The 144,179-nt window shown below is 41.2% G+C and overlaps 8 protein-coding genes and 2 non-coding genes across 10 annotated transcripts; 9 read left to right on the plus strand and 1 right to left on the minus strand.

Moving 5' to 3' along the window:
• Positions 1 to 459: 459 nt before the first annotated feature.
• Positions 460 to 4,845, plus strand: LOC110600301 (trafficking protein particle complex subunit 5). Its single transcript, XM_021737116.2, has 8 exons — positions 460 to 757; positions 1,355 to 1,443; positions 1,899 to 1,962; positions 2,537 to 2,614; positions 3,105 to 3,181; positions 3,262 to 3,328; positions 3,416 to 3,523; positions 4,441 to 4,845. Exons 1-8 carry the CDS (start codon positions 686 to 688, stop codon positions 4,468 to 4,470), a joined length of 585 nt encoding a protein of 194 aa, XP_021592808.1. The 5' UTR covers positions 460 to 685; the 3' UTR covers positions 4,471 to 4,845.
• Positions 4,846 to 6,348: 1,503 nt separating this feature from the next.
• On the plus strand, positions 6,349 to 6,422 carry TRNAT-AGU. The gene has a single exon. It is a non-coding gene; the product is annotated as a tRNA-Thr (tRNA).
• Positions 6,423 to 6,439: 17 nt separating this feature from the next.
• TRNAT-AGU lies at positions 6,440 to 6,513 on the plus strand. Its single transcript has one exon. It is a non-coding gene; the product is annotated as a tRNA-Thr (tRNA).
• Positions 6,514 to 8,771: 2,258 nt separating this feature from the next.
• On the minus strand, positions 8,772 to 10,302 carry LOC110600321 (replication termination factor 2). The gene has a single exon (XM_021737152.2). It carries the CDS (start codon positions 10,114 to 10,116, stop codon positions 8,998 to 9,000), a length of 1,119 nt encoding a protein of 372 aa, XP_021592844.1. The 5' UTR covers positions 10,117 to 10,302; the 3' UTR covers positions 8,772 to 8,997.
• Positions 10,303 to 48,593: 38,291 nt separating this feature from the next.
• On the plus strand, positions 48,594 to 50,132 carry LOC110631228 (class V chitinase). The gene is made up of 2 exons (XM_021778980.2): positions 48,594 to 49,694; positions 49,939 to 50,132. Exons 1-2 carry the CDS (start codon positions 48,605 to 48,607, stop codon positions 49,959 to 49,961), a joined length of 1,113 nt encoding a protein of 370 aa, XP_021634672.1. The 5' UTR covers positions 48,594 to 48,604; the 3' UTR covers positions 49,962 to 50,132.
• Positions 50,133 to 67,458: 17,326 nt separating this feature from the next.
• Positions 67,459 to 69,744, plus strand: LOC110600482. The gene has a single exon (XM_043950708.1). It carries the CDS (start codon positions 67,459 to 67,461, stop codon positions 69,742 to 69,744), a length of 2,286 nt encoding a protein of 761 aa, XP_043806643.1.
• A 1,107-nt stretch (positions 69,745 to 70,851) lies between these two features.
• On the plus strand, positions 70,852 to 71,607 carry LOC122721792 (formin-like protein 18). Its single transcript, XM_043950709.1, has 2 exons — positions 70,852 to 71,091; positions 71,182 to 71,607. The coding sequence occupies exons 1-2, from the start codon at positions 70,939 to 70,941 to the stop codon at positions 71,605 to 71,607; spliced, it is 579 nt and encodes a 192-aa protein (XP_043806644.1). The 5' UTR covers positions 70,852 to 70,938.
• A 152-nt stretch (positions 71,608 to 71,759) lies between these two features.
• LOC110600481 lies at positions 71,760 to 73,018 on the plus strand. The gene is made up of 4 exons (XM_021737348.2): positions 71,760 to 71,880; positions 71,966 to 72,259; positions 72,349 to 72,453; positions 72,539 to 73,018. Exons 1-4 carry the CDS (start codon positions 71,770 to 71,772, stop codon positions 73,016 to 73,018), a joined length of 990 nt encoding a protein of 329 aa, XP_021593040.1. The 5' UTR covers positions 71,760 to 71,769.
• Positions 73,019 to 86,740: 13,722 nt separating this feature from the next.
• LOC110631326 (class V chitinase) lies at positions 86,741 to 88,174 on the plus strand. The gene is made up of 2 exons (XM_021779100.2): positions 86,741 to 87,777; positions 88,039 to 88,174. Exons 1-2 carry the CDS (start codon positions 86,751 to 86,753, stop codon positions 88,059 to 88,061), a joined length of 1,050 nt encoding a protein of 349 aa, XP_021634792.1. The 5' UTR covers positions 86,741 to 86,750; the 3' UTR covers positions 88,062 to 88,174.
• Positions 88,175 to 134,740: 46,566 nt separating this feature from the next.
• LOC122721793 lies at positions 134,741 to 142,108 on the plus strand. The gene is made up of 2 exons (XM_043950710.1): positions 134,741 to 135,495; positions 141,871 to 142,108. Exons 1-2 carry the CDS (start codon positions 134,741 to 134,743, stop codon positions 142,106 to 142,108), a joined length of 993 nt encoding a protein of 330 aa, XP_043806645.1.
• Positions 142,109 to 144,179: the final 2,071 nt, after the last annotated feature.

Below are 144,179 nucleotides of genomic sequence, written 5' to 3' on the forward strand. Positions count from 1 at the left end.
TTTTTTCGATGGGTAGATTTCTTTGGTATCTTCAATATTGTCCGGATATTTCACTTTTAATATTAAAGAATAAATTTAATTTATTAAATTTTAATATAATCAAAATCAAATTTTTTTAAAACTTATAGTCAACAGGATATTTGACCTAACTTATAAACTGGTAAAAAATTTATAGCAGCATATAAGTACAAAATAAATAATTGATATTCATATTTTTATTTTAATATTTATAAATTATTTTAATTAATTAAATTATTGTAGTATCTTTATTAAAAATTTAAAATTATAATATATATTCTGATTTAATGAAAAATTAAATTATATATTTTTAATTATTTTTATAATAATATATCAATTTTTATGTTCTATTTATAAACACATATACTAAACATGTATTAATTTAAAATTTAAAAATTAAAAGTGCTTATAAACTCCCCAAAGATCCCAAATATCTAAAACGAAATCGAAATACCGAGGATAATTGAACCAGAATCAGAACCAGACCGTACACCGCTTCTCAAAAGTCATAAACTCTTTGCTGCGGCTCTCATTTCCCATCCCAGAATTTCTGAGCTGCCAAACAGATTTCGCACAACCTACTTACCGGGGATATTTTCCTCCAGCTTGATCCGAACCTCCTTCAATAGACAGAGAAGTCTAAACGCGAGAATACCAGAAGCTAAATATGATTGGAGTAGGCAAAGTCAAGCAATACTCTAATGTTCTCGACAAGCCACTCAGTAAGGGTAAACAAGAGGTACCTCCTCTCTCTCTCTCCCTCTCTCTCTCTCACCTAATCACTGCTGTTTGGTGGAGAAACTTCCAAAGAAATAAAAAGAATCTGAGATTAGGTCTCTTCTTCTGGTTATTCTTGCGATCCAATTTCTCTTTCTGTTCTGCTGCATTTTCTGACCATCCAAACGAAATTTCAGATCTATACTTCATTTAGGTCTTTAATCTTATCCTGTCATTGCTTCTAGTCTGTTTTAGTATAATTTGGATCAGTACGTGTGCATCGTGCTGTTCAACTTGGTATCTAAGGAAATTGGCAAAAGAAATCATGGAAATATGAGTTTCTTTTTTTTTTTCCCCTTAATTTTTGACAATTTGATCCAAGAGCATATAAACCTCCAATGTACGTTGCCTAGCTCTATCATTTGCTAACTTGGCAAGAATTCAACTTTGTGCAAATGAACATCATATAAAATGTTAGATTTCAAACATCGTGTAGAACGTCAGATATCAAGTTAACTTTCTTGTAAACCTCTTTCTATGTTAACCGTGACAGGGATTTGTACTTTAATTTTTAGTTGGAAGTTTTCTAAATTGATACTTAAGAATAATTATTTTTCAGGTCAGTTTGAGTGCATTTGCTTTTTTGTTTTCGGAGCTTGTTCAGTACAATCAGACTCAGGTTGACAACATTGCTGAATTAGAACGAAGGTATTGTGCCGTTTTCATTACTTCAACCCAGTTAGTTCTATGTGTTGAATCATTTTTTTGAACCATGCCTCTTTATTTACCTTGTGGTTAGAAAAATGAGGGACAATAAAATTAAATGGTTTCCGCATTCCTCCTTGCGTAAATAGTTTCTCAAGTTCATTATTTCTATGAAACAAGGAAGTTATGCAGAATAATCATATTGATACCTTCGAGTTGAGGCATAATTTCTTGCAACCTTTCTGAGCATGCATTTGTGGAAGCTGGAGATAGAGAAATTGAAAGTAGGATAGGAAAAAAAGAAAAAGAAGAATGTCAAATAAAATGTTCTTTGACGTTTATATGCTTCGAAATTTTGCTTCCATGAATATGCAAATGTACATTTTTTCTCTATTTAACTCTTGATGTCTTGCTTAGTGGTTACATTCTTTGCGATAATATTTGTGGGAGTTGAGCAGGCTGGAGGATGCAGGCTATGCAGTTGGGGCACGTGTTCTTGAACTTCTTTGTCATAGAGAGAAGGTATGACTTGTTCCTGGACTTCTCCTCAGCAAATTACACCAGCCTAAATCAGCCAATTGAAAATTAGCTAGTGGTGCAATACCTTATGGCTGATATTATAACTGTTGGCATAATTATTGTTAAATCAGTTTGTTATGCCAGTGCAAGTAGGCAATGTATTATCCTGATTTCTTGATGGCTCTATAATCAGATAGAGGTAGATTGGTTTTTCTAGAAATCTCTTCTTTTTTTTTTCTTTTCCAATTTTCTTTCTTCATTTTGCAATAATTGGGAAGCTAATTTTATGAATTATTATTTTATATGAAAGTACAATTCTTTTACTTACTGAACTTTCAGTTTCAAGCATTCCTTTATATCTTCTTAATTGTGGTAAAGGCTCTCTGTGACTTCTTCAATATCTTTTTCCCTTAAAAATATAGTAGCAGATTGGGTGGCTTTCTTAGTTAATAAGTTAATATTCTAAAAAATAGCAAATAAGCTAATTGGTTTTGCTTCATGGATTTTTTTTTTTAATTAATTCTTCAAATGTGGTTCAGTGGAAGTGCTATATTTGTCCTTTCTTTTGGTGACACAGGGGAACAGAAGGGAAACTCGATTATTGGGTATTTTATCTTTTGTACACAGCACAGTGTGGAAGGTGTTGTTTGGAAAGGTAAGTTTATTTTCACCAGTTTAAATGAGTTCTTAAGCTGCTTTTTTTCTGAATATGGAAATTCGTATCATGTTTGCAATTTCTTTTTGTTGACTTCTCTGATATCCACTTCCATATGCAAACGTTTCTTTTTTCTTGATGAGAACTTTTTCCTGTTCTATTAGAAGAACTGCTAGACTTTGCTACTATGTGTGAGGAAAAGTTACAAAGATGGATTTGCCTTGCATGCATTTGCAAAGCACTTTTTCCCTTGACATTTGCTCATGATAGGATGTTGCCAAAAACAGAAACAATAGTCAATAAGGTAGATCATACGAGCATAAAATGTTTGGTAGAAGATGGGGAAAGCATTAGATGTTAGATGATAATGATGCTTCACAAATTTGTTGAGGGATAATTGACAATGCAAAGCTGAGGCCATTTTAATAGATATAAGCTAGTTTAATATTCTATTCCAGTGCATATAAGCTTCTGCCCATGATTAATTTAGGTAGCTGACTCCCTCGAGAAAGGCACTGAACATGAAGATGAATATATGATCAGTGAGAAGGAGCTTCTTGTGAACAGGTGATAATTATCTCACTCATTATTAATTTGACAATTGCTCTTACCTGGTTTTAGTGCTTTTCTTTTTGCTCCTTTTGCAGATTTATTTCCATTCCAAAAGACATGGGGACATTTAATTGTGGAGCATTTGTTGCTGGAATAGTGAGGGTAGGCATGACTTTGAAATTTTACCTGTTGAGGTATCCTAATGGATGAAAGCTCTGATGGGTGTTTTTTCCCCTTTTCCTTTTGAAGGGTGTTTTGGATGGTGCAGGTTTTCCAGCCGTAGTAACAGCTCATTTTGTACCTATCGAGGGTCAGCAACGACCACGGACAACCATTTTGATAAAATTTGCTGAAGAGGTAAATGTTAAGATATGTATTATGAAATTCTATTGAAGACTACACATTGCTCCTGCTAGAGTATCTATTAGGAATTTGGATGACGCTTATCAAGAATGGTTCTTTTTTGCATTCATCAGACATGCAGCTTGCTATTCAAGGTTGCTATAAAGTTTTGCCTGGTCTGCTAAGGGTCTATAGGCCATGTGTCCTTCCAATCTAAACCTTAAATGAGTGGTTCTTGGTGATTCATCAAAGTTTCAGAGTTATTTATATATCAACTTGAGAATAGACCTGGTCATGGTCCGGCTAGAATGCTGACCGGTCCAACCCAGAATTGAAACCAGTCTGTCTGGTTCAGGGCCAAAATTGCACCTTCTTTTTAAAAAACAAAAGAATGAAATTCTACTATTATGTTTAACCAATATCGGGCTGAACCAGAAACAGAACTGAGGGGAAATTTGTGGTTTGGATCTGGTCCCCATGAACATGATCCTTTAACCGGCACCCCTGGTTCTGGACTGGCCCAGACCAGTGGTCACCCCAACTTTTGAATACAATTTCACTTGTGCTTCCATGGATCTTAGTTCAACTGAATATTTGAGCAAATTTCATCTAATTAATTCCAATAACTTGTAGCTGGTAAATTATCCATGCATTTTAGTCCATCTTCTTTGCCTTATGGACTATGTTTTATCTATCTACATCAGCCATGCATCCACTACAAATTTCATGTACGAGGAGTCATGTTCTATATTCCTGTCCAGACAAATTCATTGCCTTCTGGAAAGGGCTTCTGTTCTGTGACTTAAATAGGCATCTTCCATCTATGTTCCAGTGCATCTCTGTTTGGTCTTGCCAATATTATGTTTGACATGGACAGAATATTGCTGCCAGTTTTATGTTAAGTTTCTTTGCAATTTCACTCTTCGAAACAGGTATTAAGAAGAGAAGCAAGGTTAGGTTGATCCTGTAATTTTTGTCGGGCATCTTCCAGCAAAAAGGTGAACGATGGTAATTTTCAGCTTTCTTATCAAATTAATCAGGATTATCGCCTTCCCGTCCCATCGCATATACGCGTGGCATTGTCAGATTTTTGTTGTTATGTGTGGCCTTCTTCAGATTGGGGTTACTTTAATCGTCTAGTAAGAGCAATTATTGCCACTGCAGTTGATGCAAAGCATACGTTAAGTCTAATTTTTTTGTGTGGAAAAAGTACATAGTTTGTATGGAGTTGGTTATCCTTTTTGTTTTTGGGTGAAATTGATATTAATGGAAACAACATGTAATCCTTCTCAGTTCTCATGCCTTCTCAATGCAGTTGGTCCTATTTATTTACATTATTTTAATTTTTTTTAATTCATTTTTTCATCCTAACAACAATTGAGGATTTTCTGTTGTTTTTTTGTCGTGTTAAATGGCAAATCAAGTGAATTACACTGCTCGTCTTTTGGAAGTGGGGACAACAGGGAACAAGTGTAGTTTAAGGACCTGTTTGGCATTATTATTAGAATTGTTGTTAAGAAAAATATTTTTTAAAAAAATATTAAAAAATAATTTAAAATTATTTTTGATGTAATTTAGTTATAAAAGAATTGTCAAAATAATAAAATAATTTTTCTTAAATTGTTTTTTTTTTACATTTAAAATGGCGTTTTATTTTAAAAAGTACTTTCGTGATTTTTAAATTTAATGCCAAACTGACTAAAATTTTTTTAGAGGATGGGGTTTTGTATTACACAAAAAAGTTTGGGGAGAAAGGAGACTGAATTGTGTTTTTGATGATGGGGACATTATTATTATTATTATTTTTCTTTTGAAATAGGGATGGGGAGTCGAATCTTTGACTTCACAAGGCTACAAGGATGCACTTTCCACCAGACTAAGCCTCGGAGTGCATTATTATTATTTTTTTAATTTTATAAATTTTTATTTTTTAAAATATATTTTGTCAATATATTATATTTGAAAATACAAATTCAACTATCATAATGATCGGCCTTTATGATTTATTTTCGTAGATCCATAAAAAAATTGATCTTAATGGAATTTATATTCACATTTAACGTATAATTTTTGAATATAAATAAGCAATAAATATGAAATTATTGTGTGCTCTAGAAATACTATCTTATTTTATTAATCATATTCGGTGGTATAGAGCCAATTACATTACAATTACAATTAATAGAAAAAAAAATCACTAAATTCATATTATTATTAATAAAAAATAAATTTTATTAAAATCTTACTTTTCATCAATGTATTGTAATTTTATTGGAATGAAATACCATTCTTAACATGAAAAAATGATAATAGATCTAACAATATACTGTAATAAATTATATATAAGATGGCATATATGAAACTAAGAAATAAATTAACTTTTAAACTTAATTTATGTCATCTTAATCCTATAAAATTAATTTTTATAGAAAAATTAAAGAGTTTAATATAAGATATAATAATATTTTAATTATATGATTTTAAAATATGAATAAATTAGTAGACTTAAAATATAAGAATCGGTTAATAATTTTCCCTATAAAAAAGAAATTAAAAATTAAATAAATATAACATGTTAAAAAATTTTTAAATAAATGATCGATAAAATAGTCATAATTAAATATACGTCTTGCATTCTAAGAATTGAGAGTTTAAATCTCTTATACGAATTTTAAAAAATATTAAAGTGTAATACAAATAAAACTAATTGCCATTAGATTAATAATTTAATAATAAAATTTATTTTATTACACAGAAAATTAACTATTGAAAATGGAATGGCGAAAATCATTAGAAGGATCAATCATCATAGATGAGAAATGTGCCGATCCTAGGCATCTGCTTTCATAGCTCAGTTGGTTAGAGCACCCGTTTAGTAAGCGTGAGGTCTTGAGTTCGACTCTCAATGAAAGCAAATTCTCCTTGGCATCCGCTTTCATAGCTCAGTTGGTTAGAGCACCCGTTTAGTAAGCGGGAGGTCTTGAGTTCGACTCTCAATGAAAGCAAATTCTTTATGTTTTTTTCCTTCCATGCCCTACTTTTCCATATGGGGTTGGTTCATTGGACTATAGAGATGGTAATCTTTCGAAGGAAATAAAAAATAAAGAATATGGTGCACTGGAGGAGCTATGGCACTCTATTAACCATGGGGATATATGTTTAAAAGAGAATGTTAGTTGGTGTAAAAACATTTCACAAGCCCATGCATTGCTGGAAGTGCCTCATCCTGAGAAACTAGTAGACGATTGGAAGCTTAATGGAGACGATGCAATTCCCGACAAAAACAAGGAATTTTAGATGGAGAGCTTTGAATACTTTGCTGCCCTCAAAGGTAAACTTGTCGAAAAAGAACAAGCCTGTCGAGACTACTGAATGACAGTTAAGGTTAGGAAACTGAGAAGTTGAGCGAGTCCTCTTCTATAAGAACCACGTGAAAACCTCTTCTTCTTGCCAAAACTGAGCGCCTCTCGACATGCTATACTTTCAACAATTGGGAGGTCAGAGATTTGAGTGTAGCTGCTATTGCTGCCAACCCATTTCAAGATGATATCCCTGTATCAAATTAAACTTTAATAGTATCCCCACAAGTTATCCATGGCTAATCTGGAGCATCTGTTATTTCAGTAACAGTTTGGCGCATCCTCTGAACATTCGTTTGCAGGACGTCCTCATAATGGTTTACAGCTGAGGTGATGACATCTTTGTAGTTCAGCCATTTGTGCTTGAAAGTGAGAGCATTTCCACTTTTTTATAAGTGCCATAATGTGAAGATAAGAAGAGGGATAATTTCCTTATCGCTGCCCTGATCATACAGTGGTGTTACTGGCTTTACCCAGCATTCTATCATTGGGGCTCCCCAAATTATGGTTGAACATATGTGAAAAGGAAGATTTTCTTGCACCACAAACATTGCATTGTGGAAGGACGTATGACAGCTTTCAAAGAACTTAACTTTGGGTTGATCTGGGAAGATATATAAAAAGGTCGAATGACTCGGTATGGATGATAAATTGGATCATTAGATTTTGGAATGAGCATAGGAAAGAGAATAGTATTAACAAGAATGTGAGACATGGAAGAATTTGAGCCTACTAGGCTCACCTGAGCATTGATGAAATAAGGCAAATGTGGATGCAGCACAGCAGCTATAGACAAAGGATAAGAAAAGGGCTGGCTATTTGGGAATAGTGATCAGGGGCCAACAAAGCTCGATAATTTAGTCCAGACAATGTTCCCTAAGCAGGCTCTGCAAACAGACCCTCAAAGTTGCCACAGCTGTTACAACCGGACCAAGAATCTCCGGAAGGGAGAGGGAATCCTTAGAGAGCTTTCAATAAAACATGCATTGAATGGTGTGGCACATTTGAATGGCAGCCGATTATCCAGTCTTTTATCCATTTATTTAGGTACCAAGAAGAAAAAGCTGCAGCAGCTGACATTACTGTCTTCAAACTACAAAGGCAATTGGATTCCAGATGGGAGATTATCATATTCAGTTATCAGTGTTCTTGTTATGGCATATCAAGAAAGCTAGGAATGCTCTCATCTTTCAGAAGACGCGCATAGAATGGTAGGAATTTGCAACTCTTTGGCTTTACAAACAGTTCCAAGTTAGCGATGGCTAATAGTTTAATTTTCAATGGAACTTTCAACATAGGCATCTATATATATATACACATTATTTTTACAAGAGGCTTTTTTCAGGAAACAAAAAAGCTAGAGATGTTGGGAATACCACATCATTTGCCAAGATTTGAAGGAACTTAAAAACCCAAGCGGGCAACTATCTGAGAAGTTGAGAAGTTTGGGTGAAAGCTCGCACACAACAGATGACAGCTAAAGAAGGATAACATAGGAAAACCAACCCACTTCATTTACATTAATCTAATAATGAAGCTCAGCTTAATCATTCAATTTCAAGAAACAGCTATTATAAATGGTCATCTAAGTATAAAGAATTATCTCAAAACTTATTGACAGTACCATCATATTCTCAAATTTAGAGCATCTTTTTTCTTTCTCCTCTCTTGCTCACTTCTATTTACAAATACGATTCTCACAATATACAAGGCAGATTCAGATGTAGACTGCATAACGCTCGTTCAACTATCAAAACTCTCCAGTAAAAGTTCTCTTCATTCATTTTCTTATAGTTTGCTTCTATTAAAATGTAAGTAATTGATGATGGTGGATTGATTTCAGCAATACACCAGAAACCATGTCAACAAATTATAAAGTCTAAATAAGTAGAAATGAGCCAATAAGAGAGAAAATCACCATGTAATGACTCATGATACAAAGTTAAAAATCACAATAATACACAGAATTTGATTTTCCAGCAAGCCATCAAAGATGACACAAAGGCTTACCAGCCTCAGGACATCAGACCTTTCTATTTCAAACAATTAACTGTGAATTACAGGGCACAAAGAAAAATAAAAGCAGCATCTCACAAATGCATAGACTATACCCTTAATCAGCTTCAGCAATCAGTTCCTACCAAGTGGGAGCGACCTACAACTAAATGTCTCCTTAAAATTTGACTTCTTAGAAGAAGTAAATATAGATGCATACACCTCTTTGGTCGCATTGGCTGGTGCCATATCAGCCGCCTTAAACCTCTTCACTGAGCTCCCATTAGTCGCTCCTTTTAAATTTTCAATCTTCCCATTTGCTTCCACTCTTCCATCAACTTTCTCTACACCCTTAGCATCAAATATCCCATGCTTTTTCCCACTTAAACGCTGTGGATCCAAAACCACACTATCTTCTCCATTAACAGCCACAGCCATCTCCCCATTTTTCACTTTTTTTGGCTTCTTATCCTTCACTTTGGATCTCTCCTCCTCCATCTTTACCCTCAAAAATGCCACCTCCTCCTCGTTCCCATTTATCACAACCTTATCAGATTCCTCAAACTCCTTGTAACAAACCAAGCACGATGACGATTTTACCTCTTTCAATGCCTTAGCACTCAAAACATGGCCACAATTCTTCAAAGCAAAAAACTTATACTTCCCATTGAACTCCAGCCCTGTTACTGGGCAATGGAATCTTGCATTGTTTGATTCCCCACCAGGAATTGGTTCTAGCTTGATGTTTAACATATCCTTTAAACCCTTTATGTATCCGAACTCCTTGGGTAATCTTTTGCCTATCAGAGCCTGTACTAACGCCTCCTTGTTGAATATATTACCAAGGCGATCGATAACGCAGGGCTGCGTCAAGGGCTCGTTGGAAAGAGCGCAATTGACCCATTTCGATAGCCTCTGCTCGTTTGGATCAACCTTATCAGGCTTTTTGTCCGCGTACATGTTCAGATAGCAGTCCCGGGACTCGGCACCCGTAGCGCCGCCATCGCCACCGCCTCCGGGGAGACGAGAGCGCAAAATGAGAGTAGAAAGACAAGAAATTTGCGGATTTGGAATAACTGTAGAATCATGAAGGAGTTTTCCATTGAGTGTGAAATAGAAAGAGGAGAGATTCCCATTCGGAAAAAGAGAGCGCTTCAGGCTGTGGAGAGTTATGGCTTGGGTGTGGTCTAGGGTTAGGGTTTGTACGCCAGAATCTGGAAATTGAAGGAAAATTTGATGTGTTTTTGGTTGCATTATGAAGAGGTTTCTGGGGATCGAAGTTCAATTGGAGAAATTGATGAATAGGGGATTTCGATTCCGAGTCTGGAACCCTGGATTGCCGAGAGATCGATACAGGAATTTTCTTTTTGTCGGAAGATACAGGAATTTAAGGCACGCGACCTTGGACGTCACCGACTTTGTTAACGAAATCGAATCGGACCGGACTAATGTTTTTCATTTCTTTTTGGCAACATCTAAATATAATATAATTTTTTAGTTAATAAATTTAAAGTTATATTTTACTTATTATCTTTAATATAATTAATAGATTAATTTTTATAAATATTAATTTAAAATTAATAAATTATCAAATTTTTTTATAAAAGTGTAATTTTTTCTAAAATATTTTTTTATAAAAGTTTATAATATACGTAAAACTTACTTGATACTATTTATAAATAGTTGAAGTTGCGAATATTTTTTAAAAATTTTAAAATTATGAGTATTGAAATATTTTAATAAATAAAAATTAAAAAATAAAAAATATTAAAATTTAATTCAGTGAAAATGGACGAATTATAAAGAAATTTAAGTTTATGATTTTAAAAATATAAAAATCAATTTATTAATTATATTAAAATTTAGAATTTAAATATAATTTATTTATCTAAAACGAGTAATAAAAATATTTTTACATTTTCAATGATAAAAATAGATGGAGTGATTTCTAATTTAAATAAATCGATAATGATAAAAATTTAAGTGTTTAATTTTAAAAGTACTGGAATCCATCCATTAATTATATTAAAATTTAAAAATTAAAACATAATTTATTTTAAATTTAATAATTAATTGTTTAAAAAAACAATTATTTAAATTGTAAAAATTGTGATATTAATGGAAATAGACCACCCACTCAATGGATGGATAAGGTAAATACGAAACTCCTAACCTTTCTCCCCTCCTCCAAAAATATCTATTGACAAAAAAAAAAAAAAAATAGCAGTAGAAATGAACTTAAATCAATTTTAACATAATATGAAATTTTTCACTTAGTATTTTTATTATTTTTAATTGGTTTATTAAAATAACTCAAAAATTTACCACTTTTTATATTTACATTTTAATTTTAAAATTTTAAATAATAAAATCAATTCTTTTATATTTATCTCAATATTAGTCATTTATCTTAATTAATTTTAATCAAAACATTTGTCTCAATCCACTTATTTTAATAATTAAATTTGATTAAAAAAATTTTAGTTCACTTATCATATCACATAAAATTATTCCTTTAAAAAATTTATTAAATAAAAAATTAAAATATTTACAAAACTTTAAATTTTAAATAATAAAACTGAACCTTTTCCATTTTATTTCAACTATAATCAAAAGAATTAAATTAAACATGAAAAGTTATTAAAAAATTACAATATAATCTCTAAAATTTTATTTAACTAATAAAATAATTTTTAAAATATATATTTTTATTTTAATAATATTCTTTTTTGTCAGTCACAGTATTTAATTCTTATTCTCATTTTTATATACATATTATATTTTAATAAAAATTTAAAATATAAAAAATTATAATATAAAATATATAATATTTTATTTTATTTAATATTATAAAATAAAATACAATTTTTTATTAGATAAGTCAATAATTTAATATATACCATAAATTTATTTATTATATAGATGAAAAAAATAAAAATATTGAATATTTTAAATAATTCACTAAGAGATATGATTAATATATCTAAATTTTTATAAAAATTATAAAAATATAACTTTACATACTAAAATATCTAATATTTTATTTAATTTAATATTATTAATATAAAATATATTTTTTATATGTTAAAAATACGTACGTAATTTATAATGGTAAGTATAAATTTTTAATAAAATATTTTAATATATAATATTTATATGTGATATTTTATATAGTAAAAAATTTTTTTTATAATAAATATTTATTTAATATTATATATGATAAATATAAAATAAATATAATTTTAATATAAAATTTAAATTAAAGAACTATATGTTTATTAATATAAAATTTTAAGAATTATATTATAATTTATTATTAATTTTTTTAATATTCAATTTAATTCTATTAGTTATAAGTATGATAAATAAAATAAAATTTAGTTTTATTATTTAAAATTTAAAGTTTTTGATATAATTATAAATTAAAATAAATATTTTATTTTTTTATCCAATAGATTTTGTAAGAAATAATTGTACGTGGCACAATGCCACGTGAATTATAAATTTCTTTTGTTAAAATTGATTAAAACAAATGTGAAAAAAATTGAATTTATTATATATTCTAAAAAGTGATAAATATTTAGATTTTTTATTTAATAATTTTTTAATTTATTTTTTTTTATTTTATTAAACGAAATAATTTAACTTTTTTGTGTATTTATATTTATATTTTAATTTTTTAATTTATTGGACAAATAATTTAAACTTTATCATAAATTTTCATTTATATTACAATTTTTCAATCTTGGATGATGAGAATTGATGACCGTCGGGTTTTCTTTACACTGGGCGAGATCAGGCCCAAGAGGAGAACAATGACCCAAAACCCATCAAGCCCTCCTTAAGCAAGACTGATCTAGCCTCTCAAGCCCTGATTTGGATGCGCGGGGTAGGCTGGGTCCACTGTGAGCCCGAGTTCAATGAGAAGAAATCCAGCCCAGTGAGATGATGTGAGAAAGAATAGCTAGCCTAGTCACTTTGCAACCGGGTCCGTGTGCGTGCCAGGGGTAGGTAAACGGGACAGGGGATTTTCTTCCATAGGGGGCTCCTTTTTTTCCTCTCTCTCTATTTTTTCTGATTTTCTCTGCAACTCTTGCCTATTGATACTACGGTAGTTCTCGAGCCTAATTTGAACGTCGGAGGGTCTCCACCGGGAGCCATCCCGGAAGACCCCTGACCGTCTTTCTTCATCTTGCAGATTCCTTCTTCAAATCGAGTGTGGAGAGACCCATATGATAGGGTAAGAGGAAACCAGATCTATCAAATATGGGCCAAGAAGAAACCAGATCCATATAATATGGGGCGAGAGGAAACCAGATCTATCAAATATGGAGCATGGGGAGATTCAGATTTATCAAGTGGTGCCGTCTGTGGGGACGAAAGAGATATTTTCATCACCGGAGTTCCTAAATTCACCCATTGAGATCCACATGAAAGTATGAAAGTTTATGCGAAAAGAAAGCTGGAGATTTACAATAACCCAGCTGAATAACCTAGCTGAAAAGAAAGATCCAGCTGGTTCAAGAATATTTTGATAGTCTTTCAGATAGTTTATTTTAATATTTATTGAATTTTATTACTACTAACTTTTTCTTTGAAATCTGACGAAGTGAAACTTCAGATCGAAATACTTATATATGAGTATAGAATTTTAATCTTTTCTATAAAAAGAAAAAGAATCAATGATGTATATATTTGTTGAAATTGTGAGGTCGACAATACATATGTTGTAAAGGTTAGATGGGCAGGTCGGCTATAAAGTCCCAAGTAACAAGTTAGAGAGGAGGAGTATGGAAGGCTTTGAGCAAGAAACTCAAACTCTGCCGAGCACAAATTTTGATTGAGGACTTTGGCAGAGTTCGTAGATTGGAGCACCGAGAGGTCGGTGGGTTGGAATAGTAAGGTTGGAAAGAGCCCGAGCTGCCAAAGATGTGTCGACCTAGTGAAGAAGTTACTAATAAAGAAGATTGCTAGCCTGGTCGAACTCCAACAAGCGAGGTCGGCACGATGCCACCTGTCAATACAGATGGGTGGACATGATGGAGCCAACACCACACGTTTGCAAATGGAGAAACCACAACTTTCAAGAATTAAAACAGACACTACCAGACGATCAGCTTTTGAGTGGGAAGGCTCCAGCAGACCACGCTCAATAGGTCGGAGGAAAAGCTCAGACAAGTCGGTAAAGCAAATTTGGAAAAGAACAACTTCAGCAAACCAACAAGAGATTCCCAGTAAACATCACGAGCCCGATTGGACATTGAACCACATGAATAAATCAGCTCATGCTTAATAGTCGACGGACTTAAGCTCGAGATTGAAATCGTGAAGTTGGATAGATGTATGCTTGAGGTCGAAGTCATGTTTGAGGTTGATCTCGCATTCCTGGTCGGATGGCCAGACTGCCCTCAAGATTTGAATTAGCAAGTTGGTTGGTTGGAATAGCAAGACAGAAAGGAGCTCGGCAAATCCAACGACCACAACATTAGATTACTCGTTGAGGTCGGATCCGTGCTCGAGCTTAGATCTGTGATCGAGGTCGGAGCCGTGTTTGAGGTCGGGCTCGCATTTCAGGTCGGATAGAATGATGTTGCCGAGCAGCTAGGGCGTGACTCATAACTATCCGACTTGGTTGGACAACAGTACCCCTCAAGTATTGGTGCAACAAGGACTTCACAAGAGATGATCAGAGACCCAAGCCGATCGAGGAGGGATTCGGGTTGTACATGCTGGCCAGCTTGAAGACGAGTGAAATCGGGGTGCAGCTGCCATCTGGGCTCACTGGAATCGAGCGAGTTGTGCAGCACAATAGCCAACTTAGAAACTGCATATCCAAACCGACAAACAAACGAGCTTGTTACGGCTGAGAGGGCTAACTCCTGTGGAAGAAGACCCAAGGGCCATGCAAATCTGTATTTGCTCAGTCAGAAGGAAAGAGGTAAGGAAATCTTTATTTATAAAATAAACTGTTAGTTGGGCTACCCGCGCATCCTTCGAAGTACAGGCGTCGATTATCTCCTGTAAAATAAAAATAAAAATAAAAATAATAATATATATAATTTTATTTTAAAATATAAAATATTCCTTAGCTGCTACGGAAATGAGAAGATTAAAAACGACAATTAATTATCCTGCTTACTTTGTCGGGAGACCATCATAACTTGCCACGTAAAGTAATCCTAATTTATTTACGTCCAATGCCATTGACCCATTATTATTATCATTCAAAGGGCAATCTAGGCATTTTGTCATGATCACAGTATTGCCACCAAGTTATAAATAGGCAAAATAGAATTTAAATTTCAAAGAGTGTCTTTCAGTTAGTGGCAAATATTTTTGATTAATTATTGTTGAATACAGAGGATTTCATAAATTTAATTAAAGTATACTCACTTGAGCTTAGATATCTTGATAATTGCTTATTGTCATGAAATTTTATTATTAATGCTAATACAGACATTCCTGAGAAAAAGATCACGTATTTTATAAATTGAAAAATTTTTGAGAAGTTTACACATGCAAAATATTGTTTATTGCATCTCTAAATTGCATGAGTTAATGTTGTTAGAGCTAATACTTATATTCATCTGAAAAATAAAACTAAGTGTCATGTGTGACATATTATTTATTGATGAATATTATTTAATTAACAATGAGCCTTCTCGTTATATATGCTTTGTGCAAGCTCTTATTTTGCAGAAAAATTCAGAAGAAAGAGTAAGGCCTAAGAGTCTAAATCTTGTTCAAGACCTCAGTGAGGTAGGTGACCGGGCTCCCAAAGCGCCCCCAGCACCACAAAACCGGCTGAGATGATGAAGCGACAGTAAGGCCTAAGAGCCTGAATCTTGTTCAAGACCTCAGTGAGGTAGGTGACTGGGCTCCCCAAGCGCCCCCAGCACCACAAAACCGGTTGAGATAATGAAGCGACAGTAAGGCCTAAGAGCCTGAATCTTATTTAAGACCTCAGTGAGGTAGGTGACCGGGCTCCCCAAGTGCCTCTGGCACCACAAAACCGACTGAGATGATGAAGCGACAGTAGGGCCTAAGAACCTGAATCTTGTTCAAGACTTCAGTGAAGTAGGTGACCGGGCTCCTCAAGTGCCCCCGGCACCATAAAACCGGCTGAGATGATGAAGCGACAGTAAGGCCAAAGAGCCTGAATCTTGTTCAAGACCTCAGTGAGGTAGGTGACCGGGCTCCCCAAGTGCCTCCGGCACCACAAAACCGACTGAGAGGATGAAGCGACAGTAAGGCCTAAGAGCCTGAATCTTGTTCAAGACCTCAGTGAGGTAGGTGACGGGGCTCCTCAAGTGCCCCCGGCACCACAAAACCGGCTGAGACAATGAAGCGATAGTAAGGCCTAAGAGCCTGAATCTTGTTCAAGAACTCAGTGAGGTAGGTGACCAGGCTCCCCAAGCGCCCCCGGCACCACAAAACCGGCTGAGATGATGAAGCGACAGTAAGGCCTAAGAGCCTGAATCTTGTTCAAGACCTCAGTGAGGTAGGTGACCGGGCTCCCCAAGTGCCCCCGGCACCACAAAACCAGCTGAGATGATGAAGCGACAGTAAGGCCTAAGAGCCTGAATCTTGTTCAAGACCTCAGTGAGGTAGGTGACCGGGCTCCCCAAACGCCCCCGGCACCACAAAACCGGCTGAAATGATGAAGCGACAGTAAGGTCAAAGAGCCTGAATCTTGAGCGAGTCTTCAATGAGGTAGGTGGCTGGTCTCGGAAAATGACCGCCAGCACCACAAAACCGAGATGAGAGGATGAAGGGAACTATTCTTTCGTCTTTTATTAAAAAATACTGTATACTCACAGCAAACAGCGGCACACAATGACAACACGCAAAAACAACTCATAAGGACACAACTCTGACCTCACATAAAAAGATTGGGGCACTGGACCATAAATGAAAAGTTAAACTCCGACCTCCCAAAAGAGCTGGGGTCGTAATGTAAAGAGACTTTGATCTCACACAACAGCCAAAAGCACCAAAGTGCCATGCTGACCTCAAGAGGGTGCTGGAATAGAAATAAAAGAATTTGAATTCGAGCTCTTTCCAACGCCTGTATCGTGTAGCAATGCGACCTTCTAAAGGCCAATGCAACGCTCATGGTGCCAAAGCGCCAAAACACCATGTCGATCTCAAGAAAATGAGCTCGGTACTGGTAAATCCGATAGGCAGACCAAATTAAGGCGAAGCGAATCCTAAGCAAAATGCATACCAAGATAGAGAACCAAACAAAGAACCAGGGACAATCATAAGAGGCACCGACCTCGAGAATTGACCGCTGGCACTAAACCAGCTCAGCTAGCCTAGAGAGAGGTCTAGGCAGCAAAGAGCACGCAAAATGCTCGAGGGTAAACAACCCATAAAACACTCGGGGCAAAAAACCCAACTAATCGAGACATACCCAAGAACCAAATGCTTAGATAAAGAATCAAGGAGATAGGAGCAACGTAAAAGGCCGAATAAACCATTCTGAATGACCGGATGGGGCAGTAGAAAGCCCTGACTCATTAGGATACAAAAGAATCGAGCCGCAGTATGGTCAAATCCAAAACAGATAGTCCGACCTCTTCAATCCAGGGTCGATCTCCCCAGAAGCTTGGAGGGGCTCTATGTCTGTACCGACAAGGCTATAAGCCTATAAAAGAAAAAGTTAAAGCCGAACAAACAAGAAGTCAGACTGAGACACAGCACGTATAAGGCTCGACAAGAAAGCAAGAAATTAAGTCTGACTTCACAAAAGAGCTCGGGGCACCAAAGTGAAGAAAGCGAAATTCCGAACTCCTGAGCCTGTAGCACAGGTAGCATCACAAGATATAGGCGTAAAAGACTAAGCAAAGAACAAAAATCCGAGCTTCTTAATCCACAGTACGGATGGACTCACGACAAGTAAACAACCAAGCTGAATAAAGCCGAGTATAGAAGATATACCAGAGAGCGAGCTCCCTATATGAAAAGGCCTGCAAATGCAGAAAAACACAAAAACATAAACGAAAGTGAGGGGCCATGCTCACAACTCGGATTAACTCACAGTAAACAAACACTTAGCAAAGATGACCCAGGGAGAGGAAAACGACAAAAGGCTGAGCTCCCTATCCCAGTGGAGCACACAGCTCAGACCTCACGGACTGCCAGAAGGTCACATCAAGAGGGACCAGATATCCGAGCTTGTAATAAGAACGAGAGTTAAAATCGTCTAATACAGGGCACTCTTGCAAATAAGATATTTCTATAGGTAATATACATCCGAGCTCGTAGTACTGATAAGGTCATGAGCCAAAGACAGAAATGTCCTCATAAAAATAAGAAAAACTCTTAAGTCAGAAGCTTAGCTAGACGTCGAGCTCTTAGCTCGGGTCAGTTCGATTGGCAAATCTCAGTAGAGACAGCCTGGTCCATCAATTAAGTAAAATCGACAAAGTAAGAAGGCAGTCCGAGTAAAAAATAATAATGAGGTACATGCCGAGGTGAAATATCGTTCATCATCGAATACACCTCTCCAGATCACCATATATTCAAACATCAAAGCAAGGAGACAAAGAAATAAAAAGGCAAGGAAAGAACGTTTTTGACAAGAGCAATTCTCGGGCCGCGCGGTCACAAATGAAGTATAGGAATTTACCCCCTCACCACTCATGTAATAACTGCTGAGGAGGTAAAGGGGCAATTGATGACAGCCGGGCTTTCTCTACTCTGGGCGAGGCCAGGCCCAAGAGGAGAACAATGACCCAAAACCCAACAAGCCCTCCTTAAGTAAGACTAATCCAGCCTCTCAAGCCCCAATCCGGATGCGCGGGGTAGGCTGGGTCCACTATGAGCCCGGGTTCAATGAGAAGAAATCCAGCCCAGTGAGATGATGTGAGAAAGAATAGCTGGCCCAGTTGTAACGACCCGAAATCGGACCACTACCGGCGCTAGGATCTAGATCGACTTAAGGTCGCCGGGACCCGTAGCAAGCCTAGCATACAACCTGTCATACCTGATGAATCCCATACATGATCATACATTTACATAAAAATTTTAAACTTTTCATCTACCAAGCTCGACCTGTGCATGCACTGATACTGAATACATAAAAACCCCACACTAGAGCCTCATCAAATGCTCTAGTTGGGTCAACATTACATACATCAAGCTTGGTTTACATATCTCAACATATAAGACATTTCATAATGATCATGAACAAAAGAGATTAACCAAACATTCTAGGGTCAAGCACAATACTAATCCTCAATACAAAACTGTACAATATCTTACATTACATTACATTTCATTCTCTTTCATGTCTATAACTAACTATTACATACATAATGTAACAGCCCGGACGTGATCCCCGGCACTCTTACCGTTCACGGCCCAGGGCTATCCCTCGCCTGGCCTCTTGCCACCTCGGGCTTTCCACTGGCGTCGTGAACAACTCTTAACATCCATTCACCCTCACGGGTTCCTGGCAGGATTTGTCCCCTTGGGTTCTTGCATCGAATGCATCCTTCCCCAAGTGGATTTGGCCCAAATTTCCCTTTGGAAATTAGGTCGCCTCCCCCACTACTCGAACCCTTGACCTCCCACTTTAAGGGAATAGTCTGGTGAGAGTGAGTACCAATTGTTCTAATGTAATACCCGGCTAGACTCCGGTATCGGAATTCCTACCGTCCGGTGGAATCTCGGATGTTGGAGACCTCTAGAAGGGTAAAACCATGTTTTCATGAGATGTTTTAATGTTTTGATGATTTTAAGTGAAAAGGAAATGAGTTTTTAAATAAAAACAACCTTGGAGGAAAGCTCAGGTTCGGCCGCCGAACATGCAGGCATTTCGGGTGTGCCTTAGGCCCCCGAAGGCATAAGTGAGGGAAGTCCAGGTTCGGCCGCCGAACATGGCATGCATGCGGAGGCACATTCGGCCCCCGAACGTGGCCTGGCCAGCCACTATAAAAGGGTCCCTTAGCCGAAAACGGGCGAGTTTTTCCCCATTTTCGGCCAAGGTGAGTCCTTCCGCCATTCCTCACCATCCTTGAGTTCTTTCCTTCAAATCTTTCAAGTTTTTCACTAGTTTTCATCTTGTCTTGAAGATTTTCGAGTTTTTAGCAAGTTTTGGAGCTTTGAGGTTCAAGAACTCAAAATCTCCCACCTTCGAGTTTAGGACGTCTCTCTCTCGATCTTCAAGAGGTAAGAGCCAATCTTAAGCTCATTTTATGTTTAAAGTAAGTTTTATGCAAGATCTATGGGGTAGAATGCATGTTTAGCTCATAGTTAGGTTTTTGAGTTAATGTTATGTTTTGAGCAATGTGGGTTGGATTGTGTTGTTGTTGTGTGTTGTAGTTGGGGTTTAAGCTAGTTTGAAGCCCCTAGGAGCCAATGTATGTATATTTGCATGATTTGAATGAGTTATATGCATGTTGGAAGTTTTGGAGGCAAATGTGCTTAAAGGAGCCAAGTTTCTGCCCTTTGGCAGAAACCAGGTTCGGCAGCCGAAGGAACTTTCGGCCGCCGAACATGGCTGGGGAGGCAGGCCTTTCGGCTGCCAAAGTTGCCCCCGAAAAGAGACTTTCGTCTCTGTCTGGGACTTTCGGCCGCCGAAGGTGCCGCTGAACTTGCTTGACTTTCGGCTCTGGAGGGACTTTCGGCCGCCGAAGGTGCCGCTGAACCTACCCTGTCCAGCCTTTCTTTGCATGTTTTGCATGGATGTTTTGTGATGTTTTAGGGGGTTTTTGGGGGATGTTTTTAGAGTTATGTTCTAGTATGTTTGGTCCCTCATTTGAGTCCACCTGTGTAGGTTCGGACCCGAGGAACCGAGGACCCCAGCAGTGAGTCTGTTGCCCCAGTGTCTGGTCAGAGCTATCCAGAGGTGAGTGGAATAACTATTATGCTTTTAAATAAATAAATCAGTTTAGCATGATTCACGCATCATGAATGCCATGAGATAATAGGGTGTTGCATTAGACTCACGAATATGTTGCATTGCATATTATGTTTGATGATGTGGATGGATGTTGAATGATCCATTAGTCCCCCTATGCTATGATGATGATGATACGATACGGAAGACCAGTGAGGCCCATTCTACGCCCCTGGCACAGTTGGACCATGTTATGTTGTGTTATGTAAGAGAAAGACCAGTGAGGCCCATTCTACGCCCCTGGCACAGTTGGTCCATGTAGGGGACTATTGGTGACAAATCCATCCTTGATGTGATTAGCTGTGATGTGATGCATTTCATGTTATCATATGTTTTAAATGTTTTACTATTATGCTCACTGGGCTTTGTAGCTCACCCCTCTCCCCTAACCCCAGATGTGCAGGTACAGGGTAGACCAGGAGGTTAGCCAGAGTTTTGAAGCATGTTTATGTAATAGTTAGATTGTGGACATGACAATTGTACTATGATGTAATGTAAGAGATTTCAGTATGTTATGTAATGAGGTATATTGAGGTTATAGTTGTGCTTGACCCTATGAGTATTGTAATCCCTGGTTGATACATGATCTTGATGTCTATTGATGTTTATGTTTAACCAACTCAACTCATGATGTATCGCCCATTGGGGCATTGATGAGATCCCACTGAGGGGTCAAGTTTATGATTATGTTAGTGCATGCACAGGTTGAGTTTGGTGTATGAGGAATGATGAAAGAAAAGTTTTAATTTTTATGTATGATTGTTGATCATGTATGGGATTGAACAGGTTTACAGGTTCTATGTCAGGCTTGCTACGGGTCCCGGCGGCCTTAAGCCGATCTGGATCCTAGCGCCGGTAGCGGTCCGATTTTCGGGTCGTTACACATAAGACTTTTACTCTTGCTGACTTCCTGGTCTATCCCGAACCTGCAAACCTGGGGGTTAAGGGAGAGGGGTGAGCTACTAGAGCCTAGTGAGCAGAATAGTAAAACAATATATTAAAATCCATGCTTTCATGAAATGCATCACATCACAAACAAATCACATCAAGGTAGACTTGTCATCAATAGCCCTCTACACATTCCAATGGTGCCAGGGGTGTAGAATGGGCCTCACTGGTCTTTCTCTTAACATAACATAATATAACATTCCAATGTGCCAGGGACGTAGAATGGACCTCACTGGTCTTTCTCTTACTCTATGCCAGGGGCGTAGAATGGGCCTCACTGGACTTCTGTACCGTATCATCGTCATCATATCATATCGAGGGCCAATGGGTCATCCAACATCCATCCACATCAACATCATAGTATGCAATGCAACATATTCATGAATTCTAATGCAAACAACCTAGTATATATCATGGCATTCGTGATGCATGAACATGCTCAAAATTTATTTACTTTGAAACATAAAGATCCATTCTACTCACCTCAGGCTGACTCTGCAAAGACTCTAAAGCAGCTATCTCACTGCTGGGGTCCTCGGTTCCTCGGATCCGAACCTACACAGGTGGACTCGAATGAGGGACCAAATAAACACTAACATAACTCTAAACATCTCCCCAAAAACCCTTAAAACATCACAAAACATCCATAGAAAACATGCAAAGGAAGGCTGGACAGGGCACTTTCGGCGGCAGGTTCGACGGCCGAAAGTCCCTCCAGAGCCGAAACTCAGGCACCTTCGGCGGCACCTTCGGTGGTCGAAAGTCCCTTCCAGATCCGAAACTCATGCACTTTCGACGGCAGGTTCGGCAGTCGAAACTCCCCTCCAGAGCCGAAAGTCCAACTTTCGAGGGTGAGTTTAGGTGGCCAAAACATGCCACCACAGGCAGGTTCGGCGGCCGAACATGGCTTCCGGTGCCGGGTAGGAATTCCGGTGCCGGGGTCTAGCCGGGTATTATATTCTTCCCCCCTTAAGAACATTCGTCCCCGAATGTTCACCAAACAAGCATAACATGGCATAACACACACATAAACACATAACAACACATAGATACTAACCTTAAAAGAGATGAGGATATTGCTGGAGTATAGACTCCCGTGTCTCCCAGGTACATTCTTCTATGTTGTGGTGATTCCAAAGGACTTTCACCATCAGGATTTCCTTGTTCCTCAACTTTCTGATCTGCGTGTCTAGGATCCACACTGACTGCTCAATATAAGTGAGATCTCCTAGGACCTCCATATCAGGCTCACTAAGAACCTTGCCTGGATTTGACACGAACTTCCGTAACATAGAAACATGAAAAACCGGATGGATTCTCTCCATTGATGCAGGTAAGTCCAACTTGTACGATACATTCCCGATCTTTTGCAAGATTTCAAAGGGTCTGATGTACCGTGGAGCTAGCTTACCTTTTTTCCCAAAACGAATCACCCCTTTCATCGGAGACAACTTGAGCAACACCAAATCTCCCTCCTGAAACTCTATATGCTTCCTGCGGACATCTGCATAGCTCTTTTGTCTGCTCGCAGCAGTCTTGATCCTTTCTCTGATAATTGGTACTACTCTGCTGGTGATCTCTACTAGCTCAGGCCCTACCAAGGCCCTTTCTCCCACTTCTTCCCAGCAGATAGGTGACCTGCACTTCCTTCCATACAAAGCTTCATATGGAGCTATCCCGATGCTAGCATGATAGCTGTTATTGCAGGCAAACTCCACCAAGGGTAGATGCTGTAACGACCCGAAAATCCGGACCGCTACCGGCGCTAGGATCCAGATCGGCATAAGGCCGCCGGGACCCGTAGCAAGCCTACTATGCATCCTGTACAGCTGGTATAATCCCAAACATGATCAAACATATCCATATAACATTTAAAACTTTACCTTTAACCAGTTTGACCTGTGTATGCACTATGACTAAACTCATAGAACCCCTAGGGTCAGCATACCCTATGTCAAACTCGGTCCATCACATGTAACAACATAAAATAAAACTCATGTACAAAGGGATTATCCAACTCGGGCCAAGCACAATACTATAACTCTGAACATATAACATAATATCATTATGCAAAACAACTCTTTTTACAACAATACATAATCTTACATTACATCATGTCCACTACTAATCTATTACATAAACATGACCATGGACGTAACCTGCTGATCTCCTGACTATCTCTGACCCTGCAAACCTGGGGTTAGGGGAGAGGGGTGAGCTAAAAAGCCCAGTGAGCAGAAACCATAAAAGAAAACAGTTCATTTTAACATATGCTATCATGGAATGCGTCACATCACAAATATCACTTCAAGGATGAATCTGTCACCAATAGCCCTCTACATATCAATCTCGTACCATAACAAGTCAAACAATGCTCTATGCCAGGGGCGATAAGGCCACACCTGGACTTCACATAACTCTATGCCAGGGGCGATACGGCCACGCCTGGTCTTTCATGCTCTATGCCAGGGGCGATACGGCCACACCTGGTCTTTCATACTCTATGCCAGGGGCGATACGGCCACGCCTGGTCTTTCATCTCATTTCATGCCATACATGTCATATCATATCATTCCATATCATGTCATAACATACTAAGGGCTAGAGGATCATCCAGTATCCATCCACATCATCATCATCGTATTATGCAATGCATCATATTCGTGAATTCTAATGCAAACAACCTATTGCATAACATGGTATTCATGATGCATGAACATGCTTGAACATGCTGAAAACATTTGATTTAAAACATAAGGGTTAGTTCCACTCACCTCTGGCTAGCTCTGGACTAACTCTGAAGCAGCTAACACTGCTAAACACCTCGGTTCCTCGGGTCCGATCCTACATAGATGGACTCCAGTGAGGTGCCAAACATACTCTAAACAATACATAAACAACTCCCCGAAAAACCCCCTAAACATCCTCAAAACAAACACAGAAAACACCCATGAAAGGGCTGGACAGGACACTCTCGGCGGCACCTTCGGCGGCCGAAAGTCCCAGACAGAGACGAAAGTCAGGCAGGTTCGGCGGCACCTTCGGCGGCCGAACCCTCTCTCCAGAGACGAAATTCAGGCACTTTCGGCGGCCGAACATTACCTTCGGCGGCCGAAAGTCTGCTTTCAAGCCAAAACTCAACTTTCGGGGGCAAGGTTAGGCGGCCAATCCCTGCATCCTCAGGCAGGTTCGGCGGCCGAAACCACCTTCGGCGGCCGAACCTGAGTTCATCCAGAACTCAGCCTTTGTGCATTTCAAGCCTTCCAAACCTTCCATACACCCCAAAACAAGCACCCAACTTCTCAAACACATGCATACATCCTTAATCATGCACAAAGGAGCTCAAACAAGCTTAAACTCCCTAAAACAACATCTAAAGCATACATAGATAGTTTATGACCCACATAGGCCAAAACCATCAAAACAAACCAAACCTCACATACTCTTTCCCAATCATGCATACTCTCTCCCATATGCTCAAGGGGCTTGAAAACTAACTTAAACCCCAACACAAACATCACATTATCATACATTGGGCATAAAACCCACATAAACCCTAACATGCATATCTACCCATACTCAACCATCAAAACCATCTTAAAACTCACTTAAAACTTCATGAAATGTAAAAGAAAGCATAGATCCACACTTACCTCTTGAAGATCGAGGGTTTGTGCGAGCTCTAACTTGGAGATGGGAGGAAACTACTCCTTGGGTCTCCAAGCTCCCAAAACTTTGATCTAAGCTTGAAAACTCTTCAAAACAACCATGGAACTCATAAAAATATGAAGGAGATGAAGAGAAAACATGAAAATGACCAAAGGAGGACATGAACACACCTGAGCTCGAGAATGGGGAGAAATCTCGCCCATTTTCGGTCTGAGGGGCTTTTATAGGTGGCCAGCCAAACCTCCTTCGGCGGCCTAACATGCATGCAAAACACCCCCATGTTCGGCGGCCGAACCTGGTTTGTTCAAACAAGGTTTCGGAGGCCAAAAGCACTCCCGAAACCTTCCCATGTTCGGCGGCCGAACTTCACTTTCGGCAGCCGAACCTGGCAAAAACCTCCTTGGTCTTTTCTTTTCAAAACTCACTTCTTTTTCATTTAAAACCATGAAATCAGTAAAAATCATTTTAGAAATCACATTTTACCCCTCTAGAAGACTCTGGCATCATCAAAATTCCATATCCCAACGGAGATTCCGCCGGAAGGTAGGGATTCCGATGCCGGAATCTAGCCGGGTATTACATTCTTCCCCCCTTTAAGAACATTCGTCCTCGAATGTTCAAACAAACAAACAGGCAACTCAAAGCATAGCATCTAACATACATAAGCAAGCAAGCAACAAGCAAGCAAAACCTAAAAACCTCTCTTCTAAAAGAGAGACACGGTCATTGTTGGAGTATAAACTCTCGGTCTCCCTGGCGCACTTTTCATCTTAAGGTGATTCTAAGGGGCTTTCACCATCGGGATTTCCTTGTTTCCACACTTTCTGACTTGTGTGTCTACAGTCCGTACTAGCTGCTCAACATAGGTGAGATCCTCTACGGTCTCCACCTCTGGTTCCTTTAAGAACCTCACTCGGACCCGACACGAACTCATATATTGTGGAAACATGGAAAAACGAGTGGATCTCTTCCATTGAAGTGGGTAAACCTAACTCGTGGGATGCATTCCCAAATCCTTTATAGGATTTCAAAGGGTCTAATGTATTTGAGAGCTAATTTACCTTTCTGCCCATAACGAATCACCCTCTCTTTAGGAGACACCTCCAACAAACCTCGACTTCCTCGAGAACCTCAACACGCTTCCGCTGCGCACTCTGACAAAACTCTTCTCGCTTCTGAAACTCTACATGCCTCTTGCGGTCGACTTCATACTCTCCCGCTGACTCACAGCAGTTCTGATTCTTCTCATCTTTGACTACTGGCCTTCTTCTTACTATACTAAGGGACGGGATAAGCTGTCAAGTGGTTTTCGGTTGAGGGCATCTATCAAAAACATTTGCCTCAGCCGAATGATGCTAAACCTTGAAGTCATAACCACTACGCAGTTTTTACCCATCTCTTATACCTTATGTCCTTCTCCCTTGACTCAAGATGTATTGCGAGCTCTTTTGATCTGTAAGGATCTGTCATCATACCTTATACAGGTATTGCCTCCACATCTTGAGTGCAAGTATTACCATTGCCATCTCTGGATCGTGTGTAAGATGATTCAACTCATGCTTCTTCAGCTACCTAGAAGCATAAGCAATCATCCTGCCACTTTACATTAACACACCACCTAGTCCCACACGGGACGCATCACAGGACACTGTGAAATCTCCATCACTGGCGGAAAGAGCTACCACTGGTGCTGACATCAACATTTCCTTTGGCTTTTCAAAGCCCTCTTCAATCTGAGTAGACCACACAACCCTCTGGTTCTTCTTGATCCATCTGGCCATAGGAGCGGCAACTATAGAGAAGTTCTAAATGAACCTCCATTAGGTAACCTGCCCAACCCAAAAAGCTCTTGATCTTAGTCACTACAAGGGGCTTGGGCTAGTTAGCTACAACTTCAACTTTCTCAAGTCTACTTCACTTTTCTTTCTCCGACACACATGACCCAAGAAGGATATGCTCCTTGACCAGAACTCACATTGGAGAACTAGGCATCCAAGCCATGTTCTCTCGGGATCTGCAATTCTGATTTCAGATAATGGGCATACTCTTCTGCATTTCTGGAACTCGCCGAGATACCGTCAATGAAGACAATAACGGAGTGATCCAGAAACCGACTAAAACTCTGCTTATGAGGTCCATGAATGATGTAGGGGCGTTCATTAACCCGAACGACATTCCTAGGAACTCATAGTGCCCATATCTGGTTCTAAACACTGTTCTCTGCACATCTTCTTCCTTGATCTTAACTGATGGTACCTAGACTTCAGATCTATCTTGGAAAGGCAACTAGCTCCTGCTAGCTGGCTTAAAATAGACCGTCGATCCAGGGTAACAAATACTTGTTCTGGTAGTGACTTGCTCAACGACTTGTAGTCGATACAAAGTCCTAGGGATCCATCCTTTATCCTCATAACAACACTGAAACACCCCAAGGTGAAGTGCTCAGTCAGATGGGAACCCTTAACTACCAACTCTTACAACTGATCCTACAACTCTTTAAACTCTGTTGATACCATCCTGTGGGGAGGAATAGAGATTGGTCTAATTCCATGCATTACTTCTATTTTCAAACTCTATCTCCCTGACAGGTGGTAGTCCTGGGAACTCATCTGGGGAAACATCTAAACTCTTTAACAATGGGCACTGAGGCGGGCTCCCTGACCTGACTGCTATACTCTCTCTGAAGAGCTAGAACCCCTGACAAATTTTCCTGAACAGCCTACGAGCCTATAGGGTTGATACTAAACCTCTAGGTATCCCTATTCTGTCCCCTCTAAGGACTACCTCTGATCCATCTTGACCTCTGAACCTGACTACCTTGTCTCTGCAGACTAGGTAGTACCACTAGTAGAAGGACCAATCCAACTCTAGAATGACGTCAAACAGTCAAATCTAGAACCGCTAGGTCAGCTGGAAGGCATCTACTCACAACACATACTCTGACTATACCGGCAGACTGACTCTGCCACAGATGGATCACACTTGGGTGCACTGACCCCAAGGGGATACTCTAACCCATAAGCTATTAACCCAACCTCACAAGGGCTCACAAGCAAACAAAGAAAAGAGAAACATCAGGGTTCATAAAAGCATACACATCAAACATAAAAGAGTGAGATTACCTGTCACCATCATGTCCGATGTGTTAGCTTCTTGCTGCGTCATGGAGAAGATCCGAGCTGGAACTGATGGACCTTCACCTAGGGAACCTACTGAAGAAGGGGCTGTCCCCCTGTCTCCGCCTCTACTACTGCCCTGAAACATGACTAGAGCTGATGGCTGTGCCATACTGCCTGGAGTTGTCTGATGGGACGGTGTCATAAAAGCTGCCTTAGGGCACTCCCGAGCTATGTGCCCCTCCTGGCCGCATCTGTAACATGCTGTAGTCCCAAACCGACAGACTCCTTTGTGCAGCCTACCGCACCTTGCACACTCTGCAACCTCTGTGCCTGAGCTCGAGCCACCTCCTAATCCCAGACCAGACTTTATCCGATTCCAGAACTTGTTCTTCTTTGATCTTCTGAGACCTCTGTCTCCCTTCTTACTTTTTGTGACAGCCTCGCTTAGAGGGGAGAGATTAACATCACTTGTCCCCGGGAGTTTGGAACCCGAAGACTGTGCCACATACTGTTTAACTGTTCCTTGGATAATGGCACTAGCCTCCATTCTCCGTGCCATATCCACTATAGCATGGAAGCTCTCCCTTTCTGCTGATTGAACCAACGAGGAATACCTGGAGTGAAGCTTCATAACATATCTCCTAGACTTCTTTAGGTCTGTGTCAAGACCTTGTCCTGCAACCAGCAACAGCTCCAGGAACCTGTCCGTAAACTCCTCTACGCTCATCTCTTCCGTCTGCCTTAGCTGCTCAAACTCAATCATCTTCAGTTCTCTGGAACTATCTGGAAAAGCCCATCCTGCAAACTCATCGGCAAACTGCTCCCAGGATAAGCTCTCCAACCTTGGGTCCACATAGTTTTTGAACCATTCCCTTGCTTTCTTGCATTTCAATGTGAACCCTGCCATCTGAATGGCTCTACTGTCACTTGCTCCTAGCTCATCTGTTATCATCTTTACCGTTCTGAGGTACTCAAAAGGGTCATCGCCTGCTTCGAACTTGGGGGCATCCAACTTGAGGTAATCCGTCATCTTTACTTTACCCCCAACTGATGAACCAGGTTTGGGTATCCGGACATCAGGGACTATTGGTTCTGCTGGTGGAGGAGGAGGTGCAACATCCCCTGGGTTAGGGTTTGTTGGACCTGGGAAAAAGGGTGAGGATGGAAACATGGGGTACTGTGGGTAAAAGGGAGGATAGGGCATAAAGGTGGGATATGGGTTATGGCTAAAGAAATCCGATGTACCTCCCATCGGATACCCTGACCCTTGCGGGTAGGGTGGATACTGTGGTGGAACAAAGCCCGAGGCTTGAGTGCCTCCTTGGGACTCTCCCATATCCTCTACTGACATACTCATGCCCAAACTACTATCTCTTCTCTGGTTATCCTCCTCTGTTTCCATCACATCCGCTGACATACCTTCATGAACTGATCTCCTCCGACCTGCATCAAAAGACCTTCTAGGGTCCCTTGATGTACCTTCTCTGCTTGTCCTACAAGATCTTGCCCTCTGCAGAGCAGGGGAATGGGCATCCATGCCCTCATTCTCTGGCGGAGCTCCAGTCAATCTCGCAGATCGACGAGTTCCTCTCATCTCGACTTCTGAAAGCATAACATAGCACATAAACATTAGCATCTTACGGTTCATGTGGAAACACATGAACCTGCATCACATACATATCATAGCATTAATGCACATGCTCATCATCATGGCATTTCACATCATCATGCAAGACAGGACTCCACATCCTATCCTAGTGGACATGATCTTCCTATTGTGCTTGACCTGCTATAACATCTATGAGCCCGACACTCTAGGTCCGACCATATGAACCTAGGGCTCTGATACCATTCTGTAACGACCCGAAAATCCGGACCGCTACCGGCGCTAGGATCCAGATCGGCATAAGGCCGCCGGGACCCGTAGCAAGCCTACTATGCATCCTGTACAGCTGGTATAATCCCAAACATGATCAAACATATCCATATAACATTTAAAACTTTACCTTTAACCAGTTTGACCTGTGTATGCACTATGACTGAACTCATAGAACCCCTAGGGTCAGCATACCCTATGTCAAACTCGGTCCATCACATGTAACAACATAAAATAAAACTCATGTACAAAGGGATTATCCAACTCGGGCCAAGCACAATACTATAACTCTGAACATATAACATAATATCATTATGCAAAACAACTCTTTTTACAACAATACATAATCTTACATTACATCATGTCCACTACTATTCTATTACATAAACATGACCATGGACGTAACCTGCTGATCTCCTGACTATCTCTGACCCTGCAAAACTGGGGTTAGGGGAGAGGGGTGAGCTAAAAAGCCCAGTGAGCAGAAACCATAAAAGAAAACAGTTCATTTTAACATATGCTATCATGGAATGCGTCACATCACAAATATCACTTCAAGGATGAATCTGTCACCAATAGCCCTCTACATATCAATCTCGTACTATAACAAGTCAAACAATGCTCTATGCCAGGGGCGATAAGGCCACACCTGGACTTCACATAACTCTATGCCAGGGGCGATACGGCCACGCCTGGTCTTTCATGCTCTATGCCAGGGGCGATACGGCCACACCTGGTCTTTCATACTCTATGCCAGGGGCGATACGGCCACGCCTGGTCTTTCATCTCATTTCATGCCATACATGTCATATCATATCATTCCATATCATGTCATAACATACTGAGGGCTAGAGGATCATCCAGTATCCATCCACATCATCATCATCGTATTATGCAATGCATCATATTCGTGAATTCTAATGCAAACAACCTATTGCATAACATGGTATTCATGATGCATGAACATGCTTGAACATGCTGAAAACATTTGATTTAAAACATAAGGGTTAGTTCCACTCACCTCTGGCTAGCTCTGGACTAACTCTGAAGCAGCTAACACTGCTAAACACCTCGGTTCCTCGGGTCCGATCCTACATAGATGGACTCCAGTGAGGTGCCAAACATACTCTAAACAATACATAAACAACTCCCCGAAAAACCCCCTAAACATCCTCAAAACAAACACAGAAAACACCCATGAAAGGGCTGGACAGGACACTCTCGGCGGCACCTTCGGCGGCCGAAAGTCCCAGACAGAGACAAAAGTCAGGCAGGTTCGGCGGCACCTTCGGCGGCCGAACCCTCTCTCCAGAGACGAAATTCAGGCACTTTCGGCGGCCGAACATTACCTTCGGCGGCCGAAAGTCTGCTTTCAAGCCAAAACTCAACTTTCGGGGGCAAGGTTAGGCAGCCAATCCTTGCATCCTCAGGCAGGTTCGGCGGCCGAAACCACCTTCGGCGGCCGAACCTGAGTTCATCCAGAACTCAGCCTTTGTGCTTTTCAAGCCTTCCAAACCATCCATACACCCCAAAACAAGCACCCAACTTCTCAAACACATGCATACATCCTTAATCATGCACAAAGGAGCTCAAACAAGCTTAAACTCCCTAAAACAACATCTAAAGCATACATAGATAGTTTATGACCCACATAGGCCAAAACCATCAAAACAAACCAAACCTCACATACTCTTTCCCAATCATGCATACTCTCTCCCATATGCTCAAGGGGCTTGAAAACTAACTTAAACCCCAACACAAACATCACATTATCATACATTGGGCATAAAACCTACATAAACCCTAACATGCATATCTACCCATACTCAACCATCAAAACCATCTTAAAACTCACTTAAAACTTCATGAAATGTAAAAGAAAGCATAGATCCACACTTACCTCTTGAAAATCGAGGGTTTGTGCGAGCTCTAACTTGGAGATGGGAGGAAACTACTCCTTGGGTCTCCAAGCTCCCAAAACTTTGATCTAAGCTTGAAAACTCTTCAAAACAACCATGGAACTCATAAAAATATGAAGGAGATGAAGAGAAAACATGAAAATGACCAAAGGAGGACATGAACACACCTGAGCTTGAGAATGGAGAGAAATCTTACCCATTTTCGGTCTGAGGGGCTTTTATAGGTGGCCAGCCAAACCTCCTTCGGCGGCCTAACATGCATGCAAAACACCCCCATGTTCGGCGGCCGAACTTGAGGTTCGGCGGCCGAACCTAGTTTGTTCAAACAAGGCTTTCGGAGGCCAAAAGCACTCCCGAAACCTTCCCATGTTCGGCGGCCGAACTTCACTTTCGGCAGCGAACCTGGCAAAAACCTCTTTGGTCTTTTCTTTTCAAAACTCACTTCTTTTTCATTTAAAACCATGAAATCAGTAAAAATCATTTTAGAAATCACATTTTACCCCTCTAGAAGACTCTGGCATCATCAAAATTCCATATCCCAACGGAGATTCCGCCGGAAGGTAGGGATTCCGATGCCGGAATCTAGCCGGGTATTACAGATGCTGCCTCCAAAAACCGCCAAAATCTAGCACACACATTCTAAGCATATCTTCAATTGTCTGGATGGTCCTCTCAGACTGTCCATCAGTCTGAGGATGGAAAGCAGTGCTAAACTCCAACCTGGTACCCATAGCATTCTGCAGACTCCGCCAAAACATGGAGGTGAACTGGGGTCCCCTATCTGACACAATTGAAATGGGAGCCCCAAGCAGCCTGACCACTTCATCAATAAACACCTGCGCCAATTTATCCACAGAGTAGCCACTTCTAATAGGGATGAAGTGAGCAGATTTGGTCAATCTGTCCACAATCACCCATATGGAGTCCAATCTGTTGGACGTTGCCAGTAACCCCACCACAAAATCCATAGCTATATTCTCCCATTTCCACTCTGGAATCGGCAGTGGGTTAAGCATTCCAGCCGGCTTCTAATGTTCCAGCTTCACCCTCTGACATACCTCGCAGGTGGACACAAATTGTGCCACTTCTCTTTTCATAGCTGGCCACCAATAAACTCTCTTCAGATCCTGATACATTTTGGTGGCTCCAGGGTGAACACTGTATCTAGCATTATGAGCCTCCCTCATAATGTCACCTTTCAGACTTACGTCATCTGGTACACATAATCTGTTCCCATAGCGGAGGATCCCCTTGTTGTCAAATCTGAACTCTTCATTCTTACTTGACTGAACAGTCCTGGTAATTTTCACTAACTCTGGGTCCTCATGCTGTTTCTGAGCCACCTGCTCCAGAAACATGGGTGTCACTCTCATCTGAGCTATCAAAGCACCTGTACCAGACAACTCCAACTGTAGCCCTTCGTCGATGAGCTTATAGAATTCCCTCACCACCGGTCTCCTCTCCGCTGTAATTTGGGATAGACTGCCAAGTGATTTCCTGCTTAGGGCATCTGCCACAACATTTGCCTCACCCGGATGATACTGAAACTTGTAACCATAATCACTAAGCAGTTCTACCCATTTTCTCTGCCTCAGGTTCAACTCTTCCTGACTCAAGATGTACTGTGGACTTTTATGATCTGAAAAGATCTCACATCTACCCCATACAGGTAATGCCTCTACATCTCGAGTGTAAAGATCACAGCTGCCATTTCTGGATCATGTGTAGGGTAATTCAGCTCATGCTCCCTCAACTACCTAGAAACATAAGCAATTACCCTCTCATACTGCATCAACACACAATCTAGTCCCACCCGGGACGCATCACATAGCATTGTGAAGTCTTCATTACTGGTGGGCAGAGTTAACACCGGTGCTGACGTCGACCTTCTCTTTGACTTTTTAAAGCTTTCTTCACACAATCTTGACCAAACCAACTTCCGATTCCTTTTGGTCAACCCGGTCATAGGAGCAGTAACTCTGGGGAAGTTCTGAATGAACCTCCTGTAGTAACCTGCCAAACCCAAAAGCTCCTAATCCACATTACTGTAGTGGGTCTGGGCTAGTTAGCTACAGCTTCAACTTTCTTGGGGTCTACCTCAAACCCCTTTTTCTTACATATCATGACCCAAGAAAGATATGCTCCTTAACTGGAACTCACATTTGGAGAACTGGGCATCCAAGCCATGTTCTCTCAAGGTCTGCAACACTGTCCTCAGATAATGGGCACGCTCCTCTGCATTCTGAAATACACCAAGATATCGTCAATGAAGACAATAACAAAGTGATCCAGAAACTGGCTAAAAACTCTGCTTATGAGGTCCGTGAATGCTGCAGGGGCATTGGCTAGCCCGAACGACATCACTAGAAACTCATAGTGCCCATATCTAGCCCTGAACGCCGTCTTGGCACATCTTCTTCCTTGATTCTTAACTGGTGATACCCGGATTTCAGATCTATCTTGGAGAAACAACCGGCTCCTGCTAGCTGGTCTAAAATAGATCATCGATCCTAGGTAACAGATACTTGCTCTTGGTAGTGACTTTGTTCAATGACTTGTAGTCGATACAAAGTCTTAAGGATCCATCCTTCATTCTCATAAACAACTCTAGAGCACCCCAAGGTGAGGTACTAGATCGGATGAAACCCTTGTCTACCAACCTTTACAACTGTTCTTCAACTTCTTTAACTCTGCAGGTGCCATCCTGTAGGGAGGGGTAGAGATGGGTCTGGTTCCCACCATCACTTTAATTTCAAACCCTATCTCCCTAGCAGGTGGTAAACCTGGCCACTTGTCTGGGAAAATATCTAAGAACTCTTTGACTGCGGGCACTGAAGCTGGTTCCCCCGACCTGACCGCTATGCTCTCTAACATGAGCAAGAAACCCCTGACAACCTCTCCTGAACAACCTACGAGACTGCAGGGCTGATATCAAACCTCTAGGTACCTCTACTTTGTCCCCTCCAAAGACTACCTCTGATCCATCCTGAACTCTGAACCTGACTACCTTGTCTCTGCTATCTAAGGTAGCACCATGAGTAGAAAGCCAATCCATCCCTAGAATGACGTCAGAAATCAGTCAAATCTAGAACCACTAGGTCGGCTGGAAGGCATCTACCCTCAACATACTCTGAACTATACCGGCAGACTGACTCTGCCACCGATGGATCACACTTGGGTCCACTGACCCAAAGGAGACACTCTAACCCAGAAGCTATCAAACCCACTCTATCTACGGCTCTCGAAGCAACAAGGAAAGAGAAACACATCAGGGTTCATTAAAGCATACACATCAGAACATACGAGAGTGAGATTACCTGACATCACCGTGTTCGATGTGTTAGCCTCCTGCTGAGCCAGGGTGAAGATCCGAGCTGGAGCTGACAGATCCTCTCTGCGGGAACCTGCGGAAGAAGAGGCTGACCCTCTCCCTCTGCCTTGACCACTGGTCTGCGCCAGGGCTGGAGCTACGGGTTGAGCCACACTACCTGAAGCCGTCCGCTGGGACTGTGCCAACCAGGGCGCGGTGGGACACTCACGTGCCCTGTACCCCTCCTGTCCGCACCTGAAACATGCCGTTGTACCCACCCGACAGACTCCCTTGTGCGGCCTTCCACATCTCAAGCATCTTAAACTGCCTGAGCCAGTGCTTGAGCCGCCACCAAAACCTAGACAGACTTCAACCTATTCCAGAACTTGCTCTTCTTCGATCTTCTGAGGCCTCTATTCCCCTTTTTACTTCTTGTGGGGGCTGCACTCAGAGGTGAAAGATCAATTCTCCCTGCACCCGAGGTCATGGAACCCGAGGCCTGAGTGCCTCCTAGCGACTCCCCTATACTCTCTTCTGGCACATCCATTCTTAAGCTTTCATCTCTTCTCTGAACATCCATCTCTACTTCCCTCATATCGACTGACATCCTTCTTGGATTCATTCCTCCTCTGCCTACATCAAAAGACCACCTAGGGTCCCTTGATGTTTCCCATCCGCTGACCCTACACGACTGTGCTATCGGCAGAGCAGGGGGAAAGGCATCGATACCTTCCCTCGAAGGTGGAACTCCAGTTGATCCCGCAGATCGATGAGTGCCTCGCATCTTACTTCTAAAAAACAACATACATTAAACATCAACATCAAATCTTTCATGTGGAAACACATGAACCTGCATCACATACATCACATATCATTAATGCACATGCATAAAATCATGGCATTTCACATCATCATTCAAGACAGGACTCCACATCCTATCCTAGTGGACATGATTTTTCCTATTATGCTTGCCCTTCTATGACATCTATGAGCCCGACACACTCTAGGTCCGAGCATATGAACCTAGGGCTTTGATACTAATATGTAACGACCCGAAATCGGACCGCTACCGGCGCTAGGATCCAGATCAACTTAAGGTCGTCGGGACCCGTAGCAAGCCTAGCATATAACCTGTCATACCTGATGAATCCCATACATGATCATACATTTATATAAAAATTTTAAACTTTTCATCTACCAAGCTCGACCTGTGCATGCACTGATACTGAATACATAAAAACCCCACACTAGAGCCCTCATCAAATGCTCTAGTTGGGTCAACATTACATACATCAAGCTTGGTTTACATATCTCAACATATAAGACATTTCATAATGATCATGAACAAAAGGGATAAACCAAACATTCTAGGGTCAAGCACAATACTAATCCTCAATACAAAACTGTACAATATCTTACATTACATTACATTTCATTATCTTTCATGTCCACAACTAACTATTACATACATAAGACTTTTACTCTTGCTGACTTCTTGGTCTATCCCGAACCTGCAAACCTGGGGGTTAAGGGAGAGGGGTGAGCTACTAGAGCCTAGTGAGCAGAATAGTAAAATAATATATTAAAATCCATGCTTTCATGAAATGTATCACATCACAAACAAATCACATCAAGGATGGACTTTTCACCAATAGCCCTCTACACATTCCAATGGTGCTAGGGGTATAGAATGTGCCTCGCTGGTCTTTCTCTTAACATAACATAACATAACATTCCAATGTGCCAGGGGCGTAAAATGGACCTCACTGGTCTTTCTCTTACTCTATGCCAAGGGCGTAGAATGGGCCTCACTGGACTTCCGTACCGTATCATCGTCATCATATCATATCGAGGGCCAATGGGTCATCCAACATCCATCCACATCAACATCATAGTATGCAATGCAACATGTTCATGAATTCTAATGCAAACAACCTAGTATATATCATGGCATTCGTGATGCATGAACATGTTCAAAATTTATTTACTTTGAAATATAAAGATCCATTCTACTCACCTCAGGCTGACTCTGCAAAGACTCTGAAGCAGCTATCTCACTGCTGGGGTCCTCTGTTCCTCGGGTCCGAATCTACACAGGTGGACTCAAATGAAGGACCAAACAAATACTAACATAACTCTAAACATCTCCCCCAAAACCCCCTTAAAACATCACAAAAAATCCATAGAAAACATGCAAAGAAAGGCTGGATAGGACACTTTCGGCGGCAGGTTCGGCGGCCGAAAGTCCCTTCCAGATTCGAAACTCAGGCACTTTTGGCGGCAGGTTCGGCGGCCGAAACTCTCCTCCAGAGCCGAAAGTCCAACTTTCGGAGGCGAGTTTAGGTGGCCAAAACATGACACCACAGGCAAGTTTGGCAGCCGAACATGGCTTCGGCAACTGAACCTGAGTTCTTCCAAAATGGGAGAACTCAAGCCTCTCATGCACATATGCCTCCCAAACCTTCCAAACTCAAACACAACACTCCCAAGCATGCATAAACATGTAAAAACACATTTTCAAGCATTTAGGGGCTTAAAACTAGCCTAAACCCCAACAAACATCACATTAAACATGCATTTACCATAAAGGGTACATAAACCCTAATACTTTAAATCTACTCTAAACATGCATCATATACCCTTAAAACCCCACAAAACTTACTTAAAATATAAGAGAGGGTGATGATCTACTCTTACCTCTTGAAGATCGAGAGGAGAGGCGATCCAAACTTGGAAATGTAGAGAAACAAGCTCCTGAGGTCTCTAAACTTCTAAAATCTTGATCTTAGCTTTAAAATCTTCAAAACATGGTAAAAACTCATAAAAACTCTAGGAGATTTGAAGGAAAACATAAAATCAACCATGGAGGGTCAAGAACTCACCTTTGCCCGAAAATGGAGAGAAAAACTCGCCCATTTTTGGACATGTGGCCTTTTATAGGTGGCTGGCTAGACCACCTTCGGAGGCCAAAGGTGCTTCCAAAACTCCACCACGTTTGGTGGCCGAACTTGGGGTTCGGCGACAGCAAAAAGGAGCCACCTTCGGAGCCAAACATGAGGTTCGGCGGCCGAACCTGGCATTTCCCTTCAAAACTTTCTTTTCTTTCAAAACTCAATTTTCTTTCTTAATCAAACCATAAAACATGTAAAAACATTTTTGGAAAACCTTTATTTTACCCTTCTAGAAGATTCCGACATCCGAGAAATTCCGGATTCCAACGGAAATTCCGCCGGAGGTAGAAATTCCGGTGCCGGAGTCTAGCCGGGTATTACACCAGTCACTTTACAACCGGGTCCGCGTGCGTGCTAGGGGTAGGTAAAAGGGACAGGGGATCTTCTTCCACATGGGGGCTCCTTTTTTCCCTCTCTCTCCATTTTTTCTGATTTTCTTTGCAACTCTTGCCTATTGATACTACGGTAGTTCTCGAGCCTGATTTGAACGTCGGAGGGTCTCCACCGGGGGCCATCCCGGTAGACCCCTGACCGTCTTTCTTCATCTTGCAGATTCCTTCTTCAAACCGAATGTGGAGAGACCCATATGATAGGGTAAGAGGAAACCAGATCTATCAAATATGGGCCAAGAAGAAATCAGATCCATATAATATGGGGCGAGAGGAAACCAGATCTATCAAATATGGAGCATAGAGAGATTCAGATTTATCAGGAATTTAGTTATCAAGATACATAGAAATAAGCTACATCTTTAACTAAGACACCCATAAAAAAAAAACTTAAATTCATCAGTACATTTTCTTCACTTAAGTGCAAAGAAGATAATAAAATATAAAAGAACAAAGTCACACTTAATGAATAAGTAATGGTTAAGAGATATAGTTTAAAGAAATATATGGTTATAATAATATTACTAGTTTCTCTCGCACATTAATTTTTTTATTCACGTTGGTTTAAATTATATCATTTCTCTTATGACTAGAGTTATAAAAAAAATTGTTAATTAATTTTTTTATATGGTATTTTAATTAAAAATACAACTACTAATTTTCTCGCTATCTTAATAAATATATTCTCATTATCTAAAATTAAATTTTCTCGGTATTTTAATAAATATATTCTCAATATCCAAAATTAAAAGATTAGAAATAAATATGAATTTGTGAAAATATTTAAATTCCAATATATTAAAAAAATTGAGACATAAATATGAATTTATTAAAAGATTTAGTTATTTTATATAGTAGATAAAAATATAATTAATTAAAAATAATAAAAAATACCATTAATTTTAATTCATAGTTAAAATTATGATAAATTTTAAAAGTTGAATTTAATCGTTAAAAATTAAAAATTTAGAAAATTAATATAATTTAATGAAAATATTTAAATTATTTGAATTAATAGATCTTTCAAATATATTAATTTAAACTTGGATGTTGTATTTTGAATGACATTATTAAACTTGATAGTTTTTTTTACAGGGATGACAATAGACCCGGTATTTTTTAGTATTTGTTCTAACCGAACTCCCTCAAGACAAATTAAGTAATATATAATTGAATTTAAAATAAATTCAAATCAGGTTTAAAGTGCCTGTTTTTCAATTTAGTTTATCCAAATAATTAATCAAATATAAAATATAACACTTATAAAATTCTCAATATATTTTTTAAAATGAAAATTATTAATGAGAAATATATTTTCTATATAAAACTAAATTTGTTCAACATTCACAGATTTAAATTGATAATAAAATCTAAATAAATTTGAGAGTTCTCAAGTTTTATTCTCTTAATTCCAAATCCTCATTTAAAAAAAAAAAAAATTCTATCTCTTTATTATTCTATTTTTCCTTAATACTTTAATGTGAATAAGTGTTTGTAGATATAACCTTTCATAATTAAGAGGTTTTTTTTATGAAATTTAAATAACTCTGAAACTTAAATGATTAATTTGTTTAGAGTAATATAATAAATAAGTTTATAAATATATTGATCCACTAAAAGATAAAGTATTCTTTAATAGCTTAAGGAGTTATAAGGATGTGTTCATCCCTCTGGAGTAATAAGGTGATTGCCGTGTGCTAGAGCATTGGAGTGATAAGGTGTATTTTTGTAAATATGTTTTACTTTGAATGTGTCTAAGTGGTTATGATTCTGCGAGTGATGAGTTTGATTGCCTAAGTTAGTTCAGTTATTTTCTCCTGTTTATTTGCTACTATGGTTGTTTTTCTACTTATTTAAAGCTGTGTAATTTAGCTCATTGATATACTGAGCTACATTCAATTATAATAAAATACATTTCTTAATAATTTCCTTTTGGTATCAGAGCCAGAAAGAGCAAAAGTATCGCTCTTTTTTTCTTTTCTTTCTGTCCACTCACCATGACTTCTTCTACCTTGAATGTAGCGAATTTCGTTACACTAAAGCTGAAACAAACCAATTACCAACTTTGGAGAGAACATGTGTTGAGTTTAGCTGAGAGTCAAGAATTATCCGATCATTTAGTGGCGGAATTTCCAGCAGATCAGAAATTCACTCCTCCTCCAACACCAATTCTAGAAAATTATCAACCACAGCAGTCAAATGAATTTCAAACATGGCAAAAGTCCGACCGATTGCTTCGAGGGTGGATCTACGGAACCCTTAGCGAAGAATCTCTGGGACTTGTCATTGGGCTAGAAACTGTGTGTGCTGTTTGGAGTGCATTAAAAGAGGCCTATGCACAAGATTCACAAGAAAGGGTATTTACCCTACGCCAACAGCTAACTTATTTTCGAAAAGATGAAAATAAGACAATCACAGAGCACTTACGCTTGTTTAAGGAGATTTGTGATAATCTGGCTGCAATCGGGAAGAAAGTTCCAGACGATGAAAAGATCTTCTGTCTTCTCACAAGTTTAGGTCCGCAATATGAGACCTTCACCACCACCATGCTCAAACCACCACGGCCAAGTTACAACGAGCTGGTTTCCCAATTAAAAAATCTGGATCAGAGGCGAAGTTGGTTCTCCAATCAGTCGGATTCTGCGCTTGACCAGATCGCGCATGTTGCCTTTTATGGTAATCAACAGAAACAAGCCAATTCCAGTTCGAATCGACGCAACAATTTCGATTCTCATGGACGGGGGTTTCAGGCCCAACAAACTCGAGGACAGGGTCAGAACAGAGGATCATACTCCTCTCAACGTCGCCCTCCACCACCTGGTCAGCGAAGAATGACTCCCACTGAACGGAAACTTTATAAGGATGAAATTTGCCAATACTGTGGCAAAAAGGGGCATATAGCCAAAATCTGCTGGTGGATATCTAAAGCACAACGTGAAGATCCTCCACAAGCCCTTGCAGCTCTCAAGCTTAACAATGGAGTCGTGGAAACGGACTGGGTAGCTGATTCGTGCGCGTCTGATCACATGACAGGTAACAAACTTCTTCTAAAAAATATTGATAAGTATAATGGACCTGATTCGATTACGATAGGGGATGGTACCTTCCTGCCAATTGATGGTGTAGGTACAGCCTGTTTAAACCAAAAATATAATTTGCCTATCTCTAATGTGTTATCTGTTCCTGATTTAAAACAGAACTTGTTATCCATTAGCCAACTGACTGATGAATATCCTGTAAACTGTGAATTCTCTAACGTGTCTGTTAATGTAAAGGATCAGGAAATGGGACAGGTGCTCTTAACAGGACCAAGGAGGCATAATTTGTATACGTTGTCTGGAGTACCTACAGCTTATTTCTCGAATCGGTTTAGGACTGGTACCGCTGAGATTTGGCATCAACGATTAGGACACCCACAAGCTTCTGCAGTTTCAGTTTTATTTAATAAAAATCTAGTTGATGTAAAAGGTTCATTGCAATCTAAGTTTTTGTGTGATAGTTGTCAGTTAGGCAAATTGAGTAAGTTTCCTTTTAATTCTTCAGAACATACTAGTTCATCTAGTTTTGATAAGATTCATTGTGATCTATGGGGATCAGCCCCTGTAATTTCTTTTTCTAAGTTTAAGTTTTATGCATGTTTTGTTGATGACTTTTCAAAATATTCTTGGATAGTTCCTTTAAAGAAGAAATCTGATTTCTTTGTTACTTATTTAGCATTTGAACAATTTATATTTCGACAATTTGGGAAGCGAATTAAAGTTTTTCATTCCGATGGAGGAGGTGAGTTTGTTAATAATGCTTTGTCTTCTCATTTTCTTGCACATGGCATAAAACATCACATTTCATGTCCATATACTCCTGAACAAACAGGTGCCGTTGAACGGCGACATCGAGTAATACGTGAACTAGGTTTAACTATGATGTACCATAGCCATATGCCGTTATGTATGTGGGTAGAGGCTTTTCAGGCTGCTGTCTTTCTTTTGAATAGGTTACCTACTACTGTGTTGGGCAATGAGACACCATTTTATATGCTACATGAATTCCATTTTGATTATAGTTCATTACGGGTCTTTGGTTCGAAGTGCTTTCCATACATTTGGGATTCTAGAAGTCATAAGTTTGATCCAAAATCTTGCTCATGTGTTTTTGTTGGTTACAGTGAAAAACACAAAGGTTATAAATGCTTTAACCCTAGAACTAAAAAATTTATCATAAGCCGTCATGTAAGTTTTGATGAGGCAGTTTTTCCTTTCAAGTCGTCATCTTTTGATAAATCCTTTGCTCTTAAAATTATGAATTCTTGGCTACCTGATTGTTCTGGTTTAAATACCCAAACTAATGTAACTGATTCTTCTCTTCGTTTACAGGAATGTGCACCATTTATTTCAGCTGTTAATGTAGCAGGTATTTTGCCGTGTGAAGAAGAGTCTGATGTGCTGCCCCCGCCAGCAGCAGGCACACAGTCAGCAGTAGTGTTACAGTCACCAGCTGACCCACTAGCTGCTCAACAAACAACCACTGCTGTGTCTGCTGGACAGCCCTTGCAAACGGACCAAAATGTTGTTGTACCAGCAGCAGCTCAGGAAGCTGGTTCATCTACAACGTCTCAACACCAATTAACAGAACACGTTCTGTCTTATACTTCAGATGTACTAGCCGATCAGTTTTCTGCAGTTGAGGTATTTGCAGCACAACCAGAAGCCGAGTTGATTCAAGACCAGGAACCAGAGGAGCTTCCTGTTGCCGCTCCGTTGCTCCATGATCAACCCATCACGGATCAGCACATGATTGAATCTAGTGCACAACAGGAGCAGTCTTTAGAGGTTCTACACATAGGTGATTCGGTTAGTGCAGGAGCAGGTAATTCTTCTTTAGCTGAAATTAATGTACCTGAGGAGCATGTTGAGGATATAGCACCTAATCATTCTATGATTACTCGTTCAAAATCAGGTATTGTTAAACCCAATCCATGATATGCTTTGAATGTTACTATGTCTTCTGTTATTCCGCCTGAACCAAAAAATGTTAAACATGCTCTTGCTCATAATGGTTGGAAAAATGCTATGCTTGATGAATTTAATGCCTTGACTAGAAATAAGACTTGGACTTTGGTTCCCCGTACATCTGATTTGCATGTTATAGGGTGTAAATGGGTGTATAAAGCTAAGTTGAAACCAGATGGCACTTTAGATAGGTTAAAGGCCCGTCTTGTTGCTAAAGGGTTTCATCAACTAGACGGTGTAGATTACACTGAAACGTTTTCACCTGTTATTAAACCGGGCACAATTCGTTTGGTTTTAACTGTTGCGTTGGTCAGGCATTGGCCTATTCGTCAGTTAGATGTGAAAAATGCTTTCTTGCATGGATTTATTTCTGAGAATATTTATATGGAACAGCCACCAGGAATGATTGATTCTAATAATCCTTCCTATGTTTGTAAGCTCCAACGAGCTCTTTATGGATTGAAACAGGCGCCGCGTGCCTGGTTTGATAGACTGAGTGTTTTTTTACTGAAATATGGGTTTTATTGTAGTCTTGCATATCCTTCTCTATTTGTTTTCCATTCGGCAGTTGGTACTTTAATTCTTCTAATTTATGTTGACGATATGCTTCTTACAGGCTCTTCCAATACTCTTGTTCAGTCATTTTTGCAGGTTTTAAATTCAGAATTTTCTATGAAAGATCTTGGTCCTTTACATCACTTCTTGGGCATTCAGGTTCAATCCACAACCACTGGACTTCATTTATCCCAGACTCATTATGCCTATTCCATTTTGGAGCGTGCTCAAATGCTAGAATGCCAGCCTATGCCCACGCCATTGGTCCAAAAATCGGTGTCTACATCCGTTGACACACCTATTGATGATCCAAGTTATTTTCGTGTGCTTGCAGGGTCATTGCAGTATCTCACGCTTACCCGTCCAGACCTTTCTTTTAGTGTTAATTATGTTTCCCAATTTATGCACTCTCCTCACATGTCCCACCTCAAATATGTTCGCCGTATTTTACGTTATTTAAAAGGCACTCTTGACTTAGGTCTTTCTCTTACAGCAGATACGTCACTTGCTCTTTCTGCTTTTTCTGATGCAGACTGGGCCGGCTGTCAGATGACAAGACGTTCCACAACTGGTTACTGCACTTTTCTAGGGTCTAATATTGTTTCTTGGTGTGTCAAGAAACAGACTACTGTTGCCCGTTCCAGCACCGAGGCAGAGTATCGAGCTATGGCTCATGCCGCCGCAGAGCTAACTTGGTTAGGATATCTGTTGGATGATTTACGAGTTCCTCAACGTAATCCACCTATACTTTATGGTGATAACTTAAGTGCTTTATATTTGACTATTAATCCGGTTCTTCATGCCCGTAGCAAACACATAGCTTTGGACTATCATTATGTGAGAGAACAAGTTGCTCAAGGGGTCTTAATCACTAAGCACATTCCGTCCACTTTCCAACTGGCTGACATATTTACTAAGTCAATGACTAAAGCTCGCCTGGCTCAATTTCGACACAAACTTTGTCTTCAGCCCTTACAAAGTTTGAGGGGGGATAATAGCTGAAGGAGTTATAAGGATGTGTTCATCCCTCTGGAGTAATAAGGTGATTGCCGTGTGCTAGAGCATTGGAGTGATAAGGTGTATTTTTGTAAATATGTTTTACTTTGAATGTGTCTAAGTGGTTATGATTCTGCGAGTGATGAGTTTGATTGCCTAAGTTAGTTCAGTTATTTTCTCCTGTTTATTTGCTACTATGGTTGTTTTTCTACTTATTTAAAGCTGTGTAATTTAGCTCATTGATATACTGAGCTACATTCAATTATAATAAAATACATTTCTTTATAATTTCCTTTTTCCTAACTAGTATTTTTTCTATACATGAGATTGAACCATCACTTAAAAGAGAGAAAAAAATCACTCATCCCAATATTTATTGACGAGAGTTTTTCTCTTTAGCTCTCTATATTTTTTTCTTTAGGATTTTAAACTCTTTTTATTGTCATTCATTGACTTTCTCTACTTTTTCTCTACTTATATGTATATATATTTAATTTTAATTTTATCAATAAATCTAAAACATTTTAATAGGGTTTCTTTTGATTTACCTTTATTTGGTAGATTGGAGATCTACCTTAATAGCTTCTTATGGAATGGATTGAATGTTTTCTTTTGTGTGTTTTTTATTTGTGTGACAAAGTCCAGGGCGAACATTGTGTTCATGCTTCTCCTTGTCATTCTGTAATTTATATGATTGTAAAAAGACTGAGTATCATGGGTTTCTGATTTCGAAGAAGTCCATTGGTGACCATAGGGTTATTAAGACTCTGTCCCTTTCAGAGCCACTGTCTTCAGCTATTTTAACTCTTGCCTGGATGAGATTCAATTTGATTTTTATAAGGCCATCTCCAACGCTGCACCAAATTCTATTTTGGCGTTGGAGATGACCCTCCAATGCAGCGCCAAAATCTAACGGGATTTTAGCGCTGCGCTATAGTGTCACGCCAAATAAGGCATGACACTGTAGCAACGCCATTTTTTTTAATTTATATCTTTTTTTATTTTTTTAATTTATAATATAATTCAAAACTTATATATATTTTTAATTAAGTTTAATTTTTTTTTCACTCTCATAATTTATTATATTTTTAATTTATTTTATATTTTTATAATTATTAAAATTTAATTTAAATTAATATATTCACAATCATAAATAATATTTATAATAAATTAATTTATTTATAATATATTTATAAAATAATTAAATATTTGAATGTTGGATGAAAATATAAAATATATAAATATTTAGAGTGAATATATAAAATTATATGAATTTTTTGAGTGAAATATATAAATAAAATTAAAGTAAAATAAATAATATAATATTAAAGAGAGAAGAATATAAATAAAATATTCTTTTTAGTGTTAAAAATAGTACAGAAATTAGAGATAATATTACACTATTTTGATGCGTTGCACCAAAATAATACAAAAAATGATCTTAGGGTTGGAGATGGGTAATGGAGATGGGTAATGATGAATATACCAACAACACCGCAATATGAATCACTAAGATTTTTTTTAATCATTTTTATAGGTTTTGAGCTTATTCATATGTTTTAAAGGCATCATTGAGATGAAGATTTTATAAAATTATAAATTTTTTACTTTAATATATAATTTCATAAATATTATAAATGAAATTTATACCTTCGTATAATTTTTTTAGTCTTTAATTTGAAAATACTATTAAATTATTTATAAATATATATAATTTAATAAATATTTTAATTTTGATTTTAATTAGTTAAAATCCGTTAATTTGAAATATCTATATTTAATTAAGTTTTAATGATTTGCTGATTAAATTATATTAATCCACTAATTAGGTCCTTCAGTGGGATTAATCTCCATACCGAGTTTAATGAGTTTTTTTATTCAAACACTAATCTTGTATGTCTTTTCTAAAGCACATTGCTTAACGATAAATTTCAAAATTAAAAATATATATATTAATAAAAAAATAATATTTTTTTAATTATAAATAAATTGTGGAGTAAATGAATTGATAATCGAACAACAAAAGTCTAGAACCAAATGTAACGTAAGATTTTTCTAAATTGAAATAATTAAAATTCAATCTATCAATTAATTTGAAAAAAAAAATAATTAAACCTCTTATTTTCAAATAGTTAGTAAAGAAAACAGAAATATTAATGATGTAAACGATCTTGAAAGTTTGCTTCAATTTGAAAAGTCCATAGACAAAGTTCAAATGATTTTAGGTTTGATTAGTCAAATTGATTTTGTGCATATGCCCTTGCTTCATCTAGATAATTAAGTTTCCTCAATATTATTTTTCTTTTTTTTTTAATATAAAATTTTTAAAATTTTAATATATTTTATTTAATATTTAAAATTTATTAATTTAATTCAGTTAAATTTATTCACATTAAAAAAATCTATTAAAGGAAACTCAATAATAAAAAATACTAAATATTCATAAATTTAATCTAATAATAAATATATTTAAATAAATATGAAAAATTTTAAATTTTATTTTTCCGTTTTCTTTAGAAAAAACAAAAAGACAGCGGATACTAAAACTCCAAAATAGAGATTACACCTAACAACTGAGAAAGAACTACTGATAAACCTTAGAGAAAACAGAAGTAAAACAGGATGCGGGGGGAGGTCGACGGACTTTTCTGAAGCTGAGCAGATGTTGAAAGTTCCTTATAGATCGGTCAACAAGACAATTAATGTTGGGCTAAAATTACATACATCATCACCTATTATTAGTCAATGAACAATCTTCTGTTATATATAATATATATATAGACACGCAATCGAGTCCCTACAATTTCTGCAAAGTAAAAAAGCCACGTAGTCTACGGCACTCACAAAATCATCTCATGTGGATTTTTATATTTGGTTGCCCAAATGTGTACGCCTGGCCTGGTAGACTATTTACATTTCTAGCTAATTCAAAATGTTGTGTTGAGCAATCAATTTTAATTAATTTTTTAAGAATACCTAAAAAAAAAATATTTTTAAGATTTAGATTTTCAATAACAAAGGGAAAAAAAAACTATATATATGTAGAGGGGAAGGCTTAGCTATTTCATATTTCCATTGTCATCTAGTTTGTCTCCAATGGCGACCAAAGTCTTTCCCTTGTTTTTCGCTGCTCTTCTGTTTCTTCTTCAGTTCCACTCTTCTTCAGCACAAAATGCTGTTCGAGGAGCTTATTGGTACTATGGATCTGGATTCCAAGTTTCTGAAATAGAATCCAACCTTTTCACCCATCTTTTTTGCGCATTTGCTGATCTTGATCCCCAAACCAACCAAGTTACCATCCCATCTGGATCTCAAGCTCAGTTCTTCACCTTCACACAAATCGTCCAACGGAAAAATCCTTCCGTCAAGACCCTTTTATCTATAGGTGGAGGTGGCGGAGATAAGGTTGCTGCTGCCTTTGATTCCATGGCAAGTCAAGCAAGTTCACGCAAAACATTTATCGACTCTTCGATAAGTTTAGCAAGGGCTTATAATTTCCATGGCTTAGACCTTGACTGGGAATACCCCAACACCACCACCCAGATGACCAACTTCGGTTTGCTTCTCAATGAGTGGAGAGCTGCTGTGGCTGCCGAGGCTCAGAACTCCGGCAGAACACCACTGCTTTTATCTGCAGCAGTTCTTTACTTATCTTATTACTACTCAACCTCAGTGCCTTACCCAATTCAGGCTGTATCAAACAGCTTGGATTGGATCAACTTAATGGCGTATGATTTTTACGGACCTGGGTGGTCAAATGTTACCGGACCTCCGGCAGCATTATACAATCCAGGGACTACAGTTAGTGGAGATTATGGGGTCACGAGTTGGATTAATGCTGGTTTGCAAGCTAATAAAATAGTATTAGGGTTTCCTTTCTTCGGTCGAGCTTGGCAACTTGCAAATGCTAGTGAAAATGGATTCTTTGCAGACACCGTCGGTGCAGCCTTGACCGACGCCGTAATATATTCAGAAATCGAGGAGTTTATTGATGATAATGATATTACAGCTCTTTATAATGGAACTTATGTTTCGAATTATTGTTATTTTGGTACGACATGGATAGGCTACGATGATACACAGAGTGTTTCTGCTAAGGTTTCTTATGTTAAGGATAAAGCACTCCTTGGTTACTTCGCTTGGCAAGTGTCTGGTGACGATGATGATTGGACTCTTTCTCGCCAAGGTCAGTATGAATTTTTTTCGTTAATTCTTATTAATTACATTTAATTTAGTCCTCTTAGCAAAATAGGCTAAACTTGCACTCAATTAATTCAAAGAATGAGATTAAGTGTGAGAGTTAGGAGAGCACTTTCCATATGCATCTAATTATTTTTCGACTAAATTAATTAATTATTAAAATCACAAAATTAATTAATTAATTCAAAAGAATGAGATTAATCTAAAATTTTCATTTTTTGGCATTGCAGCTGCATCGACATGGGGAGCATAAACACATATTGCTGGAACACAGAGAGAGGAGATTTCTGATGTGTTGTTTATTACTTGCAATAAGGCTTTGTATGTGAGCCATGTTCATCAACCATTAGTGTATTGACATTACTTCCTATGATTTATTAGAATAAAACATAATCTTTTTTCCTATTAACTAAAAAAAGATTATCGAATTTCTTTCATTTTATGTTATTTAATGTCTTAAAAATAAAAGAAGACTAATCAAACTACTTTTCATTGGCAGTGTAAAATTTAATTTAACGTGTATGTTTAATCAATACTCTATAATTTTAATAATATGTTATTATATTTTAAACATGATTTAATTATATTTTTAATTAATTAAATATAAGTTTAAATAACATGAAAGAAAATCAATCAGATTACTTTTTTCATATTTAATTTTAAACACCCACTTACATCCAATGGGATTCTGTCCTTGTGGGAGATCAACTAGTGTTCATGTGTTGTTTTACTCTAAGGCAGCCATTTTTGCATCTGTAGCCTTCCTCCATTGTTCATGCTTAACAACTTCAGACTATGTCTTAGGCTCAATATTGGTAGTAATAGACAAGTATAAATGAGTATAAGATGGAGATAGATTATGATATGATAGTACAAAAGACAGAGGATACTTGATGTTTGGTGAAGAATGAGTAGCAGTGACTTGATTACAATGGTAATCTTGTAAGTATGAAGGAGTTCTTCTAGTTCTGCTAGAAGTCTTGGATGAGTTAAGAGGCTGTACGTATGGTGCATCAATAGAAACAAGAAGTTCTACATAGTTTGCATAAGATATATCTTGAACCTATGGAGTTGTATTATCTGAAGATGTATTGTGAGAAGCAAAAGGAATTCAGTTTACATAGATTTGCATCTTTTATTGACCAAGGTTGAGGCAAAGTAGAGAGAGCCAAAGATTCAGTGTAATCAAGTTTAAAATTATAAAAAACTTCAAAGGGAGTTTATCTTTCAAAATAGGAGTGGGATTTTATTCATTAGATACACAGAGTGAGCAATAGTATAAGACCAAAATGATTTTGATAAATGAGATTGGAAGAGTATGGATCTGACTATATTCTAGATATGCTGATATTTCCTCTCAACAACATCATTCTGTTGGGGTGTTTTAACACATGAGGTTTGATGGATTATCCCTTTGGAATAAAAAAAAAATTCATGAGGAATTTTGGACTATTGTCAGATCTTATTGTTTTGACAGTACTGTGGAATTGATTTTCAACTAAGCAAATGAAAGTTTGTAGGAGGTGTCTGGCTTCTAACATAGATTTCATTTAAAAGGCCCATCTGTGTCTTGAGAAGTCATCCACTACTATCAAAAAGTGTTTGTGGCCATGAATTGAAGGTGCAGACAATGATCCCCAGATGTCAACATGAACTAATTGAAAAACTTTAGAAGTGACACAAGTACTTGAAGAAAAAGACAATTTCTTTTGTTTAGCAAGATGGAAAACATCACAAGGCATATGCATGGAATTACAAGTAACTAGAGGACAATTCTTGTTTAATACAGCAAGTCTGGTTTGTGAGGGGTGCCCAAGTATATAATGCTTGAAATTATTTGGAGAAAAAGAAGAATTTACAACCGTCAATAACACAACTGAGGAAAATGCTAGTGTTGGAGATTTCTGCAGAACATACAACCCTTCAGTTACTTTAGCTAAACCAATCATCTTTGAGGTATTCAAGTCCTGTATGAGGCAAATAAAACTTCTAGATGTGAGACAACAATTTAGATAGGAGGTTAACTTGGTAACAAATATCAAGTTGAAGGTGAAAACAGGAACATATAGGACATGTCAAGTAGAATGAAGGAGAGAAGTAAATTGTTCCTAAAATATGAGCAAAAACATGAGAATCATTTGGCAATTTGATAGACACAGGTTTAATTTGTTTATAATGAAAAATACAACAGACAAAAGCAAATGTGAGCAATAGCTCCCGTATCCAAGATCCATAAATGTGATGCTTGAGTAATGAGAACCATATGATTTCCTTTTGAGGTTTCAAGAAGAGCATTGGAATTAGGAGAAGAAGAGAGAACTGCCATAGCTTAACTAGTTGAATTTGCAGGAATAGAAGCTGTTAAAGAATTGTCTTAAATAAGAGATAACAATTTCTGGTATTGATCTTGAGTGAAACTTATATGAGCAGTTTCATTATTGCCTTCTTGCACTTTATCAATAGAAAGATCTTCAGTAAACATATAATTTGGTGAGCAATTGGGATTCTTGAATTTGAATCTTGGTGGAAAATCATGTTTCTTATAACAGGTGTCAACAATATGACTTTGCTTACCACAGTAAGTGCAAATCTTGATAGGACCTCCTCTTCCATAGGTTGGATTGAAGCCTCCTTTTCCATATGAATTATTATGTCCAGCATTGACATCATATCTTTTGTTGTGAGAATTGCCAAAACTATTGTGAACAACATCAGACTTAGAAGTCTTGCTAATGAGTGCCTTCAAATTCAACATTTATGCCACTCATTAATTGTCTTTCTTGTTGCAAAACTAAAGAAAATACTTTGTTTATAGTTGGTAAAGGTTCTATCTTCATGATCTGAGACTTGACATTGTCAAATTATTCATTCAGCCCTTTTAAAAATCTGATTACATAATCACTCTTCGTATAGTTCTAAGCCGTTGTAATAACACTTGGTGTAGCACAAGAATAGAATGAATAGGACCTGAAATTGACTAATTCATTCCCATGAATCTTTAGATTTGTGAAATACTTAGCAATTGAAAGTTCACCTTTCTAAAACTATAAATTTCTTCTTAAAGGTCAGAAATACAAACAATAAATTTCTTCATGAAGGTCAGAAATATAAGTAATGTCTCCTTGTGAGAATCTATCTTTCATATCATTCCACACGTCTATAGATTTATCAATCTAGAGAACACTTTGTACAATCAAATGAGATAAAGATTTGGTGATCCATGGTACTAAAGTTGTATTGCATCGTTTCCGTATAGAGTATATTGTCTTAGTAGGAGGAGGTAAAGTTCCATCGATAAATTTGATCTTGTTCTTGGATGCGAGAACCATCCGCATTGCTCTTGCCCATGAGCGATAATTTGATCAAGAACTAAGGCAGAATTTTCATTTGAATGCAAGAAGTAGGGGTTAGAATGTAATACCCGGCTAAGTCAGACATCGGAATTCCTACCGTCCGGTGGAATTCGGGGATGTCAGAGACTTCTAGTAAGGTATTAGAAAGAGTTGCTAAATGTTTTTAAGACTTTGTAAGGTTTGGCATAGAATAGGATTGAGTTTTGAAAAGAAAAGGCTTTGGGGACAAAGGCCAGGTTCGGCCGCCGAAGGTAAGTTCGGCCGCCGAAAGTGCCCAATGTTCGGCCCCCGAAGTTCAAGTTCGGCCCCCGAATGTTGCATGGTTTTGCATGCGATTCGGCAGCCGAAGCTGAGCTGGTCAGCCAGCTATTGTGCACTCCTCAGCCAGTGCTTTGGATAGGTGTTGGCTCCAGATCATTGCCAGAGGTTAGGCCACGTCTCCCATGACTCATCTGCAAGCTTTTATCAGCTTATGCAGAGGGTTGGTTGTGTCTAAGTGGTTTGAAAGGTTTGGAGAGAAAAGAGAGGTTTTGGTGGTTTGAAGCTTGTGAAGGGGATTTGCTGAGTTCAAGTTGTTCCTCTTCTAGTTTCAGGAGGTAAGAGAGTTGTTCCTCTTCTTGTTTTATTGGTTTTAACAGTGTTTTACAGAGGATAAGGGTAGAGTTGCTTATATAGGGTGTTTTAGTAGTTTCATGGGTTATACATGGTTAGGTGTAGTTTTGATGGTTGAATGGTGTAAGCATGTTATGTGTATTATTTTTGTTGGGTTTAAGTAGTTTGACGCTCCTTTCTGCTTGTTGAAGTGTTTATGCATGTTTTAGAGAGGTTAACTGCATGTATTGAGGGCTGAGCAGGTGCTGGAGGGACTGGCAGGCGTCCTTGTGCACGAAACTGAGTTCTGGATGAACTCAGGTTCGGCCGCCGAAAGTCCAAGTTAGGCCGCCGAACATGCCTGACTTTCGTCTCTGGAGGAGACATTCGGCCGCCGAAGGTGCTGCCGAAGGTGCCCTGTCCAGCCTTCCTTTGCTTGTTTTGCATGCATGTTTTGAGGTGTTCTAGAGGGGTTTTTAGGAATTATTTTATCAGTTGCATAGAGTATGTGTGGTGCCTCATTTGCGTCCTCCATTGTAGGATTGGACCCGAGAAACCGAGGTGTTTAGCAATCGTAGCTATTGCAGAGTTAGAGGTAGTCCAGAGTTAGCCAAGCAGTGGCTACAGGTGAGTGGAACTAAACTTCCTATTTGATTTGAGAAATGACACGATTCTAGCATGCTCCATGCATCATACACTGCCATGTTATATCTTAGGTTGTGTTGCATTAGAATTCACGAATATGATGCATTGCATAAGATGTTATTCCTGTGGATGAATGTTGGATGATCCTTAGCCCATGACAGAGAGCAGATACAGAGTTATGGCATGAGATAGCCATACCAGGTCGCCCCTGGATAGGCCAGGTCGCTCCTGGTACTATAGTGAGAGCACAGAGCAGAGTTAAGAGAAGACCAGGTGATGACATCGTCTCCCTGGCACAGTTGGTCAGAGTATCACATGTAGTTGAGGGCTATTGGTGACAAGTTCATCCTTGAGATGATATGTTTGTGATGTGATGCATTTTATGAAAGCATGTAATGAATGAACTGTTTTACTGTTCCTCCTCACTGGGCTCTAGAGCTCATCCCACTCCCTTAACCCCAGTTTTGCAGGTCCTGAGATAGCTATGGGAAATCAAAGTCAGCAAGAGTACAGAGGAAAGTTGTGCGTGAATGTATGCTGTAATAGTATAGTGGACATGATGTAATTTGTAATTAAAAGATTAACTGTCATGTACTGTATAGATCTGTACTGTCATATACGGTTAGACTTGTGCTTTCCCTAGTGTTTTTGCTGTTGCATGATGTATGCTTAATCCCCTGTACATGAATCCTGTTTTACGTTTCTTGATGAGAAATGTGTGAGTTAGGCTTAATGTATGGCTTCGCTGAGATACCAGTGGAATGTGTTACAGATTAAAAGGGTTTCATTCCCATGACCCACAGCAGATAGTAGTCCCTGGTATAGGCCCTGAGGGCCATTTCAGATTGACATATCTGAGTAGCAGCAATTAAGCCTACAGAGTTTTACAGGATTGTTGAGTCTATTTGTCTCATGTCTGGGATTTATCAGGTACACAGAGAGTATAGTCGGCTTGCTACGGGTCTCGGCGGCCTTAAGCCGATCTAGATGCTAGTGCCAGTGATGGTTCAGACCGTTACTGAGGGGTACCGGTTTCCGGGTCGTTACAGATTGGTATCAGAGCATAGGGCCTCAAGAGTACGGTGTGTTGAGATATCCCACAGCGGAAAGAGGTGTTGTTTTGTATAGGAAGGAAAGCACAATAAGTTAAACTCATGTCCACTAGGATAGGATGTGGAGTCCTGTCTTGCATGCTGATGTGAAATGCCATGATGAGTTGCATGTTTAATGATATGTTCTTTATATGTGTTGTGGATTCATGTATTCTCACATGGATCATTTACTGATATATGTGTGTGATGTTGTGCTTTTCAGAGGCAGGATGAGAGGAACTCGTCGATCTGTTAGATTGACAGGAGCTCCGCTGGAGGATGAGGACATGGATGCTCATCTCCCCGTTCTGCCAAGGGCAACATCAGATAGTATAAGCAGAGAAGGTACATCAAGGGACCCTAGAAGGTCTGTTGATGAGAGTAGAAGGGGAGTCGTTCAGAGTGGTATGTCAGGGTGTATGAGAGGAATAGAGGAGGATGAGCAGAGTAGAGATGGTAGCTTTGGCAGGAGTAGGTTGGGAGGAGATATGGGTGAGTCCCAAGGAGGCACTCAGGCCTCGAGGTTTGTTCCACCTCAGTATCCACCCTACCAGTGGGGGGCAGAGTACCCGATGAGAGGTACATCAGAGTTTCCTAGGTATAACCCATATCCCACCTTTATGCCCTATCCTTCCTTTTACCCGTCATATCTACAGTATCCCATGTTCCCACCCGTCTTTGGTTACCCAGGGTCAGTAACCCCTAACTCGGGGCATGTTACACCTCCTCCACCACCAGTAGAACCAGTAGCCCCAATTGTCCAAACACCCAAGCCGAGTTCACCTGGGGACAGTATGGTGCAGATGACAGCTTATTTGAGGTTGGATGTTCCCAAATTTGAGACTGGTGATGACCCTGTTGAGTATCTTAGATTGGTCAAGATGATAACTGATGAGTTGGGAGCCAGTGAGAGTAGAGCCATTCAGATGGCAGGGAGCACATTGAATTGTGCGCAGGCAAGGGAATGGTTCACCCAGTATGTGGACCCGAGGGTAGAAAGCTTATCCTGGGAGCAGTTTACTACAGAGTTTGTAGGATGGGCTTGTCCAGATAGCTTAAAGGAACATAAAGAGAGTGAATGTGAGCAGCCAGGGCAGACAGAAAACATGAGTGTAGAAAATGACCCAGAGAATAGTGACTGTTTTCCTTTGGGTGAGGCTGCTGCAAAGAATAAAAAGAAAGTGAGAGGCCTGAAAGGGTCAAAGAAAAGAGAGTTCTGGAATAGGGTAAAGTGTGGCATGGGTTTTTGCGAGGGTTCGAGTTCTGGTTGGGATAGTTCTAGATGTGCGACGTGTGGTAGGAGGCACAAAGGAGTCTGTCGGGCTGGGACAACAGCATGTTTCAGGTGCGGACAGGAGGGGCACATGGCACGAGAGTGTCCCACTATAATCGTGTCAGTACAATTCCCACAGACATCCTCAGACCATATCATTCCACCAGAAGCTCCAACCAGAGATAGCGAAAGGGGAGTAGTCCCTTCTTCAGGAGGTTCCTTAAGTGGAAGTCCGTTAGTTCCGGCTCGGATGTTCACCCAGGTTCAGCCAGAGACAGACACACCGAACACAGTGGTGCCAGGTAAGCTCACTTTTGAGTGTTCTGCTGTGTGTATGGTTTTCTGGACACTAGTAGAAGATCAGTTGATGTGAAAATAGGAAAGTGTAATAGAGTTAGATGGTCAGAGATAAAGAGTTCAAGGTTAGTGAGCCAGGAAAGAGCTTGAGAGCTATAGCCGTGGATTTTATCAATCCAGCTAGAGAGAGAGTGATCTCTCATCCCGGAATAGAGACCTCAAGTATACTTGACATAAGACAGAGAATAGCGTAAGACAGTGAAGAGTAAAAAAAAAAAAAAAAAAAAAAACAAGAAGAAAAGTAAGTAAGAGAAAAGTAAGCAAAAAGAAGAGTAAATGAGGTAGAACCAAGCAGAGAAAGAACATAGTAGAATAACGTAAAGTAAGAAAGGTCAGATAGAGATTTCAGTTAGTCTGGGATTAGATGGCGATTGAGCTTTAGTTCAGATAGTTCTGGATACGTGAGGCGTGGAGTGTACACAAAAGTAGTCTGTTGATATGGGACTACGGCATGCATAGATGCGAGCAGGAAGGACTCATTTTATGTGAGTATCCTACTGCGGCCCTGATTAGCACAGTCCCAGCAGATGACTGCTAGTAGTGTAACTCAGCCTGTAGCTCTAGCCATGTCACAGGACAGTGGTTGAGGCAGGAGGAGAGAGTTCTCCTTTTCTTTGGTCGGTTCCCAAGGAAAGAGCTTTAGCTTGGATCTTTATCCTGACTCAGTAGGAGGCTAACACATCGAACACGGTGACGTCAGATACGTGCACTTGAGGGTGTTCAGATGTGTAGGTTATCGTGGACCCTGATGTTTCTTTCCCTATTGTTTTGAGAGCCGTTGATAGAGGGGGGTTTGATAACTTCTGGGCTTAGAGTGCTCTCTTTGGGTTGGTAGACCCGAGTGTGATCCATCTGTGGCAGAGTCAGTCAGTCAGTGCAGTTCATAGTTCGTTATGAGTAGATGCGATCCAGCTGACCTTATGGTTCTAGAGTTGACTGTGTGATGTCATTCTAGGGCGGATTGGCTAGCTACTCATAGTATTACCTGTGTCTATAGAGACAAGGTAAGAAAGTATAGAAGGTAAGATGGATCAGAGGCAGTCCTTAGGAGGGGACAGTATAGTATTCCCAGAGGTATGATATCAGCCCTACAGGCTCGTGACTTCATTGGGAAGGTAGTCAGGGGTTTTCTTGCTCTTGTGTGAACGCATAACAGTCAGGTCAGGGAACCAGCCTCAGTACTTATAGACAGAAAAAGAGAAAGAGAGTGATATATTCCAGCCACGTTAGCAGGATTACCAATAGAGTCGGGAAGTCAAGTGAGGATGAAGACTAGACTTATCTTCATCTCTTCCTGTGAAATGGTACCTGTAGCATGTAAGAATTGACAAAGTTGTAAGAGTTAGAAAGAAACATAATTGCAGGAGTGAGAGAGATCGTAAAGCAGTGTGCACTTGGTAGTAAAGGATTCTATCCGACTTAGTACCATACACCCTGGAATGTTCCAGTATCATTGTGAGAACCGAAGGATGAAACCTTGAGATGTTGGCACAACTGTGAACAGTTGCACAAGGTCACTACCAAGGATAGGTGTTCCCACGCAGCTCGGTGGAGACCGCTAGTTGGAACTGATTAGCCTCCACGATAGATCTAAGAGGTGGGTGGGAACTAGATGTTGCGAATAAGAGAGAAAAGTCAGTGTAATAGATGAATAAACCTGAGGTAAGGGGTAACACTGCTCAGCGATTTACTGGGAAAGGCAGATGAGATGTTAGCTACCCTCAGGGAAAAGTCGCTTATCAGTTTATCCTAGAGAGACGAGCTAAAGAGCTAAAGAGCTAAAGCGCTAGTCCAGTGTAGGTCAAAGGATCAAAAGAGAACAGGTTAGGATAGAAACGAAGAAGAAAGGCGGGCAAGGATTAGAGTGACGCAGCAAAAGTGTCGACTAGAATAGAGAAGCATGCCCCTTATCTACTAAGTGGTGTAGATAAGAGAACACGGCATAGAGGCCAAGTTCTGTAATCTGAGTTCGGTTTCGGGGCATGTCTGTGTGACTCGTGATGTGTCACCATAGAGAAAGCTATAATCACGTCATCTAGCCTTTCCTGAGAGCTGTTGCTCCACTGATCGGGTGAGTACAGAGAAGCAAAGGTGAGTGTAACCAGAGTAGTGTGCATAGAACTGAGAAAAGGTAAAGAGAAAGGGAAGTCAGTAGGTAGCAAAGAGAGTCAAGTGGACTATGTACAGACAGGAGTGATCAGTAATCCAGGTAGAGTGTGGACACAGATTAAGCAGTTAAGGGTCAGCAGAGTCAGAACGTATAGCCAACCCGGGAATTTTACTCCAGGGGTATCTGTGTCTCTTCGTAGAAAAAGGTGGTAGGCTTTCCGTACTTGCTTATTTGCATCTATGTTATTGTTATTGTAAACATTCGAGGACGAATGTTTTTAAAGGGGGGAAGAATGTAATACCCGGCTAAGTCAGACATCGGAATTCCTACCGTCCGGTGGAATTCGGGGATGTCAGAGACTTCTAGTAAGGTATTAGAAAGAGTTGCTAAATGTTTTTAAGACTTTGTAAGGTTTGGCATAGAATAGGATTGAGTTTTGAAAAGAAAAGGCTTTGGGGACAAAGGCCAGGTTCGGCCGCCGAAGGTAAGTTCGGCCGCCGAAAGTGCCCAATGTTCGGCCCCCGAAGTTCAAGTTCGGCCCCCGAATGTTGCATGGTTTTGCATGCGATTCGGCAGCCGAAGCTGAGCTGGTCAGCCAGCTATTGTGCACTCCTCAGCCAGTGCTTTGGACAGGTGTTGGCTCCAGATCATTGCCAGAGGTTAGGCCACGTCTCCCATGACTCATCTGCAAGCTTTTATCAGCTTATGCAGAGGGTTGGTTGTGTCTAAGTGGTTTGAAAGGTTTGGAGAGAAAAGAGAGGTTTTGGTGGTTTGAAGCTTGTGAAGGGGATTTGCTGAGTTCAAGTTGTTCCTCTTCTAGTTTCAGGAGGTAAGAGAGTTGTTCCTCTTCTTGTTTTATTGGTTTTAACAGTGTTTTACAGAGGATAAGGGTAGAGTTGCTTATATAGGGTGTTTTAGTAGTTTCATGGGTTATACATGGTTAGGTGTAGTTTTGATGGTTGAATGGTGTAAGCATGTTATGTGTATTGTTTTTGTTGGGTTTAAGTAGTTTGACGCTCCTTTCTGCTTGTTGAAGTGTTTATGCATGTTTTAGAGAGGTTAACTGCATGTATTGAGGGCTGAGCAGGTGCTGGAGGGACTGGCAGGCGTCCTTGTGCACGAAACTGAGTTCTGGATGAACTCAGGTTCGGCCGCCGAAAGTCCAAGTTAGGCCGCCGAACATGCCTGACTTTCGTCTCTGGAGGAGACATTCGGCCGCCGAAGGTGCTGCCGAAGGTGCCCTGTCCAGCCTTCCTTTGCTTGTTTTGCATGCATGTTTTGAGGTGTTCTAGAGGGGTTTTTGGGAATTGTTTTATCAGTTGCATAGAGTATGTGTGGTGCCTCATTTGCGTCCTCCATTGTAGGATTGGACCCGAGGAACCGAGGTGTTTAGCAATCGTAGCTATTGCAGAGTTAGAGGTAGCCCAGAGTTAGCCAAGCAGTGGCTACAGGTGAGTGGAACTAAACTTCCTATTTGATTTGAGAAATGACACGATTCTAGCATGCTCCATGCATCATACACTGCCATGTTATAGAGATAAATTTTTATATAAAATAAAATAAAATTATTGACTTTAATATTTAAAGTATTGTTATAGTTGAATGTTAAATGTGATATGATTATGACAATTTAATTTAGTGTGAAAATTTTGTTATTTTAAATAATGTAGAAATTATTACAGTAGGTATACTTTAATTTTATATTTTTTTCCAAAAGGTGCAAATGTGCTTTCCTTCTTCAGATAAACTAGTTAAGACTTCTTTATGAGCCTTAAGCTCTTGGTGACTAAGAGTTTTTCCTTTTTAAGCTCTTGGTGACTTCACTAGCAAGAGAAGAATGATCGCGACTCTGTCCTCATGATAGGAACTCTCATGTTGTCCACAGGGGGAAGGATGGCGTCAGTATAGTCGAGGCATGTCCCCTTGGTTCTAAACGTCAACGACAGGGGAAGGATGGCCTCAGTATAGTCGGCCTCAATTATGGCCAGCTTCAGGTTACCCCCTGCTGAGCTTGAAGGATGCAAAATCCTGGTCAATTCAGGCTTGTTTTCTAGCATCTCGACCACCACATCCATGGTCTTTCATATTTTAAACGCTTTTACTGCGTCACAAACAACATCCCTATTATTCTGGGTGTAGAAACCTTATCTATCATAAACTGAAATAAACATAATAGAGATAAAAAGTTAAATTAAAATGCAAGATCTAAATAAACAAGGCAAAATTTAGATAACTGGATGGTATGGGTAGATAACAGTCTTCCCTAAGTCCTATACCAACATTTAAAGACATCAATTTGTAAGGGAATGGTGGTTCCCAATCGGAAAGAAAGGGAAAAGCATTGCAAAAAGAATTAATAATCTGTCATTCTAAGTCCAAGTTCCAATCAAAGTTTTTCTCAGCACCTAGGATGATGAAATACTCAATCCAGTGCTTTATGGAATCTTTATAGCAAATGAATATGATCAAACCAAACCAATCACCCTCCTCAAGCACGCACTTATGAACAAGATGAAGTTGGGAGTCAGCACAGGAGAGACTTTATAAAACTTAAAAATAGATTGAAAGAATTTTGAAAGAGGAAAGAAAAGCCTATAATCAAATTATTTGAAAAATAAGACAAACCTCCTCTCTGCCTAAGCGTCAACTAGATCGGGGGAGAAGGGAGCAATGTGCTCATTCCAATTAGAAGTACTAATATAGTGAGTTTCTGCAAAAAGAAACTCAGGGAATGTATTGGAAAAGAGAGGTTGGGTAACCCATGATACCGTTTTGTCGATATGGGAAAATGGTAAAGGAGCCATGGAAAAGCATAATTACGTACCTTAGACTCAAGAACTTGACAAGAAAGAACAACAGGGGACAACAACTCTAAAACACGAAGAATACTAGAGAAATGGTAAAATGAGAAAAATGAGCAATAAATGAATTTATACCAAAAATAAAGCACGATGAGCATTTAAGGCGCCCCCTTGAAACTCCAAACGATGAAAGTGATAAATACGCACTGGAATAGTTACATGCACTTATGGCGCTCATTCCAAATCTGCAAATGACAACCGAGTAAATGGCTGGTGCCGAATCAATGAATTGGATTTCTCTCTTCAAATGTCATAAATAACTCTCAGATAAGCGAAAACACATTTGATAACATATAAAATACAAACAAACGTTCAAATTAAAATACATATATAAATCTTTTAGTCTCAAAATAAAAGGCTCTCTTATGATTCAGATCGGGCAGATCGAACACGACCTAAATAAATCTTGATCGGATGTCGACATCCTAAGAATCCAACCTTCTCTCTCGTGTATTTCCGATGTCATAAATGTGTGTGTGATGAACATGATTAATGTGACATGAACAACAAGCATAGGCTAGTCGGCTCAACATTTATTAGCCAATTGTCCACCGTTAATGAACTATCTGAAAATTCTGCTAAAAATACTTTTATCTAATCCGATGGGACATGTTGTAAGGATGTTCGGTACAACCAAAGGGTATATATATCTATATCAAATTCGAACATGGCACTTCTCTTACTTCACTGAAACTACTACCTTGCATTTCTAGAAACCTTAACCTCCACAAACATAACAGCCACATAACACCCAGCGCCATTATTCTTATTTATCATTAGTATTTATTTTTCTTTGAACCAATCTCAATTCTTTAATTTTTTCACTGAATTAAATCATTTATCCAGATATCAAATCCCACTACTCTCTGCATCTCAACTTCATCAGAATTCTCCACTGAGCCGTGGGTTCGCATGACCACATTAAAAGTTATACGTAATTTTCTATGGTGATGACTGATGCCTGAGATTTATACAGTCGAAAACAAACAAAACTTTGGTTTAATATATATATTTGCATTAATATACTTGTTTTAATTTATTGAGTATTTACATTTAATATATTATAAAAATAATAACAACTAAATATAATTTCACCACATTTTCAATGATGTGTTTAGAAAAAAATTAAAACTGATCACCCATATGGTTAACTGTATCATAAATTTACTCTGAATTTTAAAAAATTTAAAAAATTAATCAAGAATAATTTTATTATTTTATGAAAATTTAGTATCCTATCATTAAAATTTAAAATGTATTTAATCGCTATATATGATTGATTTTTATTTTTTTAATAAATTATTGATAATATAATTAATTTATATTTAATTATTATGTTTTTTATAAATTTAAAAATGTAAATAAATTATAATTTCAAGGGTTAATAATACATGGATTTTCTTTTGTAATTAAATGCTGTAACATGGGGTGAGAATGGAAGAAATCCTCTGTGCCAATATTTATAGTTAAATTTGTTTACGTGGCTCATACTCTTGCAAAAGTGGCCTGCCATTACAGATGATAGGTTGATAATCCATGAGCTAATGATTCTTATAGTTGTGATGATGCTTAGGGTTTTGAGGACTAAGACTTCTCGCGTTAAAGGAAAAGCAATGAGTTAAATATATGCTTACATTTTTATATTAATTATGATTAACTTATTAAATATTTAAATTAAAATTATAAATTATTAAATACATGAATTTATAAAAATAGTAAATCTTAAATACAAATTAACAATATTCTCAATAATTTATGAAAAGAATATAAGTTGTTCATACATATTAATGTTTGTGTAGTTCTAAATTTTTATGAATTTAAATAGTTAATAAGTTATGATTTTAATTTAAGTATTTAATAAATTAATCTAAACTAATTTATTTATATCAATTTAATTTTAAAAATAAATAAATAAATTTATTATTATTATTATTATAAAAAATAAATTCCATATTGATGTTCTGAAATCCAGAAAATAGAATTTTTAATGGTTGGATAAATTTAGTCTGAGGGGAGGATGCTCCTTCCTTTTCTTCTGCTGGCCTAAAGGTCTTTCTGCTATAGGGACGTCTGTCTCTGTCGTTCAGCTCCGTATGTACGGTGATGTCAGTTCCCGTTATTCATGTTAGACGGCCATTTAATTTCTCTCAAAGCGCGTGCACTACAAAAATGGAGGAGATCACTAACGGACTTCACCAACGGATTGAAGTCCGTTAGTGACACTAATGGATTCACCTACAGACTATTTGAATCATATTCTCCACTAACAGATGAAAATATCTGTCAGTGATCCGTTAGAAAAGTACTAACGGATCTTTTCCCGTTAGAAGTCCGTGGGTAAAATAGTGAATTTATTATTTATTTCGTTTTTTCACTAACGGACTAAGCTTTCCGTTAGTGAATTGTGGAGCCAAATATACAATCTACGAGTGAAATCCTAAATCGTGTGTTTGCTTATTGATGAACCATTCAGCCATTCCTATTCTCTCACTGACTTCCACACCGCCATCGCCTCCATACTCCATCAGGCTGCTGCTCGCCTCCCGCCAGAGGCACCACCTCCTCTCGCCGGTCACCGTCCACGACAGACGGAGCTCAAGGAACGTTAATCAAGAAACATAGGTTTGACAGACGCCGTTGGTTCATTCTGCGGCCCGCTTCATGTTCTGCTGATCTGCTGCAGATCCCGAGCTGCACATGTTTCTGCAGCTCGCCTCTCTCTGATTCGCTGGTCCTGATCAGGTCACGTCCTCTACTCCAGCCGGTTCATCAGGTCCATCTCTAGCCTTTTCTCCCAATCTATTTAGCAATTTTTTTTTGTTCCTAAAATTATTTCTGAAATATTACCATTTCTTGCTTATAACAATGGTTGCCATATTTTGAAAATTTTATGTGGGAATGAACAAGGGCTTGCAAGGAGGATAATTTTCCTGTGGGTAGACCGGTAGAACCAATTGACTAATGTGAATGAGTATTTAATTCCGTAAAACCGGTTAGTTTTGTGTTTTTAGGGCTCCTTCTATATCTCTACATTATACCTGATTATTCGGCAACAATTCTACTAAGCAACCTGGTTTAGCAGGAGAACTTTCAATTTAGGTTTTGCTAGTAAAGGTGGTTCAAATGTGGTTTTTCTAATTATAATGTAAAGATTTTAAATTGAAGGATGCAGAAGTAACAAGGATAAAAAGATTCGCTAAATTCTGCTTCAATTCTGTGTAGAAATGATTCACATAAGTTCGTTCCCTTCAATTTTCAAGAGGAAAAGAAGGGACTCTAGGTAGCACCAAAACTTAAAAGATGGATAACTTTTTGTTTATCATGAACTGTGACCGTGAAGAGTAGTTAGACATTCATATTTTCCATGTCAATAGAAATTTTTTCCAAGTATGAATTAGCAATTTTGTATGATTTGTATTATAATTTTGAATTTAAAGCTTGTACCATTTTCAGAAGATAAATGTCCTGAGAATTACAGGAAAAAGTTTTACAGCACCAGCAGGTGCACACATTAAAGTGCACCAGCAGGTGCACATTTAAAGTGCACATGCTGGTGCACCTGTGCACCTGCTGGTGCACTTGCCAAGTGCACCAGCAGGTGCACTTCAAAGTGCACTTGGACAAGTGCACCAGCAGGTGCACTGCCAATGTGTGCACCTGCTGGTGCACTTTAATGTGTGCACCTGCTGGTGCACCAGCAGGTGCACATTTCAAGTGCACCAGCAGGTGCACATTTCAAGTGCACCAGCAGGTGCACATGCTGGTGCACTTGGACAAGTGCACCAGCAGGTGCACTGCCAATGTGTGCACCTGCTGGTGCACTTTAATGTGTGCACCTGCTGGTTTCAAGTGCACCAGCAGGTGCACATTTCAAGTGCACATGCTGGTGCACTTGTGCACCTGCTGGTGCACTTGCCAAGTGCACCAGCAGGTGCACTGCCAATATGTGCACCTGCTGGTGCACTTTAATGTGTGCACCTGCTGGTTTCAAGTGCACCATCAGGTGCACATTTCAAGTGCACCAGCAGGTGTACTTGGCATTGCACCTGCTGGTGCACTTGCCAAGTGAACCAGCAGGTACACATTTCAAGTGCACCAACAGGTGCACATTTAAAGTGCACATGCTGGTGCACTTGTGCACCTGCTGGTGCACTTGCCAAGTGCACCAGTAGATGCACATTTCAAGTGTACCAGCAGGTGCACATTTCAAGTGCACCAGCAGGTGCACATTTCAAGTGCACATGCTGGTGCACTTGTGCACCTGCTGGTGCACTTGCCAAGTGCACCAGCAGGTGCACATTTCAAGTGCACCAGCAGGTGCACATTTCAAGTGCATCAGCAGGTGCACATTTAAAGTGCACATGCTGGTGCACTTGTGCACCTGCTGGTGCACTTGTCAAGTGCACCAGCAGGTGCACTGCCAATGTGTGCACCTGCTGGTGCACTTTAAACCAGCAGGTGCACATTTGAAGTGCACCAGCAGGTGCACATTTCAAGTGCACCAGCAGGTGCACTTGGCATTGCACCTGCTGGTGCACCAGCAGGTGCACATTTCAAGTGCACCAGCAGGTGCACATTTAAAGTGCACATGCTGGTGCACTTGTGCACCAGCAGGTGCAATTTAAAGTGTGCACCTGCTGGTGCACTCGGCCAAGTGCACCAGCAGGTGCACAAGTAAATACACCAGCAGGTGCACTTCAAAGTGCACCTGCTGGTGCACTTCAAAGTGCACCTGCTGGTGCACTTGGCCAAGTGCACCAGCAAATGCACAAGTAAATACACCAGCAGGTGCACATTGGCAGTGCACCTGCTGGTGCACTTGGACAAGTGCACCAGCAGGTCCACTGCCAATGTGCACGAGCAGCAGGTGCACATTTCAAGTGCACCAAAAGGTGCACATTTAAAGTGCACCAGCAGGTGCACTGGCAAGTGCACTAGTAGGTGCAATTTCCAGCAAATTTATAAATAAATTCGGCCTCAAAGTCGTGTAAAAAAAGAGAAAATTTTCTTGATATTTATTGGATTTGAATTGATGTTCAATATTCACATGGAATGTCCCATTTTTAGTTTTCAAAGTTACTATAGAATTGAAATCTAATTGCATTGTGAAATTTTTTTGGTGCATGTGTTTGAATTTATACTAAGTGTGCTTGGATAGGTAGATATTCCAAACATGATGCATTTTTTATATGGATGATGGCTGAATACATATACTGATTGCTATAATTTCTCATTAACAGCCTAACCAACCTGGTTATACTGCCCCGCCACCTCCCCCTTCAGTAGAAGATACTGCCATTGATATCAGGCAAGTTCAAATTTATGTTTATATTTTGTTCCAAAATGAATGTAGTTATCAGATTATCATTTAGATATAATGCACAATTTAATTGTTGGTTTTCAGGCTCTGTTCGAAGATAGGGTTTATAAGTTATTTGTTTTCATATCAGCATATTTATTGTAGTTAATATGACTGCTGAAAGAAGTTGGATGTATGCTCGTCTCATAGACGGTTTACTGAATCCCAGATATTTAGAGGGTATCAATGAATTTATAGAGAAAGCTAAGACCTGCACAAAATATTTAAATGGTGATCAGATCCGCTGTCCTTGTAATCGATTTAAGTGCCAAAACCGTAGCTTTCAAGATGAAAATACAGTTAAATATCATTTAATGAAGCATGGTTTTGTTCAAAATTACCTTGTTTGGTATTTGCACAGTGAAACTGAAGTGCATGACGGATATGGTGATACAGATTTAGACATGTCTTATGGTTCTGACAGTGTTAATCACCCAAATTTCAATCGTTTTGAGGACATGGTCATGGATGCAACAAGCTGTCATGTAATGCATAATGATACATATGAGATGCCAAACTCGGCTGCACAGAAACTGTATGATATGTTAAATGCATCTAAGCAAGAACTATGGCCTGGCTATGAAACTCACTCCCAGTTATCAGCTGTTTCACATTTACTAAATCTGAAGGCGGAACATCATTTCTCAGAACGGTGTTTTGATCAGATTTGTGAACTCATGAAGGAGATGTTACTGAGTGACAATGTCATGACGGACAGCTTTTACTCAACAAAGAGACTAGTCCGAGGATTGGGGCTTCCTGTACAAAAGATACACTGTTGTGCGAATGGTTGTATGATTTATTGGGAAAATGATAAAGAACTTACACGATGCAAATTTTGTGACCATGAAAGGTTCAAACGCCTGAAGCACAACTTGGTGAAAGGGAAGAGTCAAATACCATACAAAAAGATGTATTACTTCCCCATTACACCACGTTTGCAAAGACTTTATGCGTCATGTGTTACAGCTAAGTATATGACTTGGCACAATGACCATGCAACTGAGAATGGGGTGATGCGCCACTGTTCAGATGCTCCTGCTTGGAAGCATTTCAACCAAACTCATCCAACCTTCGCACTGGAGGCCCGAAATGTCAGACTTGGCCTTTGCACTGATGGATTTCAACCATTCGGTCAATCTGAGCAACAGTATTCTTCATGGCCAGTAATACTAACTCCATACAATTTGCCACCAGGTATGTGTATGAAAGATAAGTACATGTTCCTGACAATTATAATACCTGGTCCCAAGAATCCGAAAGAGAAGCTTGATGTGTACATGCAGCCATTAGTGCAAGAATTGAAAGAACTTTGGGCAACTGGTGTTAATACTTACGATGCTTTCCAACAGAACAATTTTACTATGCGTGCTGCATTAATTTGGACTATAAGTGACTTCCCTGCTTATTCAATGTTCTCAGGGTGGAGCACTGCAGGACGCACTGCATGTCCCTACTGTATGGAAAACACAGATGCATTTACATTACGAAGGGGGGGTAAACAAACATGGTTTGACAGTCATCGGAAGTTCTTGCCTGACGACCACCCTTTCCGTCGAAACAAGACATCTTTTATTAAAAACAAATGTGTATCGAAGTCACCACCGCCAATTAGAACTGGGGAATACTTGCTAAAAGAAATTGAGCAAATTGGGTTGAGGCGGGTTATAGACATTGACAGTCATGAAATAAATTGTCGGCTTTCAAAGATAAGTGGTTGGCGTAAGCGGAGCATATTATGGGATTTGCCATATTGGTCTTCAAATATGATTCGCCACAATCTTGATGTCATGCACATTGAAAAGAATGTATTTGAAAATATTTTTAATACAGTTATGAATGTGGAGGGGAAGACAAAAGACAATATAAAATCAAGGGAAGATTTAAATGAAATATGCAGGAGACCAGAATTGAAGAAAGATCCAATTAGCGGGAAATATCCAAAAGCATGTTATTGTTTGGATAAGCAATCGAAGGTTATACTGTGTGATTGGCTTAAAACACTCAAATTCCCTGACGGATTTGTTTCCAATCTAGGGAGATGTGTTGATAGTCGGAAGCTTAGACTTTTTGGTATGAAAAGCCACGACTGTCATGTTTTCATGCAACGAATTCTTCCTATAGCTCTCAGAGAGTTCTTACCAAATAATGTTTGGCAACCAATAACAGAGCTTAGCAATTTCTTTAGAGAACTCACCTCAACTACACTTACTAATGGGGACATGCAACGGTTACATGAACAAATTCCTGTGATCCTTTGTAAGCTTAAACGAGTTTTTCCTCCAAGTCTGTTTGATTCAATGGAATATTTACCAGTACACCTTGCATATGAGGCATTAATTGCAGGACCAGTACAATATCGGTGGATGTACCCATTTGAGAGGTACACGTACTAATTATTTACTCGCACTCCTTACCATGATGAATTACTTAGTGTACATATATAATTTTTGTTTCCACACTCTAGGTACTTGAGAAAGTTAAAAGAACAATGTTAAAAATAAAGCAAGGGTTGAAGGTTCAATATGCAATGCTACTTGGTAAAAGAAGCAAGTGCATTTTCTGCTCACTACTTTGAAGCACATGTAATGACCAGACATCGAAAGGTTCCACGCAACTTGCATGAATTTGTCTCTGATGATGACATACCAGGTAAATTAAGCATATTCAAATGCACAGGTAGAACTATCGGAAAAGGAAAATCCAGATATATGACTGAAGATGAAATCCAAGCCGCTCAAACATATATTCTATTAAATTGTCCAGAGGTGAAAACATATATTGAGTAAGTATTGGTAGTTATACTAATAGTCTAATACCTCTTATATTGTACATTATTGTTAAACATTACTTGTTTCTTTATATGTATAGCATTTATGTGGAGCGAGTAAAGTCGACACAACCAAATATCACAGATGCAGCTGTTGATGAAAAACTAGAGAGAGACTTTGTCAAATGGTTTTACAAGTATGCCCATGAATCGCCAAACAATGTACAAAATTAGCTTATACAAGATGTGGCAAAGGGACCACTCAGAAGTGTCACCACTTTTAATGGGTATTGTGTTAATGGATGTAAATTCAACACAATCAATGGAAATTCAAGTAGTAACTCAATGAATTTTGGTGTATGTATAAAAGGGAGTAATTACAGTTCTGAAGAAAGTGACTACTATGGACAGTTGGTCGAGGTGTTGCGATTGGAGTATCCAGGGCTACCAATTAAGCGGACTGTACTTTTCAAATGTGACTGGTTTGATCCAACACCAAATACGGGCACCAAGGTGCACAGACAGTATAGAATTGTTGATATTAATAATAAGCGTAGATACAGTAAGTATGAGCCATTTGTATTGGCCTCTCAGGCAACACAAGTCGTTTATGCTTCATACCCGAGCAAGCGTCGTGACAAAAATGATTGGTGGGCTGTGATGAAAGTTAAAGGTAGACCCGTTGTTGAAGTATCTCCAACGTCTTCAAAGACATATGAACCTTTTCAAGAAGATGACATAGATTATGCTGAAGTAAATATCGATGATATTAATCAACAACACTGCCTGAATGATCCTAGCGGAGGAATGACTGAGATTCATGATGACGTTTCGACAGAGGAAGACGAATTCCTTAGTGACCCTGATTCTGATGCAGATGCAGATGGTGATAATGAGTACAATTCATATGAATCAGACTAAATTCATCTATATACTAAAGAAGTTTGGAGTTGTATATTTCTTTTATTACTCAGTGAGTACCTTAATACATTTGTATATATTTAATATAATGTTTATGAACTTTATATTATTTTTGACTATGACATTTTTTGTTTATTCACAGATGAGGGGACGTGGAAGGGTTAGCAAGCCCAGAGGACGGGTTCAACTTCCTGCAAGTGCAAGTCAAGAGGACGCGAATACAGATGACGGACAAGAGCATGAGGCGCATATACCACGGGCACCGACGGGATTTGGGGATACGGAACTTCAGATATGGGTACCACTTGCATCCAGTGTACAACCATCTCATATAGATCGATCATATACACCAGTTACACCATCTGCCGATGCACAGCTTCCCCGTCCCCTTCCACCACCTCACCGTCACAGTTTACATCCTCACCACACTACTGCAGCTCCACGACCACCGGTATCACATACACATTCACCTCATTCTGCATCCCCTTCTGGTACTGCATCCGCTAGAGGGACAGGATCTGCATCAGCATCTACTCCATCATCTGCTCCTGCATCTGCTCCAGCATAAGCTGCATCGACGACTGTTGTAGGCGGAACATAGTCATTCCGACAGACTATTTCACTCATTAACAACAAGTAATAATTAATTGTTTATTAATTTACATTATTTTAAATGTTACCATTTACTTACTCAAAATTATCTTGTTCATGTAGTTTGCATCCGTCGGAGATGTGCAGCCGCAGGATAACTCTGATAGTGAAAGAAAGATTGGTCGAGGAAGGCCACTATTGGAAGACTGTGCCCAATGAAACCAAGGAGTTTTATTGGCAGGAATTCAAGGTGAAGCATAATTATTTTATCAGTTTATCATCTATTTATGAACTGTTTAATTACTATCTAATCATAAAATGTAATCTTTTTGCAGAAATACTTTCTATGGGACCAAGCAATTGACAGCTTGGTAAAAATTGCCTGGCAGAAAAAGGCAGCTGAGCGATACAGGGGCTTAATGTGGGAAATCCGGAAAGGAAAGGCGAAGAATCTTGCAACCCCTGATTATGTTTTGAGGAAGTGGCAGGAAACTTGGAACACTTCTGAATACAAAGAGAAGTGTGAGAAGTTTTCTGCCAATAGGCGCAGTGAGGCTGGAGGTTCAGGATCTGGCATTTCCAGGCACGCATGCGGTTCTGTTTCACAGTACACCCACCAGCGGAGGATGGTATTTGTTAAAACTTTTATTTTATAATTATCTTCTTATAAATATTTTGGTTCGATGACAAATGCTACAATTCTTATAATTGGTAACAGAGGGAAAGACTAGGCAGAGAACCACATCCTCATGAGCTTTTTGAGGCCACACATAAGAGAAAGGGGACGGAGGAGTTTGTTGATGCGAGATCAAAAGCTATTTATGTAAGTTCATCTTAAATGTAGTTATTAACAATTTTGATTGACGTAAATTATTTTACTTATATGTTACTTTAAATTTATAATGCAGGATAAATACGTACAGCTGAAGGAGGCTGCTACACATCAACAGGAGGGAAGCAATGAGCCAACGCCCATAAATGAGGCCCAACTGTACTACGAAGCGGTTGGCGGACAGAAAAAGAGTCGAGTTTATGGGTTAGGGTCCCAGGCCTCAGCATATTTTCATGAGCCATCTCATTGTTCTGCATCATACACGTCTGCACCCTCAGTGGATCCTCCTACAATTGAAACAATGAACAGGATGCAGAATAAAATTGATCGGCTAGAGACAGAGAATAGTCGAATTACCACAAGGTTGGATGAGTTGCAGACATTTATGCATAGGATGATGGCACAACAGGGTATTGGGACATCCACTCAGACATCTGGTCCTACGGCACCTCCAGCTCCGTCTCCACAGCAGCGGCGTGATGATGCTCCTGTCATTGGTGATCATCATACAGATAGTGATGATGATACAGATAATGAGCTAGCTAGTTTAGTTTAGTATGTACATTTTGTTATGACCAGTTGATAATTTTTTTTCCAAAATATAATTGTAGTACAAATTCATTACGTTTTTTATATATTTTAATGAGTAATTTAGTTTTGTCCGTTTATAGTATTATTATTATATGAATATACAAATGGATGTATATGAATGTACAGGGTACAGGTACAGATGCATGTATATGAGTGTACAGGATACAGATGGATGTGGATGTATATGAATGTGGATGTCGATGTATATGAATGTACATGGTACAGATGGATGTATATGGATGTATATGTACAGTTACGGGGTAGGGGTGTGTAATTCTGTATTTTTATTCACTAACGGATTAGTAACCAAACATCCGTCACTGTCACCAACGGAAAATTCCGTTGGTGATCCGTCACTGTCACCAACGGAAAATTCCGTTGGTGATCCGTCACTGTCACCAACGGAATTTTCCGTTGGTGATCCGTTACTGTCACCAACGGAAATTCCGTTGGTGATCCGTCACTGTCACCAACGGAAATTCCGTTGGTGATCCGTCACTGTCACCAACGGAAATTCCGTTGGTGATCCGTCACTGTCACCAACGGAAATTCCGTTGGTGATCCGTCACTGTCACCAACGGAAAATTCCGTTGGTGATCCGTCACTGTCACTAACGGGTACAAATTTCCGTTAGTAATTAAAATTACCAACGAGGATTTTCCCGACGGACTTAGTCCGTCACAGATCCGTTTCACCAACGGAATATCAGTATTTACCAACGGAATTTTCCGTTGGTAATTTAGGAATTTCTTGTAGTGGTGCAAGAAGGGTTGCGAAAAGACCGGACCTATTGCCTCTCCTTGGGTCCCACCACGGGGCTGGCTTTAACTCAGTAGGTTCTGGACTCGCAGGTGGCCCAGATCAGTTGATGTCTTCAGATCTGGTCCACTGCTATGGACAGGTTTTTCCAGAAGTGCTCCGAGCCCTGAATTGACCTTTGCTATTCTAAGCTTTGGCCGGAAAGAGATCCGGCGGTTATCACATATAAGGCTTTTTATCAAAACTAAAACATGTTGAATTTATAATTTAAGCGAAAAATATGATTTGAAGATATCACATTATAGAATATGACACTAGAATTTAGATTCTATCCTCAAGTTGCGGTGCTAGCATATACTAAATAAATCTTATTAAGAATATTTTTTAATAACTAATGTTTTAAATAATAATTTACATTAATATAATAATAAAAAATAATTTTCTGGGTTAAAATAAGATAAATTTTTATATAACAAAAATAATATAAAATAAAATTATTGACTTTAATATTTAACATATTGTTATAGTTGATAAGAAAACTAACTTTCAATGTTAAATGTGATTTGTTGCGAATTGCAGTTAAGTAATGCAATTTAATTATTATTTTCAGGTAACAGAAAATGTTAGATGTGATATGATTATGACAATTTAAATTAGTGGAAACTTTTGCTATTTTAAAGAAATTATTAAAATATGCATACTTTATTTTTATATTTAATTATTTTTAAATGGACCAAAGTAATAATTTATATTGTGTTAATTTAAAAATTATAATTAAAGTTAACCTGGATTCATACCATCGAAAACAAGCAAAGCTTCTACTGCAATATATATTTATATTTATTTATTAATTGAGATTAATTCATTAAATATTTTAACTCACATATAAAAATTAAGGAAAATTACTTTGTAGTCCCTGAGGTTTAATGTAATTAACACTTCTGTCCCTCTATTTTGGCGATCCAACACTTAAGTCCCTCACTTTCTCTTCCGTCCAAATTCGTAGTCCTTCCGTCCATTTAAACCGTTTGGTCAAAGAGTCAAAGGTGAGATGTGATAATTTTTTCCAAAAATACCCTTCTTTTAATGTGAAATTCCAGAAGAAGAAGAAGAAGAAGAAGAAGAAGAAGAAGAAGAAGAAGTTGCAGAAAGGGTAAGAAGAAGAAGAAGAAGAAGAAGAAGAAGAAGAAGAAGAAGAAGAAGAAGAAGAAGAAGAAGAAGAAGCTGCTGCAGAAAGAGGAAGAAGAAGAAGAAGAAGAAGAAGAAGAAGAAGAAGAAGTTGCAGAAAGGGGAGGAGGAGGAGGAAGAAGAAGAAGAAGAAGAAGAAGAAGAAGAAGAAGAAGAAGAAGAAGAAGAAGAAGAAGAAGAGGGTTAATTTTGTTAATTCACGTGTCCCAAACGGCTATTTTGGACGGAAGGACTACGAATTTGGACAGAAAAGAAAGTGAGGGACTTAAGTGTTGGGTCGCCAAAATAGAGGGACAGAAGTGTTAATTATGTTAAACCTAAGGGACTACAAAGTAATTTTCCCTAAAAATTATAATAATTAAATATAAATTTGTAATATTTTTAATAAAATATCCAAGATAAATATTATATTAAAGAATTGATAAAGTACTATTTAAATTTTATCAAAAATTTTAATCAATACCATTTGGTTAAGATAAAATAGGTGAAAAAATATATTAAAAAATAAAAAATTTTATTAAAATTTTTTAAAAATTAAAAAGTGAATTTTTAATAGTTAACGGGCATTTATAATAAAAATAAAATATTAATATATAAAATATTTAAAATATTTAAAAAAATAATTAAAATATAAAATTAACTCCCTAAATAATAAACTTTAAATATCGAATTTTGTAACAAACCTGCGTCATCCATTACACTTTTGAAAGTCATATATTTCGAAATTTTTTTTTTAAATATTATTATGACGTAGATACAAAAAATTAAATTCGGTCTAAAAAATTCTAAGTTCACTTTCAATATAATCAATTTTAATATATATATATATAGGGTGATTTACAATTTAGTTCATGGGTATTACCATTATTAACAAGTCAGTCCCTGTATTTTTAGAAACCTATTAAAACGTCCTTATGTTTTATTTCCGTCAACGAAATAGTCCTTCCGTCCTATTTTCCGTTAAAATTAGATAAAGAAGGAGAGAAAAAATTTTTAAAATCCAATTTTACCCTCAAATAAAACCATTTATTTAGTCATTGTATATTACAATTATTAACAAGTTAGTCCTTACATTTTCAAAAATCTATTAAAATATTTTTATCTTTTTTCATATCTATTAAAACGTCCTTATCGTTTTTTTCCGTCAATGAAATAGTCCCTATCTTTTCTCATATCTATTAAAACATTCTTATCGTTTTTTTATGTCAACGAAATAGTCCCTCCTCATCGTTTCTTTCTGTCAACGAAATCATCCCTCCCTATATTTTTAGAAATCTATTAAAACGTCCTTATTGTTTCTTTTTGTCAACCAAATAGTCCTTATCTTTTCTCAGATCTATTAAAACGTCCTTATCGTTTCTTTTTGTCAACGAATTAGTCCCTGTCTTTTCTTCGTCGTCCTCCTTATAACAGCCCGGATACCGAACTGCTACCGGCGCTAGGATCCAGATCGGCTTAAGGCCGCCGGGACCCGTAGTAAGCCTTCTGTGAACTCTGTGTACCTGTGAAATCCCATACATGATCATACATTTTCTGTAAACAAATAAAACTTTTCTTTGTTCCAAGGCTTAACCTGTGCATGCAATAACTCTGTACTATAAACATCCCTACTAGAGCTCTCATCTTTGCTCTAGGCGGATCAAACTCATAATGTTAAGCCTGGTTTTCTCATATACATAACATAAAACATACACAAACTGATCATGTATATATACAATACAAAAGGGATATTAGCAATGGTCAAGCACCTTTCTATACATCTTATTACAAGACTACTATCTCTTTACAATTTCATGTCCCCACTATCTATTACAATACTTTCTCTTCTTCCATACCCTGCTGGACTCTCTCTGAACTCTGAACCTGCAAAACTGGGGTAGAGGGAGAGGGATGAGCTATACAAGCCCAATGAGGAGAACTATAAAACATGATCTCATGGAATGCATCACATCACAAGTAAATCACATCATCTCAGTAGGACGGATCAAAACTCCCTCTATCTGTGTTCAGCCCATAGGACTGTATCTCATCTGGGGTACTAAAGTACCATGTGCCTGGTCCCCGTAGGGCTGTTCCAGGTCTTTCTGCCTGGTCCCCGTAGGGCTGTTCCAGGTCTTTCCTCTGAGGGCTAATGAATCCTCACAAAGTCCATACCGTCATAGAAGCAATGTACAAGGAGCCATGCCAAGTACAAGGATAGATGCAATGCGTCAGATTCGTGTACACTAATGCACTCACCCTATAGCATATTCATGATGCATGAAGTATGATAAAGATTCATTTCACATATGAAAACATTAAGTTCAGTTCCACTCACCTCTGGCTCCCTCTGAATTGACTCTGCAGGTTCTGACACTGGACTCACTGCTGACCTCCCTGATTCCTCTGGTCCGTCCCTACACAGGTGGACTCAAATGAGGGACCAAACTAACTCAAGAACATAGCTAAGAAACTCCCCAAAACCCCTCTAAACCATCCTAGAACAATCACATAAAACATGCAAAGGAAGGCTGGACAGGGCACTTTCGGCGGTCGAAACCCCTCTCCAGAGACGAAACTCATGCATGTTCGGCGGCCGAACTCCCTTCTTCGGCGGCCGAACCCCTTCGGGGGCAAGGTTCGGAGGCCAAAAGGCTCTCCAGAGACGAAAGTCCCTTACCTTCGGCGGCACCTTCGGCGGCCAAACCTTGCCTCCAGAGACGAAAGTCCCAATTTTCGGGGGCAAGCTTAGGCAGCCGAAACCACCTCCTTAGCACGTTCGGCGGCCGAACCTTCCTTCGGCGGCCGAACCTGGCTTTTACCCGAAGGGCAGAACTATGCTCTGCTTCATGCAAAACTTACCCAATGCATATCAACTACTCCCAACTAGCATATACCAGAAAATAGGCATAAAAAGGACTAAAACTCACTTAGAACCCAAAACAACACATCAAACAACACTTACACATGCTTAAACACTAACTCATGCAAAACCTCAACCAAAACCCTATTCATGCATACTACTCATACAACTCCCATAAAACCTTCAAAAATCAGTAAAAGAGGTTCTGGATCTTGACTTACCTCTTCCAAACAAGAGATCAAGGGATCCTAACGTGGAGATATGAAGAAAAGCTCTTCCAAAGCTCCAAACTTCCAAACTGGCGATTTTTACTCAAAACCTTCAAAACACATCAAAACTCTTACAACTCTTGAAAGATTTGGTGAAAAACATGAAAAAAATGAAAGTCAACTTAGGAGAGGCTGGAACTCACCTCTGGCTGCAAGTAGAGAAGAAATATCCTCCTTCTACCGACCCTTTAGCCCTTTTTATAGGTGGCTGGCCAGACCACCTTCGGCAGCCGAACGTAAATCCGAAACCATGCAATGTTCGGCGGCCGAAAGTGACCTTCGGCGGCCGAACCTTTGCATTTCTCCCTTTTTGCTTTTCTTTCAAAACTCATTTTCCTTTATACTTAAAACCGTAAAACAAGTCAAAATACCTCAGAAAACATGTGTGACCCTTCTCGAGGTTTCCGACACCCGAGATTCCACCAGACGACAGGAATTCCGAGGCCGGACTCAAGCCGGGTATTACATTCTTCCCCCCTTAAGAACATTCGTCCCTGAATGTTCCTCAAACAACTAAACACATAAACACATAGAAAAAGGGGAAAACCTAACCTTAAAACAGATATGGGTATTGCTGGAGCATAGACTCCCGTGTCTCCCAGGTGCACTCTTCTAGGTTGTAGTGGTTCCACAAAACTTTTACCATTGGAATCTCCTTGTTTCTTAACCTTCTGATCTGGGTGTCAATGATCCGCTCTGGCTGCTCTACATAGGTGAGATCTCCTAGAAGTTCCACCTCAGGCTCACTGAGAACCTTCTCTGGATCTGACACAAACTTCCTGAGCATAGAAACATGGAAAACCGGATGGATTCGTTTCATGGAAGCTGGTAAATCTAGCTTGTACGACACATTCCCGATCTTCTGCAAGATTTCAAAGGGACCAATGTACCGGGGCGCTAGCTTACCCTTTCTCCCAAACCGTACCACTCCCTTCATTGGAGACACCTTCAACAATACCATATCCCCCTCCTGGAACTCTATCTGCTTCCTACGGATGTCTGCATAGCTTTTCTGCCTGCTTACAGCTGTTCTGATCCTCTCTCTGATGATTGGCACTAATCTGCTGGTAATCTCTACGATCTCTGGCCCTGCAAGAGCCTTCTCTCCTACCTCTTCCCAGCAAACAGGTGTTCTGCACTTCCTTCCATACAGAGCTTCATAAGGAGCCATCCCTATGCTAGCATGATGGCTGTTGTTGTAGGAAAACTCCACCAACGGTAGATGCTGCCTCCAAGAACCGCCAAAGTCTAACACACACATCCGGAGCATATCCTCGATGGTCTGGATGGTCCTTTCTGACTGTCCGTCCGTCTGTGGATGGAAAGCAGTGCTAAAATCCAACCTTGTGCCCATAGCAGCTTGTAGACTCCGCCAAAACCTGGAGGTGAACTGAGGTCCTCTATCTGATACGATAGACACTGGAACTCCATGCAGCTTGACTATCTCATCCACATAAACCTGCGCTAGCTTGTCCACAGAATAATTACTCTTGACTGGAATGAAGTGAGCAGATTTAGTCAATCGATCCACAATCACCCAGATGGAGTCTAGCATGTTGGACGTCGCCGGTAACCCCACTACAAAATCCATCGCTACATTCTCCCATTTCCATTCTGGAATCGGCAGTGGGTTAAGCATTCCAGCCGGCTTCTGGTGCTCGAGCTTCACCCTTTGACATGTTTCGCAGGCTGACACATACTGTGCCACTTCTCTTTTCATCGCTGGCCACCAATACACTCTTCTCAGATCTTGATACATCTTGGTGGCTCCAGGGTGAACGCTATACCTCGCATTATGAGCCTCTCTCATAATGTCTTCTTTTAAACTCGGGTCATCTGGTACACATAACCTGTGCCCATGACGAAGAATCCCCTCACTATCAAATCTGAACTCTGCACTGTTGCCTGACTGAACAGTCCTGGCAATCTTCACTAACTCAGGGTCCTCGTGCTGTTTCAGAGCAACTTGCTCTAGAAACACTGGTGTAACTCGCATCTGTGCAATCAAAGCACCTGTACCAGACAACTGCAACTGTAGCCCTTCACTGACTAACTTATAGAACTCCTTCACCACCGGCCTCCTTTCTGCTGAAATGTGGGATAAACTGCCAAGTGACTTCCGGCTTAAGGCATCAGCTACCACATTTGCCTTACCCGGATGATACTAGATCTTGCAATCGTAATCACTGAGCAATTCTACCCACCGTCTCTGCCTTAAGTTTAGGTCCCTCTGGCTCAAGATGTGCTGCAGGCTTTTATGATCTGTAAAGATTTCACATTTTACCCCATAGAGGTAATGCCTCCACATCTTGAGTGCAAAGATAACTGCTGCCATCTCAAGATCGTGTGTCGGGTAATTTAACTCGTGCTTCTTCAGTTGTCTAGAAGCATAAGCTATCACTCTGTCTTTCTGCATCAACACACAACCTAAGCCCACTCGGGACGCATCACAGAACACTGTGAAGTCTTCATCACTACTCGGCAGAGCTAACACCGGTGCTGAAGTCAACCGTCTCTTTAACTCTTCAAAACTGTCATCACATTCCTCTGACCATACAAACTTCTGATTCTTTCTGGTCAGTCTGGTCATAGGAGCAGCTATCTTTGAGAAGTCCTGAACGAATCTCCTATAGTAGCCTGCCAAACCCAGAAAACTCTTAATCTCTGACACTGTGGTGGGTGTAGGCCAGTTGGCTACTGCCTCTACCTTCTTGGGGTCCACTGCTATACCTTCATCGGAAATTACATGCCCCAAAAAGGAAATGCTCCTCAGCCAGAACTCGCATTTGGAGAACTTGGCATACAAGCCATGCTCTCTCAAAGTTTGCAAAACTATCCTTAGATGCTGGGCATGCTCCTCTGCATCCCTGGAGTACACTAAAATATCATCGATAAAGACAATTACAAAGTGATCCAGGTACGCTCTGAAAACTCTGTTCATGAGATCCATGAATGCTGCAGGGGCGTTAGTTAACCCAAACGGCATTACCAGGAACTCATAATGCCCATATCTGGTCCGAAAAGCGGTCTTGGGTACATCCTCTTCCCTGATTCTCAACTGATGGTATCCGGATCTCAGATCTATCTTAGAGAAACATCCTGCTCCTGACAGCTGGTCAAAAAGATCATCGATCCTGGGTAGAGGATACTTGTTCTTGATAGTGACTTTGTTCAACTGTCTGTAGTCGACACAAAGTCACAGAGGTCCATCCTTCTTTCTGACAAAGAGTACTGGAGCACCCCAAGGTGAGGTACTCGGGCGGATGAAACCCTTGTCTACCAAATTCTGCAACTATTCTTTCAACTCTCTTAGCTCTGCTGGTGCCATCCTGTAGGGAGGAATAGAGATCGGCCTGGTACCGGGCATCAACTCTATCTCGAACTCTATTTCCCTGTCAGGTGGTAGTCCTGGAAGCTCTTCAGGAAACACATCTGGGAATTCTCTAACAACTGGTACTGAGGACGGTTTCCTAACCTGACTGTCTAGCTCTCTCACATAAGCTAGGAACCCCTGACACCCTTTCCTCAACATCCTACGAGCCTGGAGGGCTGAGATCAAACCCCTAGGTGTCCCTCTCCTGTCTCCTCTGAAGACACACTCTGACCCATCCTGGTCTCTGAGACTCACTACCTTGTCCCTGCAGTGCAAGGTAGCACTATAGGTAGATAACCAATCCATCCCTAGAATGACATCAAAATCTGTCAACTCTAGAACCACTAGGTCAGCTGGAAGGCATCTATCCTCTATAAACACTGGACTGAACTGACAGACTGACTCTGCCAATGATGGGTCACATCTAGGTCCACTGACCCAGAGAGGACACTCTAACTCGGAGATGATCAACCCCAATCTCTCTACGGCTCTAGAAGAAATGAAAGAGTGAGAAGCACCGGGGTCCATTAAAGCATACACCTCAGAACACCCAATGAGGAGAGTACCTGACACCACTGTGTTCGAAGTGTCTGCCTCCTGCTGTGTCATGGTGAAAATCCGCGCTGGTGCTGACGGACCGGCACCTCGGGAACCCATCCCTGAAGAAGAGGCTGCCCCTCTTCCTCTACCTCTGCCCCTACTTGGTGGTCGGGCTGAAGCTGCTGACTGGACGACACTACCTGAGGTCATCTGCTGGGATGGTGCAACCAAAGTCGCCTGAGGACATTCTCGTGCATAATGTCCCTCCTGCCCACATCTATAGCAGGCTGTAGATCCCAACAAACAAGCTCCTTTGTGTGGTCTCCCACACCTATTGCACACTGGAAGCTCCGTGCCAGAGCTGGAGCCGCTACTCATTCCCAGACCCGTCTTAATCCTGTTCCAGAACTTGCCTCTCTTTCCTCTGAATCTATCCCATCTTTTCTTGCTCGCACTAGCCGTACTCTGTGAGGAGGAACCTGGTTTAGCACCAGAAGACTGTGCCTTTGTCTGCTTGACTACTCCTTGACTTATGGCACTGGCCTCCATCTTTCTAGCAGCATCCACAATGGAGTGGAAAATCTCCTTCTCCGCGTGGAGAATCAAAGAGAAATACCGGGGATGAAGTCTCGTGGCATATCTCTTTGCCTTCTTCTGATCCGTATCATACGCCTGACCCATGTATGGTAACAATTCTAGGAACTTATCTGTATACTCCTCAACGCTCATCTCCTCCGTCTGTCTCAACTGTTCAAACTCCACAACCTTTAGCTCTCTGGAACTGTCAGGGAAAGCCCACCCAGCAAATTCATTGGCGAACTCTTCCCATGACATACTATCGATTCTGGGGTCCACATAATTCTTGAACCATTCTCTGGCTTTCTTGCACTTCAAGGTGAACCCTGCCATCTCAATGGCTTGGCTATCATCTGCTCCCAACTCACTTGTGATCATTCTGACTGCACTGAGATACTCAAAGGGATCATCTCCCGTATTGAATTTAGGAGCATCCAACTTCAAGTACTCAGTCATCTTCACCTTGCTTCCCCCTGAAGAACTGGGTTGCTGCACTTCGGCAACAGGGGCTACTGGTTCTGCTGGTGGTGGTGGAGGTACTGTTTCTCTTGATTCAGGCTGTGTAGGACTTGATTGAAAAGGTGGAGGTGGATACATCTGATATGGTGGATAGAAGGAAGGATAGGGCATATATGGCATGTAGGGTGGATATGGGGCGAAGCTGGAGTAATCCGACGTGCCTCCCATCGGATACCCTGGGCCCTGTGGAAAGGGTGGATAGCCAAACCCCGAGGCCTGTGCGCCTCCCTGAGACTCCCCCATACCTTCTTCCGACCTTCCTACTCCCATACATTCATCTCTACTCTGCTCACCTTCCATCCCAACTCTTTCTTCTGAACTTCCCCCTCTACCTACTCCTCTTCTGCTCTCGTCAGAAGACCTTCTAGGGCCTCGTGACGTTCCCTCCCTGCTAGACCTCTGAGTCCTTGCCCTTGGCAATGCAGGTGGACGAGCAGCTGTACCCTTACTTTCAGGTGGGACTCCAGTCAATCTCGCGGATCGACGAGTTCCTCTCATCTTAACTCTTTCTGAAAACAGCACAAAACATAACACATCAACAACAATTAGTCCATGTGGAAACACATGAACCCTCAAACATCAATCACATATAAACAATGCACATGCATAAATCATGGCATTCCACAGCATCACACAGACAGGACTAACATCCTATCCTAGTGGACATGTTTTCCTATTGTGCTTGACCTACTAAAACCTCTATGAGCCCAACTCTCTCTCTATAGGTCCGACCATGTGAACCTAGTGCTCTGATACCAATCTGTAACAGCCCGGATACCGAACTGCTACCGGCGCTAGGATCCAGATCGGCTTAAGGCCGCCGGGACCTGTAGCAAGCCTTCTGTGAACTCTGTGTACCTGTGAAATCCCATACATGATCATACATTTTCTGTAAACAAATAAAACTTTTCTTTGTTCCAAGGCTTAACCTGTGCATGCAATAACTCTGTACTATAAACATCCCTACTAGAGCTCTCATCTTTGCTCTAGGCGGATCAAACTCATAATGTTAAGCCTGGTTTTCTCATATACATAACATAAAACATACACAAACTGATCATGTATATATACAATACAAAAGGGATACTAGCAATGGTCAAGCACCTTTCTATACATCTTATTACAAGACTACTATCTCTTTACAATTTCATGTCCCCACTATCTATTACAATACTTTCTCTTCTTCCATACCCTGCTGGACTCTCTCTGAACTCTGAACCTGCAAAACTGGGGTAGAGGGAGAGGGATGAGCTATACAAGCCCAATGAGGAGAACTATAAAACATGATCTCATGGAATGCATCACATCACAAGTAAATCACATCATCTCAGTAGGACGGATCAAAACTCCCTCTATCTGTGTTTAGCCCATAGGACTGTATCTCATCTGGGGTACTAAAGTACCATGTGCCTGGTCCCCGTAGGGCTGTTCCAGGTCTTTCTGCCTGGTCCCCGTAGGGCTGTTCCAAGTCTTTCCTCTGAGGGCTAATGAATCCTCACAAAGTCCATACCGTCATAGAAGCAATGTACAAGGAGCCATGCCAAGTACAAGGATAGATGCAATGCGTCAGATTCGTGTACACTAATGCACTCACCCTATAGCATATTCATGATGCATGAAGTATGATAAAGATTCATTTCACATATGAAAACATTAAGTTCAGTTCCACTCACCTCTGGCTCCCTCTGAATTGACTCTGCAGGTTCTGACACTGGACTCACTGCTGACCTCCCTGATTCCTCTGGTCCGTCCCTACACAGGTGGACTCAAATGAGGGACCAAACTAACTCAAGAACATAGCTAAGAAACTCCCCAAAACCCCTCTAAACCATCCTAGAACAATCACATAAAACATGCAAAGGAAGGCTGGACAGGGCACTTTCAGCGGCAGGTTCGGCGGCTGAAACCCCTCTCCAGAGACGAAACTCATGCATGTTCGGCGGCCGAACTCCTTTCTTCGGCAGCCGAACCCCTTCGGGGGCAAGGTTCGGAGGCTAAAAGGCTCTCCAGAGACGAAAGTCCCTTACCTTCGGCGGCACCTTCGGCGGCCGAACCTTGCCTCCAGAGACGAAAGTCCTAATTTTAGGGGGCAAGCTTAGGCAACCGAAACCACCTCCTTAGCACGTTCGGCGGCCGAACCTTCCTTCGGCGGCCGAACCTGGCTTTTACCCGAAGGGCAGAACCATGCTCTGCTTCATGCAAAACTTACCCAATGCATATCAACTACTCCCAACTAGCATATACCAGAAAATAGGCATAAAAAGGACTAAAACTCACTTAGAACCCAAAACAACACATCAAACAACACTTACACATGCTTAAACACTAACTCATGCAAAACCTCAACCAAAACCCTATTCATGCATACTACTCATACAACTCCCATAAAACCTTCAAAAATCAGTAAAAGAGGTTCTGGATCTTGACTTACCTCTTCCAAACAAGAGATCAAGGGATCCTAACGTGGAGATATGAAGAAAAGCTCTTCCAAAGCTCCAAACTTCCAAACTGGCGATTTTTACTCAAAACCTTCAAAACACATCAAAACTCTTACAACTCTTGAAAGATTTGGTGAAAAACATGAAAAACATGAAAGTCAACTTAGGAGAGGCTGGAACTCACCTCTGGCTGCAAGTGGAGGAGAAATATCCTCCTTCCACCGACCCTTTAGCCCTTTTTATAGGTGGCTGGCCAGACCACCTTCGGCAGCCGAACGTAAATCCGAAACCATGCAATGTTCGACGGCCGAAAGTGACCTTCGGCGGCCGAACCTTTGCATTTCTCCCTTTTTGCTTTTCTTTCAAAACTCATTTTCCTTTATACTTAAAACCGTAAAACAAGTCAAAATACCTCAGAAAACATATGTGTGACCCTTCTCGAGGGTTCCGACACTCGAGATTCCACCAGACGACAGGAATTCCGAGGCCGGACTCAAGCCGGGTATTACACTCCTCCTCCTCCTCCTCCGAAAAAGAAGAAGAAGAAAAAGAAGAAGAAGAAGAAGAAGAGAAAGAAGAAGAAGAAGAGAAAGAAGAAGAAGAAGAAGAAGAGGAAGAAGGAGAAGAAGAAGAAGGAGAAGGAGAAGAAGAATAAGGAGAAGAAGAAGAAGGAGAAGAAGAAGAAGGAGAAGAAGAAGAAGAAGAAGAAGAGAAAGAAGAAAAAGAAGAGAAAGAAGAAAAAGAAGAAGAAGAAGAATGAGGAGAAGAAGAAGAAGAGAAAGAAGAAAAAGAAGCAAAAGAAGAAGAAGGAGAAGAAGCAGAAGAAGAAGGAGAAGAAGGAGAAGAAGCAGAAGAAGAAGGAGAAGAAGAAGAAGCAGAAGAAGCAGAAGGAAGAAGAAGAAGCAGAAGGAAGAAGAATTGATGAAGAAGAAAAGGAAGGAGGAGAAGGAGAAAAATAATGGGGGGTAATATAGTCTTTTACTATATTTTTAACGGCAAAAATAGACAGAAGGACTATTTCGTTGACGGAGAGAAAACATAAGGACGTTTTAATAGGTTTCTAAAAATACAGGGACTGACTTGTTAATAATGGTAATATCCAGGGACTAAATCGTAAATTACCCATATATATATATATGTGGAGAGGAAGGCTTGGCTATTTCATATTCCCACTCTCATCTAGTTTGTCTCCAATGGCGTCCCAAAACGCTGTTCGAGGAGTTTATTGGTACTATGGATCCGAGTTCCCAGTTTCTAAGATAGAATCATCCCTTTTCACTCATCTTTTCTGCGCATTTGCTGAACTTGATCCCCAAACCAACCAAGTTACCATCCCATCTGGATCTCAAGCTCAGTTCTCCACCTTCACACAAACCGTCCAGCTGAAAAATCCTTCCATCAAGACTCTCTTATCTATCGGTGGAGGAGGCGGTGATCAGATTGCTGCCGCCTTTGAATCCATGGCAAGTCAAGCAAGTTCACGCAAAACATTTATCGACTCTTCGATAAATTTAGCAAGGTCTTATAATTTCCATGGCTTAGACCTTGACTGGGAATACCCCAACACCACCACCCAGATGACCAACTTCGGTTTGCTTCTCAATGAGTGGAGAGCTGCTGTGGCTGCCGAGGCTCAGAACTCCGGCAGAACACCACTGCAATTATCTGCAGCAGTTCTTTACTTATCTTATTACTACTCAACCTCAGTGGCTTATCCAATTCAGGCTATATCAAACAGCCTGGATTGGATCAACGTAATGGCGTATGATTTTTACGGACCTGGGTGGTCAACAGTTACCGGACCTCCGGCAGCATTATTCAATCCAGGGAATACAATTAGTGGAGATTATGGGGTCACAAGTTGGATTAATGCTGGTTTGCAAGCTAGTAAAATAGTATTAGGGTTTCCTTTCTATGGTCGAGCTTGGCAGCTTGCAAATCCTAATGAAAATGGGTTCTTTGCACCCGCCGTCGGAGCAGCCTTGACCGACGCCGTAGCATATTCAGGGATCAAGGATTTTATTAATGATAATGGTATTAAAACTATTTACGATGAAACTTATGTTTCGAATTATTGTTATTCTGGTACGACATGGATAGGTTACGATGATACAGACAGCATTTCTGCTAAGGTTGTTTATATTAAAAATAAAGGATTGCTTGGTTACTTCGCTTGGCAAGTTTCCAACGATGACGATAATTGGACTCTTTCTCGCGAAGGTCAGTATGGATTTTTTTAACATAAAATTTAGGACTATTTTAAAAGAAAAATTCAAAACCTTTACTATAATTTACATTTATATTCAATATTTATATCGAATTTAAAAAAAATTAGTAAAAATTAAAATTCACATTTATCATAATTTTCATATATAAGGGGTTAAATTAATTAATTAATTATTAAAATCACAAAATTAATTAATTAATTAATTAAAAGAATGAGATTAGTAATATAAATTTTGAATGTTTTTGGCATGGCAGCTGCATCTACATGGGGAGCATAGACATGTTGGAACAGAGAGAAAGGAGACTTCTGTTATGTATATTACTTGCAATAAGGCTTTGTGTATAAGCCATGTGTATTTGCATTACTCCCTATTATTTATGAGTATAAAGTTTCAAAAAAAAATCGTGATATTTTAATTTTAATTATTTAATATTTTGATGTTATTTATAAAAATTAAATAAATTTATTATCAAAATTATTATTATATTTAATAAATTAGATGATATTGTAATTTATCCTTAATAAAGAGTATATTATAATTCTAACGTTTATAAATTTTATTTAAATTTATTAAAATTTATTGAAATGTAAAATGAATTATTTATTACATGATAAACGTGTAGAAATTTTATTATATTTTTAATTAAAAATATTATTTAATAATTTAATATTATTAAAATTTAAATTTATTAAAATAATTTTATCTCAAAATTTTAAATTTTTATTATTTAGGTATAAATCAAAATATAAATATTCATTTACTAACATTAAAATTTAAGTATAATCGTAAAAAATCAAAAGACAACATATTATCTAACAGTTTTATATGAGATTTTTTAGTATTATTCAACATTTAATTTAAAATTTAAATATAATTCTTATTATCTCATAATTTTATATTATCAATTTTTTTTAAAAATATTTATATGTGTTATTTTAATACTTTCATGCTAAAAATTTATTTTTTAGTTTATATATATATATATCGAAATTCAACATTTTCTAATATTAAATTAATTTAAATAATAAAATTATTATGTACTTTAAAGTTTAAATTCAATTATAGAATATTATTCACTTTTAAATTTAAATAAATTTTAAATTAATTTACATAATACTAATCTTTAATACTCGTTACAATACTTTAAGTTATATATATATTATTTAAAAATTTTATAATTATTTTTTATTTTTTAATAATATTTAATATTTAAATTTATTATTTTAATAATTTTGTGCCATAAAATTGAATTTTTATTATTTATATACAAATCAAAATTTAAATTTTTGTTAATGATATTTAAACAATGAAATTATTATCTTCTTTAATAAAAATTTAATTTCAGTTATAAAATTACCGTCCTTTTATAAATTTAAATATATATACATTTTAAATTTTAATAACTTTCAATTAATTTAAATAATAAAATTATTATCTACTTAAATTTTAATTATATATTTATAACTAATTAAATAAATATAAATTATAATTAAAACATTTAAATATTGAAATTTATTAAATTCAATAAATTACAACAACTCCAATCAAATTTAATTCCTGAATCGTTAAAAATAAATAACATTAATAAAATTATGTATATAAAATTTGGTAATATTGATTATTGATAAGATTGTTGGAATAAAAATATTTATTTTTTTTAAATTGTTATCTTTTAAAATAATTTAATTTTTTAGTACCTGAAATTTTTTTAAAAAAATACGAAAAGTAATTTACTATTTATTTCTTATAGAATTAATTATAAAAATTAATTTTATAAATTTTAAATGAAAATATATTTTTAAAATTTACAAATTTTGTTATAAAATATATATTTTATAATAAATTAATGAAAATTTTACAATAACCTTAACAACTTATAAAAAATTACAATTAAACACAAATTTATATTACTGATAATTAATTTTAAAAAAAAGTGAAAATTGATCATATATATTATTTAATATACTCTAAATCTTTGTAATTGTCTTATGAATTTTTATAAATCGACAAACTTAAAAGAGTATGGCTTAATGTGGGAAATCAAGAAAGGGAAGACGAAGAATCTGGCTATACTAGATTCTATTTTGAGGAAGTGGCAGGAAACTTGGTACACTTCTAAATACAAAGAGAAATGTGGCAAGTTTTCTGTCAATAGGCGCAGTGAGGCTGAAGGGTCAGGATCTGGTATTTCCAGGCACGCATGCAGATCAGTTTCACAGTATACCCACCAGCAGAGGATGGTATTAATAAATATTTTTATTTTATAATTATCTTCTTATAAATATTGTTTCGATGATAAATGCTACACTTCTTATAATTGATAACAGAGAGAAAGACTAGGCAGAGAACCACATCCTCATGAGCTTTTCGAGGCCACACATAAGAGAAAGGGGACGGAGGAGTTTGTTGATACTAGGTCAAAAGCTATTTATATAAGTTGATATTAAATGTAGTTATTAACAATCTTGATGTACTTAAATCCTTTTACTAATACATTACTTTAAATTTATAATGCAGGATAAATACGTACAACTGAAGGAGGCTGTAACACAGCAACAGGAGGAAAGCAATGAGCCGACGCCCATAAATGAGACCCAGATGTACTAAGAAGCGGTTGGCGGGCAGAAAAAGAGTCGAGTTTATGGATTAGGGTCCCAGACTTCAGCATATTTTTATGAGCCATCTCATTGTTCCGCTTCATGCACATCTGCACCCCCAGTGGATCGTCCTACAATTGAAACAATGAACATGATGCATAATAAAATTGATCGGCTAGAGACAGAGAACGGTCGAATTACCACAGTGCTGGACGCGTGGCAGACGTTTATGCATAAGATGATGGCACAACAGGGTATTGGGACATCCACTCAAACATCTGCTCCTAGGGTACCTCCAGCTTCGTCTCCACAGCGGCGGCATGATGATGCCCCTGTCATTGGTGATTATCATACAGACAATGATGATGAAACAAATGATGAGCTTGCTAGTTTAGTTTAGTATATATCTTTTGTTATGACCAGTTGATAATTTTTATTTCAAATTATAATTGTAGTATAAATTCTTTAAGTTTTAAATACTTTTTAATGAGTAATTTGATTTTTTACGTTTATAGTATTATTAATGTCCAGGATGATGATTGATGATGATGGATGTATATGAATGTACAGGGTACAAGTACAGGTGCATAATGTATGAAAATATAGGGATGATTTTGCAATTTTATGATTTACCAACGGATTACCAACAGAATTTCGGTTGGTGTCACTAACGGATCCATGTCCATCGCAAAGGAAAACAACGCCATTTTTAATTCACTAACGGATTACTAACGCAAAATCTGTTAGTATTACCAACGGAATTGCATTCCGTTAATAATCAGTTAGTGTCACCAACAGAAATTTCCGTTGATGATCCGTTAGTATCACTAACGGATATAAATTCCGTTAGTGAATAATTTATCAACGAGAATTTTCTCAACGGAATGAATCCGTCACAAATCTATGAGTGAAATTTTTCACTAACAGAATATCAATGTTTACCCAAAGAAATTTCTGTTAGTAATTTTTTAAATTCTGTTAGTAATTTTTTAAATTCTTATAGTGTATATTTAGCTTTTAAATATTAGTATTAAAATTTTTATTATTATTTCGATTTTAGTTATTTTTATAATTTTAAAATAAATATAAAAATATTGTAATTTTATTCAAATAAAAAGATTTATATTAAAATTGAAACTAAAAATAAAATTAAAAAATAATCAAAATAAAAACTACAATTATACTGAAATTATTTAAAATCCTACGTTAAAAACCATATCATACTAAAATCAAAACTGAATGGGCCCTACTAGCAGGTTCCTCATCATGAAAGTTTTGTAGTTTTCTCAACTTTCAATAAGTTTACGAAATCGAAAATTTTGTGACTTCATTATTTTCACAATAAAATACTTTTAGATTTTTTTTTTTATAAATATTATGTGATTTTTACCGAATATGCATCCATCTAATTAATAATTGACACATTATTTAATTTATAATTCTTATATCCTGATTACCGCTGGATTTCACCATCCCGTTATGAGGCTGAACTCATAACAACAGTTCCCATTTTAAGGCCTCTAAGTCTTCTTGATGGACCGACCCAGTTCGTTCGGCCCTGAAATCAGATTTCCCCTGGCCCCAGTTCTAATCTCATCTCCAGCCCAGTCCGGAGGAGAAAGGTAGCCAGCCCATTCACCTAGTGGGTCCATCCGCATGCGTGCCAGAGGGGAATTAAATGGCCGTTATGCATGGGGCAGATATCTGATATTCTCGTACGTCCGTATCTGTGTGGCAGAGACAGGTGGCCCAATGGTAACGAGGCCGTTACACGTCACTGACAGACGAAGGAAAAGAATAAAAGGAGAGGGGCATTCTCCTCTCAGACTAAGCTTTTAGAACCCTTGTAAAACCCTATTTTCTGGATCTCACATCAATTGGCGCCGTGTCCCTTTGACTGACTCCAGTGACCATCACTGTAATACCTGGCTAGACTCCGGTATCGGAATTTCTACCGGCCGGTGGAATCTCGAATGTCGAAAACCTCTAGAAGGGTAAAATCACGTTTTTATAAAATATTTTAATGCATTTTATGATTTTAAGCAAAAAGGAAATTGAGTTTTGTATGAAAAAGACCAAGGAGGCATTTCCAGGTTCGGCCGCCGAACCTCAAGTTCGGCCGCCGAACGTGGGATGGTTTAGGGGGCATGTTAGGCTTTCGAAAGTCTCAAAGGTTCGGCTGCCGAACCTCATGTTCGGCCGCCGAACTTGCATGAGATGTGGGGGCACATTCGGCTGCCGAAAGGTGGTCTGCTAGCCCTATATAAGAGCTTCATGGCCGAAACGGGTGAGTTTTCTCCCCATTTTCGGCCACGGTGAGTTCATGCTCTCCTTTGGTTCGTTTTTGATGTTTTTCCTCCGATCTTTCATGTTTTAACAAGCTTTATGTTGATTTGAAGAGATTTGAGCAAAAAGAGCAAGTTTTGGAAACTTGGAGACCAAAGAGCGGATCTCTCCCATCTCCGAGTCGGATCGTCTCTCCTCTCGTTCTTCAAAAGGTAAGAGTAGATCCATAGTTCCTTTCATGTTTTAAGTAAGTTTTATGAAGTTTCTTGGGGTAGAAATGCATGTGTAGGTTTATGTTGAGTTTTTGGTTATATATGTTTGAGGTGTTGTAGATGGGGTTTAGGATAGTTTGAAGCCCCTAGGAGCTTGTATGCTTGAGTATGCATGTTGTAGAATAGGAAAATGCATGATTGAATGAGTTGGGAGGCATTTATGCATGTTGAGCTGAGTTTCTGCCCTTTTGGGAGAAACCAGGTTCGGCAGCCAAAGGTTCTTTCGGCCACCGAACCTGCCTGTGGTAGCATAAATCGGCTGCCGAACCCTGCCCCCGAAAGATGACTTTCGGCTCTGGAAGGGACTTTCGGCCGCCGAAGGTGCCGCCGAACATGCATGAGATTCGTCTCTGGAGGGAACCTTCGGCCGCCGAAAGTGCCGCCGAAGGTGCATGACTTTCGGCTCTGGAGGGCCTTTCGGCCGCCGAACCTGCCTGTAATACCCGGCTAGTCTCCAGTATCGGAATTCCTACCGTCCGGTGGAATCTCAGATGTCGGAAGCCTCTAGTAGGGTAGAAACATGTTTTCATAAAATGTTTTAATGTATTTCATGGTTTTAAGTAAAAAAAGGGAATTGAGTTTTTGCATGAAAACACCCTTGGAGGAAACTCAGGTTCGGCCGCCGAAACTCAAAAGTTCGGCCGCCGAACATGCATGCATTTCGGGTGAGCCTTAGGCCCCCGAAGGCATAAGTGAGGGAAGCCCAGGTTCGGCCGCCGAACATGGCATGCATGCGGAGGCACATTCAGCCCCCGAACGTGGCCTGGCCAGCCACTATAAAAAGGGTCCTTTAGCCGAAAACGGGCGAGCTTTTTCCCCATTTTCGGCCAAGGTGAGTCCTTCCGCCATTCCTCACCATCCTTGAGTTTTTTCCTTCCAATCTTTCATGATTTTCACAAGTTTTCGCTTTGTTTTGAAGATTTTCGAGTTTAAAGCAAGTTTTGGAGCTTTGAGGTTCAAGAACTCAAAATCTCCCACCTCCGAGTTTAGGACGTCTCTTTCTCGATCTTCAAGAGGTAAGAGCCGATCTTAAGCTCATTTCATGTTTAAAGTAAGTTTTATGCAAGATCTATGGGGTAGAATGCATGTTTAGCTAATGGTTAGGTTTTTGAGTTTATGTTGTGTTTTTGAGCAATGTGTTGTTGTTGTGTGTTGTAGTTGGGGTTTAAGTTAGTTTGAAGCCCCTAGGAGCCAATGTATGTATATTTGTATGATTTGGGAGGCAAATGTGCATAAAGGAGCCAAGTTTCTGCCCTTTGGCAGAAACCAGGTTCGGCAGCCGAAGGAACTTTCGGCCGCCGAACATGGCTGGGGAGGCAGGCCTTTCGGCTGCCGAAGTTGCCCCCGAAAAGAGACTTTCGTCTCTGTCTGGGACTTTCGGCCGCCGAAGGTGCCGCTGAACCTGCCTGGGTTTCGGCTCTGGAGGGACTTTCGGTCGCCGAAGGTGCCGCCGAACCTGCCCTGTTCAGCCTTCCTTTGCATGTTTTTACATGATTGTTTGAGGTATTTTAGGGGGATGTTTTTAGAGTTATGTCCTAGTTGTTTGGTCCCTCATTTGAGTCCACCTGTGTAGGTTCGGACCTGAGGAACCGAGGAACCCAGCAGTGAGTTCAGCTGCTTCTGAGTCAGTAGAGCTTCAGCCAGAGGTGAGTAGAATAAACCTTTATGTTTTTAAAGCAAATGAATTATACAGTTGAGCATGTTCATGCATCATGAATGCCATGTGATGAATTAGGTTGTTTGCATTAGAATTCACGAATATGTTGCATTGCATTTATGATGTTGATGTGGATTGGTTATTGGATGATCCTTTAGTCCTCATATGGTATGATGATGCTACGGCATGATATGGTATGGTATGGAAGTCCAGGTTGTACCCATTCTACGTCCCTGGCACATTGGTATGTATGATATGTTATGTTAAGAGAAAGACCGGTTGTACCCATTCTACGTCCCGGCACTTTGGAATGTAGAGGACTATCGGTGACAATACCATCCGAGATGTGATTTGCTGTGATGTGTTGCATTACATGATGGCATGAGATTTTAAATATTGTTTTCTATTATTCTGCTCACTAGGCTCTAGTAGCTCACCCCTTTTCCCTAATCCCCCAGGACTGCAGGTACGGGCTAGACAGAGAAGTCAAGAAGAGTAAAGTTTTGTATTTGTAATAATTAGAAAGTGGACATGATAAATTGTAAGATGATGTATAACTGAATAGTTATGTTATGTATAAATGATATTGAGGATTAGAAGTTGTGCTTGACCCTATAGATGTTGTAATCCCTTGTTGATACATGATCTTAATGTTTATGGATGACGATGTAAACCAACTCAACATATGTTATGCCAACCATTGGGGGCAATGATGAGATCCCACAGAGGGGTCAAGTTTATGAGTATGACTATGTTCAGTGCAGGCACAGGTTGAGTTTGGTATATGATAGAATGTATGAAAGAAAAGTTTTAATTTTTATGTATGATTATTGATCATGTATGGGATTAAACAGGTTTTCAGGTTACATGTCAGGCTTGCTACGGGTCCCGGCGGCCTTAAGCCGATCTGGATCCTAGCGCTGGTAGCGGTCCGATTTTCGGGTCGTTACAGAATGGTATCAGAGCCCTAGGTTCATATGGTCGGACCTAGAGTGTCGGGCTCATAGATGTTATAGAAGGTCAAGCACAATAGGAAGATCATGTCCACTAGGATAGGATGTGGAGTCCTGTCTTGTTTTATGATGTGAAATGCCATGATTATATGCATGTGCATTAATGCTATGTGATGTATATGATGAGGGTTCATGTGTGCCGACATGAACCATATGATGCTAATGTTTGCTTGCTATGTGCACTGTTTTTCAGAAAATAGGATGAGAGGAACTCGTCGATCTGCACGATTGACTGGAGTGCCACCTGAGAATGAGGGCATGAGCGCCCGTCCTCCTACATTGCCTAGGGCAATGTCAAGCAGGTCCAACAGGGACAGAGCAGTAAGGGACCCTAGAAGGTCTCTGGATCTGGGTAGAAGCAGATTAGTCAGAGGAACAGTTCAGAGAGGACCGTCTGAGGACATGGGGGATGATATGGATGTAGAGCAGAGGAGGGATGGCAGTCTGGGAGTTAGCATGTCAGAAGAGGGAATGGGAGAGTCCCAAGGAGGCACTCAGGCCTCGGAATTTGTTCAGCCACCCCACTACCCACACTTCTCACAAAACCCCGGGTATTCGATGGGAGGTACATCGGATTACCCTAGTTTCACCCCTTATCCCACACAGATGCCATACCCACCCTACTACCCACCGTATTTACAATACCCAATGTATCCACCCCCACCCTACTATCCAAATCCAGCAAACCCTACCTCAGAAAATGTTGCACCACCTCCACCACCTATAGAACCAGCAGCCCCAGCTACTCAACCTCCTAGACCTAGCTCAGCCAGTGGGAGCAGGGTCAAGATGACCGACTACATGAAACTGGGTGCTCCTCAGTATGAAAAAGGGGATGAACCATTTGTGTATCTGGAGAGGGTTAAGGTGATCACTGATGAGATTGGGGCTGATGACAGTAGAGCCATTCAGATGGCTGGGTTCACTCTTAAGTGCAAGAAGGCACGAGAGTGGTTCAAGAATTATGTGAACCCCAGAGTAGACAGCATGTCTTGGGAAGAGTTTGCAAACGAGTTTGCAGGATGGGCTTTCCCAGATAGTTCAAGGGAGCTGAAGATGATAGAGTTTGAGCAGTTGAGGCAGACCGATGATATGAGTGTAGAGGAGTTCACAGACAGATTCTTGGAGCTGTTGCCGTTTGCAGGGCAAAATCTTGACTCAGACCAGAAAAGGTCAAGGAGATATATCATGAAACTCCACTCTAGATATTCCTCCTTGATCCAGTCCGCAGATAGGGAGAGCTTCCATGCCATAGTGGATATGGCCAGGAAAATGGAGGCCAGTGCCGTCGTTCAGGGAACAGTTAAGCAGTCAGTGGCACAGCCTTCTGGTTCCAAGACCCCAGGCTCTTCTTCTATGAGTGCAGCAGCTTCAGGTAGCAAAAAGTGGAATAACACCACTAGGAAGCCCAAGAAGAACAAGTTTTGGAACAAAGTCAAGTCTAGTCTGGGACTAGGGAGTGGCTCAAGCTCTGGCGCGGATAATGCAGTTTGTGCAAAGTGTGATAGGCCACACAGGGGAGTTTGTCGGGCTGGGACAGCAGCCTGCTTCAGATGCGGGCAAGAGGGACACATGGCACGGGAGTGTCCTAGGGCAGCTTTTGGAGCACAGTCTCAGCAGACCGCTTCTGGTAGTGTGGCTCAGCCAGCAGCTCCAGCCATGACTCAGGCCAGTGGCAGAGGCAGAGGGAGAGGGGCAGCCTCTTCTTCAGCAGGTTTCAGAGGTGAAGGTCCATCAGCTCCAGCACGGATCTTCACGATGACTCAATAGGAGGCAGATGCATCTAACACCGTGGTGGCAGGTAATTTAGTCATTGGTTGTTCAGATGTGTATGCCTTGATGGACCCTGGTGCATCTCATTCTTTTATTGCTCCGAGAGCCGTCCAGAGGTTGGGGTTGATGATCTCTGAGTTAGAGTGTCCTCTCTGGGTCAGTGGACCCAAGTGTGATCCATTGGTGGCAGAGTCAGTCTGCCAGTGTAGTCCTGTGTTTGTTGAGGGAAGATGCCTTTCCGCCGACCTTGTGGTTCTAGACTTGACAGATTTTGACGTCATTCTAGGGATGGACTGGTTATCTACCCATAGTGCTACCTTGGACTGCAGGGACAAGGTAGTCAGGTTCAGAGGTCTGGATGGGTCAGAGGTTGTCTTCAGGGGAGACAGGAGGGGTACACCTAGAGGTCTGATATCAGCTCTTCAGGCTCGTAGTTTGCTTAGGAAGGGATGTCAGGGGTATTTGGCTCATGTGAGAGAGCTTAGCAGTCAGGTTAGAGAGCCCGCCTCGGTGCCAGTGGTTAGAGAGTTTCTAGACGTCTCCCCAGACGAGCTGCCAGGTTTACCACCTGCTAGGGAGATAGAGTTCGAGATAGAACTGATGCCTGGAACCCGACCGATCTCTATCCCTCCCTACAGGATGGCTCCAGCTGAGTTGAAGGAATTGAAGGAACAGTTGCAAGAGTTGGTAGAAAAGGGCTTCATCCGACCGAGCACTTCACCTTGGGGTGCACCAGTTTTGTTCGTGAAAAAGAAGGATGGATCCCTTAGACTTTGTATCGACTACAGACAGTTGAACAAAGTCACTACCAAGAATAAGTACCCATTGCCAAGGATCGACGATCTATTTGACCAGCTAGCCGGAGCAGGTTGTTTCTCCAAAATAGATCTGAGATCGGGGTACCATCAACTAAGGATAAGGGAAGAGGATGTGCCGAAGACAGCTTTCAGGACCAGATATGGGCATTTTGAGTTCCTTGTAATGCCGTTCGGGCTAACCAATGCCCCTGCAGCATTCATGGATCTCATGAATAGAGTGTTTAGCCAATACCTGGATCACTTTGTTATTGTCTTCATAGATGATATCTTAGTGTATTCCAGGAATGCAGAGGAGCATGCCCATCATCTGAGGTTGGTTCTACAGACCTTGAGGGAACATGGCTTGTATGCCAAGTTCTCTAAGTGTGAGTTCTGGCTGAGGAGCATTTCGTTCTTGGGGCATGTAGTGTCAGAGAATGGGATAGAGGTGGATCCCAAGAAGACAGAAACTGTGGCTAACTGGCCTAGACCCACTTCAGTGACAGAGATCAGGAGTTTCTTGGGTTTGGCAGGTTACTACAGGAGGTTTGTTCAGGACTTCTCAAAAATAGCAGCTCCTCTGACCAGGTTAACCAGGAAGAATCAGAAGTTTGTATGGACCGACCAGTGCGAAGAGAGTTTTGAAGAGCTTAAGAAGAGGTTGACTTCAGCACCAGTGTTAGCTCTGCCATCTAGTGATGAGGACTTTACAGTCTTTTGTGATGCGTCCCGTGTGGGACTGGGTTGTGTACTAATGCAGAATGAGAGGGTGATTGCTTATGCTTCTAGGCAGCTAAAGAAGCATGAGTTGAATTACCCCACACATGACCTTGAGATGGCAGCGGTAATCTTTGCACTCAAGATGTGGAGGCACTACCTCTATGGGGTAAAATGTGAGATCTTTACAGATCATAAAAGCCTGCAGTACATCCTGAGTCAAAGAGATTTGAACTTGAGACAGAGAAGATGGGTAGAGCTGCTGAGTGACTACGATTGCAAGATTCAGTATCATCCGGGTAAGGCGAATGTTATGGCAGACGCCCTAAGCCGGAAGTCACTAGGCAGTCTATCCCACATTACGGCAGAGAGGAGACCAGTGGTGAAGGAGTTTTACAAGCTCATTGATGAAGGTCTACAGTTGGAATTGTCTGGTACAGGTACTTTAGTGGCCCAGATGAGAGTGGCACCCGTGTTTCTGGAGCAGGTGGCTCAGAAACAGCATGAGGACCCAGAGTTAGTGAAGATTGCCAGGACTGTTCAGTCAGGCAAAGATAGTGAGTTCAGGTTCGACAGTAAGGGGATCCTCCGCTATGGGAGTCGATTGTGTGTACCAGATGACATAGGGCTAAAAGGAGACATTATGAGGGAGGCTCATAATGCAAGATACAGCGTTCACCCCGGAGCCACCAAGATGTATCAAGATCTGAAGAAGTTTTATTGGTGGCCAGCGATGAAGAAAGAAGTGGCACAGTTTGTGTCAGCCTGCGAAGTGTGTCAGAGGGTGAAGCTGGAACATCAGAAGCCGGCTGGAATGCTTAACCCGCTACCTATTCCAAAGTGGAAATGGGAGAATATAGCTATGGACTTCGTAGTGGGGTTACTAGCGGCGTCCAACAGATTGGACTCCATATGGGTGATTGTGGACAGACTCACCAAATCTGCTCACTTCATCCCTGTCAGGAGTGGCTATTCTGTGGACAAGTTGGCGCAGGTATATGTGGATGAGATCGTCAGGCTGCATGGGGTTCCTGTTTCTATAGTGTCTGATAGAGGGCCCCAGTTCACCTCCAGGTTTTGGCGGAGTCTGCAGAATGCCATGGGTACTAGGTTGGATTTCAGCACTGCCTTCCACCCCCAGACTGATGGACAATCAGAAAGGACCATCCAGACGATAGAGGATATGCTTAGAATGTGCGTGCTGGACTTTGGCGGTTCTTGGAGGCAGCACCTACCCTTGGTGGAGTTTGCCTACAATAACAGCCATCATGCTAGCATCGGGATGGCTCCATATGAAGCTTTGTATGGAAGGAAGTGCAGGTCACCTGTTTGCTGGGAGGAAGTTGGAGAGAAGGCCTTGGCAGGGCCTGAGCTAGTAGAGATTACCAGCAGGGTAGTACCCATAATCAGAGAGAGGATCAAGACTGCTGCAAGCAGACAGAAGAGTTATGCAGACATCCGCAGAAGGCAAGTAGAGCTTTAGGAGGGGGATCTGGTATTGCTCAAGGTGTCTCCAATGAAAGGAGTGGTTCGGTTCGGAAAGAAAGGTAAACTAGCTCCACGATACATCGGACCCTTTGAAGTCTTGCAAAAGATTGGGAATGTATCGTACAAGCTGGATTTACCTGCTTCAATAGAAAGAATCCATCCGGTTTTCCATGTTTCAATGTTGAGAAAGTTCGTGTCAGATCCGAGTAAGGTTCTTAGTGAGCCTGATGTGGAGATCCAAGAAGATCTCACCTATGTTGAGCAGCCAGTACGGATCATAGACACCCAGATCAGAAAGCTGAGAAACAAGGAAATCCCGATGGTGAAAGTCCTGTGGAACCACCACAATATGGAAGAGTGCACCTGGGAGACACGGGAGTCCATGCTCCAGCAATACCCTTATCTTTTCTAAGGTTGGTTTCTTATGTGTTTTATGTGTATGTTATGTGTATGCCATGCTATATGTGTTAGTTGAGGAACATTCGGGGACGAATGTTCTTAAGGGGGGGAGAATGTAATACCCGGCTAGACTCCGGTATCGGAATTCCTACCATCCGGTGGAATCTCGGATGTCGGAAGCCTCTAGTAGGGTAGAAACATATTTTCATAAAATGTTTTAATGTATTTCATGGTTTTAAGTAAAAAAAGGGAATTGAGTTTTTGAATGAAAACACCCTTGGAGGAAACTCAGGTTCGGCTGCCGAAACTCAAAAGTTCGGCCACCGAACATGCATGCATTTCGGGTGAGCCTTAGGCCCCCGAAGGCATAAGTGAGGGAAGCCTAGGTTCGGCCGCCGAACCTCAAGTTTGGCCGCCGAACATGGCATGCATGCGGAGGCACATTCGGCCCCCGAACGTGGCCTGGCCAGCCACTATAAAAAGGGTCCCTTAGCCGAAAACGGGCGAGCTTTTTCCCCATTTTCGGCCAAGGTGAGTCCTTCCGCCATTCCTCACCATCCTTGAGTTTTTTCCTTCCAATCTTTCATGATTTTCACAAGTTTTCGCTTTGTTTTGAAGATTTTCAAGTTTAAAGCAAGTTTTGGAGCTTTGAGGTTCAAGAACTCAAAATCTCCCACCTCCGAGTTTAGGACGTCTCTTTCTCGATCTTCAAGAGGTAAGAGCCGATCTTAAGCTCATTTCATGTTTAAAGTAAGTTTTATGCAAGATCTATGGGGTAGAATGCATGTTTAGCTCATGGTTAGGTTTTTGAGTTTATGTTGTGTTTTTGAGCAATGTGTTGTTGTTGTGTGTTGTAGTTGGGGTTTAAGTTAGTTTGAAGCCCCTAGGAGCCAATGTATGTATATTTGCATGATTTGGGAGGCAAATGTGCATAAAGGAGCCAAGTTTCTGCCCTTTGGCAGAAACCAGGTTCGGCAGCCGAAGGAACTTTCGGCCGCCGAATATGGCTGGGGAGGCAGGCCTTTCGGCTGCCGAAGTTGCCCCCGAAAAGAGACTTTCGTCTCTGTCTGGGACTTTCGGCCGCCGAACCTGCCCTGTTCAGCCTTTGCATATTTTTACATGATTGTTTGAGGTGTTTTAGGGGGATGTTTTTAGAGTTATGTCCTAGTTGTTTGGTCCCTCATTTGAGTCCACCTGTGTAGGTTCGGACCTGAGGAACCGAGGACCCCAGCAGTGAGTTCAGCTGCTTCTGAGTCAGTAGAGTTTCAGCCAGAGGTGAGTAGAATAAACCTTTATGTTTTTAAAGCAAATGAATTATACAGTTGAGCATGTTCATGCATCATGAATGCCATGTGATGAATTAGGTTGTTTGCATTAGAATTCATGAATATGTTGCATTGCATTTATGATGTTGATGTGGATTGGTTATTGGATGATCCTTTAGTCCTCATATGGTATGATGATGCTACGGCATGATATGGTATGGAAGTCCAGGTTGTATCCATTCTACGTCCCTGGCACTATGTAAGAGAAAGTCCAGGTTGTACCCATTCTACGTCCCTGGCACATTGGTATGTATGATATGTTATGTTAAGAGAAAGACCGGTTGTACCCATTCTACGTCCCGGCACTTTGGAATGTAGAGGACTATCGGTGACAATACCATCCGAGATGTGATTTGCTGTGATGTGTTGCATTACATGATGGCATGAGATTTTAAATATTGTTTTTTATTATTCTGCTCACTGGGCTCTAGTAGCTCACCCCTTTTCCCTAATCCCTCAGGACTGCAGGTACGGGCTAGACAGAGAAGTCAAGAAGAGTAAAGTTTTGTATTTGTAATAATTAGAAAGTGGACATGTTAAATTGTAAGATGATGTATAACTGAATAGTTATGTTATGTATAAATGATATTGAGGATTAGAAGTTGTGCTTGACCCTATAGATGTTGTAATCCCTTGTTGATACATGATCTTAATGTTTATGGATGACGATGTAAACCAACTCAACATATGTTATGCCAACCATTGGGGGCAATGATGAGATCCCACAGAGGGGTCAAGTTTATGAGTATGACTATGTTCAGTGCAGGCACAGGTTGAGTTTGGTATATGATAGAATGTATGAAAGAAAAGTTTTAATTTTTATGTATGATTGTTGATCATGTATGGGATTAAACAGGTTTTCAGGTTACATGTCAGGCTTGCTACGGGTCCCGGCGGCCTTAAGCCGATCTGGATCCTAGCGCCGGTAGCGGTCCGATTTTCGGGTCGTTACACTGCCGCCGAAAGTGCCCTGTTCAGCCCTCCTTTGCATGTTTTCTATGGATGTTTTAAGGTGTTTTAGGGGGTTTTTGGGGAGTATTTTTAGAGTCATGTTCATAGATGTTTGGTCCCTCATTTGAGTCCACCTGTGTAGGTTTGGACCCGAGGAACCGAGGACCCTAGCAGTGAGTCAGCTGCCCCAGTGTCAGGTCTGAACTAACCAGAGGTGAGTGGAATAACTCTTTATGTTTTAAAGTAAATAATAAATATTTCAGCATGATTCATGCATCACGAATGCCATGAGATATAATAGGTTGTTGCATTAGAATCCACGAATATGTTGCACTGCATTCTTGGTTGTAGATGTGGGTGAATGCTGTATGATCCAATTAGTCCCTAAGGAAAGACCAGGACTCCATTCTACGGTCTGGCACGGTATAAAAGACCAGGACCCCATTCTACGGCCTGGCACGGTATGAAAGACCAGAACCCCATTCTACGGCCTGGCACGGTATGGAACGCGAAGACCAGGTGCCAGATGAGGCCCTGGGGCAATGGTAAGTAATGTTATGATATGACAGGAAGACCAGGACCCCATTCTACGGCCTGGCACGGATATGATGCTGGGACTATTTGGTGACAGGTTCACCCTTGATGTGAATTGTCTATGATGTGACACATTTCATGAAAGCATGAATGTTAATATATGTTTTTACTTTTCTGCTCACTGGGCTCTAGTAGCTCACCCCTCTCCCTTAACCCCCAGGTTTGCAGGTACAGGGTAGACCAGGAGGTCAGCAAGAGTAGAGTCATGATGCATGCAATAGATAGTTGTGGACATGAATATGATGTAATGTAAAAGTATAGTATAGAAATGTTATGTAACGATGTTTATGGATGTTAGAGTAGTGCTTGTGTAACAGCCCGGACGTGAACCCCGGCACTGTTACCGCTCACAGCCCGTGACCTACCTCTGGGCCCAGCCACTGTGAGCAGCTCTTAACATCCCTTCACCCTCACGGGTTCCAGGCAGGATTTGTCCCTCGGGGGAGCCATTACGGCCCGCCCTAGCCCGAGTGGATTTGGCCCAATTCCTTCCTCTGGGAATTAGGTCGCCTCCCCCACTGCTCGAACCCTTGACCTCCCACTTTAAGGGAATAGTCTGGTGAGAGTGAGTACCAATTGTTCCAAATTGGAACAATTGGTACTCACTCTCACCAGACTATTCCCTTAAAGTGGGAGGTCAAGGGTTCGAGCAGTGGGGGAGGCGACCTAATTTCCAAAGGGAAATTTGGGCCAAATCCACTTGGGAAGAACGGGTTAGAGTCCCGCGAACCAAGGGGACAAATCCTGCCTGGAACCCGTGAGGGTGAAGGGATGTTAAGAGCTGCTCACAGTGGCTGGGCCCAGAGGTAGGTCACGGGCTGTGAGCGGTAACAGGGCCGGTCGTACGGGGCCGGGCTGTTACAGCTTGACCATAGTATGATGTAAATCCCTTTTTTTGTACATGATCCTAGATGTGTAATGATGCTTATATGAACCAAACTCAATACATGTTATGTCACCCCATGGGAGCATTGATGAGACTCCAAGGAGGGGTTAATGTTTATGATCATGTTTATCTATAGTGCATGCACAGGTTGAGTTTGGTGAATGAATGAAAGAATGAATGAATGACCATTAAGAAAAGTTCAAATTTTTATGTATGTTGTTGATCATGTATGGGATTAAACAGGTTCACAGGTTGAATGTTAGGCTTGCTATGGGTCCCGGCGGCCTTATGCCGACCTGGATCCTAGCGCCGGTAGCGGTCCGATTTTCGGGTCGTTACAATCACCTTCTCTCCGGAGGATGCCCGGGGTGTTCAGATGCCTCATGACGACGCCCTTGTTATTGAAGCCGTCATCCACAACTACCGGGTTAAGAAGATCTTGGTGGATGACTGGAGTAAGGTGAACTTATTGCCGTACAGGGTCTTCCAGCAGATGGGAATCCCTGAAGAGCAGTTGGTTCGGGACCAGGCCCCAGTCAAAGGGATCGGAGGAGTCCCAGTGCCTGTGGAGGGGAAAGTGAAGTTGGCTCTCACTCTAGGAGAAGCGCCAAGGACTCGCACTTATTATGCGGTGTTCTTAGTAGTCAAACTCCTCCTGAGCTACAACGCAATATTGGGAAGACCTACGCTGTTTGACTTTGAGGCCGTAACCAGCATTAGATATCTGGCTATGAAATTCCCAACAGAAGATGGAGTGGGAGTAGTCAAAGGAAGCCAGGAAGAGGCAAGAGCAGTGTACCTGGCCACGGTATCAGAGCCGAGCTCGGCAGGAGAGAAGCTTGACTCAGAAGTTCTGGAGGTCCGAGATGAGAAAAAATAGGCCAAAATAGAGCCGGTCAGAGAGTTGGAGACCTTTCCCTTATCAGAAGCAGAGATAGACAAGGTCTTCAGTCTTAACACCGGCCTCACTGAAGAGCAGAAAATAGAAGTCATGGCCCTGATCCGAGGTCACGCATCAAGCTTCACCTGGAAGCCTTCTGACATGCCCGGGATTGACCCTGAAGTGATGACACACAAGCTGAATGTCCTCCCAGAGGTCAGGCCGGTGAAGCAGAAGAAGAAGGTGGTAGGAAGGGAGAAGCAACAGGCCACCAGGGAGGAGGTGCAGAAGTTAGAGGAGGCAGGGTTTATCAGGGAAGTTATGTACCCACAGTGGCTAGCAAATCCTGTATTAGTCAAAAAAGCCAATGGAAAATATAGGATGTGTATAGATTTTACAGACCTCAATCAAGCATGTCCCAAAGATTGTTACCCCCTCCCTGTTATTAATAAAATGGTCGACTCCACGACCGGTTTTGAGTACATGTCGTTTTTGGATGCAATGTCTGGTTATCATCAAATTCCAATGGACAGGTCGGATGAAGAGAATACCTCATTCATAACAGAAGATGGGACCTACTGCTATAAGGCCATGCCTTTTGGGCTGAAGAATGCCGGAGTAGTACCAAAGATTGATGAACAAAATCTTCAAAGATCAGATCGGCAGGAATGTTGAAGTATATGTGGATGATATTGTGGTGAAGAGTCTGACTTTTCAGCAGCACTTGATTGACCTGACAGAGGTGTTCGAGGTACTGGAATAGTACAGAATGAGGCTGAACCCAGCGAAGTGTGCCTTCTTTATTAAGGGAGGAAAGTTCTTGGGATACATGGTGAGTGGAAAAGGCATCGAGCCCAATCCCTAGAAGGTGGAAGCTATCTTGAACATGCCCGAGCCGACCTGTGTAAGAGACGTCCAGAGGCTCACTGGAAGGATAGTAGCGCTTAACTGCTTCATGTCGAGGTCAGCAGAGAGATGCTTGCCGTTTTTCAAGAAGTTGAGGAAAGTTCCGAACTTCGAATGGACTGAAGACTGTCGAGAAGCTTTCAAAGAGCTCAAAAGCTATCTTAGCTCGCCTTATGTACTCAACAGTCCGTTGGAGGGGGAAGAGCTCCTGATCTATTTATCAGCCTCAGAGCAAGCTGTCAGTGCCGTACTGGTGAGAGTGGAAGGAGGAGAGCAAAAACCTATTTTCTATGTCAGCAAAGTGCTCAAAGATACCGAGATGAGATACCTGAACATTGAAAAAATAACATATGCTCTATTGCTGGCAGTCAGAAAATTCAGGGTTTATTTAGAAAGCCACCAAGGAGTAGTGATGACAGACCAGCCGTTGAAGAAGATACTCCACAGGCCAGAAACTTCAGTTCGGATGCTCGCTTGTCCATCGAGATCAGCCCTTACTGCTTAGAATACCGACCTTGGACCACCATAAAATCTCAAGCCCTTGCTGACTTCATAGCAGAGTGCTCTTTCAATGAAAAGCAGATAGAACCGGGTGTACATACAACATGTTAGCACACCTGCTTTTGACAAAATAGCCGCTGTATTGGAGGTGGAGCAAGGCCAAAGCTGGATGACCCCATACCTGGAATACCTGGAGAAGGGAAAGCTCCCTGAAGACAAGGAGGAAGCGAAGAAAATAGCTACTCGAGCTGCTAATTACTAAGCAGTAAGGGGGACCTTGTACAGAAGGGGAAAATCTAGTCCGTGGCTCCGATGTATGAGCCCTGAAGAGGCAATAAAGGTGATGGAAGAAATACACCGGGGAATGTGTGGAGCCCATAAAGGCGCAGGAACCCTGGCAAGCAAAATATTCAGGCAAGGATATTACTGGCCCACTGTTAAAAAGGAGGCAGAAGAGTTTGTCCGAAGATGCGATGTATGCTAGAGGTTTGCTAATACCATCAATGTCCCAGTCACTCCTCAATCCAGCATATCTAGCCCGTGGCCGTTCTCACAGTGGGGAATAGACATCTTAAGACCTTTCCCTAAGACCACGGGGCAGAAGAAATTTATAGTGGTGGCTATGGAGTACTTCTCGAAATGGCTAGAGGCAGAGGCAATCCCCACAATCACAGCCCGTAAGATGATAGACTTCGTATGGGGCAATATCATCTGCAGGTTCAGAATACCGAGGGTACTCATCTCAGACAACGGCAGACAATTTGACTGCAGTGCCTTTAGAGCATTCATAGCGAATATGGACATATGGCACAAATTCTCCTCGGTGGCCCATCCTCAGACCAACGGCCAAACAGAGGTCACTAACAGAGCTATCCTCCAGGGATTGAAAAAGCGGCTGGATGGGGCAAAGGCAAATTGGGCAGAGGAGCTCAACAGCATCCTATGGGCACTCCGAACTACCCCTAGGACGTCCACCAAAGAGACGCCTTTTGCACTCGCATTTGGTACTGAGGCCGTAGTCCCAATCGAGCTACAAGTCCATACACATCGGGTCCAGTTCAATGACGAGAACGCTAACAGTGATAAATTGAGAAGTAACCTGGATGCCTTAGAGGAAATCAGGGAGGAAGCTCAAGTTCGTACAGCCGCTTACCAACAAAGAGCAGCTTGTTATTACAATCAAAGGGTCAGAGAAAGAAGCCTGAAGGTAGGAGATCTAGCTCGGAGAAATCTGGAAGCTACGGGAAAAAGAGTGGTTGTAGGAAAGCTGGCACCGACCTGGGAGGGCCCGTTCAAAATAGTCAAAGTGGTCAAACCAGGGGTATATCGGATTGAAGACTTACGGGGAAACCCTGAGCCTCATGCTTGGAATATCCAGCATTTGAAAAGGTACTTCTCCTAAGATGTTATCAAATGTAAAAAGATTGATCATATTTTAAAAGCATGGTAATAAAATAGACGTGGTTATCGTCCAATTCTTCATTTGCCATAACTTACATTGCTTCCATTGAAAGAAATAGAAAAGAAAAATAAAACAGGCACAAAGGCCTAAGACCTTAGGGAGGTAGGTGATCGGGATCCCCAAGATCTCCCGGCGCCACAAAACCAAAATGAGATGACGAAGTGACAGTAAGGCCACAGTGCCTGAATCTGGCCCAAGACCTTAGGGAGGTAGGTGACCGGGATCCCCAAGATCTCCCGGCGCCACAAAACCGAACTGAGATGACGAAGCGACAGTAAGGCCACAGTGCCTGAATCTGGCCTAAGACCTCAGGGAGGTAGGTGACCGGGATCCCCAAGATCTCCCGGCGCCATAAAACCGAACTGAGATGACGAAGCGACAGTAAGGCCACAGTGCGTGAATCTGGCCCAAGACTTCAGGAAGGTAGGTGACCGGGATCCCCAAGATCTCCCGGCGCCACAAAACCGAACTGAGATAACGAAGCGACAATAAGGCCACAGTGCCTGAATCTTGCCCAAGACCTCAGGGAGGTAGGTGACCGAGATCCCCAAGATCTCCTGGCACCACAAAACTGAACTGAGATGACGAAGCGACAGTAAGGCCACAGTGCCTGAATCTTGCGCAAGACCTCAGGGAGGTAGGTGACCGGGATCCCCAAGATCTCTCGGTGCCACAAAACCGAACTGAGATGACGAAGCGACAGTAAGGCCACAGTGCCTGAATCTTGTTCAAAGACCTCAGCCAGGTAGGTGACCGGGATCCCCAAGATCTCTCGGCACCACAAAACCGGCCTGAGATGACGAAGCGACAATAAGGCCACAGTGCCTGAATCTTGAGCAAGACCTCAGGGAGGTAGGCAACTGAGCTCTCCAAACGTCCCCGGCACCACAAAGCCGGGCTGAGATACACAGATCTGAGCTCAGATAAAACAAGCGAGAGAATAACCAAGGCCAAGGGAATGCAAACGACAGAATAGAGGTTACAAATCCTCCATGACCTAGGCAAAATAAATTAAAGGCACAAAGCGGTGAATAAAACCATGGATTCAGTCCTACTCAACGAAGGACGGAGAACAAAACATGGGAGTTAAGCCCGTCATATTAAAAGGTACATGATCTAACTTATTGTTATTTTGTGAAGGCTATACGCCCGAGCTCATATTAATGAAGTAATGAAAGAAAAATGAGGATGACCTTGCGAGAATCATGAAAACTTGTGAATTAGAAGTTCAGTCAACTGTTAAAAATTGAGCTCGAGGTGAAGACTTGATATGGTTGAACCCTTTGGGAGATTAAGTAAACATGAGGCTTAAATGTTTTTATCCTTAAAGCAAATCCAGCTCGGAGAAGGCTCACAGATAGGAATGCCTTTGCAAAAATTAGAAAAACTTATAAGTTAAAAGTTAGTTAATGGCTGAAGTTCCAAATCGGATTAAGTTAAGAATGAAAAGATTGACTCCCTAGTATAATTAGTCCCTGGAAAATGAATGGGCGATTTAACAAGTTAATCCTTAAGATTAACTTTTTCAGATTAAGCTACTCAGAAAAACCAGCAAAATAAACAGCAAGAACAATTCAAACACGAACATAGGCAAAATTTAGATTTCATTAAACAAAAACAAAATTACAACCTATTCTAAGCACCTATTCTACTGAAGGAAAAACTGTCTTTAAGGGACTCACATGCCTGGGTACATCTACATTATCTACACTATCACCTATACTACTGTCTATGGGAGGCCCGACACCCTCTTGCTCAGACCCCCCAGTACCCACAAAGGGCACAATCTCCCGCCCCTGAGGCCCAGCATCTTTGGCAGCCTCGTCGTCCTCCTCTCCTAGCTCGGCATCTACTTCAGAAGGTCCAGCCGCAGTGCGAGGAGCTCCTTTGGGCAAGGGTCTGTCATCCTCCCAGTAAAGCACCTCTTCGCCATCAAAGTCTTTCTCAGTAGCTCGGAGTTCAGCCAACGGGGTGGAAGGGACCTATCTAGCCTCTCTTAAGCCTCGATTATAACCAGAGACGAACATGCGGAAGCTCTTATTCCATATCGCCGTCTTCATCTCACCAGAGGCTCTAAATTCCGCAAGTCGCTCCTCACAAGTCTCAGCTATCTTGGTTTTCAGCTCAGAAGAGTCCTTATATCTTTGAAGATGAGCTTCACAGGCCTGTTCAATCTCTTTCTTCAGCTCAGCTGACTCCTTGTACTCCCTCAGGCGCTCCTCACACTCCAACTGGACCCTGTCCTCAGCAAGGCCACACATCTCTTTTTAAGAGCCTCGACTTCCTGGCAGAGAAGCTGGTTTTGAAGTCTAGATGATTCTGCTGCCAGAGCAGCACGCCTGGTCAGCTCTTGCTCGAGGACCACTGTAACGATCCGAAAATCCGGACCGCTACTGGCGCTAGGATCCAGATCGGCTTAAGGCCGCCGGGACCCGTAGCAAGCCAAACATACATCCTGAATACCTGTTTAATCCCATACATGATCAACATATACATAAAAATTAAAACTTTCTCATTCATTCATTCATTCTTTCACCAAGCTTAACCTGTGCATGCATAAACATAACATAAAACCTCTCACTAGAGTCCTCATCAAATACTCTAATGGGGTAACATAACATATGTTAAGCTTAGTTTACATAATCATCATTAAACATTTAAGATCATGTACAAAAAAAAGGGATTAACAACATACTATGGTCAAGCACAACACTAAACTTCTATAACCATCAATACATTACATTTCTATACTATACTTTTACATTACATCATATTCATGTCCACATCTAGCTATTACATAAAACATGACTCTACTCCTGCTGACCTCCTGGTCTACCCTGTACCTGCAAGCTTGGGGGTTAAGGGAGAGGGGTGAGCTATAAAGCCCAGTGAGCAGAATAATAAAACATTCAATTTAATTTTCATGCTTTCATGAAATGCAACACATCACAAACAAATCACATCAAGGATGGACTTGTCACCAATAGTCCTCTACATGGTCCAACTGTGCCAGGGGCGTAGAATGGGCCTCACTGGTCTTTCTCTTACATAACATAACATAGCATAACATTCCATAGTGTCAGGGGTGTAGAATGGGTCTCACTGGTCTTTCTCTTAACATGGTGCCAGGGGCATAGAATGGGCCTCACTGGTCTTTCCGTGCCGTATCATCATCATATCATAACATACGAGGACTAAAGGATCATTCAACATCCATCCACATCATCATCAAGTTATGCAATGCAACATATTCGTGAATTCTAATGCAAACAACCTAGTGTATCTCATGGCATACGTGATGCATGTATCATGCTCAAAGTTTATTTATTTGCTTTGAAACGTAATAAGGTATTCCACTCACCTCTGGCTGAAGCTCTAATGACTCTGAAGCAGCTATCTCATTGCTGAGGTCCTCGGTTTCTTGGGTCCGAACCTACACAGGTGGACTCAAATGAGGGACCAAACATCCATGAACATGACTCTAAAATACTCCCCAAAAACCCCCTAAAACACCTTAAAACAATCACATAAATCATGCAAAGGAAGGCTGAACAGGGCACTTTCGGCGGCAGGTTCGGCGGCCGAAAGGCCCTCCAGAGCCGAAAGTCATGCACCTCCGGCGGCACTTTCGGCGGCCGAAGGTTCCCTCCAGAGACGAAACTCATGCATGTTCGGCGGCACCTTCGGCGGTCAAAACTCCCTTCCTGAGCCGAAATTCCACTTTCGGGGGCAGGGTTCGGTAGCCGATACATGCTACCACAGACAGGTTCGGCGGCCGAAAGAGCCTTCGGCTGCCGAACCTGAGTTCTGCCAAAGGGCAGAAACTCAGCCTCAACATGCACAAACGCCTCCCAACTCATTCAATCATACATTTACCTATTCTACAACATGCAAACTCAAGCATACAAGCTCCTAGGGGCTTCAAACTATCTTAAACCCTAACTACAACACATCAAACAACCCACATTGCTCATAAACATAACATAAACCCATAAACTTAACAATAACCTAAACATGCATTTCTACCCCAAAGATCTTCATAAAACTTGTTTAAAATATACAAGGAAGGTTGGATCTAAGCTTACCTCTTGAAGATCGAGAGGAAAGACGATCCTAGCTTGGAGATGGGGAGAAATCAACTCTTGGTCTCCAAGCTCCCAAAACTTGCTCTTTTGCTTAAATATCTTCAAACCAAGTGAAAACTCATAAGAAAATCATGAAGATTCAAAGGAAGAAGCTCAAAATCGATGAGGGATGGCGGAGAACTCACCTTGGCCGAAAACGGGGAGAAAAGTTCACCCGTTCGGACATAGGGACCCCTTTATAGGTGGCTGGCCAGGCCACTTTCGGGGGCCTAACGTGCCTCCACATGCATGCCATGTTCGGCGGCCGAACATAAGGTTCGGCGGCCGAACCTGGACTTTCCTCACTTATGCCTTCGGGGGTCTAAAGCACTCCCGAAATGCATGCATGTTCGGCAGCCGAACTTGAGGTTCGGTGGCCGAACCTGGGTCTTCCTCCAAGGTTATTTGCATACAAAAACTCATTTCCTTTCTTGCTTAAAACCATAAAATACATTAAAACATCTTATGAAAACATGGTTTTACCCTTCTAGAGGTTTTCGACATCCGAGATTCCACCGGACGGTAGGAATTCCAATACCGGAGTCTAGCCGGGTATTACATTCTTCCCCCCTTAAGAACATTCGTCCCCGAATGTTCACCAAACAACACAGGGCATAACATATAACATGAACATGCAAAGCATAAAACATCAACATGCAATAAGAACACATAAAACTCACCTTAGAAGAGATGAGGATATTGCTGGAGCATGGACTCCCGTGTCTCTCAGGTACACTCCTTGATATTGTGGTGATTCCAAAGAACTTTCACCATCGAGATTTCCTTGTTCCTTAGCTTTCTGATCTGAGTGTCTAACATCCGCACTGGCTGCTCAACATAGGTGAGATCCTCTTGGACCTCCACATCAGGCTCACTAAGAACCTTGCTTGGATTTGACACAAACTTTCTTAACATAGAAACATGGAAAACCGGATGGATTCTCTCCATTGAAGCAGGTAAATCCAGCTTATACGATACATTCCCGATCTTTTGCAAGATTTCAAAAGGTCCGATGTACCGCGGAGCTAGTTTACCTTTCTTCCTGAATCGAATCACCCCTTTCATTGGAGACACCTTGAGAAATACCAAATCCCCCTCCTGAAACTCTACTTTCCTTCTGCGGATGTCTGCATAACTCTTCTGCCTGCTTGCCGCAGTCTTGATCCTTTCTCTGATTATGGGCACCACTCTGCTGGTGATCTCTACTAACTCAGGCCCTGCCAAGGCCTTTTCTCTAACTTCTTCCCAACAGACAGGTGACCTGCACTTCCTTCCATACAAAGCTTCATATGGGGCCATCCCTATGCTAGCATGATGGCTGTTATTGTAGGCAAACTCCACCAAGGGTAGATGCTGCCTCCAAGAACTGCCAAAGTCCAGCACACACATCCTGAGCATATCCTCTATTGTCTGGATGGTCCTCTCTGACTGTCCGTCCGTCTGTGGATGGAAAGCAGTGCTAAAATCCAACCTGGTACCCATAGCGTTCTGCAGACTCTGCCAAAACCTGAAGGTGAACTAAGGTCCTCTATCAGACACTATTGATACAGGAACCCTATGCAGCCTGACAACCTCATCTACATACACCTGCGCTAACTTGTCCACAGAATAGCCACTCCTAACAGGAATGAAGTGAGCAGATTTGGTGAGTCTGTCCACAATCACCCATATGGAGTCCAATCTGTTGGACGCTGCCGGTAACCCTACCACGAAGTCCATAGCAATATTCTCCCATTTCCACTCTGGAATAGGTAGTGGGTTAAGCATTCCAGCTGGCTTCTGATGTTCCAGCTTCACCCTCTGACATATTTCGCAGGCTGACACAAACTGTGCCACTTCTCTCTTCATAGCTGGCCACCAATAAACTCTCTTCAGATCTTGATACATTTTGGTGGCTCCAGGGTGAACGCTGTATTTGGCATTATGAGCCTCTCTCATAATGTCTCCCTTCAAACCCACGTCATCTGGTACACATAATCTGTTCCCATAGCGGAGGACCCCCTTGCTGTCAAATCTGAACTCTTCGTTCTTGCTTGACTGAACAGTCCTGGCAATCTTCACTAACTCTGGGTCCTCATGCTGTTTCTGAGCCACCTGCTCCAGAAACACAGGTGCCACTCTCATCTGGGCTATCAAAGCACCTGTACCAGACAACTCCAACTGCAAACCTTCGTTAATGAGCTTATGAAACTCCTTCACCACTGGCCTCCTCTCTGCTGAAATATGGGACAAACTGCCAAGTGATTTCCGGCTTAAGGTGTCTGCCACAACATTTGCCTTACCCGAATGGTACTGAATATTGCAATCATAGTCACTAAGCAATTCTACCCATCTTCTCTGCCTCAAATTCAATTCCCTCTGACTCAAGATGTACTACAGGCTCTTATGATATGTGAAGATCTCATATTTTACCCTATAAAGGTAGTGCCTCCACATCTTGAGTGCAAAGATTACCGCTGCCATCTCTAGGTCATGTGTAGGGTAATTCAACTCATGCTTCTTCAACTGTCTAGAAGCATAAGCAATCACCCTTTCATTCTGCATCAGCACACAACCCAGTCCCACACGGGACGCATCACAGAAAACTGTAAAGTCTTTATTACTAGTTGGCAGAGCTAACACTGGTGCTGAAGTCAACCTCTTCTTGAGCTCTTCAAAGCTTTCTTCACACTGGTCGGTCCACACAAACCTCTGGTTCTTTTTAGTCAGTCTAGTCATAGGAGCTGCAATCTTAGAGAAGTCCTGAACGAACCTCCTGTAGTAACCTGCCAAACCCAAGAAGCTTTTGATCTCGGTCACCGTAGTGGGTCTAGGCCAGTTAGCTACAGCTTCCACTTTCTTGGGGTCTACCTCGATTCCATTTTCTGACACAACGTGCCCCAAGAATGAAATGCTCCTCAACCAGAACTCACACTTAGAGAACTTGGCATACAAGCCGTGTTCCCTCAAGGTTTGCAGAACTAATCTCAGATGATGGGCATGCTCCTCTGCATTCCTGAAATACACTAAGATATCATCTATGAAGACAATAACAAAGTGATCCAGGTACTGGCTAAACACTCTATTCATGAGATCCATGAATGCTGCAGGGGCATTGGTTAACCCGAACGGCATCACAAGGAACTCATAGTGCCCATATCTGGTCCTGAACGCCGTCTTCGGCACATCCTCTTCTCTTATCCTCAACTGATGATACCCCGATATCAGATCTATTTTAGAGAAACAACCTGCTCCTGCTAGCTGGTCGAATAGATCGTCGATCCTTAGCAACGGGTACTTATTCTTGGTAGTGACCTTGTTCAACTACCTGTAGTCGATACAAAGCCTGAGGGATCCATCCTTCTTTTTCACAAATAGTACTGGAGCACCCCAAGGTGAGGTACTCGGTCGGATGAAGCCTCTATCTACCAACTCTTGCAACTGCTCCTTAAGCTCCTTCAATTCTGCTGGTGCCATCCTGTAGGGAGGGATAGAGATCGGTCTAGTTCCAGGCATCAACTCAATTTCGAACTCTATCTCCCTGGCTGGTGGTAAACCTGGCAGCTTGTCTGGGAAAACATCTAAGAACTCACTGACTACGGGCACTGAGGCGGGCTCTCTGACATGACTATCCAGCTCTCTCACATAAGCTAGAAAACTCTGACAACCCCTCCTGAGTAGCCTACGAGCCTATAGGGCTGATATCAAATCTCTAGGTGTACTCCCCCTGTCTCCACTGAAGACAACCTCAGACCCATCCTGACATCTGAACCTGACTACCTTGTCTCTGCAATCCAAGGTAGCACCATGGGTAGATAGCCAATCCATCCCTAGAATGACGTCAAAATCTGTCAAATCTAGAACCACAAGGTCGGCAGAAAGGCATCTCCCCTCAACAAAAATTGGACTATACTGGCAGACTGACTCTGCCACTGATGGATCGCACTTGGGTCCACTGACCCATAGGGGACACTCTAACCCAGAGACCATCAATCCCAACCTCTCGACAGCCCTCGGAGCAATAAAAGAATGAGATGCACCAGGGTCCATTAAGGCATAAACATCTGAGCAACCAATGATGAGATTACCTGCCACCACGGTGTTCGATGCATTTGCCTCCTGTTGTGTCATGGTGAAGATCCGTGCTGGGACTGATGGACTTTCACCCCTGAAACCCGCTGAAGAAGAGGCTGCTCCTCTCCCTCTACCTCTGCCACTAGCCTGAGTTGCGACTGGAGCTACTGGCTGAGCCACACTACTAGAAACTGTCTGCTGAGACTGTGCCCCAAAAGCTGCACTAGGACACTCCTGAGCCATGTGTCCCTCCTGCCCACATCTGAAGCAGGCTGTCGTCCCAACCAGACATACTCCCTTGTGCGGCCTCCCACACTTCCTACATACTGCATTATCTGCACCTGAGCTCGAGCCACTGCCTAATCCCAGACCCGACTTGATCTTGTTCCAGAACTTGTTCTTCTTTGGCTTCTTGGTGGTGCTGCTCCACCTCTTACTAGCTGAACTCAGAGAAGAAGGGTCTAACCTTCCCCCACCTGGGGTCTTGGAACCAGAAGGCTGTGCCACTGACTGCTTAACTTTCCCTTCGATGATTGCACTAGCCTCCATCCTCCGAGCCATATCCACTATGGCATGGAAACTCTCCCTCTCTACTGACTGAATCAAGGAGGAGTACCTGGAATGGAGCTTCATGATATACCTCCTTGACTTTTTCTGATATGTATCCAGATTCTGCCCGGCAAACGGCAACAGCTCTAAAAACCTGTCTGTATACTCATCCACACTCATCTCATCCGTCTGCCTCAACTGCTCAAACTCAATCATCTTTAGCTCCCTTGAACTGTCAGGGAAAGTCCATCCTGCAAACTTGTTTGCAAACTCTTCCCATGATAGGCTGTCCAATCTCGGGTTCACATAGTTTTTAAACCACTCTCGGGCCTTTTTGCATTTTAGAGTGAACTCAGCCATCTGAATGGCTCTACTATCATCAGCTCCTATCTCATCTGTAATCATTCTGACCCTCTCAAGATACACAAACGGGTCATCACCGGTTTCATACTGGGGACCACCCAGCTTCATGTAGTCGGTCATCTTGACCTTGCTCCCTCCAGATGAGCTAGGTTTTGGTACTTGGGTTTATGGGACAGTAGGTGCTGCTGGTGGTGGAGGAGGTGCAGCATCCCCTGGGGTAGGGTTTGTTGTACCTGGGTAGAAGGATGGGGGTGGGTACATAGGGTATTATGGGTATGGTGGGTAGAAAGGTGGGTATGGCATGTGTGAGTGATAAGGGCTAACGTTGGGGTAATTCGATGTACCTCCCATCGAATACCCAGGATTTTGTGAAAAGGGTGGGTAGTGGGGTGGCTGAACAAATCCCGAGGCCTGAGTGCCTCCTTGGGACTCTCCCATACCCTCCTCCGACATACTCACTCCAAGACTGCCGTCCCTCCTCTGATCCACATCCATATCATCCCCCACATCCTCTGACATTTCTCCTTGAACTGTTCCCCTTACTGATCTGCTTCTGTTCATATCCAAAGACCTCCTAGGGTCTCTCACTGCTCTTTCCCTATTAGACCTGCTAGATATTGCCCTTGGCAATGCAGGGGGACGGGCATCCATGCCCTCGTCCTGAGGTGGTACTCCAGTCAATCGTGCAGATCGACGAGTTCCTCTCATCCTGTTTACTGAAAAACAGCACACATCACATAAACATTAGCATCAAACAGTTCATGTGCAAACACATGAACCCGCATCACATACATCATATACATAGCATATCATTAATGCACATGTATATAATCATGGCATTTCACATCATTATTCAAGACAGGACTCTACATCCTATTCTAGTGGACATGATCTTCCTATTGTGCTTGACCTTCTATAACCTCTATAAGCCCGATACTCTAGGTCCGACCATATGAACCTAGGGCTCTGATACCAATCTGTAACGACCCGAAAATCCGAACCGCTACCAGCGCTAGGATCCAGATCGGCTTAAGGCCGCCGGGACCCGTAGCAAGCCAAACATACATCCTGAATACCTGTTTAATCCCATACATGATCAACATATACATAAAAATTAAAACTTTCTCATTCATTCATTCATTCTTTCACCAAGCTTAACCTGTGCATGCACAAACATAACATAAAACCTCTCACTGGAGTCCTCATCAAATACTCCAATGGGGTAACATAACATATGTTAAGCTTAGTTTACATAATCATCATTAAACATTTAAGATCATGTACAAAAAAAAGGGATTAACAACATACTATGGTCAAGCACAACACTAAACTTCCATAACCATCAATACATTACATTTCTATACTATACTTTTACATTACATCATATTCATGTCCACATCTAGCTATTACATAAAACATGACTCTACTCCTGCTGACCTCCTGGTCTACCCTGTACCTGCAAGCCCGGGGGTTAAGGGAGAGGGGTGAGTGACAGTGCGGTTGTCGAAGCCGGTCAAAAATAACCTTCTTGGTTATCAACAATTTACAACTGCAGATAGTGGTGAAGGATCGAATCCACAGAGAATTGATTACCTATTTATTTTTCTCAATCAAGACTAAGAGAATTAATTAAAAACACAATTGAAAGCAAGTAATCAAAGAGAAATAGAAACAAGTGCAATAAAAGTAAAAAGGGGGGGTTTTGAGATTTGATTTAACTAACAACTATTGTGAGCAATTAAAACAGTAAGTAATCAAAATAAAACAAGAAATCAGTATGAAAAAAGTCTAGTTGAAGATATGGATCCACTTTGGTTGTTTGGGTTGATCATTGAAACATGGTTGTCTTGATTGATTCAATAGGTTGGTTATGGGAGTGGAAGACGCTTCTCACCACCATGTCTTTCCTTATGAACAAACTGATTAGGGAACGTCCTCTAACCAATTACTAATCAACAAATTGCCAAGGAACGTCCTTGGGCCAAAGGCATCAAAACAATTGCCAATTGCATGAAGAACAAGAAAGATCCAAACCCTAGCTACTCAAACGCATGAGATGTTGCTAGATCATACAATTTCTTGGGTTTTTACACCAAGTGTTCTATGGACAGAATATTTCCAGCAATTACGGACTAATAAATATCCTAATCCAACAATCAATTAACTTTGCAATTAAGAGTCAAGTGGCCAATTTGATCAAAACAACAAAGCAATCTTGGAATTAAGCACAATTGCATGACTATTGAATAAATCAAAAGCAAACACTTTATGTTCAGATCTCACAACCTTTTAAACAACCTTAGTTTCAACCAATCCTCAACTAGAATTAGGGTTTCAGCCACTCATGGCTGAACCAAAATAGAAAAATAGAAGAAGAAAGAAGAAAAGATGAAGAACTAAGGGAGGAAGAGAGGCCTTGGAGCCTTGCCGATTTCTTGGAGAAGTGGTGGAACCAAATCTGCCTTTCTTGTCTTCTTGAAGCCTTTAAATAGATCTTGAGAGGCTTCTTAGGGTTTGGTGGCAGTCCATGAGTCTTTTAGAGGCTGTCCAAAGTGCTCTTGGCCCCATATGTGCCTTCTTTGTGCATGGGTGAAGGCAAAAACGAGATGCATGTGATGGGGGGCAAGAGGGGGCTCTTTGGTCTTTTTAATTGCTGCCCAAGGTCTTCAAGATGTTGCCTTAAGAGTTAAGAGGCTGCCCATGCACTAATAAGGAAGGTGGAGCCTCCTTTTGAATTTTGAATGTGCATGATACTAAGTGGGAAACATGTGATCTTTGGATTTGGCTTCCTTTATTTTTGATGTCATGGTTTATATTTTTCAGTTGGTCACCTATCCAAGTGGCTACTAGCCTTGTTCATAGTCTTTTGACCATTGGAACAATTTTTTTTTTTACTTTGTGCTTTTAAGATCTTTGCCTTTGCTGAATTTTCTTTCTCTCAATGATTTGGGCAAATCAACACCAATTGCTAAATCAAGTCACATTAAGTTCATTCACACAATTTCAATTTATTCTCAATCGATTGAGGGTCATCAATATATTTTTCACCAATGGCAAACTCAAAGATTCAATTCAAAAGGCAATTCTCAAACATGAATACAACTCACTGCAATTGATTAAACATAAGTTTAAAGAGTTATCACATTAATGGGGTCATGGCAAGAAAAACTCATCAATCATAGTTCGTAAGTTTGAGTAGAGCAAAATAAAAAGAAGAAGAAGGTTGTGGTTGTGTGTGTTTTATTGAAAGCATAAAAAAATTAAAATAACAAATTAAAATTTAGCTGTGGCTAATTAACTAAAAGGAACTTTAAAACCGAAAGGGAAAAGAAAAATTTTTTGCAATCTGAAAGCATGAGAAATTATAGAAAGAGAGAAGGGAAGAGGAAGAGAGAAAAGAAAAGGGGGAAGAAGAAGGGAAGAAGAAGAAGAGATAGAGATATGCACCCCCACACTTAAATCATGCATTGTCCTCAATGTAAAAGAGAAGAGAGAAAAAAGAGAACAAAGGAATCTGAATACTCCCCTGGGGTGTGGTGTGCATGGCATGATCCTCTAGGCAGAAGGATGTTGTAGTGGAATTTCTTCCACCACTTGTACTGTGAACCCTTCAAAGTATGGTTTCAGACGATGTCCATTCACCTTGAAGATGTTTATCGTTTCTATGCTTCGGATGTCTATAGCTCCATGTGGGTAAGCACGTTCTACAATGAATGGTCCAATCCACCTAGATCGTAGCTTTCCTGGAAATAATTTTAAACGAGAGTCAAAGAGTAAGACTTTATTACCAACCTCAAATTGTTTTCTTGAAAGATGATTGTAATGGGAGGCTTTGGTCTTTGTTTTGTAGTTCTAATAGTTCTCATATGCATCTCGTCTTATTTCTTCAAGCTCTTGCAGTTGCAACGTCGATGGTGGCCAGCTTCTTTGAGGTCCATATTGCAATTCTTTACAGCCCAATATGCCTTGTGCTCAAGCTTAACGGGAAGGTGACAAGCTTTCCTATAGACAAGTCTATAAGGAGACATACCTATGGGAGTCTTGTAGGCTATTCTGTAGGCCCATAAGGCATCCTCTAGTCTTAAGCTCCAGTTCTTTCGGTTGGGAGAAACTGTCTTTTCAAGGATGGCTTTGATTTCTCTGTTGGACACTTCAGCTTGTCCATTCGTCTGAGGGTGGTAGGCTGTGGATGTTCTATGGATCACATTGTGTTTTCTGAGAAGGATTTCTACTATCCTATTGCAAAAATGGGTCCCTCTATCACTGATAATTGCTTTTGGTACTCCATGTCTGGCAAGGATGTTGGTCTTTACAAAGTCTACCACTGCCTTGGCATCATCAGTCTTAGTTGCTCTAGCCTCCACCCACTTGGATACATAATCCACTGCAAGGATGATATAAGTGTATCCAAAGGATGGTGGGAATGGTCCCATGAAGTCTATACCCCAAACGTCAAATACCTCACAGACCATGATGGGGTTCTGTGGCATTTGGTTTCTTTTGCTCAGATTTCCAGTCTGTTGGCACCTAGCACATGTCCTGCAAAACAGAAAAGTATCTCGAAACATGGTGGGCCAAAACAGGCCACTTTCAAGTATCTTATGAGCAGTTTTCCTTGGACCAAAGTGTCCTCCACAACTATATGAATGACAAAAAGTAAGTACAGAGACTATTTCTTGATCAGGAATGCATCTCCTTATCATTTGGTCAGCACAATGTTTCCACAAATAAGGTTCATCCCAAACATAGTATTTGGCATCTTTTTTTATTTTATCTTTAGTGTGCTTAGGCATGTCAGAAGGTAAGTTACCTGTGGCCAAGTAGTTTACCATATCGGCGTACCATGGTTCATCAGACTGAGCAAGGAAGATTTGTTCAAGGAGGTCTTCCTTGGATTCTTCAGATTCAGGAGAGTGTTGCAAGGGAGGTTCGGAGGAACTTGCCTGCGATGGGGACTGCTGGGAGAGGTTTGGCGGCCGAAAAGGTTCTGCATTCGGCGGCCGAATTCCTTCAGTTTGCGGAACGAGCTGTGGCAATGGATTCGGCTTCCGCAAGTCAGTGGGGTTCGGCGACCGAAGGATGTTCGATGGCCGAAGCATATCTTCTTTTTGCGCAATGTGTTACAAAAGTGGCGCAACAAAATCTGGTGTCTGAAGGTCAGTAGAGTTCGGCGGCTGAAAATGGGCTATGTTCGGCGGCCGAATGTCTTCTGTCGGCTCGATCTCAACCTGCTGAATGCTGCAGATGGTTTCTTTCAGTTTCAGGTTTTCAATCCTGCAAAAATCATCATCTAAAACAGAATCTTGATTTTCATTAAACACATCTTGGCTTAAACAATCAATAATATCAAGACCATAAACTGGGGACATATCATGTGGATATTTCATGGCATCATAGACATTGTACTTAATGACTTCCCCTTCAAATTCCATGGTAAGAGTACCATCATGCACATCGATTTTAGTTCTAGCAGTACTTAAGAAAGGACGTCCAAGAAGAATATCAGAACTAGTATTGCAACTATCTTCCTTAGTATCAATTACATAAAAATTAGCAGGGAAGACAAGTTCATCTACTTGGACTAAGACATCTTCTAGAACACCTATGGGGTATACCACAGATCTATCAGCCAGTTGTATCACAACTCTTGTTCCTTTGAGTGTACATGCATTGAGAGATTTATAGATGGAGAGAGGCATGACATTAATGGATGCACCAAGATCACACATGGCTTTCTTGATACCAACATTCCCAATTTTACAAGAGATAGCAAACATACCTTTGTCCTTACATTTGGTAGGGAGTTCTCTTTTAATAACAGCAGTGACTACCTCACCTACACTTACTTTTTCTCTTTCAGCAAGCTTTCTTCGATTGGTGCAAAGCTCCTTCAGAAATTTTGCATACCTAGGAATTTGCTTGACAGCATCTAGCAGTGGTATGTTGATTTCCACTTTTCTGAAAGTCTCAAGGATCTCCTTTTCTTCCTTTTCTTTCTGTGTTCTTTCAAATCTTTTTGGAAAAGGAGGTGGAATGTGAAAGTTCTCCTTTGGATCAGTCCTGGGTGCAAGAGGTGGTTCAGATTGAGATGGAGAGGCTTCAGGTGGCCTTGGTTCTTGCGCAGGGGGTGTCTTTGGTTCAACTTCCTTCTCTTTCTCATGATTAGCATCTTGAAGCTCTTTGCCACTTCTTAAAGTGATGGTACTAACATTTTGTCTAGGGTTAGTTTCAGTTTGAGAAGGGAGCTTACCTTGGGATTCAGATCTGCCGATGGATGCAGCCAGTTGGCCTATCTCTTGTCGCATGCCTTGCATGGTGTTTACCATTGTTTCCATCATTGTTTGCATCATCTTTTCAAGGTTCTGATTTGGATTTGAAGGTGCTGGTTAGGCTTGATTTCTTTGGTAATTCTGATCATTGTTGGCCTTTCCATAGCTGAAATTGGGGTGATCTCTCCAACCTGGATTGTATGTATTGGAATATGGATCATATCTAGGCTGGTTGTTGTACCTCCCAATCGCATTGACTTTCTGATTGTCTTCTTGGAGGGTAGGACATTGATCAGTGGGGTGTCCTACATATGAGCAGATACCACATGGCCTAGGAGGCTGGGGTGCTTGAATCTGTTGCACTATGTCTATGGCAATATTTTTCATAACAGATGTTAGTTCAAACATGGTGGGAAAACTTACCTCGTTGGCCCTTTGTAGTTGCCTCTCTTCTCCATACTGCCTAGATGAGGCTGCAAGAGTAGATATCAACTCTTTCATCTCCTTTGGTGACTTGTCTAGGATGGATCCTCCACAGGCTACATTTATGAGTTTCCTTTCTGATGGAATCAATCCTCCATAGAAGAATTGTATGAGGGCCTTGTCTGACATATCATGTTGTGGACAACCTGTACATAGTCTTTCAAACCTTTCCCAATAATCGTATAAGTCCTCATTTGGTCTTTGCCTTATGCTAGTGACTTCCGTTATTATGCCAATTGATTTAGATGGTGGGAAGTATTTGTCTAAAAAGACTTGGACCATATCATCCCAAGAAGTTATAGATCCAGGTGGCAAATAAAATAACCAATCCTTAGCATGGTCATCTAATGAAAAGGGAAAAGCTCTTAGTTTAACATGATCTTCAGAGATCCCTTGAGGTTTCATAGATGAACAAATAATTTTAAATTCTTTTAAGTGCTTATGTGGATTTTCATTTTCTCTACCTCTAAACTTAGGAAGAGTATGTATCAAACCTGTCTTGAGTTCAAAAGGAACTGTAAGAGGTGGATAGGTGATGCAAAGTGGAGCATAATCACCTATAGGAGTTGCTAACTCCCTCATGGTTCTTTCTCTTTGTGCTTGTGGCCTATTTGCTGGATTTTCTTGGACTATCTGGCCTTGGACATCATGTCCATCTTGGACAGCAGCTGGTGCTTTAGGTTCTGCCATCGGTGAAAGACTCGGTTGCTGGAGTGCAGGACTTTCGGCGGCCGAATGTTGGGATGGTTCGGCGGCCGAAGGTTGGGCAGAATGCTCTTCAGGCGCAGAGGCTTGCTTTCCTAGCCTTCTGAGGGTGCGTTCAATTTCTGGATCAAAGGGCAGTGTGTCCCTACTTTCAGATCTGGTCATGAAAGAAAAATAAACAAACAAGTAAAATTAATTCCCCGGCAACGGCGCCAATTTTTGATAGTGCGGTTGTCGAAGCCGGTCAAAAATAACCTTCTTGGTTATCAACAATTTACAACTGCAGATAGTGGTGAAGGATCAAATCCACAGAGAATTGATTACCTATTTATTTTTCTCAATCAAGACCAAGAGAATTAATTGAAAACACAATTGAAAGCAAGTAATCAAAGAGAAATAGAAACAAGTGCAATAAAAGTAAAAAGGGGGGTTTTGAGATTTGATTTAACTAACAACTATTGTGAGCAATTAAAATAGTAAGTAATCAAAATAAAACAAGAAATCAGTATGAGAAAAGTCTAGTTGAAGGTATGGATCCACTTTGGTTGTTTGGGTTGATCATTGAAACATGGTTGTCTTGATTGATTCAATAGGTTGGTTATGGGAGTGGAAGACACTTCTCACCACCATGTCTTTCCTTATGAACAAACTGATTAGGGAACGTCCTCTAACCAATTACTAATCAACAAATTGCCAAGGAACGTCCTTGGGTCAAAGGCATCAAAACAATTGCCAATTGCATGAAGAACAAGAAAGATCCAAACCCTAGCTACTCAAACGCATGAGATGTTGCCAGATCATACAATTTCTTGGGTTTTTACACCAAGTGTTCTATGGACAGAATATTTCTAGCAATTACGGACTAACAAATATCCTAATCCAACAATCAATTAACTTTGCAATTAAGAGTCAAGTGGCCAATTTGATCAAAACAACAAAGCAATCTTGGAATTAAGCACAATTGCATGAATATTGAATAAATCAAAAGCAAAAACTTTATGTTCAGATCTCACAACCTTTTAAACAACCTTAGTTTCAACCAATCCTCAACTAGAATTAGGGTTTCAGCCACTCATGGCTGAACCAAAACAGAAAAATAGAAGAAGAAAGAAGAAAAGATGAAGAACTAAGGGAGGAAGAGAGGCCTTGGAGCCTTGCCGATTTCTTGGAGAAGTGGTGGAACCAAATCTGCCTTTCTTGTCTTCTTGAAGCCTTTAAATAGATCTTGAGAGGCTCCTTAGGGTTTGGTGGCAGTCCATGAGTCTTTTAGAGGCTGTCCAAAGTGCCATTGGCCCCATATGTGCCTTCTTTGTGCATGGATGAAGGCAAAAAAGAGATGCATGTGATGGGGGGTAAGAGAGGGCTTTTTGGTCTTTTTAATTGCTGCCCAAGGTCTTCAAGATGTTGCCTTAAGAGTTAAGAGGCTGCCCATGCACTAATAAGGAAGGTGGAGCCTCCTTTTGAATTTTGAATGTGCATGATACTAAGTGGGAAATATGTGATCTTTGGATTTGGCTTCCTTAATAAGCTTGATCTTTGAAATCCAATATTTGAATGTGAATCTTGAAGATTTGGATCTCAAAAATACTTCCCTTGTTTGGCTCCTCAAATATGGCAACTTGGGATATGGCTTCTTGAATAAGGAAAGTGTGCATTGGGAGGGAGATTCGGCCGCCTAAAATGAGTTTCGGAGGCTGGACTTTCGGCTCTGGACGCAAGGTTCGGCGGTCGAAGGTGCCGCCGAAGGTGGTCGACTTTCGTCTCTGGAGTCCACTTTCGGCCACCGAAAGTGCCGCCGAAGGTGACTGGATTTTGGCTTCCAAAAGTGCTTCCGAAGGTTGCTGAATTTGGGCACTTTTTGGCCTTTTTAAGAGCATTTTCTCCAATTTGTTTCTTCACACCTAATATTTGCAAAACATGATTAAAACCACAAAATTAGGTAGAATAGGTGCAAATAAACATCAATAAGATCATGAAAATATGGACTAAAATATGCTCTATCAGTGAGCTATAAAGCCCAGTGAGCAGAATAATAAAACATTCAATTTAATTTTTATGCTTTCATGAAATGCAACACATCACAAACAAATCACATCAAGGATGGACTTGTCACCAATAGTCCTCTACATGGTCCAACTGTGCCAGAGGCGTAGAATGGGCCTCACTGGTCTTTCTCTTAGATAACATAACATAGCATAACATTCCATAGTGTCAGGGGCGTAGAATGGGCCTCATTGGTCTTTCTCTTAACATGGTGCGAGGGGCGTAGAATGGGCCTCACTGGTCTTTCCGTGCCGTATCATCATCATATCATAACATACGAGGACTAAAGGATCATTCAACATCCATCCACATCATCATCAAGTTATGCAATGCAACATATTCGTGAATTCTAATGCAAACAACCGAGTGTATCTCATGGCATACGTGATGCATGTATCATGCTCAAAGTTTATTTATTTGCTTTGAAACGTAATAAGGTATTCCACTCAACTCTGGCTGAAGCTCTAATGACTCTAAAGCAGCTATCTCACTGCTGAGGTCCTCGGTTCCTCGGGTCCGAACCTACACAGGTGGACTCAAATGAGGGACCAAACATCCATGAACATGACTCTAAAATACTCCCCAAAAACCCCTTAAAACACCTTAAAACAATCACATAAATCATGCAAAGGAAGGCTGAACAGGGTACTTTCGGCGGCAGGTTCGGCGGCCGAAAGGCCCTCCAGAGCCGAAAGTCATGCACCTTCGACGGCACTTTCGGCGGCCGAAGGTTCCCTCCAGAGACGAAACTCATGCATGTTCGGCGGCACCTTCGGCGGCCGAAACTCCCTTCCTGAGCCGAAAGTCCACTTTCGAGGGCAGGGTTTGGCAGCCGATACATGCTACCACAGACAGGTTCGGCGGCCGAAAGAGCCTTCAGCTGCCGAACCTGAGTTCTCCCAAAGGGCAGAAACTCAGCCTCAACATGCACAAACGCCTCCCAACTCATTCAATCATGCATTTACCTATTCTACAACATGCAAACTCAAGCATACAAGCTCCTAGGGGCTTCAAACTATCTTAAACCCTAACTACAACACATCAAACAACCCACATTGCTCATAAACATAACATAAACCCATAAACTTAACAATAACCTAAACATGCATTTCTACCCCAAATTCTTCATAAAACTTGTTTAAAACATACAAGGAAGGTTGGATCTAAGCTTACCTCTTAAAGATCGAGAGGAAAGACGATCCTAGCTTGGAGATGGGGAGAAATCAACTCTTGGTCTCCAAGCTCCCAAAACTTGCTCTTTTGCTCAAATATCTTCAAACCAAGTGAAAACTCATAAGAAAATCATGAAGATTCAAAGGAAGAAGCTCAAAATTTATGAGGGATGGCGGAGAACTCACCTTGGCCGAAAACGGGGAGAAAAGTTCACCCATTCGAACATGGGGACCCCTTTATAGGTGGCTGGCCAGGCCATTTTCGGGGGCCTAACGTGCCCCCGCATGCATGCCATGTTCGGCGGCCGAACCTGGACTTCCCTCACTTATGCCTTCGGGGGCCTAAAGCATTCCCGAAGTGCATGCATGTTCGACAACCAAACTTGAGGTTCGGTGGCCGAACCTGGGTCTTCCTCCAAGGTTATTTTCATACAAAAACTCATTTCCTTTCTTGCTTAAAACCATAAAATACATTAAAACATCTTATGAAAACATGGTTTTACCCTTCTAGAGGTTTCCGACATCCGAGATTCCACCGGACTGTAGGAATTCCAATACCAGAGTCTAGCCAGGTATTACAACCACGACCCGAGCTCGGGCTTCTTCTCTCTGAGCCCGCGCAGCATCAAAATTTGTCTTCAAGGCCTCGTATTGATGCTGGACCTCCTCTTTCTGGCTCATGGCCTCATTCCTCTCCTTCCGGACCTCCTCCAGGGAGGACAGCTGCTCCAATGCTTTATCTCGACTAATCTCAGCTGCAGCTGCCCTCCCATCAGCCCTCTTGAGGGCCTCCAGCGGAGTAGATAGCTCCACCTGAAGGGACTTGGAGTGCTCTTGTGCAGCCGTAAGATTTCTCCAGGCATTGCTAATCACCGACAAGTTCTCCTCGAGACGCGCCTCCTCGATATGGTGGTCCAAGGAGTCCCTGAGAGCGCGATCCCGGGCACCTATCTCCATGAAAACGTCCATTGCCTGACAAAAGAGAAAATAAATGAAGTCAGAAGGTAAAGAAAGGTAAAACTAAATTAAAACAGAAAAGGAACAAGCGCGAATTACCATCAAGAGTATCTCCCTGGCAGTATCCCCAAGCTGCTCTCTGGACCGAGCCCGGAAGGCCACCTACTCTTGAGTAGAGCTGGCCAAGAGGCCAGTGAGAGCCAGCAGGCAAGGATCCGAAGCCTCCGTGACCCCACTAAACATTGCTCCCAGATTATTTCTGCGACCACGTTCGCCGGGGACTGATGGGTGATGTCCTCTACGTTCAGGATGTCATTGTCAGGGGCAGAAAGTAGGGGCACCACTGGGGTTTTCTTCTTCTCGAGCGGAGGCAGAGCTGGGGCAGTACGTCTAGAGGCCCGGGATTTCTTAGGAACTGGGACAGGAGCGTCAGAGGGAGGAGGACACTTGCTCCCAGCCCTCTTTGCAATGCCCTCGGGGGCAATCGATGACTTCTCCTGAGGAAGGACCTCATCTACGGGCTCAGACTCAGCCCTCTCCATAAGGGTGCTCTCGATGATAGGAGTGCCCTCAGTAGCGACTCCCTGAGCACCCTCATCCACAGGGACGACCCTCGCCTCGCCCTCGGGAACCCTATCGTCAGCCGGGATAATCTCCATCCCGAGAACCCCCTCCTTAGTTGTGGAGGTCTCCAATCTCCCCACAGGAACCTCTTCAGAAGGAAGAATGGGGTTCGTCCTCACCATCACGGTGCCTCCGACCGGCTTGACTGTAACCTTCGGTGCCTTCTTCGCCCCCTCAGTAGGAGCCCGTTGGGACCTGGGGACTTGAGAAGATTGAGGGGCCGAGCTCGACCTGCTGCAGCTGGGTGGCCTTGAAGACTTGGTACCTCGGGAGCTCGGCTTGGGAGCTCGGGTAGAAGCTGGGGCAGAAGGCCGGCTAGCCGACCTGGAGGAAATAACTTCTGCCACCCTCTGAGCCGTTTCTCCCATGGATCTCCCGGCCAGGAGGGCCTCCAGAGCAGCGTTCATGCTCTCCCGGGATAGTGTAAAGTTCTTTGAAGGCTTGATCTGGTCCATTTTCACGTTAGAGGCTGCAAAGATTCAAAACCCAGACAAATTAGAACATCACTCAATAAGAATCACAAAAGTAGACAAAACAATTAAAAAAGGTATAATACCCGCGTCTTTGATATCCCTAAGATTGGACGCAAACATGCACTTTTCGACGTCATACTTCCTTTCAACAGAAGTCAGTCGAACGTACCTGACCTACTCAGTAAGGCTCAGTTGGGGGAGGTCGTTGCAGCCTAGAGGGACGTCCTCCCAGGGGAGATCTACCTCCCATGACAACCCAGACTCCTTCTTCAGTTCGACTACTGTGAACCCCTCGACCCAGCCTTTTATCGAGTCTTTGTGACCCGTAAAGATGGACAGCCCCCCACGGGGGGCAAAATAGTAAAAGCCTTGACTCGTTTTCACTAGCCTAAAGAAGGCGACGAACAGACGCGCTGTGGGTGTGAACCCCCAGCTCAGACAGATTGACTCGAAAGAACACATGAACAAGACCGAGTTGGGGGTAAGCATTCGAGGGGTTATCTCGAAATACCGAAAGATCTCGATGAAGAGGGGAGAGAAAGGAAAGGACAAATTGTATTCCTTCTGTTTAGCGAAGAAAACCAAACTGAGGTTCTTCTGAGGGTCGATTAGACCAGAGGGAGGAGGATCGGAAAGAACGATCCCCTCATTCCGGTAAGGGGCCTGAATGTGAAAAAGGGGGGTATCCAGGTATTCCCTGGAAAAGAAGTTTCTAATGGTGGACGGAGTGATGCTAGACTCTAGGTTAACAATGTCGGGGAGACTTAGGATATCCATAGAAGGATGAAGAGCGTACCTTGAAAGAAATGAAGGCGGAAGAATAGAGCTAGCAAGGCGCACGAAGAATAGAGGAGAGCAAAAAAGTTTTGAGAAGACTGAGAGAACTCAAAATTTGAAACAGCAATGAGACGAAAAGATGTTTTGAGAAGAACTGTCCTTGGGCGGCGCGGTCATAATGGCTCTCGATATTTACCCCTCATCATTCGTGCAATAACTGATGAGAAGGTAAAGGGGCAATTGATGACCGCTGGATTTCACCATCTCGTTACGAGGCCGGGCTCATAACAGCAGTCCCCATTTTAAGGCCTCTAAATCTTCTTGATGGGCTGGCCCAGTCCGTTCGGCCCTGAAATCATATTTCCCCTGGGCCCCAGTCCTAATCTCACCTCCAGCCCATCCCAGAGGAGAAAGGTAGCCAACCCATTCGCCTAGTGGATCCATCCGCATGCGTGCCAGGGGGGAATTAAATGGCCGTTACGCATGAGGCAGATATCTGATATTCTCGTACGTCCGTATCTGTGTGGCAGAGACAGGTGGCCCAATGATAACGAGGCCGTTACATGTCACTGACAGACGAAGGAAAAGAATAAAAGGAGAGGGGCATTCTCCTCTCAAACTAAGCTTTTAGAACCCTTGTAAAACCCTATTTTCTGGATCTCAGATCATCATATCCAATTCAAAAATATTAACTAGTTAGATTATTTTTTAAAACTAAATATATATCATGTGTCGTATTTTCAACATATTTTAAAGTTGTTTGAATATGTTAAATGAATGTGATGTTATATAAGAAAAGTTCTTTTAATCCTCGTTATGACCGCTGGGTTTCACCACCCTGATATGAGGCCGGACCCATGATGACAACTCTAGTCCAAGGTTTATGAAACCTCTTAAATGCGTCGGCCCAGGCCATTCGGCCTTGAAATCAGGCCTCCCTTAGGCCTCAGTCTCTTCACTCCCAGCTCGGTCAAGAGGCCTAGCAAGAGAGGAGATAACCGGCCCCTTCACCTAATAGATCTATTTACACGCGTGCCAGGGTGAAAATTAAATGGCCATTCAGCATGGAGTAGACGTCTGACGCTTTTGTACGTACATATCCATATGACAGAGACAGGTGGCCCAGTAGCAGTAAGGCCGTTGGATGTCACTAGCAGACAAAAGAAAAGAATAAAAGGAGAGGAGCATCCTCCTCTCAGACCAAGCTTACTCAACTATTGTAAACCCTATTTTCTCTGGATTCAGAGTATCAATTGGCGCCATCTGTAGAAACGAAGCAGATCTTTCCATCACCGGAGTTCCACTCTTACAAAACCACTGAGATCCACAATGGCCAACCATAACGAAAACAGCACTACCAATATCTTCAACGACCTGAGCTCTGCCCAAGAAGGGCAAAAGTTCTCTTTCTCTAGCCCCACAACTCCCAATAATCAACCACCAACCCCTTTTAATCCCTCGCCAAGCTCGGCAGGGAATGTACCCAGAGCCACCTTATCTAACCAAAACCTACAGACCATGGCCCTCCAGTTACAAAATAACGCCCACTGGTTGGGGGCAAATGATGCAATAAAAGGGCCTCAGCACCCCATCGAATGTGTTGCCTGTGACAGAAGCAATCCAAACCAATGAGCCCCAGCCTACCTTCAATCACCCCCAACAAAACAGTAGGGAAACCGGTGAAAGAGGCAGAAGTGCCGGTGAAGAGGAGGAGCCGGAAGCTAGAGTCCATGGAAGAAGGGTAAGGGAGCTGATAGAAAATGACGAGGTGGAAAGTTACTCTGCCAGAACAACCAAAAGAACAGAGAATGAAGAATGGAAGGAGGAGTATCGCATGGAGAAGAGGCTCAGACAAGAAGAAGAAGATGCAGATCAAAAGATGCGAAAGATGAGAGAACTGCTTCTGGCCGAGTTAGGGGCGAAGGATCACAGTCAGTACTCGCATCCTCGCCTTTCTCGAGATGGATACAGCAGGAGACCATCCCCAAAAAATTCATGATGCCGCCTGTGGCAGCATACGATGGAACGGGAAATCCAAGGGAGCATGTCCTTAACTATAAAATTTTCATGGAGCTGCAGACCTTATCGGATGCCTTGATGTGCAAGGTACTCCCCACGACGCTCATGGGGCCAGCACGGGCGTGGTTTAATAGTCTGAAAGCCGGGAGTATCAAGAGTTTTGGCGACCTCGCCAATGTTTTCATCAGTCGGTTTATAGCCGGGGTACCAGCTGACAAAAAAACCAGTTACTTGGAAATAATGAGACAGAGAAGGAATGAATCTCTGAGGGAATATGTAGCCCGTTTCAATACGGAGGCCCTACAGATCCCTGAACTAGATGAAGGTAGGGCAATGGAGGCCATGCAAAAAAGGACCAACTCTCTCGACTTCTTCGGCTCGTTGAGCATAAAGCCCCCTACCTTGCTGGTAGAACTGATGAAGAGGGCAGAAAAATACATAAGGCAGGATAATTCCTTGATGGCGAATAGATTCGCCAAGGAGGCAGCAGACAGAGGAAAAGCCCCGGAGGAAAAGAGGTCGAAAAGACATGAAAAGAGGCAAAACAAAAAGCCTGAGACGTACAGACAACCCTGGGACCAGAGGGACCAAAGACCATTTCCTCCACGAATTCCTGAGACCCTGACCCCTCTCAATGCCTGCCCCAAATATTGTTACCCCCTCCCTGATATTAATAAAATGGTCGACTCTACGGTCGGTTTTGATTATATGTCATCTCTGGATGTAATGTCTGGTTACCACCAAATCCCAATGTACAGGTCGGATGAGGAGAAGACCTCGTTCATAACAGAAAATGGGACTTACTGTTACAAGGCCATGCCTTTTGGGCTGAAGAACGCTGGGGCAACATACCAGAGACTGATGAACAAAATTTTCAAAGATCAGATTGGTAGGAATATCGAAGTATACGTAGACGATATGGTGGTGAAGAGTCCAACTTTTCAACAACACTTGATAGACCTGAAGGAAGTATTCGAGGTATTGGAGCGGTACAGAATGAGGTTGAACCTAGCAAAATGGGCTTTCTTCATTAGAGGCGGAAAATTCCTGGGTTACATGGTGAGTGGAAAAGGTATTGAGTCCAATCCTGAGAAGGTGGAAGCCATATTAAAAATGTCTGAGCCGACCTATGTGAGGGACGTCTAAAGACTAACTGGAAGGGTAATAGTGCTCAATCGTTTCATGTCAAGGTCGGCAGAAAGGTGCCTGCCATTCTTCAAGAAGTTGAGAAAAGTTCCAAATTTCGAATGGACCGAGGATTTTCAAGAAGCTTTCAAAGAGCTCAAGTGCTATCTCAGTTCGCCACATGTACTCAGTAGTCCGCTGGAAGGGGAAGAGCTATTGATCTACTTATCAGCCTCGGACAAGCTGTCAGCGCCGTACTGGTGAGAGTGGAAGGAGGAGAGTAGAAGCCAGTATTCTATGTCAGCAAAGTGCTCAAAGATGCTGAGACAAGATATCTAAACATCGAAAAAATAGCCTATGCTCTATTATTGGCGGTCAGAAAATTCAAGGTGTACCTAGAGAGCCATCAAGGAGTAGTGATGACAGACCAGCCGTTGAAGAAAATTCTCCACAGACCAGAAACTTCAGGTCGGATGCTTGCTTGGTCTATTGAGATCAGTCCTTACTGCTTAGAGTACCGACCTCGCACAACCAGAAAATCTCAAGTCCTCGCCGACTTCATAGCAGAGTGCTCCTTCAACGAAAAACAAGCAGAACCTGGTAACACATCCTCAGGAGCATTGGAAGGAGAGAAGGAAAGGCAATCCTCCGGGAATTCAGCTGGAAGTTGTATGTGGACAGGGCATCCAGTGCTGGGGGCAGCGGCGTGGGAATAATGCTGAGTGGACCTGAAGGGTTCAAAGTTTGTTATGCTCTGCGCCTGGATTTCAATGCCTCCAACAATGTAGCAGAATATGAAGCCCTGATAAATGGGATGTTGATCGCAATGAAAGTAGGGGCAACCGACCTCGAGATAAATAGCGACTCCCAGCTAGTGATCAGTCAGATAACGGGGGCATATCATGCAAGAGACCCGACCATGCAGAACTACTTGACGAGGGTAAAGGCCATAGAAGCCGAACTCAGAAGCCAAGGAATCATGGTAAGATACCAGAGAATACCTCGGGAAGAAAATGAAGAGGCAGACTTACTCAGTCGATTATCTAGGGAAGAGCTAGAACAACTCCCCGATGAGGTGTACATACAGTACATCAACACTCCTGCCTTTGACAAGGCAAACACCATAATGGAGATTGAGAAAAGACGGAACTGGATGACCCCGTACCTCGAATATTTGGAGAAGGGAAAGCTCCCTGAGGATAAAGCCGAGGCAAAGAAAATCGCAGCTCGGGCTGCCAACTACCAAACGTTAAGAGGAACCCTATACCGAAGAGGGAAATCTAGCTCATGGCTCCGATGCGTAGGCCCAGAAAAAGCAACCAGGGTTATGGAAGAAATTCACCAGGGAATATGCGGGGCTCATGAAGGAGTAGGGACATTGGCAAACAAAATCTTTAGGCAGGGATACTACTGGTCCACAGTCAAGAAGGAAACAGAGGAATTTGTTAGAAGATGCGATGTGTGCCAAAGGTTTGCCAATGCAATCAACATTCCAGCCACCCCTCAATCCAGCACATCCAGCCCGTGGCCATTCTCACAATGGGGCATTGACAGGAGCGGTTGTCGAAGCCAGTCAAAAATAACCTTCTTGGTTACCTACAATTTACAACTGAAGACAGTGGTGAAGGATCGTATCCACAGAGAATTGATTACCTATTTATTTATCTCAATCAAGACCAATAAGACTAATTGAAAACACAGTGGAAAGCAAGTAATCGCAATAGAACAAAAGTAAAGTGCAAGGAAAGTAAAAAGGGGGGTTTTGAGATGATTTGATTAACAAATATTGAAAACAATTAAAACAGTAAGTAATTAAAATAAAAGAGGAAATCAATATGAGAAAAGTCTAGTTGAAGATATGGATCCACTTTGGTTGTTTGGGTTGATCATTGAAACATGGTTATCTTAATTGATTCAATAGGTTGGTTATGGGGGTGGAAGACGCTTCTCACCACCATATCTTTCCTTATGAACAAACTGATTAGGGAATGTCCTCTAATCAATTACTAATCAACAAATTGCCAAGGAATGTCCTTGGGCCATGGGCATCAAAACAATTGCCAATTGCATGAAGAACAAGAAAGATCCAAACCCTAACTACTCAAATGCATGAGATGATGTTAGATCATGCAATTTCTTGGGTTTTTACACCAAGTGTTCTTAGATCAAAATATTTCCAGCAATTACAGACTAACAAATATCCTAATCAACAATCAATTAACTTTGCAATCAAGAATCAAGTGGCCAATTTGATCAAAACAACAAAGCAATCTTGGAATCAAAGCACAATCGCATGAATATTGAATGAAATCAAAGACAAAAGTTTCTGTTCAGATCTCACAACCCTTTAAACAACCTTAGTTTCAACCAAACTTCAACTAGAAAGAAGGGTTTCAGCCACTCATGGCTGAACCAAAACAGAAAATTAAAGAAAAGAAGGAAGAAGATGAACAAAAGTGGTGGGAGAGCCTTGGAGTGTGGCTGCCGAACCTTGGAAGAGTTTTTTGGATCAAAATCTGCCTCTTCTTGTCTTCTTGAAGCCTTTAAATAGATCTTGAGAGGCTCCTTAGGGTTTGGTAGCAGTCCATGAGTCTTTTAGAGGCTGTCCAAAGTGCCCTTGGTCCTATATGTGCCTTCTTTGTGCATGGGTGAAGGCAAAAACGAGATGCATGTGATGGGGGGCAAGTGGGGGCTCTTTGGTCTTTTTAATTGCTGCCCAAGGTCTTCAAGATGTTGCCTTAAGAGTTAAGAGGCTGCCCATGCACTAATAAGGAAGGTGAAGCCTCCTTTTGAATTTTGAATGTGCATGATACTAAGTGAGAAACATGTGATCTTCAAGATTTGGCTTCCTTAATACGCTTGATCTTGAAATCCAATATTTGAATGTGAATCTTGAAGATTTGGATCTCAAAATACTTCCCTTGTTTGGCTCCTCTAATATGGCAACTTGAGATATGGCTTTTTGAATGAGGAAAGAGTGCATTGGGAGGCATTTTCGGCTGCCTAAAATGAATTTCGGAGGCTGGACTTTCGGCTCTGGACGCAAGGTTCGGCGGCCGAAGATGCCCCCGAAGGTAGGTGACTTTCGTCTCTGAACTTGACTTTAGGCCGCCGAAAGTGCCCCCGAAAGTGGGTGATTTTCGGCTTCCGAAAGTGGGTGACTTTCGGCTTCCGAAAGTGCCTCTGAAAGTGCTTCCGAAAGTGGCTATTTTTTGGCATTCTTTGGCACTTTTAAGAGCATTTTCTTCAAATTATTTCTTCACACCTAATATTTGCAAAACATGATTAAAACCACAAAATTAGATAGAATAGGTGCAAATAAACATCAATAAGATCATGAAAATATGGACTAAAATATGCTCTATCAAATACCCCCACACTTAAGCTTTTGCTTGTCCTCAAGCAAATAAACATAGTCAAATAAGCTTTCTTACTCTAGATCCTTGTTTCCACTTAAGCTCATACTCTAGACACTTATTTTGAAGCATTGCAGTGAAGAATATATGCATGAAGATTACTTACCTCTTTTCCTTTTTTCCCTTTGCTTATCATGGCTAGGATTTGTTTTCCTCAAGAGAGACATGCACATTAATTTGTTAAGACTTTTTCTAGCTTTTGGATTGACTTGCCCCTACCTTGAAGTACTTTATTCAGGCTTTTGCACTTTAGATCTTGCTTGAAAAGGTCACCAACCTATTTTTGATGTCATGGTTTATATTTTTCAGTTGGTCACCCATCCAAGTGGCTACTAGCCTTGTTCATAGTCTTTTGACCATTGGAACAGTTTTTGATTTTGTGCTTTTGAGGTCTGCCTTTGCTGAATTTTCTTTCTCTCAATGAATTGGGCAAATCAATACCAATTGCTAAATCAAGTCACATTAAGTTCATTCACACAATTTTAATTTATTCTCAATCAATTGAGGGTCATCAATATATTTTTCACCATTGGCAAGCTCTAAGATTCAATTCAAAAGGCAATTCTCAAACATGAATACAACTCACTGCAATTGATTCAACATAAGTTTAAAGAGTTATCACATCAATGGGGTCATGGAAAGAAAGACTCATTCAATATAGTTCATCAGTTTGAGTAGAGCAAAACAAAAAGAAGAAGAAGGTTGTGGTTGTGTGTGTTTTATTGAAAGTATAAATAACAAAAATGAAAAAATTTTCCTAATGCAAGCAAACAAAAGATTAAAGCAAAAATAAATTGAAAAGTAAAAATTAAGAGATATGCACCCCCACACTTAAATCATGCATTGTCCTCAATGTATAAGAAACATAAAAGAACAAAGGAAACTGAGTACTCCCCTGGGTGTGGTGTGCATGGTGCGATCCTCTTGATCAAGGCTCAAGTAATTGGGGAAGGGAAAAGCGTCCCAACTGCATTGAGCAAAAAGTGTAGCACTCCTTTTGATTTGGTCATGAACCATCCTACTTTCTCCATGTACTCATGAAGTAACATGATTAGCTTTTCCTCTTTCAGATGAGGTGTGTTTCTAGCTTTTGCATTCTTGAGATGATTGGGCAGAACTTTGCACTCCAATTCATGTTTCTCTATGTGTAGCTGTAATTTAGTACTAAAATTTGGTAAAACAAACTCTACCTTATCCGGAGGTTTGGGAAGACATTGATCTGCATGCTCCTTTGGTTTAGGTGCTTGGAACACCATTTGTTCCTTGTGAGCATTGGCTGTTTGCGTTGGAAGGCTGAAAGGAGTTTCAGATTGCTCCTTATGCGCAAGACCGGAATGAAAGGGGAGCTGAAAAGTGGTCGGATTCGGCGGCCGAAAGAGTTCTGAGTTCGGCGGCTGAAAGCTGATTGCGTCTGGCGTCTGAAAGGTAGTCTGGTTCGGCGGCCGAAGAATGTTTGTATTTGGCAGCCGAAAGTCTTCAGTTTGCGGAGCGGATTGTGGCGAGGGATTCGGCTTCCGCAAGTCAGTAGGGTTCGGCGGCCAAAAAGTGTTCGGCGGCCGAAGAATGTTTTTCGCCTGCGCAATGTGTTCTTGAAGTGGCGCATCAGACTCTGGCATCTGGAGTTCAGCAGGGTTCGGCGGCCGAAAGTAGACTGGATTCGGCGGCCGAATGTCTTCTGTCTGCGCAACCTCAACCTGTTGGACGCTGCAATTGGTTTCTTTCAGTTTTGGTTCTTCCTGACTTTCATCATCTTCTTGGCTAGCTTCCTTGCATGAATCATTGGTTAGAATATCATCTTTTATATCAAAATTATCTTTGCTCAAACAATCAATGATATTTGAATTATCAACAAGTTCTGTTTGCTCCGTTTGTTTGGACAAACAATATTCTGGTTGTGTTTTTTCAGAGGCTTGTTCTTGTACTTGCCAACTTTCCTCATCATCCTCCACATCTTGAAGTTCTTGCTCTCTTCTTAACATGAGTGCATTCAATGAGATGGCCATTTGATCCATTTGTTGTTGCATACTTTGCAAAGTAACTGCCAATGTCCTCATCTTATCTTCATCAAGGTGCATATTGGAACTTGGAGGTGCTGGTTGGGCTTGATATTCTTGATAATCCTGGTAGTTGTTAGCCTCAACATAGCCATAGTTCGGTTGGTCTCTCCAATATGGACTGTATGTGTTATAGTATGGATCATGCCTTGGCTGTTCATAGTATCCTCCAAATGTATGTCTAGGCTGGTCATACTCATAACGTGTAGAACATTAATTAGTTGGATATCCTACGTATGCATAATTCCCACATGGTGTTGGTAGCTGAGATGCTTGAACCTGTTGCACTATGTCTATGGCAAGGTCTTTCATAAAAGATGTCAGAAAAGAAAAATCAGATCTACTTACCTTATCCATAATTCAGATCTTGGTCATGAAAGGAAATAAACAAACAAGTGAAATCAATTCCCCGGCAACGGCGCCAATTTTTGACAGGAGCGGTTGTCGAAGCCGGTCAAAAATAACCTTCTTGGTTACCTACAATTTACAACTGCAGACAGTGGTGAAGGATCGTATCCACAGAGAATTGATTACCTATTTATTTATCTCAATCAAGACCAATAAGACTAATTGAAAACACAGTGGAAAGCAAGTAATCGCAATAGAACAAAAGTAAAGTGCAAGGAAAGTAAAAAGGGGGGTTTTGAGATGATTTGATTAACAACTATTGAAAACAATTAAAACAGTAAGTAATTAAAATAAAAGAGGAAATCAATATGAGAAAAGTCTAGTTGAATATATCAATCCACTTTGGTTGTTTGGGTTGATCATTGAAACATGGTTATCTTGATTGATTCAATAGGTTGGTTATGGAGGTGGAAGACGCTTCTCACCACCATATCTTTCCTTATGAACAAACTGATTAGGGAACGTCCTCTAATCAATTACTAATCAACAAATTGCCAAGGAATGTCCTTGGGCTATGGGCATCAAAACAATTGCCAATTGCATGAAGAACAAGAAAGATCCAAACCCTAACTACTCAAACGCATGAGATGATGTTAGATCATGCAATTTCTTGGGTTTTTACACCAAGTGTTCTTAGATCAAAATATTTCCAGCAATTACGGACTAACAAATATCCTAATCAACAATCAATTAACTTTGCAATCAAGAATCAAGTGGCCAATTTGATCAAAACAATAAAGCAATCTTGGAATCAAAGCACAATCGCATGAATATTGAATGAAATCAAAGACAAAAGTTTCTGTTCAGATCTCACAACCCTTTAAACAACCTTAGTTTCAACCAAACTTCAACTAGAAAGAAGGGTTTCAGCCACTCATGGCTGAACCAAAACAGAAAATTAAAGAAAAGAAGGAAGAAGATGAACAAAAGTGGTGGGAGAGCCTTGGAGTGTGGCTGCCGAACTTTGGAAGAGTTTTTTGGATCAAAATCTGCCTCTTCTTGTCTTCTTGAACCTTTAAATAGATCTTGAGAGGCTCCTTAGGGTTTGGTAGCAGTCCATGAGTCTTTTAGAGGCTGTCCAAAGTGCCCTTGGTCCCATATGTGCCTTTTTTGTGCATGGGTGAAGGCAAAAACGAGATGCATGTGATGGGGGGCAAGTGGGGGCTCTTTGGTCTTTTTAATTGCTGTCCAAGGTCTTCAAGATGTTGCCTTAAGAGTTAAGAGGCTGCCCATGCACTAATAAGGAAGGTGAAGCCTCCTTTTGAATTTTGAATGTGCATGATACTAAGTGAGAAACATGTGATCTTCAAGATTTGGCTTCCTTAATACGCTTGATCTTGAAATCCAATATTTGAATGTTAATCTTGAAGATTTGGATCTCAAAATACTTCCCTTGTTTGGCTCCTCTAATATGGCAACTTGAGATATGGCTTCTTGAATGAGGAAAGAGTGCATTGGGTTTCGGCTGCCTAAAATGAGTTTCGGAGGCTGGACTTTCGGCTCTGGACGCAAGGTTCGGCGGCCGAAGGTGCACCCGAAGGTGGGTGACTTTCGTCTCTGGACTTGACTTTAGGCCGCCGAAAGTGCCCCCGAAAGTGGGTGACTTTCGGCTTCCGAAAGTGCCTCCGAAAGTGCTTCCGAAAGTGGCTGTTTTTTGGCATTCTTTGGCACTTTTAAGAGCATTTTCTTCAAATTGTTTCTTCACACCTAATATTTGCAAACCATGATTAAAACCACAAAATTAGATAGAATAGGTGCAAATAAAAATCAATAAGATCATGAAAATATGGACTAAAATATGCTCTATCAGGCATAGACTTCCTGGGACCTTTTCCTATGACCACGGGGCAGAAGAAGTTCGTAATAGTGGCTGTGGAATATTTTTCAAAATGGCTAGGGGCAGAGGCAGTCCCCACTATTACAGCAAGAAAAATGATAGATTTCGTCTGGGGCAACATCATCTGTAGATTTGGGATACCAAGAGTGCTCATATCAGATAATGCCAAGCAGTTTGACTACAAGACCTTCAAGGAATTCACAACAAACATGGACATATGGCACAATTTTTTCTCAGTGGCCCATCCTCAAACCAATGGTCAGACAGAGGTCACAAACTGGGCCATCCTCCAGGGGTTAAAGAAGCGATTGGATGGAGCCAAGAGAAATTGGGCTGACGAGCTTAACAGTATCCTGTGGGCATTCTGAACCACACCTCAGACACCAAAAAAGGAAACGCCTTTCGCGTTGGCATTTGGTATCGAAGTTGTGGTACCAGTCGAGTTGCAAGTCCCTAACCCCCAGGTTTGCAGGTTCAGGATAGATCGGGAAATCGTCAAGGGTAAAAGGCTTGTATATGTATCAGATTAGTAGTGGACATGATATGTAAATTAATGTAATGTAATGTAAGGTATTGTACAGTGTTGTAATGAGGATTAGTATTATGCTTGGCCCCAATGTATGATAAATCCCTTTTGTACATGATCTTATGAAATGTTTTAATGGTGAGTTATGTTGAACCAAACTTGACATATGTTATGTTGCCCCACTAGAGCATTTGATGAGGGCTCTAGTGTGGGGTTTTATGTTTACAGTATGGTGCATGCACAGGTCAAGCTTGGTATATGAAAAGTTTAAAGTTTTTATGAAAATGTATGATCATGTATGGGATTTTATCAGGTACACAGGATGTATAGTAGGCTTACTACGGGTCCCAACGATCTTAAGTCGATCTGGATCCTAGCACCGATAGCGGTCCATTTTCCAGGTAATTACAGAGTGGTATCAGAGCCCTAGGTTCATATGGTTGGACCTAGAGAGTGTCGGACTCATAGATGTCATAGAAGGGCAAGCACAATAGGAAAAATCATGTCCACTAGGATGGGATGTAGAGTCCTGTCTTGATGATGTTGTAAAATGCCATGATAATATGCATGTGCATTAATGATATGTGATGTTTGTGATGCGGGTTCATGTGTTTCCATATGAACCATATGATGCTGATGTTTATGTGTACATGTTGTGTTTCAGAAATCAGAATGCAAAGCACTCATCGATCTGCACAATTGACTGGAGTCCTACCAGAGAATGAGGGCATGGATGCCTGTCCCCCTGCTTTGCTAAAGGCAATGTCATGCAGATCAAGTAGAGAGGGAACGTTAAGGGACCATAGAAGGTCTTTTGATGTAAGCAGAAGGGGAGCAATTCAGGGTGGTATGTCAGCTGATGTAAGGGGATCAGAGGAGGATGAGCAGAGAAGAGATGGTAGTTTGGGCATGAGTATGTCAGAAGAGGGCATGGGAGAATCTCAAGGAGGCGCTCAGGCCTCGAGGTTTGGTTACCCACCCCAGTATCAACCCTTTCCTCAGGGCCCAGGTTATCCGATGGGGGGTACATCGAATTACTCCAGCTTTAATCCATATCCCTCCTACATGCCTTACCCTCCTTTTTACCCACCATATTCCCAGTACCCTATGTATCCACCCTCACCCTTCTACCCAAATACAGCAAACCCTAACCCAGGAATGCTGCACCTCCTCCTCCACCAGCAGAACCAGTAGCCCCTGAAATCCAAACACCCAAGCCTAGTTCATCTGTGGGGAGCAAGGTAAAGATGACAGATTACCTGAAGCTGGATGCTCCCAAGTTTAAGACTGGTGATGATCCGTTTGAGTATCTCAAAACGGTAAAGATGATTACAGATGAGTTAGGGGAAAATGATAGTAGAGCCATTCAGATGGTGGGGTTCACGCTGAAATGCAAGAAAGCAAGAGAATAGTTCAAGAACTATGTGGACCCGAGGTTGGAGAGCTTATCCTGGTAGGAGTTTGCAAATGAGTTTGCAGGGATGGGCATTTTCAGATAGTTTCAGAGAGCTGAAAGTTGTGGAGTTTGAGCAACTAAGGCAAACAGAGGAGATGAGTGTAGATGAGTACACCGACAAGTTTCTGGAGTTGCTGCAATATGTGGGCCAAGCATATGACACAGATCAGAAGAAGGCCATGAGGTATACCATGAGGCTCCACCCTAGGTATTCCTCCCTGATCCTTGCAGCAGAGAGGGAGAACTTCCACACCATAGTGGATGCAGCACAGAAGATGGAGGCTAGTGCTATTATTCAGGGGACAGTTAAGCAGACAGTGGCACAGTCTTTGGGTTCCAAGACCCCAGGCAGGGGAAAGTTAAATCTCTCATCTCTGAGTACAATAGCTTCAGGCAGTAAAAAGTGGGGTAAAGCCAAGCCCAAGAAGAATAAGTTCTGGAACAGGTTAAAGTCTAG

This window comes from Manihot esculenta, chromosome 14, assembly GCF_001659605.2.
Source record: "Manihot esculenta cultivar AM560-2 chromosome 14, M.esculenta_v8, whole genome shotgun sequence".
Classification (NCBI taxonomy): Eukaryota; Viridiplantae; Streptophyta; class Magnoliopsida; order Malpighiales; family Euphorbiaceae; genus Manihot; species Manihot esculenta.

Coding starts and splice junctions, on each gene's coding strand:
- LOC110631228 (XM_021778980.2), top strand. CDS start 48,605: ATGGCGACCAAAGTCTTTCCCTTGTTTTTCGCTGCTCTTCTGTTTCTT. Junction 49,695..49,938: donor TTGGACTCTTTCTCGCCAAG/GTCAGTATGAAT, acceptor TTGGCATTGCAG/CTGCATCGACATGGGGAGCA.
- LOC122721792 (XM_043950709.1), top strand. CDS start 70,939: ATGATGACGTTTCGACAGAGGAAGACGAATTCCTTAGTGACCCTGATT. Junction 71,092..71,181: donor TATATTTCTTTTATTACTCA/GTGAGTACCTTA, acceptor GTTTATTCACAG/ATGAGGGGACGTGGAAGGGT.
- LOC122721793 (XM_043950710.1), top strand. CDS start 134,741: ATGCTGAGTGGACCTGAAGGGTTCAAAGTTTGTTATGCTCTGCGCCTG. Junction 135,496..141,870: donor AGATGCGATGTGTGCCAAAG/GTTTGCCAATGC, acceptor CATCATCTGTAG/ATTTGGGATACCAAGAGTGC.
- LOC110631326 (XM_021779100.2), top strand. CDS start 86,751: ATGGCGTCCCAAAACGCTGTTCGAGGAGTTTATTGGTACTATGGATCC. Junction 87,778..88,038: donor TTGGACTCTTTCTCGCGAAG/GTCAGTATGGAT, acceptor TTGGCATGGCAG/CTGCATCTACATGGGGAGCA.
- LOC110600481 (XM_021737348.2), top strand. CDS start 71,770: ATGTGCAGCCGCAGGATAACTCTGATAGTGAAAGAAAGATTGGTCGAG. Junction 71,881..71,965: donor TTTATTGGCAGGAATTCAAG/GTGAAGCATAAT, acceptor ATCTTTTTGCAG/AAATACTTTCTATGGGACCA. Junction 72,260..72,348: donor ACACCCACCAGCGGAGGATG/GTATTTGTTAAA, acceptor AATTGGTAACAG/AGGGAAAGACTAGGCAGAGA.
- LOC110600321 (XM_021737152.2), bottom strand. CDS start 10,116: ATGCAACCAAAAACACATCAAATTTTCCTTCAATTTCCAGATTCTGGC.
- LOC110600301 (XM_021737116.2), top strand. CDS start 686: ATGATTGGAGTAGGCAAAGTCAAGCAATACTCTAATGTTCTCGACAAG. Junction 3,182..3,261: donor AAGGAGCTTCTTGTGAACAG/GTGATAATTATC, acceptor CTCCTTTTGCAG/ATTTATTTCCATTCCAAAAG. Junction 3,524..4,440: donor TGATAAAATTTGCTGAAGAG/GTAAATGTTAAG, acceptor TCTTCGAAACAG/GTATTAAGAAGAGAAGCAAG.
- LOC110600482 (XM_043950708.1), top strand. CDS start 67,459: ATGACTGCTGAAAGAAGTTGGATGTATGCTCGTCTCATAGACGGTTTA.